The sequence below is a fragment of the Pseudonaja textilis genome, chromosome 1, assembly GCF_049901715.1.
Source record: "Pseudonaja textilis isolate UNSWEBS1 chromosome 1, rPseTex1.2, whole genome shotgun sequence".
Taxonomy (NCBI): Eukaryota; Metazoa; Chordata; class Lepidosauria; order Squamata; family Elapidae; genus Pseudonaja; species Pseudonaja textilis.
The window spans coordinates 261,588,352-261,725,288 of record NC_141990.1 but is presented as its reverse complement, the minus strand read 5'-3'; the positions used below and the strand labels follow the sequence as shown (position 1 = coordinate 261,725,288).

Genomic DNA, 136,937 nt, shown 5'->3' with positions numbered 1-136,937 from the left:
ATGATACTCTTCCACAAGGTTTTATACTAGAGAACCTCAATTAGGTATTGTGAGCTTTATTATGTTTTAATTAATTATTTGTCATTATGCTTTTTATAGTGTAAGCCATCTAAAATCTATACCCAAACTTGTATTACACACACACACACACACACACACTTGTCTTAATAAATTTTAGAGGAATTTTACATCAGGAATTTTATATAGCGTTGTGTGTAATATTTCTTTGATTTTAAGCAGCACAATTCTTCAAATATTGCCAACATTCTTGACTCCGGCTCCAGAAGGCATCAAGATGTACAATCCAAATGAAGTACAATCCAAAACTATGCTATGGTACATATATTAATTTTCAAAGTGCCGCAAGATTTTCTGTCATTTCAGCCACTTATTAATAAATAAATGCTAGGTGGTAACCATTTATCACCTCTTGGTGGCAGCAGAAGACAAACGATATCTAAAGGCAAATGTTCTTAGCAGGAGTAATTGTTGTATCTGAACTTTTCCTGTTTCTGCACATCTTTGCAATGCCATTTTAGATGGATTTTCTGTACAAATATATAGTAATGAAGGGATCACTAAAAGTCTCAGAAATTGCTTGCCTTTCAGCCTGACCCCAGAAAGAAATTGTGAAAATAAAAAGTATATTTATCTCTAAAAATAAATTACACATTTTTTTTAAAATTCTCTCTCATGTCTTAAAGAGAGCAGTACATAGGTATTTTCATGCAGTCAGAAAGCACCAAATCCCCAACATTTGGTTATCAGAGCCAGCCTCTTCTTAAAATCATCTGTTTTTTTATCTCTATGTAGACATGCTGGTGCATGTAATTTTCCCATTTTTAATAACAGAAAAAAACAGCATAAAGCTTCGGTTGCAAACTCTACCTTAATATTAGCCTGAGAGGTTGGTGTGAATAATAAAAGAGGTGGGATGAGACAGGTGTCTTTATGAATTGCCCTGAGGGGTGAGTAGGCTTGAAGAGAGGACAGGAAAGAAAAGATTGATTTACTGTTAGGCAGAGAGAGATTAGAGATCAGAGGCTCATCTAGATTTCAAATAATTTGTTATCTCTGTAATTCAGTTGCTAAGTCGTGCTTGACTCCTTGCAACCCCATGGACCACAGCATACCAGGCCTCTCTGTTCTCCAAGGTCATCTGGATTACACCCCAAAACCATGCCCACTGTATCAATGACACTATCTGATCATCTCATTCTCTGCGGACCTTTCTCACATTGCCTTCAATCTCTCTCCCACATCTAAATCAGTAGTGCCATTCATCCTATGGCAATAGAGAAGGAATGTAATTTATTGCTTGAAAAACTCTACAGATGAGCAGGGACATTTTTCACAGATAACTTTATTTGTGTTACTGGCCCAAAATACCAGTTGGAAGTATTGCCAGTAGTATTGCCAGCATACTGGTTATCATACTGCTAAGCTTGAATCCTGCCTGAAGTGCTGGACATCATATGTTGAGGTATTAAGATTTAAGAGCTGACCAGCAGCAGAAATAACTGCTGATGTGGCTGATGAAATGAAGGTGATTCAGCATAGCATGGATATTTCCCTTTAAGACTGGGGATTAAAGGTCCTTTTAAGACATGTTATATAAGAGGCAGCCATTAGAGGGTGTGGTTCTCTCTCCTTGTGTCTAGTATTCATTGCAGAATTCTCCGTGTAAGAGTTAAGAAGAAATTTTGCTTACTTGTTAAGGTATTTGCCTACCACATATATTTCTGTATATAATTGTTGTATATAAATCAACACGGTTAAAAGTCAAAGTCTCTGTGTACTGTGTTTTGCTCCTGGGTTACCTCATAATGGTCATCACGCTGCAAATGCTCTGACATCATACATGATTAGTATTGGAGTTCCTTGGGCTGATGGGTTTGGGAGACAACAAGTTGCTCATAGGATGGATATGGCTAATGAGTTCCTTACCACCACAGTTTTATGCATGTGGTTATTGATCTGAGCAGTCCATGTTTAAAAGCACTGAAATTTGATCTGAGGATGGAGGACATTTCTCTCAGGCCCCTGTCATCCTACCACTCTCTAGATTCCATAGAAGTGACCAACCATATGGACTTCCAAAGAGAATTCAAGCCCATTTGAATAGTTTACCTGAAGTACTTAATGGATTCTCTGGATTTCCACATGTTCCTTCAGGACTTTCTACAAGACCTGGCAGGAAGGGTTTTTTTTTTGTTTTGTTTTTTGAGTCTTTGGTCCTTGATTAAGCACTGGAATATGAGGCATGGGTGCTGCCATACTCTATAGAATTGTTACCTCGCTGCCAACCCTCCCAAAGGAAATTCTTGATTTACTTGGGTATCCTGGAAGATGAAATGATAGAAGACTGGAGTGACACTGGTGAAAAATGAAGAACAAATACAAATGAAAATACTTATAAAAGCCTTACCATAGCAGTAAGAATGGCAAAGAAGTTCTATCGTTATATCTACAAACAGTCATCCAGCAGTATTGTTTGAAGTCACTTGGATCCTATTAGAAACCAAACTGCAATATCTAGAGCAGCAGTTGGATTCAAAAATGTTTACTATTGGTTCTGTGAGCATGGCTTGGTGGGCGTGGCTTGGTGAGCATGGCCATGTGACCAGGTGATCATGGCTTTTTTTTTGCTTTTTTGCTTTTTCGCAGCCACCCCACCCCACCCTTTGGGGGCCTTCTGGGACTCAGAGCAGCCTGGGGGGACGTTTTTGCTCCCAGAAAGAGCCTTTGGGGCTCAAGAAGAAAAAAACAGCAGGGGAGGGGCATAAAGCACCCCTCCATGCTCCATTTTGGGACCTTCCTGGCCTCAGAAGAGCCTCTGGGGGGGCATTCTTGCTCCCAGAAGGCTCCTCAGGAAGACAAAAAAATGAGGGGACTAAGCCCCTCCCTCCATTTTTTACCTGTCTGGGCCTCAGCAAGGGGAATCCCAGCACAGCTGATCATGTGAACAGCTGATTGTCAGGAGGGGAAAAAAAGAAAGAAATACCTTAAGGAGCAAGCATCAGATGGGTGGGGTGATGCCATCAGGCAGGTGGGGCAAGTGAGCCAGCGGTGACTGGGCGACTGGGTCAGGGGCGTGGCCAGCCAGAACTTACTACCAGTTTGGCAACCCACGCCAAATCCTTGCTACCGGTTCACCTGATGCGGTGCAAACCAGTTGAATACCACCACTGATCTAGAGGTTAGAATTGTTCAATATTCACCCAGAGGTGGACACTGACTTGACAAAGCCAGCAGAGATGGCAGAAGAAGCTCTTGACAAAGCTTGATGACAGAAGAAGACTATCTGTGATCACTTTGATCCACTACACAGATAGTGAGGAATTGGATAGGATTCTCTGTGCTGTTCGATCTAGCCAACTCAGTATTAGATTCCTGTTCCGTCTACCTAGTGAAAGCTACAGAGCAGTGGCTGGAGACTGACAGCAGGATTTTGATGCTCTATCTGTACAAAGCAAACTGCAGAAATCAATCTTCAGATCATTATAAACTTTTGGCTCTGTTTGGATGATTTAAAATGGGATGAGGCAAATCTGCAAGGAGTAGAAAGAGTCTCTAAAAAGGGAAGTTCCCTCAAGAACATTTCATCTAAAGCCTCTCCTCTTGCACACCCTCTAATGGATTGGGGCCTTAATTGACTGAGATGCCTGTATTTATTACAGTCAGAAGATTTATAGAGATTTCTCCTGTGACGGAATGGTCAGTAGCCACATGTATATTTAGAACTTTTTTTTAAGAATTTTTATTTTTTAAAGACAAATATACACATGGTTATATATGTCTATATTATGTCTTATATCAATCTATTAAATTTCTATCACAAAATTATCTAGTCTATTATATTACCATGTCTTTTTGTCCAGCCATTGATAAAACAAATCCCATATCATATAAAATAGTTTATCTTCTTGTTCTCTAATTTCAAATGTCAATTTACTCATTTCAGCACAGTCCATAATTTTCTTAATAACTTCCTCCTGCTTAGGTATTTTATCATTTTTCCAATTCTTAGCAAATACAATCCTAGCCACTGTTAATACATTTACAATCAAATATTTCAACTCTTTGTTGTATATTTCCGGTATAATTCCCAATAAAAAGATCTCTGGTTTAAAGTCTATGTGTTGTTTTATCATTTTTTTCAACCATGTATGGATTTTAGTCCAATATTTCTTTGTGTCTGAGCATGTCCACCACATATGGTAATATGAACCAGGTATCTGATGACATTTCCAACATTTATCCGATTTATTCTTAAACATTCTCGCAAGTCTCATCGGGGGTAGATGCCACCTATAAAAGATCTTACACAAATTTTCTTTATATGCAGTTGACATTGTCATTTTATAATTTTGAAACCACAATTTTTGCCATTTTTCTAAATCAATCCCATATCCAAAATTTTCCCCCAAGCAATCATCATTTCTTTAACTTGTTCCTCCTCCAATTTAAACTCTAATAAGTGTCCATAAAGTTTTTTAATTTACTTTTCATCAGTACCCATCAAAATCTTATCTAAATCAGTCAATTTATCATATATACCTTCTGCTTTAACATCTTTGTCAAATCTAGATTGTATTTGCAAATATGAAAACCAATTCATTTTTACACTTTGTTCTTCCAATGCTTGCATAGATTTAAGTTCACCCTTTTCATTCAATATCTCACCATATCTAACTGTTCCTTTTTATATATTATTGGATAAGAAAAAGCTTGAATAGTAGATATCCATAATGGAATTTTTAAATAATGTTGTCTTTTTATCTTCTCCCAATTCAAAAACAATGCCTCTCATATGTAGTGTCTTCTAAATTACCCCTGTGTTTTAGTTCCTTTATACCAACGAAAGGCATGCCATCCCAACAGCAAGTCATGCCCTTCTAAGGTCAATAGTCTATTGTTCCTTAATGTTATCCATTCCTTTGCCCACATCAAATTTGTCACTTGGTTGTACAATTCCCAATTAGGCAAGGCAAACTCTCCTCTTATTCTTGCATCTTGTAACAGTTTTAATTTTATTCTTGCTTTTTTGCCCTGCCAAATATATTTCAGCACAATTCTATTTAAGTCTTCAAAAAACTTTTTCCCTAGTCGGGTTGGAATTGTCTGGAATAAATATAGAATTCTAGGCAATACATTCATCTTAATTGTAGATATTCTCCCAATCAATGATAATTGTAAGTTTCCCCATTTTGTCAAATCTGTCACAATCTGCTGCTTGAGTTTAAGATAATTATCTTCCTTCAGCGTGCTACATCTTGGTGTAATATATATCCCTAAATACTTAACCTTGTTTGTGACCTGTATTTCTAAAACTTCTTCCAACTCTTTCTTTCATCTTACTAACATATTCTTTGTTAATATCTTTGTTTTATCTTTGTTTATATTCAAACCTGCTACTTTTCCATTCTATTTTTTCTATTAGTTTAGGTGCTGTTTCCAATGGGTTTTCTAATATAAATGACAGGTCATCTGCAAAAGCTTGCAATTTATACTCCTCCTTTTTAATTTTCATTCCTTTTATTTCTTTTTCTTCTCTGATATTCGTATTCAAGACTTCCAATGTTAACACAAATAGCAGGGGTGACAGTGGACAACCTTGCCTTGTCCCTTTTCATATATCTATAGATTCTATTAGTTCTCCATTTATGATAACCTTTGCAATTTGTTCATAGTATATCATTTCAATGGCTTTCAATTTTTTACCAAAGCCCATTTGTTTCAATTGCAATAACATAAATCGCCAACTCACATTGTCAAAGGCTTTTTGTGGTTCTAGAAACATCAAAGCCATTTGCTTCTCAGGATGTGCCTCTTAGTATTCCAGAGTATCCAAAATAATTCTCACATTGTCTTTGATTTGTCTCTTTGGCAGAAATCCATTTTGATCAATATGGATAAAATTATTTAAATATCTTTTTAGTCTTTCTGCCAAAATTGAAACAAAAAAATTATAGTCTGAATTTAATAGGGATATAGGTTTGTAATTTTTAACTTGCTGCAGGTCTGTATCCTCCTTCGGTATAAGTGTAACATATGCTTCTGTCCATATTTTGGGGTATTCTTTAACATAACTGCATTCATAACTTCTAATAGGTGAGGATTCAATATTTCCTGGAAAGTCTTGTAAAATTCCGCTTGTAAGCCATCTGGACCTGGTGCTTTTCCAATATTCTGTTTTTTAAAGGCTTCTGTTAATTCCATCATAGTTATATTCTAGCATTACTTCAGTATCTTTAGGTATCTGAGGTAAATTCACTTTCTGTAAATATTGCTTAACTTTTTCTTCTTGAATATTCTCTTGAAAATACAATTTTCCATAGTAATCTTGTATATTTTTTTTCTTTTCCTCATTTCCATAGTAAACATGTCCTTCTTCATTTATTAGTTGGCTAATCCTTCTTGACTCTCTCTCCTTTCTCAATTTATAAGCTAGCGATCTGCCTGGTTTATTTGCATCTTCAAAGTAATTCTGTTTAGCATTTTTAATTTTTTGTACTAGTTCCTCTTTTTCCATTTGTCCCATTTTATGTTTAATTATATCCATTTTGTTTTTAATGTCTTTTTTTTGTGGGGACCTCTGTAAATCTTTATCCATTTTTTTATAACCATCCTCCAATATTTTGAAAGTCTTTTTCAACTGTGTCAATTCTATGTCTTTGTTCCTGCCAGGTGAACAAGAGGCCTCTGGCATCAACCATCTGTAATTTACTCCTCTTTTAAGTAACTCTTTGATAAAAAAAATAAGTATTCTCTTCTAATCTCTCTTACTCTTCTTGGTATCTGTTTCAACATCACAATTTCTTTATCTTTGTACTTTAAAGTTTTCTCTCTTGCCACCTGCAGTATCTGTGTCTTGATAATCTTTTTAGTGAATATGATATGAACTTCCCTTGGTAGTCTATTTCTCATTGCATATCTTGTACAGACATGGAACACTTCATCCATCCCATCCATCAACTTCTCTTCAGTTATCTCTAATGCTTCTGCCAGTATTTCTGTCATTATTTCAGCAAGATTTTCACCTTTTCCTTCTTCTACATTTTGAAATCTTAAGTAAAATTCTGATCTGTCAATTTCCCATCCTAATGGTTTGCATCTGCTCTTTTTGACATAGCTCAATCGAGTATCAATAACTCCAATTTTCTTGTCCCTTTGTGTATCTTCTTCAATTTTTTTTCAAATCTATCCTCATATTTCATCATCATCTGTTGAATATTTTCTACTTTTTCATCTGTCTTTTCAGTTCTTTGCTCAATATTCTCCATTCTCTTTTCAATCTTCTGAATTCCTTGCATAATCATCTGTAATGTCACTTCCTTCTCTTTCTCCTGTTGTAAAATTGTCTGTATTGACCATTGTCTTCCAGATGGTGAAGAGGCTATTGGTATTGAGGAAGCTGGTGCTGTTGTCTTTCTGCTCATCTTGTAGTGCTTACCTGTAGAGAGGGAGAAAGAAAAAAGAAAAAAGAAAAAAAGGGGGAAAAAGGAGTACAGGCAGAGAATTGGCACTTCAAAAAAGAAAAAGGGAAAAAGAAAAATCTTCAGGCACTTATGTACCTTAATCCAATTGTTTTTCTTAATAAAAGAGAGAAAAGGAAGGAGGTTAAAAAAAAGAAGTAAAAGATTTACGTTCTGGTTTCTGGAATAGAAGGTTAAAATCCAAATAAAAAAATCCAACTGGGGGGGAGAGTAAAAAGGGATATGAAAAAAACCCTAAAGTTAAGCCAGCCACTGCCACTGAGTATCCAAGACTCTTTAATAAATCAACTCAATGTTTCTAGCTCCAGTATTTTCAAAGTCACTTCAATCTTCTTTCTTTCAACTTCAGCTCAAACTTCTAATTATTTAGTTTCACAGATGGGCACCTGTATAAACAATCTGCCTTGCTCATCCCACTATCTTTTCCAGTGCAAAGCTCAGAGTCGTTGTGTATAGCACAAGTACATAAACCGAGGAAAGAAAGAAACAGTATGTCCAAGCCTCTAGATGAAGGTGCTACTTTTTCCCCCTTCACTTTCACTTCCCCCTCATGTATCCAATACCAAAACCAAAACAAGAAAATGGAATCCTTCCTTTATTTGGGAAAAAATAAAAAAATAAAACTCAAATCCAAAGGAAGAGTCTTAATCAAAATAGACTTTCAAAAAATTGTTAAAAAAATAAAAATAAAAACAAAGATGGAAAATTTAAAAGAAACCAGTCGAGTTTAAAATTAAGTAACTTTACCAAATTCAAAGTTCCAATAAAAAGGGGAAAGGAAAAAACTTTCACTTTAACTAGTTTAATTTTGCCACTTAAACTCTTTTCTCTTCACTTTTAATTTCACTTTAAATCTTTCAGGATGTTCTCTTCAAGCAGTAAAAAGTAAAAGTTCATCTCACCAAACTGACACACTTTCCTTCAATCTCTTCCATTCCGGAGCTGTCCCAGCTTCAGCAGCTTGAATAGCTGCCTCTGCACCACCAGCAAAAGGGCTTTTCCTGGATCAACCAGGGACTTTGTGGTGTCCCTGGGATTGACAGGACATGCCCTAGTCAACCACCATCTCTATGGGATGGTTTAGCTTCTTTGGGACTGTCCAGCAGTGAAGATATCGATGGCGATCTTGGAGGATCAAGATGCACATCATACCGCCACGACACCAGCTCCGCTCCCCCTCTCTTTATTTAGAACTTTTCAAAATTATTATTTTGAATGCCAGAATTCAGTTCATGGAATTTATAGCTATTGTGTTCATTCACCATAATCTTTAGAATTTCATGTTTATGGAAGAACACTTCATGGTGGTTTTGATGTAGTGTTGTGATTCTAAAGGATCTATTGTGTTTATCCCATCTATTTTAAATTCCAGTCCCACCTAGGGCTTTATATATATGCATGAGCCATTTTGCTCAGACTTGTGATTGAAATTGAAAGAAGTCCTTTTCGGGGCAAACCAATTCTAACATTTTTAGAGGCATCACAATAACTTGTTAATATTCTCACAGCAGCAACAACCTTTAAACTAACTATTTAATCATACTCTCCTGAATATTCTTCAGATATATTCTCTTTTCACCAATTTTTCACAATGTCCATTTAACAGAAAATGAGGAATTGGGATATATTTTACTTAATTCAAATATTGAACTCAAGGCATTCATTAAATGTAAACTTGTACAAGATTTGTGAACCTTGTCAGGGAGAAATGTGTGGTTGAGGAAAAAAACAGAGGCTGTAGCTCTAGAAAGAGTGTGAATCATTTGGCTAAATAGTATATTGAATAGTAACTACAGGAATGGCATGTACAAATATTCTTCTATGTACAACCATTTGTTTGGGGGCTGTTTGAAGCATTGAAAAAAAAAAAAGACTTATAACCATTGTAGTAGCATCCATGATCAAAATTTGGGCACCTGGTAACTGGGATGTGTTTACGACATTTGCAGTGTCCTGGCATCATATGAATGTCACTTGTGATCTTCCCAATCAATTTCTAATAAGCAAGGTCAATGCAGAAGCTGAATTTGCTTAATGACTACATTGTTTACTTAAAAACTGCAGGGATTTGCTTAACAATTGTGGCAAAAAAAAAGGTTGTAGAATCAGGCACAATTCACTTAATAACTGCTTTCGTCAGTAACTGAAATTCTGGCCTCAATTGTGATCATAAGTCAAAAACTACTTGTACGTTTATAGGGAAGATATAACGTTGACACCAGCTGACTTGAATCCCTTACCATGTCTCACTCTGTGTCTTGGTCCAGCCTTTCCTCAACCATATATCTTCCAAATGTTTCAGGTTGCAATTCCCCCTCACCCCAGAGCTATGCTGGCTGTGAATGATGGAAGCTGTAATGTGACCCATAGAGGGTATGTGGTGGTGGTGAGAAATCTAGTCTAGCACTGTGTCTAGATTAACATAGAAGATTTTTGTACACCACCACTTGAGAATCATTGAGTTGCAGCCACTCTACATGCTTAAATAGCAATAGCACTTAGACTTATATACTGCTTTACAGTGCTTTACAGCCCTCTCTAAGTGGTTTACAGAGTCAGCATATTGCCCCCAACTATGGGTCCTCATTTTACCCACCTGGGAAGGATAGAAAGCTGAGTCAACCTGGAGCTGGTATGACTCCAACTGCTGAACTGCTGGCAGCTAGCAGTCAGCAGATGTAGCCTGCAGTATTGCATTCGAACCACTGGGCCATCATGGCTCTTAGTTTCATAAATAATTTCAATGGCTTCACAACCCAGCTAAATCATCCACACAGATACTCTTTGTTTCGTTCCCAGTTCCTCTATGCTGCTATCATTGGCTTCACAGACTGGCTTATTCACAATTTATTGACTAAACTAACATTAGGTTCACAGCAAGAAGCAAACCACTCAAACCACATTTGGATTTAATGCAATGTGAGACCCCCTGCTGAGTTCATGGGCAAAAACCAAATAGCTTCAGATACCTACGCTTCCCTATTGAAATTTCTTTCTTTGTATTACAGGCTGCAATTCAGCCTTTCATGAACCATGATGTGATGGGAGGGATGTGATACCTGTCATGGTTTCAAGCATTACGTATATGAATAGCAGGCAGATGGCAATAATCGGTATATGCAGGCAGAAAACAATGAAATGTGATGAATTCAGACTTCTCTCTATTGACCTTGGGAAACTCAGAAGAGATTTTTCTACTTTTTTTTTTTAGCAAAAAACATTTTTGGCATTAAGATTTTGTACTGTTTCCTGATTCATGACTCTTCTTAAAGAGTGAGGAAAGGAATGATCCCAAGAGATTCTAATGAACCTAAAGTACCTTGTTGGACACCATACTGAATTCTGGGTATCTTGTTTGTAGAATGTGGACATTTAAGAAAAAAATGCAATTAGCACTTAGCAGCAATAGCCCTTAGACTTATATACTGCTTTATAGTGCTTTACAGCCCTCTCTAAACAGTTTTTACAGTCAGCATATTGCCTCAACAATCTGGGTCCTCATTTTACCCACCTCGGAACGATGGAAGGCTGAGTCAACCTTAAGCTTGGTGGGATTTGAACTGCCAAATTTCAGGCAGCCTGTAGTCAACAGAAGTGGCCTACAGTACTGCACACTAACCACTGCACCACTAAAGCTCAATGAATGGCAAATAGGGACATAAGATGGAATTGAATTGAAAAGAAAAGATAAGCTCTCCAATTATTTTAAGCATGCTCTGTGGAAAAGGGTAATACTGATAGATGGATTTCTTTCTGGGATATACTGATGAAAACAGAGGACAAAGGTAGACTGTTACAAATCTTTATGTATCTTCCTTTCCCTTCTTTTTTTCTGTTCCGCATTCACTTTTACTATTTTTTTGTTTTTCTCTTTCCTTTTTCCCCTTTCCCCTTTCCCTTTACTTTTCTCTTTACTTTCCCTTTTTCTGTTCCTGGGTATGGGTGTGGTGTGAGGGTCCACCCCTTCTCTCTCTGTCTGGTTTGCAGTTGGCTTTTTCATGTATCTGCCTTCAATATTTTTCAGAAACTAAAACTAATACAATATTCGGCAATGATAATGCTCTCAGCCAATTACTTTTTTAATCTACAGAGCCATGGTGGTGCGGTGGTTAGAATGCAGTACTGCAGACTAACTCACTGCTCACTCCAGGAGTTCGATTCTGAATGGCTCACAGTTGACTTATCCCGCCATCCTTCCAAGGTTGGTAAAATAGGGACCCAGATTGTTGGAAGCAATCTGCTGATTCTGTAAACCGCTTAGAGAAGGTATATCAGTCTGCTGCTGTTGCTCTTGTTAATCAAATTACACTGATTTTGTATCAGCAGCACAGTGGTTCCAGTTTATTTTCAATGCCAATTCAAATAGTCTGGGACTAGTATATCTTAAGAGCATCTCCTTCTGCATGGATCTCTCAATCATCATCAAAGACCTTCCTGAACATCGCTCCGGAAAGAGAGTTGGCAGTATTGCGAGACAAGATTTTCTAAACGGCAGATTCTATTAGCAAATTCCCAGGAGTAGTTAAGCTGGTCCTTTATTATGGTCTTAGGGGGATAGCAATTAGAACTCTTTGTCACCAAACTTTGAATGATGATATTTTGTTGGTATTTTATCTTTTTGTCCCTATAAATGCTCTTGCTGTCGCTGTAAATTCATTTGGCAAATCATTTGGAAAATAATAGATAAATGTTTCTACAAATACAGCAAGCTATATATTTGGTTCCACGCCAGTCAGCAAAATGTTTGAATAGGCAGAACTGCTTGATCTGAAGCACTCTGGCACTGATTGACTGTGTTATCCTCCAAAGACACAAAAGCAGAACTTCTCTGCTAGCATAGCAAGCCGCTTCAACCCTAATTACTTCCCTCTCCCCTCAGCTGTCAACCTGTAGATTTATTCCTCTATTCCAATTGTAGTTTTATGGTTGCTGCCTGAAATCTTTATTCTGTCTCCCTGTTCTTCAATGTATCACTCCATCCTTGTACTCCTAATATCTGACTTCAGCCTTAGAAAGATGACTAACAATGATCATAGATGAATATTTCATGAAAATGCAGTGCCGATGGCAATGCAAATGCCAATGTCCTATTTGGGAAGACCCTCAAATACATAGAGGATACTTTGATATTTGGTCTAAAAAATGAGGGGGGAAAGGCCAGAACCTTCTGCTTTAAATGTTTTATTTCCCAGAAGCAGTACTTGCAGTGGTGAACCTGTGTCAGGTCTTCCCACTTCAGCCTTTTCCCTCTTATTCTGTCCATGAAGCAGCTTGGGTGACTGTTTGAATGAAGAGCTTGGTTTAAAAATTCCAGTTCTTCTTTTAAACAGTCCTCAGTGCAGTGTTTGATGTGCTTATGTGAACAGCGTCTGTACCAGTGCATGTTTATGCTTGATTGGTGTGAAGCTTGAAAAATTCAAATGCTGGTCAGACCATGTTGACGCTGTTATTTTAATGGACTGTCACTCCTTCAGATGATCAATATATCCAGGAAGGGATATGTAAGAATTGTTTAAAAAGATATATATTTCAGCTGAGAGTACAGAAAAAGCTGAATGCATTTTGAGCTGTACTGTAAATCTGATCATTAATTATCAGACAACATGTAAATTTTAGAAGTTAAAGTGAATTGTTTTACTGACAATTTTTGGCAATTTGCTGCTGCATCTGTCTTAAATGGTTTTGCTATTTTAATTGCTATAAATTAGATTTTTTTTACTACATTCTCCTGGTTTTGTAATGTTATTACATCATGTGAATATTTATACATGCCTGTTGTCTTTACTATTCCAATATCATAACTGTATTTTGAATTATTGCTCATTGTGCATCTTATTGAATAGTACATTATAAAGAAGATGATAATAATGAAATCCCACTTCAGAATGCAAGTGGGGTTTCATATAAAACCAATGGTTTCCCAATCCATCCATCCATCCATCCATCCATCCATCCATCCATCCATCCATCCATCCATCTCTTTACATATGAAAACTATTGTCAGAGGAAAATGTGACAAGCTTATTTTCTAGTTGTGTGAATGACACATGTATATTAGAGGGAACGTGACACCACATATGCTCTACCTTCAGTATGAAATGATAAATCCAGGCAAAAGACTTATCAACCCCTCTTCTGTTTGAGAAGTAGGCCATGACACTCTTGATAAAATTATTTGTAGAGACATAGTGAAAGTACAAGTAGCTGGTTCATCTTTATTTCTAATTATTTTTCAATGAGGACACTATTGATTAAATAGAAAGAAGAGGAATTTGGCAGAAAAGTTTAAGTATAGGTTTCTATCAAATTGTCTCTCTAAGTGGAGACCGACTAACCTAAGAAAGGATGACAGAAGAAATAAAAAACCTATGTAGTAATGCCTTAAGAATCGGAAATGAAGACAAGTACTTCAGTTTGGTAAGTTTACATTTCTCCTTGAAATGTATTTGAAATACAGTTCCAGTATAATATCTTGCAACAGTACCTGAAGAAAAGAATGAGAACTGAAACAGGAGGAGCCACACTTAAACACTGTAGAAAGTTAGCACCCATCCGTCTCCCAGAGGAATGAAATATTCTAAGAAATATTAAAAAGGCAGAATATTATACCTCCCTGGATGGGAAAAGGAGAAACATGCTCTTGGGAGAGAGCCCCCACATTTGTTAATAGCCCCAGAAAGACTGGACCATCCTATCTACAAGACAAAAGGCTGGGTCAGCTTATCTACAACACAAAAGACCTTCACTCTTAGCACATAATAGGATTAGCCCTCTACCCATTTCACCACATGGCACCTGGGAAGATTATATCACCCAGCAAGGTTCAACCAAGTCTGGGGCTCAAGACACCCTACAAAGTTACCCCTGCATGGCCCCGTGGGAGTCTGACAACCAATCAGAATACATGCCCTTTCTACAGGAACAGGAAGCAAGTTCAAAGCCCAAGAGAGGGTATAAATCTCTCTCTCTCTATCATCCATGTGCTCAATCGCCCAGGACCTCAAACCATATGGTCCTATCCAACATTAAACCATGTTTCCAAACAGTCTCCAGGTTTCCAGTGTCTTTCTCCCCACTTGGAACTGAATCCAGAGGGACATTTCTTCCAACAACTCATCAGAACAAGCAAAGGATGAATTACAACAGAAGCTGACAGAACAAAGGACCAAGTCTAGTGAATAAAAGAAGTGAATGTAAAATTCAGGAGCTGTGGAGAGACCTTGGAAGAAGTTACAAATCTTTGGGAAGATGTTGAATGGTCCTATAGAACAGGAACAGAGGCCGGGTATCTGAAGGTTAGAGAGAATATAGCTGAGATTTGCAAGAAGAGAATAATAACTGAAATGGTAGTTGATGATTCACAACCATAAGAAAAAATATGTGTGAGTAGGAGAATGATTGACTTTAGATATGGTATCAACAGAGATATTTGGTTTCTGGAATGTTGGTCTGCATTATCAGGCCAATGGATTTCTGACACGAGATGGGGTTAAGCTAGGACAGTTTAAACAGTGTTGAGCGGCTGCTGACAAATAGGAATTTGAACCTCATCCTTTAAAGCAAGGGTGTCAAACTCAATTTTATTGAGGGCCACATCAAGTGTTTGACCTCGGGGGGCCGAGATGGTGTGGTAAGGGTGGGCATAGCCAGCTTGACGCCACTTATGTCAGGGCTGCCAATGGTGGCCTGAGCACTCTGGCAGCAAAAATGGCTCCTGAGCTCCATTTTCAGCTGCAATGGCCTCCTGCAACCCTCTGCCAGCAAAAACGGAGCTTGGGGGGACCACATGTGGTCCTCCCAAGCTCCATTTTTGCTGGCAGAAGCACCACAGTCCTTCACTGTTTCCAGGGCAGTTCCACAGGCCAGATCTAAGCACCCTGCAGGCCGGAACGGTATCCTGGGCCTTGAGTTTGACACCCCTGCTTTAAAGCAAGGACAGAGTTTGCTGATGATATAAGAAAAAAAAATCATATATTATCTTTGAGAAATCCTGGAGAAATGGTGAAGTAACAGATAAAGTTTAACTCATCATTTCTTCTTCATGATTACTCAGTAAACCCAGGAAAAAGTACAGCTCCTTTAATATTGACAATTCTACCACAATCCCACATGCAGAATCCTGAAGGAAAACTAGTTGCAGTTTGACAACAGTTCACAACAGCTTCAGTTCAGACTGATCTCATTCACTAAATCAGTATTTTGCTCTTATGTTTAAGAACTGTGATTCCATACCCTTTCCTTCCCCTCTGTTAAGAAAAGAGCAATGTCCTGCTGGATTGAATGACTACCCTATCCAGTCCAGCAGTCACAGTAGCCAATTGCACAAGGAAACCCACTCCCAATGGGTGGACTTTATAAGCAACCATATTGTTTTTAAGGCTAATAGCCACTAATCCCCATGATTTCGATGAATTGGACCATCTCTTTTTGAAATCAACCCAGCTGGTAGCCAGCACACAACTCATGGTAGAATATTCCAAAATTTGATAATGCATTGTGTCTTCCATAATTCAATTCCATGGGGCCACCTTTAGATTTAGTATTTGGGGAAATGGGAATATAGCTTCTCCTTGCCATTTTATCCACATCACCCATAATTTTGTGCATGTCAATCGCACCCCTTTCATTCATCTCTTTCCTAGACTAAAAAGTTCCAAACATCACAAACTTTCCTTGATTTTCTTAATTTCCCTCTTTAGAATCTTCTCTAGTTCCTCTACATCCGTGATGCCAGAAGTGGCACACAGAAGACGCATGCCAGAAGTGGCACACAGAGCTTCTCTCTGGGCATGCCACTCGTTGCTCTTCCATTTCTGGTTTGCAGATGTGCACTGGCCAGCTGGTCTTTGGGTGTGTGGGAATGCTGGAAACTGGAAGAGCAGCTCCCTGATGTGCATGCACGTTCTGGGAAGCTGAGCTTCCAGTTTCCAGTACATGCATGTGTGCTGGCCAGCTGGTCTTCCGGTTTCTGGTGTGCATGCACACGCAAAGACCAGCTGGCCAGCTCACATGCCCCTGCCGGAAACCAGAAGCTCAGCTTCCCAGCATGCACATGTGTGCTGGGGAGCTGCTCTTTCAGTTTCTGGCATTCATACGTGCATGCGACGAGGAGCTGCTCTTCAACACTGAAGTTGTAGTCCTGCCTTAACAATGAAAGCCAGCTGGATGATTTGGAGCCAGGTCAATTCATCTTGCAGAGTTGTTGTTGTGGGGAAAATAGGAGGAGGGAGTATTAGATATATTTGCCACCTTGGATTATTAATAAAAATAATAAAGGTGGAATAAAAATAAGTACATTAAAATTGAATTAAAAGTGGTTGCACCATTGATTTATATTAATCATTATAATGTTGGCATCTCTATTTCAGGTACTGTTTTTTTATTCTCCCTAACATGTTGCTGGCCATTTTTTACAGTGGATGTGTACTGTGCAAACATCTTCATTGACTGTTTATCATTATTCCAAAATGCCTTTCCTCATTAGTCACTGACCCCCTTAAGTTGTGTGAGTAGTTAGAAATTTTGACATAATATGTGTCATTTTACGTTTGTCATGTTGAATGACATATGTCATTTTGATGCCCCTAATGTGCAGAGATCCCATTATTGCTAATTTTTATATGCATATTGGCCTCGTTTGTCAAGCCTAAAAAAAAATGCCATCTGTATAGAGGTGTCAATCCAACAACTTTGTTATTTTGGTTTTACATTGTGGTGTAATTTTACATGAAGATAGCAACAGTAGCCTTGACAGTTTTTAAAAACAGGCTTGTTGCTTGTTCTTTTAAGGGGTCATTCATAGATTTGGAAACACTTTTTTGTGAGTTGGCCAGCATGGCCCATCCCCTTTCTTGCTGACGTCTGATTCTATTGCACATCAGACTTTTCCCAGTGGAGCTGGAGAATGAGTTCAATGAAAGCTGTCTGCTTGCTGTCTTAAAGGGCTGCAGGCATTTAAATTACTATTTCCTCTGCTTCTGCTTGGCTCCCTTGAAGCTTTAAGCCAGCAACACTATCAGGAGGGATGGTGAGTGCATGGGATCATCTCACAGAGCAGGAGTGATCCATTAGTTTCTTTTCTATCAACAGCTTGAGAGGATCTACTGCACGCTTTGAAAGAAGCTATGATCAGCTCAGTTCTGCAAAGCAAGGAATGAAGATCATCCTGGCTGAATAAAAGTTGTGGCTTCCTAGTCTGATATAATGGTTTTGTCTGTCCCAGTAATTGCTCTGGGAGCTACATTGGGGACTGCTACTAGCCTCCTTGCCTTATGTGGTCTTACCTGCTTCTGCAAATATAAGCGACCTGGGAAAGGATCCTCGGATCAGGAACAGGATCTGGAGACGGAAAATGCCAAACCTAGCGTGCTTCAGGCACTCCATCAGGTAAAGCAGTGTATTGATTTTGTTCTCCTCTTCTTTTAGAGATGCTGTCACGTAACAAGTGTAGATTTTGAGCAAGGTCACACCTAATGTATGGGATAATTTAAGATTTATAGCAATTGTCTGTGTTTGCAGAATTTCAGGGTGTAGCGTGACTTCTATACAAAGGAGGGGGGAAGGGGGCTCAGGTGGCATATGGGATTACAAAAGCAACAGCCAGACAGCTTTTGTTTTATGAAAGAGAAAGATGGCATAACAAAAATACAGTGACTTCACAGTCGCTTTGATAGCTGGACAGGGTATAATTGATAGAAAACTGAAGCTTGGATGGTAAATGGTAATAATGTCTGAATATTGCATAATTCTCATTGATTTTATCTATAAACATCTATGTCTATATGTTTTTGCAACGCAAGAAAGTCTTGTGTGTAACTAGTGTGCTAAATTCTGGGCAAGTGTCAAGCATAATAATGTATGTTGGTTAAAATTTAAGACAGACAATAACATCTAGTTTGCAATAAAGAGGGACTAATGAAAGATATTAAAACAGCTGTGAAGAATATAATGTTATGGCAAAATATATATAGAAATGCAGTATGTTAATCTTCTTGAATCATTTCAGGATTTGAACAATAGAGCATATATAGAAAATTATCATACATAGGGTCCACAAGGGAGGGAGAGGGAAAATGACGATATGTGTGTCATGATACAATCCCGCAGTTTACACAAGTAAAAGTGGAGTTTGCACTGTGACATCACCATGTAGCATCATCATTTTGATGCTGGCTTGATGTGAATATTTATGTTACCATATCAATAATAGGTGAGAATGATAAAGACTAATTAGACAAAGATTTTAATTGTATAGGATGAGGGTTCAAATTCATGGATATGGTCAAATAGTTTTCTGAGCCCATATATTCTGATAATGTGTATTATTTGTTTTGCTTTTACATGATATGCAAATCCGCCCATTATAGCTAGTTCAATAAACTATGGTTAAAAATATTCTCGGTTAGGATTATGTATAAATGCATCCATTCATTCCGGAGTTTAGCTATTTATCTCAAAAATGGTGAATCACTCTATTCTTTGGGTTTTTTTTTAAAGATAAATAGAATGTATGCAAAATTCAAATTAGACATTAAAAAGAGTAAAGTTCAAAACCATACTTTGTTATATTAAAAGACATGAATAAATAAATAAAAGTATTGATTCTGGGATTGTGCTGGGTGTGCCTGCTTTACTGCATGTGCAAAAAGTGTGTGAAGGCTAATTTGTTTTTATTTTGTGGATCCCAGTGCTTCTTAGATTGATGGACTCCTGAATTTGAACCATTTTTTTCACATTGGAGAGAAACTGAGAACAGATTTTAATCCTTTTAGATGCTTAAGATATCCATTTCACTCCATAAAACTCCAGAAAGCCTCCTGCTACACTTCTTCTCTTTTTCGACCAATGGAATATGTTGATCCTTGCTATCAAGAATCAATAATTTAACTAATAAAATCAGATCTTATTGCAGCAGAGAGAAAAAGTAATTTACTAATTGATCACTCTACTCAACTCAAGTATCTAAATTTAAAATATTGCTTACAAATGTAATAATTTGTTCCTGTTTTTTCTCTTTAAAAAATTGCACATGTACAATTATATTAGGATTTGCATGATGCAGCTGCTTTAATGATTTGCAGTCAAATGCTGCATTCACACTCCTGTTCCTTATCATTTTTCCCAAACTGAACCTAAATCAATGAGCAACCTACATGTGTATCTGTTTGTATGTGGAGCTTTACCCCCCCCCACACACACACATAGAGCATACATATTAGAATCCTATCCCATTTATGTTGGAAGCGCCAAGACACTTCCGGTAGAAAGGATTAGCCAGTGATATCCTGGAAACACCTGGAAACACCTGGTTGGAGATTCTTTTCATATCCCTATTAATGTGCCCACCAAAGTGGTACCTATTTGTCTACTTGCATTTGCATACTTACAAACTGCTAAGTGGGCAGGAGCTGGAGCAAATGCCAAGAGCTCATCCCATCACACAGCAGCACTCAGGTCTCAAACAAGGGCTTGCTTGGAATATTGGGACAAGGAATATCGTCAGCCCAATATTCTAACCATGTGAGCCACCATGCTCATTCACATTAGAATTATAGCTATAGATAATAGAAATAACAGATAGATAGATACATATATCCATTTGCTTGAAATAGATGTTTGATATTAATGCGACAAATATTCTGCTTCTTCTGCTTTTTAAAAATGTAAGTCATATATTAAAAACCATGAAATAACAAAAGAGACTAAGACTATTTCCTAGTCATTGTGAATTCATTTTCAAAGGCAAAAACAAAAGATACAGAAAAGCCAACCATGTGTTTCTGCTTTCAAAGACTTTTGGGAAAGGGGGTATTTTTCATCACCCCTGGCTTTATAGCCTATATGGGAAGCTCATAGTCCAGGATTCAATCTTTTTCAAGGGCCATAAGAACTCCTTCCTCCAAGACTATGCTTACCTATCCAAATCATGAAAGAATGAAGAAAAAAGAATATCAAACAGAGAGAGTTCTTGGAGGCAAAAATGAAACCCATAATGAAATACATGCATGCACATACACATACCACGCAGCACATACCATGCCACACATACATACAGAGTGCTGGGAGATTATCAATCCCTTCTCTAAGTCACTCTGGTTCCAAACTGAATTGGGAATGTTTACTTTTCTACCAAAGGTAAAAAAAGGTTAATGAACAGCAGCATCTCTGAACTCATCTGTAGTTTAGCTATGATCTCTTTTTGCTATATACTGTATGTATTGCATGTAGTTGAAGTAATCAATTGCATTTCTTAGAAGGGAGAATATTCCTCTTTAACCATACCGCATTTCACATGCCTTTTCCTTATCTAATGATCCTTTTCATCATATACCTTTACCCCATAGGATAAGATTGTGGTACATACCAATAATATTTAAGTTATACAACAGTAGAACATTAATCCAATTGCAATTTGTTTCCATCCTTCGCACTTCAAAGGAGCTATACCAAGGGCCCATAGATCATATCCCCTGATTTCTCACTTGACTAAATCAAATTTGCAATAATTTGCAATAATATTTTAGCCCTAAACATCTCTGCAGCTTAGGTTAGCCTGCAAGAAAGTGATGGGACCAGGGCCATTTTGTGATCCTCGTGGTTCAATATGTATATCTATGCATATAATAACAATACATTAAAAAATATAATGTACTAATAGAACATCTAGATTGAAAGATACAGATAAAAGAGAATATTTGTAACTCAAGGTTGAACCATAGGGTTCTTGTGCTGCGTGAGCTTGGTGGTTTTCTTGCAGATAATTCATTAGCAAACTAGTTAACATCAGTGCAGTGATGATGTTATCTAGTTTGCTAATGAAATGTCTGCAACAAAACCACCAAGTTCAGAGACCAACAAGAATCCCACAGATTTAAAGAGTCTAGCTATTGCATTATATCCCATAGTCTATTGTTTCTGTATGTGTTAGTTCGCCCTTCTGAAATAGCTTCAAGTGGGGGACAGGATGGACAGAGAAATTGGGGGAAGAAGTGCAAAAGAGGTCTTGAAAAGGAAAGTGCATAGTTTGATGATGAAGTACATAGGAGAAGCTTAGTTCCCAATAACATAAATTGAAAAGGGATCTCCAACAGCAAAACTGTCTGGATAATTGGATAGTTACTATCACTCACAATAGATAGTACTGGATTTGATGGGTTGGAATGGTAGTGAGGCAGGAGATGGGGGTGGTTTACATGAAATAATTATTTGTTTAATACTATAAAAAGTACTAAGAGGGATCATTTGGGGTGCAGCCCTAATTAGTAGATCTGACTCATGTTGCCTAGCAACTAAGGAATCCAAATAAATTTGTACTATACTTCTTGCATGTTTTTTTTTTTAAAAAGACCTATTGCATTCTAGACATAATACAGCCTTGATCTCCTCTGCTGTAAGATAAGAGATCTCTGCTTGGAAAAGTTAAGCCTAGGGTTGGTAGGTTATTTATTTATTCACAGCTTAGTTTCTCCATTTATAAGCCACCTCAATTGCCAAAGTTACTCTATGGGGCTTGCATTATTGTAAAACAAGAGCACAAGCAGAAAAACAATAATCCCCCAAAAGATATATAGCACACATTAGACTGCTTTTTTTGCAGGGGGTATGTGGGGGTGGGTGGGGGTGGATTTTCTATTAAAAGAAGCACTGGAAAAAAACTATCCCTTCCATGTAATGAGGTTTCAGCAGTTTAGCCTGATGCCAGATTTTACCTGTAATATAGAGAACATGTTATGTACAAGCTCTTTTAGGCCTTCTTTTCTGTTTTTCCTGTGCTGCAGAGATTCCATGAAAGCCTTGTGATTTTAGCTTTAAATGAAATAGCTTTTGAGATGCTTAATGCCCAATAAATCAGGAGAAAGGACTGATCACATTGAAATGTGGGGCAAGAGAAGTTAAAACTGTGTTACAGTCACAACTACTCTGCCTATCTAGAATCCATCTAGTAACTGCTAGATTTCTATTGAAAGGATAGGAAATCTATCCCTTGAATGCTAATCTGTAGTGTCTGTTTCTCTAGACATATTCACTATCTGCCAATGCAGTCAATGAGCAAGGATCATATCTAGTGTGAATTGGTGTCATAATTACAGGATTAAAGGAGCAGCCTGCCTGCCTAATCCTGATTATTGTTTCTACTTTTAAAAAATGCCAAGAAAATGATTCCTTCCCAAATGTATGTTTTAGAAGAAAAGCCTCTTCCTTTCAATTCTGAGCTTAATTTAGTTTGTTTGTGTGGGAGGTGTATTTTCATGTCTCTTGTATCCATTTATAACAGTTGCTTTGCACATACAATATAATGATTGCAATAGGTTTTAATCCATTAAAAATTATAATTATGTTGAGCACATAGGCTCATGTTTAAATTAATAACTGACATTTTTGAGGAAAATACCGTTCCATGGTTTGGTTTGGTTTGCTTGAATTGGACTTGTATGTATTTTGTAAACCACAGTTAAGTGTGTTTGGCCAATTGTAACCATGGTTTAGTAGGAGCCACAAATATTTCCATGCATTATTATTGCCTGCCTGCATTTGAAATGCCACAAATTAAGACATTTTTTTCTTAAACTGATGGTTTCCAAATGTATTGATCTTAAACTTGTATTATCCCAAACCCAAATGGAAGGAATCAAGTTTGGGATGCAGTTAACAAACTAGCAGTTAATTAACATATAGTTAATAAGTGCAGTCTAACTAGATCTAAAACCTAAGTATATTTTATCTGCATATTTTTAATTTGTGATGGGTCTGCCTTACAGCAGGATTTCATCTTGTACTCTAAGCCAGCAGCTGGTGTTTGTTCAGCCTAGCAGTGATTTATTGCCAATTTTACTCATGCCAGAGGAGAAAGAAAAGTCCAAAGTGTTATTTAAAGTCTTGGTATTTTACAGATTGTTCTTATTCAAATTTTTGTTTCAGATAATTTTATTTAACACAAAACCTATCTGTCAAAGGGAGCAGGGATCACTTTTTTTATGACTGGCAGAGTAGGTCATATGCACAATAAACAGGAACAGATGCAATGCAGTCAATCATTCTCCACTGTAGTTGTATATGGCTCCCAAAGGGACGGACTCTTGTTACAGGATGACAGAGTACTACTAGAGTGTCTGGCTTTGGCATGATGGCTTCCATAAAGTGCCTCATGTTTATAAATCCACTGTTACTTAAGTAAGACAAAATATTCCATAATATGCATAGATACATAAGCTTTGTGATGTCCTAAAATATCCATTTGGGCATTAGTCAAGATAGCGTAGAAACACATAGCACTGAAGTTTTGTTCATGTACAAAATCTTGTTCGAATGGTGTTTTATAGATGGGGAAATTCTGAGCAGTTGCCAGAATACTGTATTCTGAGGTAACATGCTCTGGTTCAATCAATTTCATGCTACTTGTAGTAGAAGGAAAGAAAGGCGCCAATTTCCCCAAAAAAAAAAAAGAAAAGGGTTTCTCATGTTATTACCTATAATGGGAGACTTGATTGCTTAATATCAAATCAGGGCCCATTATGGGCAGTAAGAAGTGATAATGTTTACAATCTTTTCGATCCATACAGTATTCACTGCTTCTTCTCTACCCCACCTCCCTAATAATAGTCTCTCATCCTCTTTGGACATTCTGGAAGATTCTGAAAAAAATCCTGGCTTGCAGAGGCTGGAAGACAGACCAGAGTTAGGAATCAAAATTTCTGATTTCTCCCACCAAGGATGAAGTCCAAACTCTGTCCTACAAAGAAAGGAGAATTTAAATAATTTCATAGACAGACGGACAGACAGACAGACAGACAGACAGACAGTTTGTTCATGTGATTAACTGTATTATGACCTCTCATATTTATTATAAGATGTTCTTCCCTTTGGCTTTTTTATCCTAAGACTTGAAGAACATGCTACTTTTAAAATATCTTTCAACCTTGTGCTATGTTTTAAAACATGGGCAATAATACTAGGATTATTACCATTTATTTATTCAACATCTATCAGTGGGTGTCTTAACAATAAAAAAATATAAACATATTATAAAGCTCAATTAAAAGAGCCAGTTTAAGCAAATTATATGTGCTTTAAGTTCAGTGTAGGGGCTTATAGGATGGAAGCATAGAATGAAAAGCAAAATAAAAGAAAAATAGAACAGAAGGATCCATATAATCTTAGTTTTCTAGTGGACTAAATAGCCAATTATTATTCCTTAAATAATTATTTAATTATTTAACTTAAATTTGGGCAGGAGCTTAATTTGTGGATCTTGCAGATGGCATACAAGGAATAAACTAAAATACTGCTTTGAACACAATGTTATCCAGCCTTTCACAGCTATTTGGCTACATCTTCCATCATCTTTATTCTTGGCTGTGCTTGGCTATGTTTAGAACTGTAGGATCTGGAGCTGATTGTGGCTACAAAAGATGCTACAATACAGTGCATTATGAATTAGAGAAGTTCCCTTCAGACAAGCTGATTGGCAGGGAAAGGACTTGGCTACACTGAATGCTTCCTCTGGGATGCGGTCTACATGCATTACTAACAGGACAAGAGTTAAAAAAAGAATGAAAAACATTAATTACACTTCAGCATAAGCTTTCATTTTCTCTACATTGGCTTGAAAGAGAGCTGCTGTAGTGAAGTCAGTAGGTTTAGCTTTTTCACAAGAGAAGAGCAATTGTCAGCATTTTGGAATTTATCTAGAAACATTTGTGAGGGAAGAAAATACCACTTAAATTTATCTAGACTTCCTATTTTTCCCATTCGTCCATTCCTAGTTATGTACACACACAAAAAAAAAGATATTTTCAGAACATAAATATATGCAATGTGAATGAATCTGCATTCATTTCAAGAAAGCTTTACATATCTATTAGAAATTCAAGGTTTATATATAAATCATGATTGTTAGGGCTGTGGGGGGTGGGGGAGTTTATTGTGACTCTTTCCTGTTGTTTACTCTAGGGACCTACATGTATGTACCACAAAATATAGAAGCAATTGCACTTTCTGCTTAAATGATTTTTAATCCACATGGTATAGAGAAAAGGAGAAGGAAAGAATTACAAGTGAATTAGGGGTAGGGACTGGAATGACTAATTAAAAATAGACCCCAGTGTGTTTCTTTAAGAGGAAAATTCCTTGATTTCCAAAATATGATGAATAGTAGCAGCAATGTGCCATTCCTCTCATGTATGTTCACAGTCGAAGGAGCACATTTTGCCATAATAAATTCTAAATGAATGTGATATAAATAACATCTGAGGTCTTTTTTTTGTTTCAGTTTAATGTTGAGAAGACAGCAGAGCCCGTACAACCCCAGACAATCCTTGGCTTTCTTCACATCTATGGCCCAAAGCCTGTCGTGACCACCTCAGAAATAGTTAACTATGTAGATTACAACTTGAAGACAGTAGAAGAACCAAGCAACGGAAAACCTGAAGCTCTGGATAAGAAAAGGATGACCATACAAGTCAATGAAGAGCTATTTCTTCTCCCTCAAAATGGTGGGTCCTTTGTTAAATTGCTTATGATTGCTTCTTCTTTAAATGGGGAATCATAATGGATGTTCTTTCTAATTATAGACTATTATCCCAGAGCACACAATCAACATTCTAAAAATATACAATTAAAAGTCAGACTTACACTGCACAAAAATATACCATATAAAAGGTGAAATACACCACGGCTTTTAACAATGTTAATCTATATTATCTCTACTTTGAGCAAATTATCTGTGTAATTGTTCACATCTGGCAAATTCCATCCTATTGTTCAACACCCTTATGATTTTTTCCTTTTCATAGCATCATTTTTTAAAAAACTCATTTTATTCTTAGGATGATAGCGGCTATTCAATTTTCTAGGGGATTTGCTAGCAGGCATGACAAAACCTCTAGAAGCATATGAAGAATTGTATTTTGAATAGAAAAATAATTTGTACTTAATAATTTTCAATTTTTGAAGACAGAGGGCTCTGCCTATTATACTAATGAAAGAATTAAAAAAACAGTAATTATTTTGGGTAAGCTGGGAGATTTAATTTGGATATTAATAGATCAGATTCCCATTTTGTAGTCTACAACCTCCTCAGATAGTGTGATCAATAGCCATAGTGGCTGAAGATAATTTAATTTGCTTATATTATTTTTAAATGATTTTCTATGCAACTGTATTTCAAAGTGATTTAAATTAAATTGTACTAACAACCATACATTAAAAGAATTGTTATAATAAAGTCTTTTTAAAAATAATTCCAAATGTTGTAGGAGAAGAACAATGAAACTGAACCATTTGGCCAAAAGGTAGCCTTGAGTGAAGAGATTCAACAAGCACCTGAATGCTCTAGCATTATGGACACCTTACAGATATTAGGATGCAGGTTATTCCAGAGAGCAGATGCACTTAACTTATCATTTAATCCAATCAGAGAGCACCATGGGAAAAGCTCATGTAGAAAAAACCCTTGAATACACAACAAATGTTAGAACAGAATAGAATACTTTATTGGCCAAGTGTGACTGGACACACAAGGAATTTATCTTGGTGTAAATACTCTCAGTATACATAAAGAAAATATACATTTGTTAAGAGTCAAGAATCATAACGTACAACACTTAATGATAGTCATGGGGTACAATCAACAATCAAATCATACTAGGAAACAGTCAATATAAATCATAAGGATACAAGCAACAAAGTTACAGTCCTACAATCACAAGTGGGAGGGGATGGGTGATAAGGAGTGATGAGAAGATTAACAGTAATACTAGTGTACATTTTGTAAATAGTTGAACAGTGTTGAGGGAATTATTTGTTTAGCAGAGTGATGGCTTTCAGGAAAAAACTGTTCTTGCGTCTAGTTGTTCTGGGTGTGCAGTGCTCCATAGTGTCATTTTGAGGGAAGGAGTTGAAAGTTTATGTCCGGGATGTGAGAGGTCTGTAAATATTTTCACAGCCCTCTTTTTGACTCATGCAGTATACAGGTCCTCAGTTGAAGGCAGGTGGGTAGTAATTGTTTTTTCTGCAGTCCTAATTATCCTCTGAAGTCTGTGTCTGTCCTGTTGGGTTGTAGAACCAAACCAGACAGTTACAGAGGTGCAGATGATAGACTCAATAATTCCTCTGTAGAACTGTATCAGCAGCTCCTTGGGCAGTTTGAGCTTTCTGAGTTGGCGCAGAAAGAACATTCTTTGTTGTGCTTTTTGATGATGTTTTTGATGTTAGGTGTCCATTTTAGGTCATGTGATATAGTAGAACCTAGAAATTTGAAGGTCTCTACTGTTGATACTGTGTTGTCTAGTATTGTAAGAGGTATGGGAGGGTTTCTTCTAAAGTCTACCACCATTTCTATGGTTTTGAGTGTGTTCAGTTCCAGATTGTTCTGGTTATACCATGAGGCAAGTTGTATAACTTCCTGTCTGTATGCAGATTCATCGTTGTCTTGAATGAGACCAATCACTGTTGTGTCATCAGCAAACTTCAGTATTTTAACAGATGGATCATTTGAGATGCAGCCATTGGTATATAGGGAGAAGAGAAGTGGAGAAAGCACACAGCCTTGAGGGTGCTGTGCTAATTGTATAGGTATCAGATGTGATTCTGCCTAGCTTCACCTGCTGCTTCCTGTCTGTTAGGGAGCTTATGATCCACTTACAAGTGTGTTCAGGTACCTCTAGTTGGTTTAATTTACTTAGAAGAGTGTCCGGAATGATGGTATTGAATGCTGAACTAAAGTCTACAAAGAGGACCCTTGCATAGGTATTTGGAGATTCAAGGTGTTGTAGAGTGTAATGCAGAGCCATATTAACAGCATCATCTGTCGATCTATTTGCTCGGTATGCAAACTGCATGTGATCTAACAGCGGATCCGTGATGGTTTTCAGATGCGACAGCACTAGCCTTTCAAAGGTTTTCATAACTACAGATGTTAGAGCATCTGGTCTGTAGTCATTCAGTTCCTTGATGGAGGGCTTCTTTGGCACTGGGATGATGGTAGAGCGTTTGAAGCAGGAAGGAATATAGCACATCTCTAGTGATCTATTGAAGATTCGGGTGAAGATGGGGGCCAATTGGTCAGCACAGACTTTTAAGCAAGAAGGAGTTATCTTTTCTGACCCTGGTGCTTTTCCTGGCTTTTGTCTGTGTAATAGATCTTGCACTTCTTTTTCTGTGATCACCAGAGGTTGTGAGCCCAATGGCTTGGGGCCAGTTGTTGAAGGCTTGGCTGTTGTTGGTGTGTTTGAGATGTGGATTGTGGAGATAGGTGGCTGCAGTTTCTTTTCAAACCTGCAGTAAAACACATTCAGGTCATCTGCTAGTTGCTGATTTCCTTCTGCCTGGGAAGGAGGCTTGCTGAAACCAGTGATGTTTTTAAGAGTTTTCCATATGTTTGCTGCTTCATTTATTGAGAACTGATTCTTTAACCTTTCAGAGTAGCTTCTTTTTGCTGCTCTGATCTCTCTTGTTAATGTTTCTGGCCTGGTTGTATAGCATTCTGTCATCTTTTCTGTAGGCTTCCTCTTTAGAATGATGTAGCTGCTTAAGTTTATCTGTGAACCAAGGTGTATTGTTACTATATATTTGCAGGTTCCTTGTTGGTACACATAAATCTTCGCAGAAGCTAACATATGATGTTACAGTATTTGTGAGCTCATCTAGGTCTGCTGAGGCATCTTCAAAAACATTCCAATCAGTGCAATCAAGGCAGGCTTGGAGTTTCAGCTTTGCCTCATCCAACCAAGTCTTCATTGATTTAATTGTTGGTTTAATGGTTTTAAGTCTTTGTCTGTACAAGGTGAATCATGCAGTGGTCAGAGTGTCCCATAGCTGCTCATGGTAAAGATCTATAAGCATCTTTTACTGTTGTGTAGCAGTGGTCTAAAGTATTTTTGCGTCTGGTGGGACAATTTACATGCTGGAAATATTTTAGGAGCTCTTTGACAGATCAGTATGGCATTGTGAATATATATTCTTAAGCAGGTTTTAATGACAATACAAATCCAGTTCTAAACTGATGCATTTATTTTCTTTAAACAATTTAACTTGCTATTACAATTACTACTTTTAAAGAACAGTGATGCTTGCTTGTGAATGCATGCACTAGGATGGTTGTGAATAAAGAAAGGCAAGAAGATTCATGTCAGGTGGCAAATTGGAAATGTTCCTAGGAGTAAAGTGGAAGAGGATTCTGAGGGTTTGTCCAGTTTTAACTTTAGGGTTTGTCCAGTTTCAAAGGGTTTGTACAGTTTTAACTTTATAGTTTCAAATGGGTCACTTTCTTTGGCTTCTCAGATTGTATCTCCAGCAATGAGCCGTTCAATGGGCGATGTTATGGCTCCTATCAGAAATTCTATTCCTTTTAATAGACAGACAGACAGATAGACATACTATATATTCTTTTAGGAATACTTCTGAAATCAACACTTGCCCAAAACATCTTCCTAAAAAATATCAAAAGCCAATGGCTTTAATCCAGTGTGTTCTTGGAATGTCTGTCTCCCCTTTTAATATCAAGGGTAACCACAAAGAACTGGGAAACAAGGAAGGTTATGAGGAACAGTATCACCCACTCTCCTTCTATGTTTTGTGGTTTCTTAGATCTACCATGGCAACCATGTTGCAGATAGGCAATCTCCTTATTGCAGCTATTTTGTAAGAAGATATGACAGGCTGTCCTGTGATAAGTAAATGTTATGAGTATAAATATAAGAGATAAGTGATTTTATAAGTAAAACAATCTTGGGTGGAATCAAGAAACAAACTTTGTGCCAATAACAGAAAGATTACTCTAACATTATGGGCAGAAACAGAAATAAATGGTGCCGCCTAGATATTGTCATTCTCATGAGGTAGATTTGGCCCCTTCATGTGGGAAGAGATTAACTGATCAGAGTATGGAGTATGCTGAAAGGACTTTCTTTTACTGGTTCCAGGACTGCTGGGCTCAGTTAATATGGGTGTCTTTCTAAAAGATGGGCTTGCTAAGTGGCCCAGCAGACTGGCCCATGCCCTGAAAAAGGAGCTGTTATAGCTTACAGCTTTATTACTATCAACAGCTGGTGAAATGGCATAGCAGATGAGCACATCCAGTTTAAAAAGTAATTAAACTCTGGTATCTCTGTCCCCCAGCTATTGGAAGCAATTTTGGCATCCTATTCCTTCCTCTGCAATTTTGAATCCAACTGCATTATTTTAACTTGGCTTGTTCCAAATGTTTACTGTGATTCAAATACAACATCAAAAATATCCTTTTTCACCCTCGGAGCACTCAACCATACTTGATAGGTAAATAAAATTACTGAGCCTTTCACCCTGCAAGTATAAATAACATCAAGATAGAGATGGAAGTCTTTAGGGAAGTACGTTTTATTGATATAGATTATAGTAACAAAGGCTGGTAAAGGCTGCATGAGTTCTTCCCTCCCTCTTATTGTATTCTGAATTAGGGAGGAGTCAATCCGAGTTTCTTCTCCCATTTTTGCTATTCTTTGACTTAAATAATGCTTTCTTATATATAGCAACTGCTTCTGCTTAGTTTCCTCAAGTTCATCTCCATGGCTCTCTCCACCGACTCTTTGATGGCATGCTTTCAAAACTTACAGAGAAATGGCCAATTTATGTAGGGCCAACCCCAGAAATTCTGGGCAAGCATAGGCCAGTCCATAACCTCCCAGTTTAATGTCCAAAACATACATCTATAATGGTGAAGCCCGTTTTAAGTACAAATGATTGAATTTCAAAAGTAAATATTATGCCTAGCTTAAAAAATGTCCATGAGTAGGGGACTAAAGCTGGTGACATGGGATTTCTGGTGGCCATGTATCAAGACCAAGGTCTACTGTCCAGCTGCCCTATTTGCCATCAGGCCAAAGATATGTACAGGAAGCCCACAATATTCTTGCAACCAATATCTATATTTTTGGCTCCCTAGTACACCATCATGAATTCCTGTGATTCACGTGTGACTGTATTCATAGAAATCCAAATTTGAGGTTGTAGGGTATAAAGAATGAAGTCAGAAGAAAATCAATTGTAGCACTCATTTACAAAAACAATTACTTTCTTGAAAGTGGCCATTTACAGAGCAATTGTTAAGTAGTTTATCAACATTTATGCCATAACAAACATCCAAATTTTCAAAACATCATAAAACTTTGAATTACAATAGCAAGAGCACTTAGACTTATATATCACTTCACAGTGCTTTACAGCCCTCTCTAAGCAGTTTACTGAGTCAGCATATTGGCCCAAACAATCTGAGTCCTGCAGTCAGCTGACAGTCAACTGAAGTTGCCTGCAGTACTACATCCTAACCACTGTGCCACCACTGCACCTATTCTACAAATAGGATAGGTAATTTTATATTGAAGGGGGATAAGTGAGTCCAGCAGACATTTGCAGCTTTCTTCAACAAAAACTCTGATATGGCTCCAAAGTAGTCAAAAATTTATTTTGATATGATAAAGGAGGAAAATGACTACACCCAGGGATATTTTTTTCATATTAATTCTAATTTAGGTTTAATTTTGATCAAATTAAATTTAGATCTGACCTTAATTATACCTATTTCTTTGTCTGAACTCTATTTCCATGACTTGTAGCTTCTAGATATTACCAGAAGTCTCCTTCCAAAAGGGCATCCATTCATTTTATATCAGACCAGACTACATTGTTTTTGTATTTTTCAGATGGGAAAATACAACAACATTCACCAATAATAATCTTAGCTGGAATAGAACACAATTTCTAATAAACATTCTTTTAAGTTTTAGGTGGTGTGAAGGATATTTGTGTCACTGAGCGCCTCAGTCCTGAAAATGCTGCAGGCTGCAACCAAGTCCCAGAACTTCGTTATTGTCTGGGCTACAACCGACAGAAAGAAGCTCTCTCCGTTGCTTTTCTTGAAGGTAAAGACCTCTAGTTTTGCTAGTTGGTGATTGAGAATGATAGTACTGATCATTATAATTTAATAAACTTATATGTCACCTGATTCTTAATGTCCCTAGACAACTCAAAACAATCAAAGAAATTACAAGGCATTCAATAAAATGTTAAAATAAAAATAAATGATGGCTAATGCAATAAAACAAGAAGCATCATTTTCTCTCATCAACATTCTGGGTGAAGAGCTAGGTCTTCATAACAACTCTTCTTAACAACATCAGAATGGTGGCCATCCAAATCTCTTTGAGAAAAAAAAAAGGCTGACGTAGGATTATTCCAGACAAATAAGACTTTAAGAGAAGACATTTATATAGAGAATCAATCTGGTATAGTAGATAAAGGCATCAGGCTAGAAACTGGGTGACTGTGATTTCAAGTCCTGCCGCAGGTACAAATCCAGCTGGGTGACCTCTTCTCTCTCATCCTCAGGAAGAAGGGTGAGGCAAAAATGTTCTGAAAAATGTTGCTTAGAAAATGCCAGGGACTTATCCATACAATCATCAGGATTCAGGGATGAATTTAAAGATATAAATATAAAAAAACAAGGAAAAAGCATATTAAAGGCTATTTAAAAATCACATAATTTACTTTCCAAGCAATGATTTGCATCCTCATAGCTAGGAGTAGCCAATCAAATTCTTACTAAACTTTAATGTCTCACATTTCTCATCATTTTGCTTTATTCTAAACACAAAATTAAACTATTTTTGCATATGGAAAAGAAAACAGAAAAGAATAAGTAATTGACTAGGTCACATCAAGGTCCAATAAAGGAATAATTATCTTTATCCAATAAATGATAGTTTAATTTATCCTAGTAATAAGCCAAGTCTCCATTTATTAGTTCCTTGCCTTTCCTCTCTCTTTTCATACAGCTAACTTTTGAAAAGCTTTACTAAGCTGGTTGAATTAAGATATAACGGAGGGTAATGCAGAAGAATGTTTGTCACTCTTGATCTTTTTTAAAAAATGGTATTTCTGTGGGCCTCTAGGTATTGCTAAACTATTATACACTCTAACATACTTTACTCTTGGTCATGCTGGTTAGGAGTATAAGAATGATCATTTAGAGACCTCTGGATGTGCCCCTCAATACCAACACTCCTCCCCACTGTGACAATTAACAGGTTCAAGACACCTAATGTGGGCATATATCATTTATGATTTTAATTCAAAAGTCAAACATTACAGAGTTCACCAGACTCCATTGTTATCTTCTCATTTCCTTTCTCTTGAAGTATTTCTAAATCACCATAAAACCAAGATCTGAATGGCATTAAATACAGTTAAAGGAAAACAGATATGTTTTCTTCTGCCATTCATTTGTGTCAGAATTCAACTCTTTTATCACAACAGCAAATACATAATCTATATATAATCAGGATGACAGGTGACTGAAATCTGTAGTTTGAGCCATGTCCAATTAAGCTTTCAGAAATAGATGTTTGCTTTTTTGCATTACGTCAAAACCTTGACTTTGCTCTAAATCAAAACAAATCAAATGTCTCTTGAAAATATTTTAACACAGGATTTTAATACAATGGTGCAATGATTTTAGTGATAATTGCATTTCCCCCTTCATTCTGCCCCTACCAGTTTTATACGGAACCACGTCAGGAGACCAAAACAATGGAAGTGATTGCTACATCTTAGGCACTTTGGTGAGCAACTCTGGAACTATAGAAGCCCAGACAGTGATGAAGAAGAAGCAAGTCCACGTTGTCTGGGAAGAAGCTCTACTGTTTCCGGTTAAGGAGAAAATGCTGCCAGAGGGGACATTAACCCTCACCTTGAGGAACTGTGACAAGTTCTCTAGACACAGCATTGTTGGTGAAATTAAACCAAATCTGGCTTCTGTACGGGAGCAATATGGACCAGTACAGTCTGAGAAAGTGAAAGTCCTTGACAAGGTATTCTATCAATTCATTTTTATTGTATTATGGTATATTATATTCTCCTGTTGGGGTACAGAATGCTGCATGTGAGTGTTCCTAAACTTCTGAGTCTTAATTCACTTTATCCCACGGTCACAATGACAACATTGTTAGATATTTTGAATGTTTCACCGTGAGCATATAGAGAAATATTGAATGTGATCCTGATGGGTTCCATTCTGGGCCCAATACTCAATATCTTTATGAATGATATATAGATGAAATGGAAGGGATAGAAAGGCTGATATTGTGATACTAATTCCTGATACTAAGTAAATCAGTTAATAATTAAAGTGGTAGCTCTCAACTTTTTTAATTAGATGCACAATATTGAATATAGTGGCAATTCTGTAGCACACTAAAATTATTAATCTTACATACTTATTTTTAAATGTGTAAGTCATGGTTTGAGTGGAAGCTATTAAATATTTAGGATCTCTGCACTGTATTGAATATACATATTATATAGAATATACCTAATACAAAAAAAAAATAACATAAGGAAAAAAACCTATGACACATTAGTTGAGAACCATACTATTAGCATCAAGATTTAAAGTTATGCTGCTAGGATTAAGCCAAGTTCAAAAGAATAATGTTCAGTGAAGAGATATGTAATGTTCAGCAACTAAGCAAGAAAAATAAATTGTAGAAATACTGGGGGAATCTATCTTGGTGTGTGAGCATTGTGGAAGATGTTTCTAGAAATCCTAGAAGGCCATCATTTGGAGAAAAACAATTAGGTTAATTATAATAGAGTCTTGGAATGTACTAATGGATCTCTCTCTCTTTCTCTCTCTCTCTCTCTCTCTCTCTCTCTCTCACACACACACACAGTTACATTGTCCTTTGAACTGGTTACTCACGCAAATATAATGAACTCGCCAAACTCCAAAACTTGCCACTACCAACTGATATCCAAGAAAACAAAATCAACCACCTTAGCTCAAGGAGATCAACTAGATCTTTATAGCTATCCAGAAAACCAACAGGGTGGGGACCTTCTGGTTTTCTTTCCAGAGAGCAAGCACTATGGCTTTTCAGCAGAGGCATAGAGGTATTAAAGTTGAGATGTTGCTACTAGTCTTACTACTCTAGAAAAATTGCTAGAATCCTAGCAGGTGGCTAATTATATCTCTCAAACAGATGGCCTCAGTTTACAGATGGTCTCCAGGAACATACAATGCCAAGAATGCCAATCAACTGTTTGTTCATAATAAGTGCAAGATATACTATCCAGTTATATTTAGCAACTGACAGTCATATTTCTCATTGATTGGCCTTCTTCAAACACCCTCTGAGGTTGTAATAAGGTAGAAATGCTGTCCCCCAACCTGAAAAGAGCAGATGAACATGCTCGGAATTGTGTCCTCATTTTGCAATTTAACATATGGAAAGAAAGGGGATCTCACAGGGGACCTCAGAGAGGCAGCTATTACATTGTGAACCCAGACAGGAGTCTTGAATCATTAATCAGATGCGAGGCAGAAAAGAGATTTTTAAAAAAAGGAGCACTGGGGAAACAAAGCAATATTTTTGGTACTGTATTTCCAAGATGAGCTTATTAGGTTTGTTGAAAACTAAGGTTGTATGATAATGTCAGTTTCAAGCTTTGATCGGAAAATGATTCAGCCAAATCCCCTTCTAATTGCTGAATCAAATTGATGCATACAAATTGGGTGCCTCTGAACTGATTTGACCTTTCTATATTCAGAAACATACATTTCCCAATCAGATAAATGCTTAATATTCAATCAATTTAACTAGTCAAATTGAGTCAAACTAATAATTTAACTTAGCTAAATTAATATCTTAATTTATCTTAAAATAGCTTAGCTTAGCTTTACAAACATTCAGTGCATTCCTTAGGTTAACACTGATGAATTGAAGCTAAAGTCTGTATTATAGTGAGTCATATATTTTTCCCCTCCCCTGCTCATACATTATATGATCATTGGACAAATCAGTTGGAAATATTTTGTCAATTGGACAAAATATTCAAATGAATATTAGAATGTGGGATTTAACTCAAGAGCCAAAGTTCCTCAAGGGTGAAGTTCCCAAGGCCAAGAACAGCAGAGCAAAATGTCTATTAAAGAATAGGAGGTGTGAGATAAATAACCACTCAACTTAAACTACAGGTAGTATTGAAATTTTGTGTAGGCAAAGGGCAATCAACTTTTACTGCTTTTCCTAGTATACAATAGCAATTCTTATCTGAACATGCTGCAGCTTGTTCAACTGAGTATAACCCTAAAGCCTAATTAGGTCATATGAGTTATTCGGTGACTCTATCAAGGTCCTATCATTGACAATATCATGACATGAATTCACCATTACTATGTGAATCCTTTCTGCATGCACTTTATGTTTTGTATGTTTTGATAGGATTTAAGTGTACCATTTCTCATATTTCTGCTGTCCAATAAGGTCCATTAATTGGACTACAGATTATTTCTCACTATTATCTATAAATAAAATTAGTTGTTGGAACAATAATCGAGCCATTCTATGTAGTGCAGCAGGAACCGTTTTCATGGAAGTCAATTTTTCCACGGATAGGGGTTGGTGGTTTCCATTTCACTCCATTGCCTGCTGCTCACCTCCAGCTGTGCAACCCAATTTCTAACAGGCCACAGGCTACTGATGTAGTATATCTTCAGTTAATATTCTATTACTGCCCATTGTAGTATCAAACTTCAGTGAATGGCAAATAAAACATTTTGTTTTACAATGGCAGCCACTTTTCATTTTTCAGTATTAAAAAAACTCAGCCAAACAGGCCTTTTTAAGGGGTAAAAAAACCAAAATAATATATTTCTGCATGAGCACTGTCTTGAAAGAATTTTACCATATTCCCAAAATAAAACTAAATTAAAATAATAGATTTCAAAAATTTTAAAAATGATCCTTTTTGGATTAAAGCAATAGAATCCATTGTTTATAGTCTGATTTTCTGTATTTTGAGGAGATTTATACAAGTCAAGAGAAGGATGTTTCAGTGGAATACATAGCTTGAGCTGAATATATTGTTCCTTATCCTTCAATCTAAATTCTCCTGAAAAAAATGAGTTTTAAAAAATGTCATAGAAGCTCTTCCAGGCAAAAAAGATTTTCAAAAATGTATCTACCCCCAGAGAGGGGAAACCATGTCTATAATAATCTGGGTCATCTGGCCAGAAAAAAAATTGAAATATTTATACCTCCCTAAATAGCCTTTTCTTGTTAACTTGCCGGTTTTTATTTTCTATGCAAGATATTTTATGTACTATGACAAAGTCTTCTCTTATAGGACATCAGATTTACTCTTAAATAATTTATACACTTACATATACTTTGGGGATTTCTGAAAGTATGAAGTAAAATTTTCTCTTGTGGATTTTGATTACATCATAATTGGTACTCTGAAAATAACTTTGCTGCAAGTACGTAGGGGAGTGGGAGTCCCAAGGCTAATTGTGTATGATGCTTGGAACGTATTTTTTGTAACCTGTCCCCATTTTTAATATAGAATTAATACAGTGAATATTTATTTCCAGTTTCCTTTTTCTTTTCTTTTCCTTTTCTCTCTTATAGATTTATTCTTCTATCCACCCCTTGCCTTCCACTACATGAGTCTTTATTAAATTAATTTGTGACTTTGAGACCAACCAACAAATAAATTTTAATCTGCTGAATACAAATCTTGGATGGATTGTAGGAAAATGTTTTTTTATTGTTAGTGGAATTTCCTTCAAGGGTTTGTGCAAAAAGAAAGATGAATAAATGCATGAATGAATGAATGAATGAATGAATGAATGAATGAATGAACAAATGAATGAACAAAATAACATGCAGGTAGTGAAAAGGCAGCCATGTCAATCATTAGGAAACAAAAGAGAAATTTAGAATAATCACTTGTATTCTGTAGCCATCCAGAAAGTTCAAGAAAAACGTATCAGAGATTGCCAAGAATTACCTATAGCAAAGAACTTGAGTAAGATTACATTTATAAGAATTGCTAAATTTAAAAGAGTTGATGAATTATGTACTAAATATGATAATTCACTCCAACATCATACTTTTCCCCAGGTATTCATTTATTCTTTACTAAGTTTGCCAATATTTTAATCTGGATTCGCTTCACTCATTAATATATAAGCCAAAAGTTAGAAGTATGCAATGTTAATGTATGTTCTAATGTTATTCTTGTATTCATATTTGTTGCCCCTAATATATTGTGTTAAAATTATAATCATAACATTATTCATGTATTGGCATTATACTTATTTGTTACACTAATTCACCTGTTTGGATGGATTATGTTTGTCTTCAGCTATGTGTGATGGTTGTAGATGGCACAGTCTATTGCAATATTCTGAAAGTAAATTTAGTGCTTTCACCCACGGTTCCCATTTTTTGCAAGGGCTTCTCTGAAGAGGACCAAAGAGATGTACAAGTAAAATGCCCTTCCATACACATAAACGTATACATTCATATTTGCTTACAAAATTTGATTCCCAATCAATGAAACTTAATTTAGATGATTTTATTTGTACAACTAACTATGAATTGGAGGAACCCAGTCTAATCTGGGAAACTGGATCCAGTACTTCATTTCACTTGATTTCAGGTTTTGGGATGATGTCAAATTTTGAAGCCTTGGCAGCCAAATCCCCACCCCAAAGGACTCTACCATAAATGAGGTGGACAGTCATCACTCCCTTCTGTATGGAGCCTCCCCCCCCCCGCCCCCCATGCATTGTCAGCTCAACATTTCCTCTGAAGTGTAGAATGACAGGAATGTACTTTGACCATCCACCTTGCCTCTCCTGAAGAAATAAGAGATGGAACAAATGAATCAGAGTGTACTTGTGAGTCATCTATGTGAAAGACTGAAAGCTTGATTTTTGCTGCTGAGGAAGATGAGGCAGGAAAGACATTTATATGAGACTCTTCTGGCCAGACTGGGCTTGAAATTCTCCCCCCTTGCTTTAAGTCAGTGTAGATGTTTATCACACAAACATGACATAATCAAGATGCTTTATGTGAGAAATGCTGTTTCTTCTTCTCAGTACTGGAAAATATTACCCTCCATTACAGCTGCAAATTACTATCACTGTAACCAAGGAGTGAAATTCATACATTTCCAAAAATGATGAAACGTATCATCAATAGAAGACAATGATCTCTAAAAAAAAAAAAAAATGAATAGTAGAAGACATGTAGTTTGAAATTTAGAAATAACATAATTTGGATTTAAAAATTACCGTGCTGAAGAGCATGAACAGTAGATCATTCAATGCCTGTTCAATCTGCTACTCAAGACCAGCTGTTTGTGTTTCATCTCTTCCTGGTATTTCTCATTAAAATAAGTTTGGACTGGACACTAGAATTCACTGTCAGATAGAGAACTTTTCAATCACCATTTGTGCTAGGATAAACAGACTCTGTAGAAACTCTTTTTCTTTCATACTGGCATCAAAATTATTATACAATATACCAATGTAACATAATAAGCAGGACAGCAAAGGACAATATTTCTCTCTGGACTACTCTGATATTCTCACAAAATTTCATATCCAGACTTTAATCAGTAGATTGAATACAATTGTAGGATGACACTTCATGACTTTGCCTAATAAAAAAGCAGACCAGAGAAATACCACCAATAAGTACATCAGAAATGTCTCCTTTTTTATCCTTTATGAATTTCAGAAGGAAAGCTCCCTGTTCCACCTGGTTGCTAGGAAACCCGCATCCAGAGTTACTAGGTAGCTGCACATTCATGGCTTTCATATCTTTAAAATACCAAGTTGAAGATGCTACTGAAAGATAACCCAGAGTTTGTAGCTTTGTAGCATGCTTTCCAACCACTATTATCTCTGCATTTATTTTAGTTCTGCAAATACCTTGTTTAAATCTCACCACAGGCTAATGTAAACAAAAAACAGAAGCCAGCACTGGAAGAAAGATGAAATGTGCATTGATCTTTATATCTTGATACAAAACAAAGCTGTGTTTTGTGAGGTGTGTTCACATTTTATATTCTACTGTACAGATCTTTATCTTTATCACATATCTCATTCTGTGTCTGTCAGTCATCTTCTTGATGATAAAAATATATATTGGGCATTCCTTTTTTTTCCTCCCTGAACTGCAGGAACCAGACTCGGGCTACGGAGAAGTTCTGCTTTCTATCAGCTATTTGCCTGCAGCAAATCGCCTGCTTGTGGTACTTATAAAAGCCAAGAACCTCCATTCCAAACAGCTGAAAGAACTCATTGGAAAAGGTATGGGAAAAATAAAACCCTGCTGACAAATGCTATGAACTGAAATATTTATTTTAGGATTTTTTCATGCCAATTTAGTCACATAAGTGAGATGGGCAGCTGGGCACCTGTTTACAGTGTGTGTGTGTGTGTGTGTGTGTGTGTGTGTGTAATATTGTGTATGAATGATACTTCTGTTAAGATTCAATAGTTGAACTGTATTTGAGCTTCGGTTTCCATCTGTCACTTTGAAGCAATAATATTGTTTTAACTGGCCAAGTTTCCCAAAATTGTGCAGATGCTGTCCTGAATCATTGCCTGGACATTGCAGTAAAGGATTGGACCTAGAATTTGTGATTCAGTCCAGAGTAGAAGTGATATGATTGTGAACAAACTCATCCAATGCTGGCAACACAGCCTGTTCTGAATGAAAATGCACTCCCTCTGTGAAAGCAGTTTTTCAGGTCTTGGATGTTTCTGAAGCTGGCCTTGCTTATGGAAGATGAATGACAGATGGAGGAAGACTAAATGAGATGAGGAAGATGATTGAAAGAGGGGAGGGATAATCTCTTCATGTCACCTATCCAGGCATTTCTTCAGCCAAACAGCTGTTGGTTTCTTTCTGTCATACTTGAGAAATAAAGAACCATGAATTACAATGTTTAGATGTTGGAATAAAACCAAAGAGACCCAGACTGAAGCCCCCACTTGACCCCAATACTCACAGTGTAACTTTGGGCCTATCTGTCTCTCAACTAAATTCTAGAGCCATCTCAACTGGTTGATCTATAAGCAAACTTATACAGATTTAAATTAAAGTTTCTAAGATATTCTCAGTATGATTTGTTTACTGATATTGAATAATTTTTCCTTTTAGTATTTTAAAAACTATATGTACTGTAGTATGGGTGTGCATGGAGAGAAAGCGGGGAGGGAGATGGGGGGAGGGATGGAGAGACAGTGAGAGTGAGAGTGTGTCTCAGGGCCATATTTTAAACTATTTTCTGAAGGAGAATTGAATTATATATTATAGTATACAGTATATTATATTAATTTATTATATTAGTTTATTTGATTCTTCTTACTTGTTTTACTGTTTTAAATGTGGTTTTATACCTTGTAAGCCTCCTTGAGTCGCCGTGGGAGAATAAGCAGCAATATAAATCCAATAAATAAATAAATAAACTACCTTCAGTTGAACAGTTCAGTTCAACTGAACTGAACAGTACCTTCAGTTTACACTATTAACTTCCCACATCAGGTAGAAAGATGTACTCACATTCAAAGAAACATGAGACTATCATGAGGAAGGATTGGATAAAGGACCCCTATTGCCTATGTGTTTTGAAGCTTACATAACTGAAGAGGATAGAACATATGTGTAAATAGCACAAGTGATTATGTTTAAGTTCTTGTGTATGTTTATAGGAAACACGGTGCTGCTGGCTCAGAATCAATCCACTCTTACTGTTGGCCCATGAGATAATCATCCTAGACTGCTTATCAATTGCCATATTCAGCCTTCAGGGCAAATATGGCTGCCTATTCTTCTTTCAGCTAAATGTTAAAAATGATTTAAAAGTATTCAACAGATTAATGCACTTAATCACTGTTGGTCTGTCCAGATTTGGGTGACATAATTAATATGAGCCACAAAATTGAATGTATCAGAAATAAATACTGTAATATATAATAAAATATTATGTTTGGATGTGTGGTTATGTGTGGGTTGCATGTATACACTTAATGTATTTTTTCATGGTGTTATGTAAATAATTCAAAGCTTACATAGAAATTATGTGTAAAGTCTCTGATGGGGTCCATTCAAGAACTCTTAAAGGTGACAAATGTAGAATTGGTAGAATCAATAATTGAAAAAGAGAAGCTTTGAGGAAGGAAAATGAACTAGCATTCAACAAAGATAAATCTGCTTTACCAACATTCTGGATTTTGAGAGTATCAGCAGATATGATACTATTGATACTATATATGTAAATTTTCAACAAGCATTTGATTAAATTCTATATCAGAAGCTCTAGAGTATATTTAGTAGATGTGCAATAAGGGGACTGATCCTTTTATGGATTGCTAAGTGGTTAAAAAGCAAAAATGCATTTTCTTTTTTGCTGCCTCAGCTTAAGTTCTGGAGAATTTAGGTTGGCCTGTTTTTTGGGGTGGGTGGGTGAGTAAATATGATAAATAATAAACAAATAACAATGAAAAGGCATTTTATATAAGTAGTATCTCAAAAAGAAAGCACTTCAGGCTATAAAATGGCACTGTCAAATTTTAACAGGAAACTATGCTATCAATTTTCACAATATGCAGCTGAACACCTGTGACTCTGTGGTAGCTATCTGTGGTCTGTGAGTTCACCACCTGTGAGGAGATTAGACGTGGGAAGAAGCTAAATTCAGGTCTCTCATTAACTTCTTAGTCTTCTTCCCATGGTCCTTGGTGATGGTTGACATTTTCAACAAATTTTCAAGGTATTTGTAGTCGGGGGAAGATAAAAATGCTGACATCTGAAGACTGCTTTCATATGACCAAATCTTATCCCTGTCCCTGCAGATATATCTGTCAAAGTGACACTGAAGCACCAGGACTTGAAACTGAAAAAGAAGCAGACAAAGCATGCAAAACATAAGATCAACCCAGTATGGAATGAGATGATCATGTTTGAGGTGCCCCATGATCTGCTCTGTGCTTCAAGTGTGGAGCTGGAGATGTTAAGCCAGGATGCTGATGGGCAGAACCGCTTACTGGGCAAGTGTAGCCTTGGTCTGCATGCTGTGGGAACTGAGAGGAACCACTGGGAGGAGATGCTGAGGAACCCCAGGAGGCAGATTGCTATGTGGCACCAACTTCACATGTAGATAACAAGGTGGAAATGGTGATCCTGTCATGTTCAGTAACCTGGTCTCAGACCTAGAAAAAAAAAATTCTGTTTTAACATCCCAAACATGCACACATCATGAATTGAATGCGTTCATGTGATTAAGCACAAGTCTTGTTTATTGATACTGTTTTACTAAATGAATATTGTTGAAATAGGCTAGTCAAAATGGCAAATAATCATTGAGCCATGATAATGATTGGCTTGTCAGATTATTTTTTCAGCTTCTATTTCTGGCCATGCACAAAGGATTAATTTTATTTTTCACTACTTAATATCTGACCAATATTATCAGATATAATGTGTAATTTCATTAAAGACTTTAAGAATACAAGCCTCAGTTTTGTTGGGCCCAATATTGTCCATTCAATTGTGGCTATCGGATAACCTTGGAAAGCTATGAAAAACTATGATATTATTTACCTATTAATTTGTATCCTGTACAATCAGCAGATGGCTACCTCTGTTTTTAAATGTTTTGTTAATGTATACAGGGATATGTACCATGTCATTTATATATGTGGCAAAGAAAAAGAGGACTTTTCCCCCTCCAAATCTATTTACAGTCTACAGGCAGAGACAAGATAAACAGCAGACACACACATGCATCCCCCCAAAAATCAAGAATAGGGACATTTCTGGTATGCAAATACAAGCATGGGTAACAATGCTTCAGGCTTTCCTTGGTTGCTGTTGACATAGCTAGAGTAGCCTTGGAAATAAGTGAAATGGTGGCTAGAATTTGATTATTCCTCTTCCTGAAGAAGTCCAATAAAAAATACTTCAAAAGCTGAATTTGCATTTCAATAGAATCTCTCATCAGGGCATTCTGTCTGCCTGAGGTAAGTAGCAAATGGTGTCTTCTTGTCCTAATTAGTGTGCAGTATCATTCCCAATAATAAACCCATTATTTTCCCATCTTCAGCAGATCCCCTCCCCACTTCTTTCCCAATATTTAAAAGCAGTTGGATGGACCCAGATTTAAGTCATGCTTTTGAGTACTTTAATGAATTTATGCCACACTAAATCTATTGGATCTTTAATAGTAAATGAATGGTTTGCTGCATTTTTACAATGCTAAATTCAAGTTCTCTATGGATGTTGTGCTTAACAAATGAAGCCAACGTCAGAACTACCATTAAGCTAACTTGATTTAGAAAGTATCACAGAAAGTATCTAAGTGTTTCATAGGAAAGAGGAGTTTTTGGAGAAATTTGAAGAGAGATGGATTCAGTGGTGGGATTCAATTTTTTTTACTACCGGTTCTGTGGGTGTGGCTTGGTGGGCATGGCAGGGGAAGGATACTGTAAAATCTCCAGTCAGAGGTGGTATTTGCCGATTTTCCAAACTACTCAAAATTTCCGCTACTGGTTCTCCAGAACTGGTCAGAACCTACTGAATACCACCTCTGGATGGATTCATAGAAGTGTTTCAAAGTGCAGGTCCCAATAAGAAAGAATAGCTTTAGTAAACAATAGCTGAGAGTGATAAAACTTGAAAAGCAAAAGTTACAGGTAAGATGTGATAGAATTTAAAAATCAATATGGAAGACCCTGTTGTTTTTTTTGTATGATATTAAAAATCTGAATAAGTATGTGCAGTATCCAGAAGTGGGTAGGAACATTCTTTTATCTATGATGCTAAAACTTTCATCCAGTTAAAGTTGGCATTAATTGTTCAGCTTTTTCTTGAACCTTCCAGGAATGGAGATTTACTAAAAGAAAATTATAATGTGACAGTCACTAATTAAGAATTGTTCATGCTTATTAACATATAAGTATTGGAATACCTGGAAAAACACCTGAAAGTAATTATTATTTTTTGTTATTTGATGGCATTTTGAATGTCACCAAATACATTAGGTCAGACAAAAATCTCTGCAATACACATTGTTTTCACAGCAGAATAATTAAAATGAAGAGAAGACTTGATCTCTCAAATACACCTAATTTTAAAATATAAACACAGATACACTTTTTATGCTGTTACTCATCATCATATTTTTACCATTTTGTTGCCTTTTCTCCTTTCACATGCATGGAATTTAAACATTAGTGAAGGTTATAATTCAGAATTAAAGCCTACATCTACATCTTCATTAATATCATTCATTACAGCAAGGAAAGCAAGGCTGGAATGTGGTCTCAAACTGTTATATGTAAGCTGTCCAAAGTTGGAAAGGAGACGAAGAGTAGCTAGTGTAACAGTCTTCTGTTTTTTGTTATTCAGTCATTGATTTGTTTCTGACCTGATGGACATTATTTCACCATGATAATCTGTCATCAATTGTTCCTCTAAGTTCTTATAAGTTGTGCTTCTTTCATCAGTGATAATATCTAGCCTCCTTGTCTTCTGTTAGACTATTTTTGTTTAATTTTCAAATACTGTTGTCTTTTAAAATGGTTTTTAACCTTCATATTATGTGTTCAAAAAGTTTAAACTTTAGCTTCACTGCTGGTGATTTCATTGAGCAGACTGCTTTTTACTTCATCAACCAGTGAATAATTTATTCTTCTTGGGGTAAAAATGTTCTCAATAATTTTGTTCACCACCATAATTCAATGGCATCAATTCTTTGTTCAGCCTTGCTGATAGCCCGGTACTTACAGCCATGTGTGTCAACAAGGGAAATCATGGTTCTGACCCTTAAAGGGCTGTATTGTCAACCAAAACAAATAAAAAAATCCTAGGAAATCCTGAAAGCTAGATATTTTGACAAATCAGTCATTTATAGAGACATAGATATAAGCCTTGTCTATATACCAATTAAAAGATAAAATCAAAAGTCAAGGTAAAAAGCAAACTGCCTTGAGCACACCTTCACTTGTAGCTATTGTCCAGATAATCAGTAACAATACCAAATAAATAATACTAACAGTATAACAGCTGAAAGAGACCTTGGAAATCTTCTAGTCTAACCACCTTCTCAAGAAGGAGACCCTATATCATTCTGGACAGATGGCTGTTTAATCTCTTCATAAAACTTTCAGTGATGGTTTCTTTCAAGAGGCAATGGACTTTCTGGTTTTGCTTTTCATCCAAGAAGCTTCTTCTAGTGATGGTGCATCCACAACTTCTGAAAGTAAGCCATTCCACTGATTAATTGTTCTCACTGTCAGGAAGTTCTGGGTTAGATGTCTGTTTACTCTATTAGTTCCCAAATATCACCTCTTGTCCTGTCCTCAGGTTCTTTGGAGAATATGTTGACACCCTCCTCTCTGTGACAGCCCCTCAAATATTGGAGAACTGCTATCAAGTCATCCCTAATCCTTCTCTTATTTAGACTAGATATACCCAGTTCCTGCAACTGTTCATCATGTGTTTTATCCTCCAATTCCCTAATCATCTTTGAGCTGTTCTCTGCACTCTTTCTAGAGTTTCAACAATTTTTTTATGTATCCTGGTGACCAACACTGAATGCACTATTTCAAGTGTGGTCTTATTAGTGCAATTTAAAGTAGTACTACTATCCCTCTGTTGATGCAGTCTAGAACTGCATCATCTCTTTTTGGCAGCTATAGCACACTGCTAGTTCACACTTCAGTAGTTGTTCACTAAAACTCCTAGATCCCTCACAGCTACTGCTGTTGAGCCAGGTACTGCTATTCTATACCTGTGCATCTAAGGTTTTTTTTTTCTGCCTCAGTATAAAACCTTACTCTTCTCATGACTGAATTGCATTTTATTGGATACAGCCCAGTATTCTGGATTTTGAGCCTATTTTTCAAAGTGTTGTCTATTCCCCCCAACTTGATGTTGTCTGCAAGTTTGATAAGTATCCTTTCTCTCCCCATAGCTAAATTGCTTATGAAAACATTGAAGAGTACTGGGCCTAAGAAATAACATTGGAGAGCCTGACTGCATGCTTCCCCCATCTCTGCTCCACTGAAGACGACATGTCTAATACAGTTGATCAGTCAGTTACAAATCCATCTAGTGGTGATGCTGTCTATCCCACATTTTTCTACTTCACCCAAAAGTAACTGTGGTCTATTTTGTCAAATGCTGTACTGAACTCCAAGTATACAATGTCCACAGTATTGAGGAAAGGCTGAATCAGGGAACAAACAATACTCTAATCAGGGAAGAAACCAAGATTATGCAGGGCAAGCTGCTATATATAAGCCATCAGCAAACCTTTATGTTGATATTACTTGGCCTGGCAATAAAATGTTTTCAGGAAAACATACAAGCTCAGAGAACACTAAGAACCCAATGAATGAATAATAGTATAATAGAGCTAAACAAAATAATCACTCTTCCAAAACTCCAACACAAAATGCCACACAAAAAAAGCCTACCAGATAATGATACTAGGGAGAATTAAAGCCATGCAGGAATGATCAGAGAACTTTAGTTTATATTAATTATTAAATAAATAGAAGCTACTATATGATATTTATGGGAGGGAGTGATGGTTGAATATCTAAAATTTGCCAGATGAATGAGTCATTTTAATCCCCGATTTTAAATTACACCAAAAGGACATTCAGGAATTTGTTGTTGTTGCTGTTGTTAAATTAAATCTCCCTGGCCAACCATATCATCTGAACTGCTGCTTAGAATTTTCAGTTACCTTCTTTCTCCCAAGATTTAAATAATGTACTAGAGAGACCCTATGGAAATGGGGTTGCTATGGAAAAATTGCATCTTTCATTGTTCTATTCTCCCCCAAGGCCCCAGAAGATAGGGCAGATACAGACTAGGTAGCCAAGGTTCTCTTAAATCTGCAGTCCTTTATTGTGTGCTAGAGATTTTTTTTTCCAGTGCTTTTGGAAATAAAGGAGGAGTAGGGAAACAGTACAGGAAATGATGAGACTTCCTTCCTAGACTTCCTCATACCAGCTGGTATGGTCTCTTCTTCAGGAGAATTGTAAAGGTAAGCCAGTCAGCTGTATTGTACATGGATGTGCACAAAGAACATCAAATTACTCTGAAGGGATAGCTGACTAATTCATTTCCTATGAATAGGACTGGAATCCAGGACTTGATGAGTGAAAAAAAACGGGTCAAAGAGGGAAAGTATAACATATAGGCTGTTCATGTTAGTCATATCAAAGAAATATTTCAGAGTGTTTGCTGCATTGGTTGAAGATACACATATAACTAAGAGCCATGGTAGCGCAGCGGTTAGAATGCAGTATTGCAGGTTAACTCACTGCTCATCCAGCAGTTTGATTCTCACCTACTCAAGGTTGATTCAGCTTTCCTTCCTTCTGAGGTCAATAAAGTGAGGACCCAGATTGTTGGAGGCAATATGCTGACTCTGTAAACCATCTAGAGAGGGCTGTATGAAGCAGTATATAAGTAAGTGCTATTGCTATAATTTTGCTATACTTTTAATTTTTTTCAGGACATATACAAATGTATTTGTAGTGTGTGCATGTGCATATTTATAATATTAAGTATAAATAATATACTATCATTAATAGTAGGTTAATTATGTCATTTATACCACCATTAAGTGACCTATGAGAGAGGAATCAGTTGCCAGGATGACATACTGTGCAGTACATACAGAGTAGTCAGTCCCTGTTTAGTTGCTTGTGAGGTACACAACAAAGAAGCACACTCTGCCTCTGCAGATGCCAGCCACAGCTGCTGGAGAAACATAAAAAAAAACTAATCTATGACCAACCATCCCAAAAGCTCATCACTGCTTCATAGAGACCAGTAATGAAAGCCTACATCCATATATTGTATTATTTGCTTCTACAGTTAATCATCTTTTTACCCCTTGCCTATGTGGATGGAGGAAACGCCTCGTGCCTTTTCTCTCTTCTACATGTTTATATTAAAAAATAATTGCACTAGATAATTGCAGTCACCAATTCCAATAGAATTATGCTTTAATTTGCATTCCTCTAGAACTATGGATTAAAAAATTGCTCATTTATTACAGAATTCTAAGAAACAGGAGCAGGTGGGAACTAATTTGAAGACACAAGCTGTTCTTGACTGTAGCAAATTGACAAATTGTTACTGCAACTTCACTGGAGCTTTGATCCTTTCAATAAGGAAAAGAAAACAAGAAAAATTTAGATAACCCATATAATTTGGAAAGACTTAATAAAGCTTAATGTACTTATTTATATATCTTTGCCTGAGTGAGCTGCTCCTCTGGGAGCTTGATGCTGCATACAGTAAATTCTTCACTCAATAATGCCGTATAATAATACTGTACCATCGCTTTGTTGTTTTAGCTAGGAACATTAAAACAAGACATTAATTGGCCTCAATCTGATTTCAAGAAGAAATATATAAAACATTCTCTAAAAAAATATGAATATGGAATTAAGCCCAGACAGGTTGATTAATTGTTTGCCTTTTAATTTCTTTAAAAAGCAGGTCAGTTATGTAATTCAGTATGCTGTAAAAGATTCTGAGTTGAAGAAATAAGATAAAGTCTAGACATCCTTACCACAAAAGAAGGGGACGTGCCTGGAATTGAAAGTGAAAAAAACAATCCAGTAGGGGATAGGGAGTTAAGAAAAGAAATGAAAGAATCTAAATTCTACTCATCTGCTTCATTCAGGTAGGAAATGTCATTGAAAAATTGTCCAACAGACAATTATTAAGGGATGTTTAGGAAAACATTTAGACCTGTACTACACAATATAAAACTCACGTGTCTTTTTGATACTAATCTTCAATTGGGTGAAATGCTGCATTATAGGGTAAAACTTTGTCAACAAATGTATCTCAAATGGATTAAGTTGCAGAATGCCTGTACCCATTATACATGAAAGAATGACATTTGAGGATTTTTTTTTCTATTTTCAGTGCTGTAGGGCTGCTGATGTTCAGTGCCACCGCCACATTGCCATAGTCAGATGTGGCCACATGATTCTCATTTTCATCATTCCCTGATAGCTTCCACAAGTCAATGGATAACTCAGGAGGAACTGATACGTTTACCAATGTTCTTGGCCACCTTCCAACTAGCAAAGTCTATGCTTGTGGGAAGTTTTCAGGGAGAAAGTCAATAGAAAAAAGGATGTAATGTTCACCAATCCCTCTGCACTTGCACTACCCTGACCACTTGTATGCTGCCTTGCCACTAACCTGTCTGTGGGAAGGGAACAGGGAGAGAAGGAAGAAAGAGAAGGAAGGAAAGAAGGAAAAAGGAGGGAGGGAAAGACAGAGGGAAGGGAGGGAAGGAGGGAGGAAAGAAAGGAGGAAAGAAAGAAGGGAGGAACAAGGAGGAGGGAGAAGGGAAAGAAGATTTCTGATGTTCACTGCCAGTTTCCCATGAGGAAACTCAATGAGGAAACCAACAAAAAGTCATTCTGATTACAGTATTTGTCTACCCGGAGTCATCTATTTGTCTGCTTAGGTAAGGAAATATTTCTGAAACAATGACTCAATGAATCATGGGTTATCTAGTCACAGTTAAAATTCTTTCTCAATTTCCTTAATTTCTATTGCATAGCCTTTTGCAGTTTTCATAACAGCAGTGCTGGTACAACTAAGTAAAATGGTATTAAATTCATTTAATAGCAAATGGCCAAGGGCTATTGCTATGGCTTACATAAACCTTGCATTTTTGGATAAAGATAGCAATCTAGCATCATTATCTGTAATGTTATTTTCCATGGTGAGTTCTATAATATTCTTAAAAGAAATTCAATGACATTTTCAAAAGTGGAATATTATCATTAGGAAATGAAAGGGAAATTCACTGCTGAAATGTTAGCAAAGGGCAGGTTCGGAATATCTGAAACATGGCTGTATAGTATTTCCATCCCACTTCCTTCCAAGTCCTTTAAATGACCTTAGCACCTTGAATGCTAGCTATGAGCTCTTTGATTTAATTTTTTTTTTGCATTCCTTTCATGGCAAATATATAGTTTACTGCTGAGAGATTCTGAGTTTATGCTCCTTATTTAACACTTTGTCCTATCCTGTTCCAGCTAAGAACTTCCTTCCCTTGTAAACTGCTTGCTCTGATTATTGATGGTGTTTAGATTTACAGCCAACTTTATGATATGGCTTCTATAAGACTAATTGAGTCATCTGCAGTAGTGAAGTCTCTTGTGTTTGTGGTTTGCAATTTAGGTACTTATTCTCTTCCTGTGTTGTATAATAAGTTTATATCCATCCATGACAATAAGGGTATGATGTAGAATATGCTGCTGTAGGAAGACGTAGAGAACAGTTGGACTCTATAGAAGAGAGAAGTCCAATTTGATCATATTTATCAGTCCAGGTTACTTTAATTAAGGCCACCAGGTGACATTGCTACATATACATTTTTGACTGGGAGATGTCTGAAGATATCTGACTTCAGAATTCTTAGAAAACATGTATCATCTGCTTAAAAAAAACTATTAAAGAAGCTTGAAAAATAATTATTTTAAAAGGTACATAACCCTTGATACATATCTCAAGGCTTCAAGCTAAGAAAATAGCAAAGAAACATGTAGTAGAGTGGCTCAGAAGCAATATTTCATTTCAACATATTTTAAAATGGTGTTGTTATTGTACAAAATGAAATATCTGTTGTTGTGATTACTGTTTAAAGCACAAAATAAAATATAAGACTTGGCATCTACTATGCCATTCCTACATATGAAAATAAAACTAATATTAATCAATAAAATACAGATTGAATTGTATTGTTTATTATATCACTTTTGTTTTAAATTGGAAAACTACATTTTAATAAGTTTGATTATTTCATTTTATGGCTAAAGATTATAAAATGTAATTCACTGAAATGTCTCAGTTAAATGTCACTAGAGCAACTTTCAATCATTGGATTGGACCTTCAATTCTACCACCGAGGCCATATCTGTGCTTACCATCTAAGTTGTTCTGTTCTTGCTTGTGTCAGCTTGATTTTTTAAGTGTCCAGATTGAAAAACTCCAGCAATATCCTTCATCATATTAAGTATGGAGTGCAGGTTATCATATTGCCCCATTGTACAATTTCATATTGCTATGCTCTCCATGTTTTTCTTTCAGTAAAATGGTTGTCAATAATATAGCGCAGTATTTACTTCTTAAACATTGTATAATGTATATATGAAAGTATATGCACATTGTATGTACTCAAAATTGAGTTACATTTACAGTACAAATAAATTTACATTATACGTAAACACATAAATTACATTTATTGATATAAATGTTGATGCTCTCCAGTACATTTATTTCTGCAGTGTTAAAACATCAAGATGCTTTTACAAGGCATAACAAGCAGCATCTCCCATCCCCTTCTTTTCAACTTTCATTGTAATAAAGCTCATTTTATTGGTTAAGCTAAAATAGCATAGTGTTTCAAGATCTTCGGTTAGCATTGAGTAAGTTGTTGGTTTGAAAGCCATCATAAGTCCTTTAAAATACTTTTTAATTTTTTCTTGCTTTCTAGCATTATTCCTGAGCCTTTTTTTAAAAGGTCTATTCAAGGATATTACTCTTTTTCCAGTCCTTGAGGTAATAGGGTTTCACCTCCAGCTCTAAAATAGACCAAATAAGTTATCAGGAAACAGATAACAAAATACATTTACCTCAGGTGATTGAAAAATGGTAAACCATGTAAAGGTTAGTTTTGTTACACATAGAACCCAGTGTTTAAAAGCAACAGTCTGAGCTGAGATGCCTTATAATCAACAACCTGGTTCATAAAGTGAGATGAGGAAGTGGTGCTATTGCTGAAGTAGAGATTGGCACCAAATATCCAATATCTCACATTTTCTGCCACACCGTCCTCAGCTTTTCATTAGCATTATCCTACTCGTCATCTGTTCTTGCAGTCAGCCAGGCCTCTGCAAGACGGTCACATATTTCAGTTTCATGACACCTGGTAGCTATCTTCACAGATAAAAATGTGTTGCCCCACTCTTTCCCAGGAACAGAGCAGCCTGTTTTTGTCAACCTGTCAACCCTGATCTCAGTTCATCCCTTTCCTCTCTTTACTTACCTACTTGATTTTTCCCAAGTCTGTAAACAGGGTTTCTTCCATCTTGCTTTCAACACTTCAGAAAGAGGGATCTTCCTCCGCAACTTCATGTCGTTTAGAGAGCAAGTTGATTTGTGATCTTTTTCTGAAGCTATCTGTTTGTCTGTTGTTCTCTCAATTTATTCACAGTTCTATGAAGATCCAAGATCCAATGAGACGGGAATAGAAATATCTTGCCACTTCCTCAGGAGTTTTAGAGCCTTTAAACCCCAAAATAATAGATGGGGCTCTATATAACCTTAACTCTGCCATCTTCATCCTTCATTTCCCAGTTAGCTAAAGCATCCAAGCAAGAGTTAGGGAGTAGATCCAGGAAACAGTCATTTGGAGAAAATAATTCCTTGAAAGAAGCATTGGTTCACCCCATCATCCAAGCCTGCCTTGAATCTGTTTCTATGTGAGATCTAGGTATCATTCTAAATCCAGCACTTTTTTGAGAGATAAGTGTTACAGATGGGTTCTGGATATGTGGCAAAATCCATGTCTGGGCTAAGTGATTTATATATTCATAAATAAATATTTAAAATTGTTGGCAAAGCTTTGCTACAGTCAAGAAAGTATATTGTTATTTTTTTATCATATCCTTTCTCTTTGCACAAAATGTCCCTAGCCAATATCTCATATATGTAGCATAATTTTCTCACTGTGCATTCCATATTCATTCAATGAGAATTTTCAAATGCTAGTTTTCCCTGCATCGTAAGTTGAACCCCCATGGATTGTCTACCTATCACCATTGACTTGATGCAAATTCCTAAACTCTTGATTCATCACTAACTTTAAAATATATGTTATCATTTGTTTTCTTTTGCAGTTATAGACTAAATCCACATCCCCCAAAATTCTTCCTGTTGGAGGCATCTGTTATCCCATTGGAGAAATTTCCTTCTGTTTTCGCTGTCTCATGGCTGAAAATAGACAATTCAGCCTAACTATTCATTTAGCCTAGCTTGAGATAAAAGACATGTAATGCAATTTTGTTGTTATATTATTCTCATAGGATTTGCTGCATGCAATACTTACAGAATTTGTTGGGATGTACTTCTAGACTTGTTAAAATGCTAGTTTCACTCTAGATACTGTCCTGGTCAGCAAACCATTCTAAAAGCAATATCTATCTTTTAATACATAGATGGGAGTAGTCAAATTACATTTCCAGAGATTACTGAGAGCTTTGCACATGCTGCAGAAGTGTTCCAACATAAAAACACCAAAAACACAATTCCATTGATTCTCAAATTAGTAAAAATAGAAATCTATTTTGAGACACAACAGGACTAGAGAAAGAGAAGCTAGGAGGATATCATGATAGAGAGCTTTGAAAGATATAATTCACTCCCCATCCCATACACCCTTTAGGCAAATAACCAGCCTGTTTTCCAGCTTTAGAGAGCTGGAACAGATCCTATAAAGTCTTGAATTGGAAGTGGCTTGTGGATTTCAATGTGTGTAAAAGATTACTTTATGAAAATTCTGGCCAACTGAAAGTTTGATCAAAAGGAGATCAAAAGGACTGTACCTGCAAAACAATGGCTGGAGGCTGACCACTTTCTCAGTTAAAGGAAGAAAACAGAAATCTTGCAGAATGGTGTGATTTTGGAAAAGAAAAAAAGGTAAGAGGGTTCCATCTTGATGGGGATTTAAGCCTGTGATTCATTCCAAAAAGGAAGAATATTCTAGGACTCCATTCCGAAATCGTTTTTAGCTTTGAACTGGTAGTAATTTCAACAGAGCAGACAGACTGAATAAGGTCTTTCTCAGGCTAATTAAAAATACATATCAGCTCATGGGCTAAGGAGACCAATTCACTCCAGATTCCAGTTGAAAGTTACTCACCAAGTAACCAAACAAGGATGAAATAGAGTTTGGTAGTAGGGTTCAACAGGACAGATTAAAAAGGGGGGAAATGTTATGTTCTGAGAAGTCAGATAAATACATCATCTTACTTGCTTCTTAGGCAAGAAAATGTTGATAATATTTTTAAAAAGGGAATTGCAAATTTTTCAAAGAGTCAATAAATCAGAATGTCTTCAATGAGTGTCCAGGAGATGAAGGAGCCCTCCTTTGATGTTGGCTATAGGTAGATAGCAAAAGAGCTTTTCTTCACCCATCTCCAATCACCGTGTGGGAAACAAGAGGAAAGATGACCAGATTTTTTTTCATCTTTCTCGAGGAGGGCAGGCAGAAGAATCCCTGCTTCTGGTTTCAAGTGTCTTCTCCTCACAGGTTTTGGCCCTAGGTAACCTAAACTAATTTTGGCAGCAACAGCTCTTCAGCAGAGGACTTTCAATGGCTCTTTGGTGGGCTTCTCTAACTCTTCTTCCTTCTGGGAGAAAAAGTGGGTCTTTTGGCTTTGACAGAGCTGGTATCCCCAAATTCTTCTGCTTTCCCTCATCTTTCTGTTTTTCCTGCTCCCTGTGGATTAGCAAAAGTTGGGGAGTGTGGCTTTTTGGCAAGGGAAGACCCCAAATTTTCCTGTTTCCAATAGGTAAATAATCCTGACACAAAGCAGCACTGGACAGGGGCCTGCCTGTAGTAGCCTCCTCCATTACCTCAGAACTTCCTTTTTTGAGAAATAGCTAACTAAATGGTGGGATCATGTCTCAATGTCCAGAATAACCTTCATTTAAAAAGCAAATCTGATGCAAAATTTAATTCTAATTGAAAACCATACTTGGGTTATAATTTAATATAAGAAATTGTGCAACATCCACATTTATGTCTAAAATTATAGCCTAATTTTAATTCTAGCTTTTATATTTTAAAATAATATTTTGCATTTGATTATAATATTGTACTCTATTGCTAAATCAGTGGATATTGATATGTAAACATGTATGAAGTAGATTTTAATTCATTCTTTCCTTCCTTTATCTTTTTTTTAAAGTATAAAGATTATCCTGTTTATTTGTCTATGTTTTGTATTTTTTTTATTTTAAACAATAGATAAATGATCAGTGACAGTTGACTGATATTCCTGAAATGACAGCCTATCGAAGGAGATGTTTGCTTTGTTTACAAATATTTAACATTTAACATAAAAATATGAAAGCATCTGCTTTACCTCACTTTATGTCTCACACATCTTTCTGAGATTTCATAAAAAGTAGTGGAGGTAGGGAAATAGAAATGGATAAGAAGGCAACTATCTCCATGGAAACCAGTCAGCAATATCAGAAAATTCATACTTTTGAATCATTTTTCCTCACCTCCCTTGAAAATGTCAGCAGAAATCATGCCTTCTCATGGGATATTATGAATATGTCTATATGGTTTCAAAGACCAGTATATGTGAATACTGTAAAAATTACTGAGGAAAATCCATTTCTTACAGAGCAGAAATATTTTTGTCTTTTTATATGCAAATCCTCTTTTCCATTACTGGAGAGATGGTACTGCTGAAGGGGAAAAAAAACAAAACAAAACCAGAAAAGCTGCTAGCCTCACTTGATTAAAGCCCAATGCCAGCTTTTTCATTGTAGTTTTCACATCAGGAAGACACAATGGAACTTTGAAACACGGGAAAAGGATTCTTTATTCCTTCAAAGAACGGGGCCTTTCAAGGCAGCTTCAGCATAAGGCAATTTGCTCATAATTAGAGTGAGCAGGAAGATCTAGCAGCATGCAATCCAAAAGCTGTTTCTATGTAACAGACAGTATCTGTCACTTTCATGAGAAGGCGGCAAAATGATTTGATGGAATAAAGGACTGGAACAGGAGGAGAGCAAATAAATGAGATTCTGCTCTATTTTATCTTTGGTGGGGTCAGCAGCATCTAAGCAGAGAAGCAAAGGGAGGATCAGATAGATAAGGGGTGTCAAACTCACGTCATCACTTTGGTGTCACATGATGTATTGGGGCTTTTCCCCTCCTTCACTAAACCGGGCATGGGCATGGCCAGTGCGTGATGCATCTGGCCCATGGACCAGGAGTTTGACAGCCCTGAGATAGATGAATTGTTGAATAGAAAAGAAGTCTTTGGCTGGCAAGAAGTCACATATTCCTTAAAGTTCTGCTTCTTACTGGACAGACAGTTGGTTTGTATGATCAAGAACACATATTTTTGCAATATGCTGAACAAAATAACAGAATAACAGAGTTGGAGGAACCTTGGAGGTCTTTTAGTCCAACCCCCTGCTGAAGCAGGAAACCCTATAACCTTTCTGACAAATGGTTATCCAATCTCTTCTTAAAAACCTCCAATGATGGAGCATCTACAACTTCTGATCTGTCAGGAAACTTCTGCTTAGTTCTAGGTTGATTGTCTCCTTGATTAGTTTCCATCCATTGCTTCTTGTTCTGCCTTCAGGTACTTTGGAGTATACGTTGACCCCACGAGATATTGGAAGATTGCTATCATGTTACCCCTAATCCTTCTTTACACTGAACTAGATATACTCAATTCCTGCAACCATTTTTCATAGGTTTTATCCACCAGATCCCTAGACATCTTTGTTGTGCTCCTCTGCACTCTTTCGAGAGTCTCAACATTTTTTTATATCACTAAACAGAGAGAAACCTGGTTAGCACTTGGTTGGGAAAAATCCAAGGATGTGGTCTGCCCTGAGAGATCAAAATAAGACTCCAGAATGCAGCATTGGAAAACAGTGGTGGGATTCAAAATTTGTTGCTACCGGTTCTGTGGGCATGGCCATGTGACTGGGTGGGCGTGGCTTTTTTTTTTTTTTTTGCTTTGAGGAGCTTCTACGGGGGCGTTTTTGCTCCCAGAAGACTTCTCTGGGGCTCAGAAAGAAAAAAAGAGCATGGGAGGGGCATGCAGCATCCCTCCACACTCCGTTTTGGGACCTTCCTGGCCTCAGAAGAGCCTCTGGGGGCCGTTTTTGCTCCCAGAAGGCTCCTCTGGGCCTTAGGAAGGCAAAAAATGGAGGGGGGGGGACTAAGCTGCTCCCTCCATTTTTTTGCCTTCCTGGGCCTCAGCAAGAAATACCTAAGGGGCAAGCGTCAGGTGGGCGAGGTGGGCAAGCATTGGGCTGGCAGGGCAAGCGAGCTAGCAGTGACCGGGCGACTGGGTCAGCGGCATGGCCAGCCAGAACTTACTATTGGTTTGGCGACCCACGCCAAATCCTTGCTACCAGTTCGCCCGATCTGGTGCGAACTGGATAAATACCACCACTGGTGAAAAATCATTTTTATGCTCTGGGAAAAAAATCCCCCCAAAACATGTTCCTGATGTCATATGAAGTCCAGCTTGACTCAAAGGAGACTTTTCTTTTTATTTTCTTTTAAGAAATATGTCTGCTGGAAATACACATGTAGCAGTGTATTTATTTTTAAATCATAATTAATTAAAACAATATCAAATTGCTAAGTAAACCACACATATTTGCACACACATATAGGTATGTACAGATAAACACACAAGGACAACAATTTTTCACAAGAACATAAGCATTTATTCCTTTTTTTCTGGAAGAAAAAATATTTGAAGAACATCTAGTTCAATACTGATATGTCTGATATGTCTAACTTTTGCAACAAAAACAGCCATGGTAACATAGCTGATGCTACCAGTAGGAGGTTTTTCATTAGGTAAAAAAAGGTAAAGGAGTCCTTGTGGATTTTACTCCGCTAATCATTGCTGACTATAGCAAAGGGTGCTCATCGTCATTTCAAGGCCATTGAGCTAGCGATCTCCAAAGATATTTCCATGGTCATCTGGCCAGCATGACATTATGGACGCTGTTGACTAGAGACTGGTGTTATTTGACTATATTTTGATTTTATATTTGTGAATTGCTTGGCTGTTTAGCCTTAATTACTGTAACATTTGCAGTCAATCTAATATGAATGGGGTGACAACATATTATTAATGCCAAATATCATTCTTATGCATGATCAATGCAATGACACTGAAAATTCATGCAAGTTTAGTATTTCTGTCAATGTTTTGGGATAAGATTATTAAAATGTGGTGATGTTAAAACACTTCAGCTGATTCTTGAGGAGAATCACTTGTGACATTCTTAGTGAGTGGATGGACTCTAACACTCTGGCACTATTCTTCACTATTGGCAGGCCAGACACACAAACAGAACAGTTCTCTTCCTCCTGCTCCATCATCAGTCCAGTATGGAAAGTTTGATCTGTCTTCAAAATCTTAAATGATGTTTATGTTCAATTCCCCCCAAATAAAGAACATTGCAAGCATGAAACAAAAATCCCAAAGCACAACAGCTTGAAAAGAACATCTTTGACATTTGCCATGGCTATCAACTGACAAAAATGTGACTAAAATGGATAGTTTGGAGAGCAGATGAGTAGAAGTGAGGTGCCTTACTGGAACCACAACTGAGAAGCAGTGATTTTACACGGGAAAACAACAGATAATCCCCATTGAAGCTGTCTCTTTACAATGCATGATGTTTCCATTTTAATGGAGAGTTTAACGAACATGTTATAAAACAATAAGGACTATTCCAATTAGCTTGCAATAGCAAGAATAACACTATTTTGTTAGCTTTAAAGACTAACAAAAATTAATCTGCAATAAGCTTCAGCCCATGTCTTCAGATAAAGGTACACTGACTCACTTTAATAAACTGAAGTGTTTTTAATTAATCATATTACATTACAAGTATAATGTATGACAAAATGAAGGTTCTCGTGTACATACTATTATATATCAACATAGCTCTATTCGTATCCAGTGTCCTAGCCCCTCTCACACAGGTACTATAAAGCATAGTCTGCAAAGTAATAACATTTTTTAAAAACATTGTCAGAAAAGATGTGGTATTAACATTTTTAATACATACGTAGTAATAGATTTCTAGATTGTTTCTCCCCCTTTCCTCATTTATACATGTGCATGACCAAACAGTTTGGAATTGAGTCAGTGAGGGGTAGAGGGACAAAGGCAAACAGGAGGAGGCCTGAGGCACCCCCTTGTATCTGCAAAATGAGTTTGTGTGGGAATGTTTGGCAGACCTCCTTGTTGCACTTCCATAATGGATCAATCATTTGAGTGATGCACCTCTTGAGTCAGCTGGGAAGAGGTGCAATGTTGAAAGATTTTGGTGTAGACTGAGGGTGCATTGTTGGCAGCACATGGGCTGGAAGAAAGTCGAGTAGCCGTGAAAATATAACTATCCATGAGATTCAGTCCTGAGGAAAAGATTTTAGGTAGCCATTCCTGTAGGGGCTTACAGTTCTGAAACTTCTGGAGTTTCAGGCCAGCCAGGTTTATAACTGAGGTGAGTTTCCAGAGTTGTGTGGCATAGTACAAGAAAGTAACAAAACTTTATCAGCAGATGTGTTCAGCACAAGCTTGCTCAACATCAAAGCAGTCACGTGGTAGAGAAAAAATGGTTCCCACATTCTCCCTTCCAGCCCCTAATAATAATACTAATAATGCTACTAATAAAACTTGCATAAGATAATATATAGTGCCAGTATGATTGGAAGTCCAAATCTTAAATTTCCCCATTCTTTCAATGTGGCAACTGAGCCTATGAACATCACTAATGCTTAGGATACCTGCTTTATAAACAGAAATGGATTTTCAGCTGCAAAAATCCAAATGGCTTTATTCAGGTTTGAGCAAAGAAAAGAGAATATGTAGCTCATAAAGCTCTGGGCATATGTCACAAACATCAATGAAGAAAACTGTGGCACACCGTTGCCAATATCCCCCCGCCCATATTCCCCATTCATACCAAAAAGAATAGTCATATTAACATTATGTTACTGGAGTGGTTCAATCATAATGCCTTAAGCCAACATTACTAAATTAATACAGTGTTCAGGATAACAGTATCCTCTGTGTGATGACATACCTACTGACCATCCTGAAAACCACTTAAATGGTCAACTGAGTTTGTTCAATAAACAATGAGAAATTAGCTGCACTTTGAAAAATTACCCAAACGAATGCAAGTAGGTAGCTAAGGAACAGTAATGCAATGGCCAGTACTGAGAAAGCTTTCAGCGTGACTCCTCAGCTAAATATATTTGCCTATTTTATAGAGTCCCGCAAAGCCCCAAAGAGGTACTTAGCTTCAAAATTTAAAAGAAACACTCTTACAAAGAGAAATGCTCCTCCACTTCTAAGTGCTACCATGCCACTTGGTTCAATGCGAAACACCTTCTGTGCTGGTATACGTTATGTGCAGAAATTAGTCTTTCTGAAGCTAAGTGGCTCTTCCTCAACACAGTGCCTCATCAAGATAATGGGTGCCCATCTCACACACGCTCCCATTCCCCCTTCCATTCAAGAGCTTTATTTATCTATTTATTCCCTGCCCTCCTACTTAAGCTTTCATGCTATCCCTTCTCCATACAGTTCTTACCCTTCTCTTAACCTTCGGGAAAAAAAAATGCTGTGTTCTTGTCCTGAGTTGCCTGAGCTTGTACCACTGAAGTCAGTGGAATTTGGCTTGGCATGATAAATCCAAGGATTATATTTCAAATTGAATGAACAATCATGCTTTATCAACCAGGGAGCAATAACCTGAAGTTTGCACTCATTATGTCAAGGTAAGCAGAGGAGAAAGTGCACAAATCAATCAAATATATATTTGCCAAAGCGAGAATATATGTATGTACAGACTCTATGTAACAAGGAGAGGTAAGGTTCATTTTCATTCATTATAAGATGGTCCCGATACTGTTATATGAACTTTAGCATATTATCAACTATGCTAGCAAAAAATTCCCTTTCCCGACCATAGCAATACTTTCAATCAATAGTTATCCCAAGAGAAACAGCCCCCCAAAATAAGACTATAAACAAATATAGATATGCTAAGACCGAGAACAGTGATAATCAGTGCTGTATTCCTCACATAAACTCAGGACCTCACTTTATGATAAGAGCAGTTGCTTCTCTAAAGTTTGTTCTTATATATTTCACAACACACACAAACTATTCTCATTCATATGCATATGTGTGCGTATGAATGAGAAAGAATATTTATATAGTGATATATAGGCATGAGGGTTTGTTTCTTACACTGATTGTTACAATGGGTAAGCCTTACAGAGTATCTTCATAATCTAATTAAAGTTTGAAGTCTTTTATTTAATTGATTTCAGTGGTGGAACTGAATAATTATAAGACTTATTCTTAAATTTTCCACTGAGATCAATATAATCTTAAAGTGCTTGACTATCTGGGGCGTGGCCAATGAGTGCAATCTAGGAGGGAAAGGAGTGTGCTGAATTCCCACTCAAAAAAAGAGCATTTTCAAGGCTCATGTCCCACCAATATATTTAGATTACACCTCACACAAATTGGTAGTGTAGAAATATACCAAGTTTCATGCATATATATTTTAGTTGCCTGCAAGGGGTGATAAGAATTGCATAGATTTTAGTGGGGTGAGATACAATGGCTATGGAACAGATTGCTAGTGCTTAAGAGGAATTTTATTAAACTGAGGAAGGATTCTAACTGAGCCTTTTCACTCTGCTTTGGAAGTTTGACAGTAACTTACTAGCAGAAACAGTAGTAGTAGTAGAAATACTGTATAACCTGAAATACTTTGTTATGGGCACATATGTGCTGTGGTCTCGATATATAAACGTTCTTTGTGAACCAGTACGAGCAAAAAGTGCAAGGAACAGGCACTTCAGTACAAAAATCAGGGTGGCAGAATCATCTCTCTTTAGAGTACAAGCTCACATCACCCATGCATATCTTCATTGTGCTTTTGCTAAAATTGGAAGAAAGTTTGTTGCCTGAATTCATTTTCGTAATTACTGCTGTGTCAGGCTTGATGATCATAGAGATTTTATACACTGCCAGCGGATTGGATTCAGTCTCAAATAAAGATTCAGTTTAATATGCTTGTGCCCAATGGAATCACACCTGTAAAAGCCTCAGTAGGCTGATAACTGCAAAATCTGCAACCAGACCTTATTTGTCAAGATAGTCACAGGCACTGAGTAGAGTAGAAATAATTCATTACATACTGATCTTTTTCGCCATGTAAGAGATCACAGCCTCACAAAAGTAGTCCCTTGCCTAAATGAAAGAGGGTATCAGATCTATTTCGATTTTAGAACAAGATCCTTTTGAGCTTGAGCCCTTTATCTCATTACAAATTAAAAAAAAATACTTTTAATAACATTAACTATAATTTTTATAATCAGTAGGTAAAGCATTATTGTGCTCTTCAGTTGCAATAGATAAGCACCAATATATTAATGGTGGATGCCCTCTAGTGTTCTTTTTTCTCACTTCAATTTATTACAGCCTTTATTATGGTTAAGAATATGACCATGCACATTTGTATAATAAATGAGCATGGACAATTTTTTAGGGAAAAGATAATACCGAAAAACCCCTTGCTCCCACCTCCTCAATAATTCTAAATAGAATTTTTTTCATATGATCTAGGGTTAAAGATAGATGATTACGTCACCATATCACGTTCTACCACACAAATCAATAATCCCTTTTATTACCTTCTCCACCGGAAGATTTGCCAAATAATTATACTTTCAATTTTAATATGACAAAAAAGGAATACATCTATCTTTATGCTACTAAATCTTACATATGACAGCAGTGAAATAGAATTGATTGCAACCAAACCATTATTTTATTTTAGGAAACTCTTTTATCCATTTAATTAGCCATAATAATTGACAATCATTCACCTGATATCAAGAGGTGTATAGGAATTTAATGATGCTGTCATACTTATGATTACATTTTGGAAGTAAAACAACACTGCCTACAATTTCTCCAAATGCTAAGAACCTGGACTATGAATATAAGAAAAATTAACAATTCCTGAGCCCAGCTACAGAAACCCTTTTTGTAGCATAAAAAGTATGACTGAAAAAAAAAAAAAAGATAACCCAATTTTTGACCACACATTATATTAACTAATTATATATGAGCAGGAAGTAACTTTAAAATATTGCAATGTCAGAAAACATCTGAAAGATGCAGCCAAAGTTAAGCATCATTTATTTAATAAGACTGAATTGTGCATGATTATTTTTTTTATTGGAGGCAAGAAGAGATCCTTTTAAAATGCTATTTGCATCATATTCTGATTTAGTTACAGCACAGCCTAAAATTTAAATTTCTATGGTTTTTAGCAAGGAAGATTTTTAAAAAAGGATACATAAATGTTTTTCTATTCTTAGCACTCTGCTACAGCATTGCAAACCTTCATTCTACTGTCCGTTTAGACAAAGAATCTTCTCTACATAGCCTAGAGATAATTGAATTTTGTGTTTCACTCATCCAGATCATGGTTGAGGCAAATTGGACTTCCTTAGTTTTTCCTTAGAAATGTTTCACTTCTTGGATGAGAAGTGAAATGTTTTCAAGGAGAAAAGTCAAGTCAAGTTGCCTTTTGGAAAGCACCTTATCGGCAACCAGGGCGAATTGTTTCCTTAATGGTATGAACCATGGGCTACAAGGCTTTTCTCTTACTGGTTACACATAAGAGGCGCTTTCGGTCATAGTAATGCTTTCTGAACCATGAGAGTTGCCCCAATGCTTAAAATAATTTATATATAATCAAATGGTCAAAACATTTCACATTTGATATTTCATCATTTTATCAGTTTTATCAATTTCAGTATTTGTTATCACCCAATACATGACATTGGAGAAAGTGAACCGCTTAAGTCCAATATAATGTCATCTGCAAAGTTACTAATGAACAGGGGCAAATGTATGTGCTTCACTGTTACGCAGAAAGAAAGAGTGCTTAGAATGAGAAGGCAGCGCATGAGCCTTCGGCAGTGGAAGTGACTAAAGGTAGAAATCCATCTGTTCAACTCCACACCTTTTCCTCTGTGATGGATGCAATTAGTTGTTCACTTCCTGTTTCTTCTTCCCAGACTGAAGTTGGTAACCACCTTAGCAAAGGGGCATTTTTTTTTTTTTTTGCAATTAGATTGGACAAAGGATTGTTCCATTCCAAACCCCAAGGTCTACTTCCCATCCCTGCTCTTCCTTTATCTCCTTATTTATTTATTTTTTAAAAGTTTTCTTATGCAAATCTTGTGCATTATTATAAAGACCTCAGCTATTTTTCCCTTTCTGACTGGACACGTTTTCCTGAAAACTGCAGCTGATTTGCAAATCCTAGGAGACGGCATGGAGGGAGGCATGATGCCCTCTTCTTTTATACTCTAGGTCAAGATTTTTTTTTTAAAAAAAGCTTAAAATCTTGCAAATAACAATAACATACTTATAAAAACTAAGGCAGGGTGATTACTGGAACAATGAATATCAAAAGACAAATTAAAATCAAACAAACAAAAATGATACTGGAAAAGATGCCCGGTGTAGATATGTCCTGAGAGAGACTGTTTTAACCACATGCTACATTATGACTGAAAACATATTGTTTAAAAATAACGCAATATATCGTTATATAAATGAAAAACTATCTACTAGCAGCAACGGTTCCAGAGAAATTTAGCACCAAAACTAACCGGAAGAAGATGGAGAAAATGGGAATGGAGTGAAGGAAAATGGATAGGTTCAGTGTAACTGACATCATTTTACTGAATTTAAAAAGAAAAAAAAAAGCAAACTGGCATGAGTTTAGTCCCTCTGGAAACATGCTACCCTAGTAGATCCTGCAGCCAAAATTGTATTTTCACTTCTGTGATCATCTAATACAGCTATAACTTTGCAACACTGCTTTATGTATAGGGTATGGCACGAACAGGTGTGGAGGCTTGTTTATCATAAACAATCCTGAATTATTAAGCTAAAAAAAGTTATTCAGAATGCATGTATTATTTTAGCTCCAAATCTCATAATCCACATTATCTATTAGACTATGCACTCTTTGAAGGAAGTTCACACTTCACAGGTATATGCACAATACTCTGTTTTTGTTTTAGCCACACAATGGAACTTTAAATGTTAGTAAAAGAAGGATATGTGAACCAGGAAAAGAACCTTGAGAATTGTTAAGCAATAAAGATGAATTTTGCATTGATATATCCTGCCACACAAAGAAAGCAGGTATTTCTTTCACTTATTAAAAACAAACAAACAAACAAACAAACAGAAAACACAGTCAGTTTATGATTATAAAGACCAAGTATAAATAACATAAAATTAGCATATGTGTATTTTTAAGCCCTGGAGTCTAAATCCTCTAAAAGGATTTGACTCATTGGCTATCTAGCTTCCACAGCAGCCTGGGTTTTCAGTAAAGAGTTTTAATCAATTTTCTTATTCCCACTATATAAAAATATAAATGCAAAAACACCACCACCCCCCATTTCGCTAATCTGAATTATGCTATTTTCACAGGAACATGCTATCAATATTGTAAGAAGATATATGAACTTGTTAGTAGAGTTTTCACAGGACATTTGTCTAACACCGGAACTGCCCACTGATGTGTCATGCTAAGAAAAAGTATTCTGGCTAGTTGACAATAGCATGAAAATTAACCAGATTACCAGAGGGATCCACTCTAACCTAGATGACCTTGAGAAGTTAGAAACAAATTCCAAGATGTTTGTGCACAGGGCTCAGAAATCCCAATGATGATAAGCAAAGGGCTAAAATGGCTCAATAGCTGACTAACAAAAGGAAAATACTAGAGAGGTAAAAAAACAAACATACACATAAAGCATAGAGACGTAGGGTGACATTGGCCTGCCATGTCTAGCTTATAAATTGAGTCAGGGTGATAATGCAGACTATGGCCCCAGTACATGTTTCTGAAAAATGAAAGGTTGCCACCTACATTGCAGCTGCCACAGTTGAAGATGTCAGTACATAGTAAATGTTGCTGTGTTCCTCTTAGCTTCCATCATATCAGCTTACATTTTCAGTGAGAGTTTACATCATACATGTGCATCTGTGTGTGTGTGTGTGTGTGTGTGTGTGTGTGTGTGTGTGTATGTATGTATGTGTGTGAGTGAGTGATGTGTAATATACCAAAGCCTAGAGTATTGATTAAAAAAAATAACCAGTTCTCTAAACAAGAGGCATTCCTTGCTAAATATCAGGATAAAATTCTGATCCATGGTCCATGCTTTGCAGCACAGGTTTCTGATCCAAGGTGGACATCCTGCTTAACATTTCTGCAGACAGTGCATAACTATTGCTAGATTTCTCCTCAAACCAACTGTCTAGTGCCCGTTTGGCTTCAAAGTTGGCAATAGGTGGTCCATTTACAGCAATTGTCAAAAGATCGCTGAGTTGTTCCAGAGTAAGTCGGGAACGATTGTTTTTGCGCACTCTCTGAAGAGCATTTCTTCCCTTTTCGCAGCATGCTGTGGAAGTGGGAAGGACTTTGAGGATCTGGATTATTTTATTTAAAAGAGGAAATCTCTGTCTGTATTTACAAATATGACTGATTAAATCTTTAAAGCCATTTTTGGTATAATAATCCACCTTGAGTTCTCGCCATTCCATGAGCAAACTCCCTCTGGTGTCTATGCCTTCTCTGCTGATTTCTGTGCAAAAAGATGGCACCACCTCCAGATGTTCAAATATTTGCATCATGTCTTCCCTGCCATAGCTCATAAGCTCTTCTGCACTTCTGGGCCAAGCTGCAAGATCAAAAACCTGGCACGCTTTCACAAATGCCCGACTGCGAGGTTCAAACCTTTGAGCCAGAATCACTTGGGTCTTCTGGCATATTTTTTCTCGAATTGACTGGAATTTGGCTTCAGCCACCCGTAGGTTTTTCACAGCAACACCATTAAAGCTTTCACGGAAGTTCTCCTCAAATTCCTGTAGATATTCCCCAGGAGAGTCTGCCAGTCTGCTAATTTCCTGGATGGCCTCCTCTATTTTATCATCTACTTGGGATATAAGGAGGTATTCACCTTGAAAAATGAAGGCAAGTCGTGAAAGGACTGCAATGACATCAAGCAAAAAATATATCAACTTAATGGACTGATAGTCCATAAGGAATTGCAAGAGAGCCAAGGCAATAGCAGAAGCATCTGCTCTTTGTGTTTGGCCACTGACATCTTTCAGATGGGCCACTACTTCCAGGTAGTCCTTGATGAGAGCATTGAGGACATTTTGTTCCCCAATGATCCATTTGATTGCTCGAATATCTCCCAAGAACTCAGTCTCTTCGCAGAGAGTAGCAGCAGTGACCCTTAGCTCACACATCAGCCTGGGAGAGTAACGGTAAAAACTGAGTAACTGCTTCAGGTTGTTCTCTAGTTCCTCAAGGCAGGGTAGTTCTTTCCCACTAATTGCATCCAATATTTCCAAGTGTGGCTTGTGTACCATTAGAGGTAAGCAGAGCAACCAAGGCAGAGTTTTCCTGATTGTCATGTATATATTTGCTCTTAGACTGGCAGTAATGTTAGCACCATCTATCCCCAAACCAACACTTGGCTTTTCATCTTGCAGCCTCATTCCCAGAGATGAAAAAGCCCGATCTAATGCTTGAACATAACTATCTGTTGTAGAAAATCCCAGTTCTTGGAGAGAAAGGAATTCAGTGGCAGGAGGTCCGTCACTGCTGACGTACTGTACATAAACTGCAACGGTGTCAGCAAGTAAATCATCACTCTGCCCATCTAAAATGATGCTGAGGAAAGGAGACTGCCTCACCCGTTCAATGAGATCTTCTCTAAGAGCTCTAGCAATATGATGAATTAAGATTTGACAGTCTCCCTCATTCATGTATTGATCCACCACTTTGAGTTCGCACTTTCTCAGTAGTTCTGCAAGAGGTCTAAAGTCACAATATGGCCGGCCTTCTATAGCTAAATGATAGGCTGTATTGAACAATAAAGTCATATTTCGACACATCTCTTCTGTCTTCTCTGGATGCATCCTGAGCCGGTAGAGCTGCAGGCACTTCTTGTGAAGATTACTCTGGCTATGAAGTTTTATAGTGTGGATCTTGAATTGCTTTGAGCCAATGATGAAGGCTGACGTTCGAGAAGACTGTACTGTATACTGCCGACAGACATGACACCACATTTCATTCAACGTAGGAGAGTACCGCAGAAACCAGAACTTCTTTAGCCACTCTTGCTTGAACCGCCGGATCCTTCTGGTGACAGCAGACATCTTGGAAGGCTCATCTGTGGCTGTTATTATGTCATTTGAAACGGATTCATCTGCTGAATCTACTTCCTGATCATCATCTTCCATTATGGTAGGAACAGACATGATGCTTTCTGAAGCTGCCAAACAAACAAACAAAAAAAGTATTACAGACTATTTAAGACAAAGTTCTAAAAAACAACATAAAATAGTAAGGTAATCGGACAACACGTCATCCATATCTACAGATGTCCCTTGTTTTCAACAAAAATGAACATGTTATTTGGGGGTAAGGTTGATTTATAAATGTTTTGAAACCAGTACTTTTTTTTAAAGTCCTAATTTTCTTAAAACTAAGCAATTGTAAAACCTAACCTCAGCAGTACTCTAGCTACCATATTATAACAAGAACTATTGAGGTATCATGGAAGGAAATGAAAGAACAAACAAATACACAAGTCAACTAAGTTAAGAGTAAGTTCCTACATAAAATGTAAACTTTGTTTTATATGTTTCACATACATATGAACCAGTATATTTCACATAGCACATAGGAAACCAAACATACTTTCTAAATTGCATTCAAAATGACAGCCATGATTCTTTCTCCTGTAATGTATAAAGAATATAGCAAACCAATTCGCTGCAATGTTTTTATTGAAAATGAACATATTACAATAAAAAAGAAAGATGATTTATAATTACAAATTATAATAATAATACCCCAAATTGCTCAGAGAATTAAGTCTGTGCTTCGTAAGATCCAACCATGAGACCTCAGAAATGTAACATCTCCTAGTATAATGTTTAAGGAGCACTTTTACTTTGGGTAACTTACCAGTGGGATATGAAAATGCTTGATACTCAGGTACCTGAGGAGGTAGTAGAGATGGCTCAGCTAACTTGCCAGATCTTAGCAGATTTAGCTCAGCCTGCAATTCCCGAATCTTTTTTTTCAGCCGTATGCAGTTGGGACACAAGGAAGTTGTTGGGAGTTCGAGAGCATCATCTTGATTTGACACCAGAGACAGATCAGTGGGGCTGTTCATTTTAAATGATAAAGGTTCTTCACATTCTTCTTCCAGCAAGCCAATTTCTTTGGACGTGGTAAAGTTAGAACCATGAGGGACCTTCCACTCACCCTCATTTCTGTGTCTACTGTGATTAGAACTGTCTTGAACACTAGTCCCACACGTTTCTGAGACATCTTGAACTTGGAATCTCAAGGATTTTCGAGTGGAAGGGGTAGAATTCTTTGTGAACTTATGATCTTCTACCTTAGTTGATTCCAGAGAAGCCTCTAGGACATCTTTGAAGATGAGGTCTATTTTCTTTTTCTTAGTTTGGGATTGAGATATCCCTTCTTCAAAGCTACGTTTGTAGGAACTCTTCCCTGGTTTTGATGTAGTGAGCTCAAGAGGGTAGATCACATCTTCTTGACTTTCTATAATTCTTTCAGTCTTTTCTCTTAGTAATTTTCTGTCCCCTAAAAAAGAAATCAGGAGATGATTATTCATGGGAGCACTACAACAACCCTGACACAAAAACTAAAGTAAAAAGGTAGGACAAACTTTTCACATGTTGCATAACCAATAAATACATTTACTGGAATAAATGCTTAGGCACCCTAAGGAGGGTAATATTGAAAATCAAACAATATCTAGGTAATATTCAGACGTTTGCTTCAATACACTTCAAATAATAGGTAGTTAATCTAAAGTAACAGGTAGCTAACCTGTAATTGAAATTAAAACAAAATATAGACGTTTTCAGCTTGCTGAAAATGTAGTGATAACTTTGACTTGGTAAAAGGCATCATGTCAATACTATGAAGTTTCCATGTTAAACCAGTAAACTTGATAGACCTTTCTATTGTATAATAGAATGACACGAGACATGAGAATACACAGGAATTACAATCTCATTTCCCATATCGCTATCACAGAACCAGGCCAGTCATATCCAAGACTGAGATCTATAGCTTGTTGTAATACATTGTTAAATGTGTGGACTTAGGCCAAAAGCAGAGGTTTTAGCAGATTAGCAGTTATTTAGAAAAAAATAGCCAAATATCCTTACCTGGAAATTCAGAAGGTGATGGATTTGATTCTATCTTTCTTCTGTCTTGTAAATAATTCCAAGCATCAATACTTGGTTGTTTTCCAAACAAGGCACTGCTTAATGTTGTTGTATTACATTTAAGAAACACACTTGTGCTTATAGTATATTTACAGTATAGATGTGGTTCATCAAATCCTAGCACCATAGTCCTCAGCAACTGCAATAGTTTTATCTACTTGTGACACTAGAGGAAAACTGCTTTGCAATTATTGCAACTCCAGGTTTTGTGATGCTGCATTGGAACTTCTGACCAAACTGTTGTAAGCATATATCAATTTGCACAGGACTTATTTTGATTCAGAAATTAAAAAATCATACATATAATATGCAAGATTTCAGTCAATTCCATACCCTACCTAGTTTTCAGAGTGTGACACTAACTGGTGGGTTGGTTAGGATGTGACAAATGTTTTAAGTGACACCTTTCTATCTGAATATTTCTTTGAGGTTTGACAGAGTAATTCACATTAAAAAATTATATTCCATCTTAACCCTGGATAATAATATTTGGAATTAAAAACTGTTGTGTCCGTAACAAACCAGTGACCTTAATATTTATTACAACTGGTGCAAGTATGTAAGTTGCAGCATTTACGTGATGAAATCATCTCACATACACTGTCATTTTGTTCCACTTGTAGATATCCACCAGGCAAACATAAAGTTTTTAAAAATAGCATGCTTCCAACATGGTAGATGTAAAAGTAGGCTTGAAAGCCCTGCTTTTAGGCTTAGGGAACATGTTAAGATTTCTAGCAGCCATGATGGCATGTAGCCTGAGGCTACAAAAAATAATTAATTTAAGGAAGTTGATGAAATGTTAATAAGCTCAGTTTGCCAGAATCACCTGTGAGTTTTTTCAAGTAGCAAAGCTTATTAATGGGATACTGTTTCCAAGATGATGTCAGGTAGAGTGCAGGATGGAGTGTGGATTTGAAAGAGGAGAAATGGAAATATGAATATATTTGGAGATTTGGATATAGTTTTGGTATGTATGAGGGAAGGATCAGTCTGGAAGATTGGCATAGTTTTAAGGGCCCTGGTACAGAAAGATTCACCAAGCTTTCAGAAGTAGCTGTTTGGTTTGTGGATGGTTAGGAGATCTGGCAGATGAAAGGAGTAAGAAGATTTGGATTGAAGTCAAAAAGCATCAGGAGTAAGCAGATTTGGATTGAAGTCAAAAAGCATCAGTGATACCCATCAGGAGCCTTTCAATATTTTGTCTGGATCTGTCAGGATGGTAGTTGAATCCTTCCCCCCTCTAACAATAAATGATGTATACCTCATATGGTGGAGGCTGGGAGTTCATGATTTCCATGGTAACCATGAGTTTTCCTCAGGAAATCATGGAACTGACATGAATTAGTCCCTGTGTTTACTTCAGAATCTCTATAATGTGATTTTGTTATAAAATTTTGTTAAAAATTACCACCAGCTTTTTGGCATGGTTAGATCACTTCCTGGTCCAGATGAGACTGATGGCTGTGTGATCACCACAGGGCTGAACCCATTCAGATGATCTACCCCAAGTACCACATGGATCTGGTTTTCTAATGGATGCTTGGAATGTTCTTGACAATTTGATAGGTAAATCTGTCAAAGGCCTGATTTGCTGTTGGCAACATGCCGTTGAAAAAAAATCATGAATCATCCTGAGCAACCTGTTTCTGTCAACCAATTGCAGATGACCTCTTGGCTTTCTTAGAGCCCCCAGAAATGTGACAAATTAGCACAATATTTTGTCAATAAAGTTTATCAGAGTTATTCTATACTGAGCAGAGCCTAGAGTATTGACTAAAACATAATGTTGCCAAGTTTGGGGAGTTTCTTTTAGCTTGTGACTTCTGAGGAAGTACATTGGATGCTCTCTAAGAAATCCTCTGCTGCCATGTGAGCTAGATCCTTGCTCCTCCTGGATCCTTGGACTGCCACAGGCAGAATAATTACTTGGATCTCAGAGAAGTTGTTGAAGTCTCATTGCAGATAAGGACATTTCTAGTCACCTTAAAGGAAAATTACTATTTGTCCATTGGGATTCTCTGGTGGCTCCAGCAGTATTTCTGAGTTAGAAAGCACTGTTCCTGAAGAAGCATGTCCATAGTTTGGAGCAGAGGTGGTATTCAGCAGGTTCTGACCAGTTCTGGAGAACCGGTAGTGGAAATTTTGAGTAGTTCAGAGAACCGGCAAATACCACCTGGCCCCACCCCATCTATTCTCTGCCTCCCGAGTCCCAACTGATCATCTGGGTCTTCTTTTATTGCCCTGCACAGGAGAATGGGGTAGGGAGGGAATGGGATTTTGCAGTAACCTTCCCTTGGAGTAGTGAGGGAATGGAGATCCTTCCCCTGCCACGCCCACAGCACCACACCCACCAAACCACACCACGCCCACCAAGCTACACCTACAGAACCGATAGTAAAAAAAAATTGGATCCCACCACTGGTTTGGAGGTCCTCTTGGATTTGTGCTCCTGCTAGAACAATAGGAGGAAGCTGTAGCCAAGAGGTCCTTTATCAGCTTCAGTTGGGACATTTCGGGCAACAGTTCCTTACTATAGTGATTCATGCCTTCATCATCATTCACTTGAACTACTGCAACACACTCTCTGTTGGCTGAAAACTCAGTGGCCCCCAATCTTTTTGGCAACAAGGACCACTGCCATGGCAAGGTTTTTCCATGGACTAGAGGGAACTTGGTTTCATGTACTGCCTGCATTCTGCAGATGGGGCTTTGCTTGTTTGCGTGGTCTGGTTTCTGGCATGCTGTGGACCAGTGTCGGTCCAAAGACCCGTGGTTAGGGACTCCTGTTCTACCTAATTGGAATTCTACTTCTGCTAATAGTTCAGCTATTCCTGATGCTTGGTAGAAGTGATGGAATTTGATCCAAATATTTGTTTCATTTATTTTTACAATTTGGTCTGTCTGTTCATAGGGCTTTGTGTTAGATGATGCAACAACATTGTCAACGTTCAAGATTTTCTCCCTTTGCTTTGCATCTTTCATCTGTCATAAGTAATGGGGGGGAGGGGGGATATGGTTATGGGAAGTGAGCTGGAAGTGTTACAAAACAGAACTGTATAAGCTGGGGGGTGGAGATTCTTGCTTAGGCTTCTATCCTATGCTATACGCAGCTGCAACTCTTTATCAAAATATGTCAAGGTCAATGGACAGAGGCTTTATCACCACCTGGAGATGCCCACATGATGATATACACAACTTTTAATTGCATAAGCCAATTGAACTATTGGGGGTGGGAACGTTGCCATCACTTTGTATATGTGATTTACGTGCCCATTTTCTCAGATTCAGAATTCTTGTGTTGCTACCACTTGATTTCCAGTAAAAGATATCTTTTCTCTAATTAATGGAGTCTACGTATTTCTTTTTTGGATTTTGGATGGAGCACCAGCTGACATTATTCTGAATCTGCACGTTACCAGCCCCCCCCCAGACAATTAATAAATTTTCTTCTGAGTGGGTCTGAACACAATGTCAAATCCAGCCAGCGACCAAGAAGACCTGGGAACGACTGGAGGACAAGATTCCCTGCTGTTAGAGGTGGCAGGGGAACCCGACTTGTTAGCAGAATTAAGTCTTGATGAAAAACCAGCTGTAAAACCCAAATGGTCCCAGGGAGTCGGCTGGAAGGATCCTGAGGAAAAGCCTCCTCCAGGAGTGACCACTACCCATCGGCGTGGAAGAGAAGAGCCATGGCAAGGGAAGGAAAGAAAGAATTTTTTACTAACTCAAGCCATGCATCTTCTAAATGAAGCTATCGGAGAACCTCAAACTGATCAAAGGTATGAGAGAGGAGGGGGAGGCAGCCCCAGCCAGAAGAATCAGAGCAGCCACCCCCTTAAATCAACCTGGGCTGGTGCAACAGGCAGCAGCATCCCAGGGCCCCCCGGCAGGGGGAGTAATTGCCAGAAGGCGTAGAACTCCAAAGGTGCCTCTGTTGGAAGTAAAATGGGGGGAATCCCAAGGAGTTAGGATTCTTCCTGGCACAAGTCTGGAGCCATATGGAGGAATATGGAGAGGATTTTTCCTCAGAAGCAGCCAAAGTTAGATTTGTACAAGGGCTCTGGAGGGAACAGCTGCAAAGTGGATGGTGACTTTGCATAATGATAATGCCCCCCAGCTGATGAATTATGACCCGTTCATGACTGTGCTGCGGGCCAGGTTTGAAGACTAACTTGCTGAACGTAAGGCCAGAATTAGGATGAAGACCATAAATCAGGGGCAGAGATCAGTGGCCGACTAGACCCAGGAATTTAGAGAGCTGGCGTGTCATATTCAAGACTGGTCCCAGGGAGCCCTGATAGAAGCTTTTAAAGATGGGTTGAATGAAGATGTATATCAAAGCTGCATTGCCAGAAGAGACCCCAGTGAGCTGCAGCTGTGGTACGGGCTGGCAGCAAAGTTGGAAATTGATCTGACCTAAAACAGACACTGGGGGGGCCTTGGTTGGAGCAAGTCCTCCCCCACCAGCCTTCGAGAAGCCTTAAAACCTCAAAAGGGAGGAATGGCAGCAAAACCCAAGACCACTGCATGCTTCTGATGTGGGAAGGAAGGTGACCGGGCTGCAGACTGCCGTGCCAAGCTAGAGCCAAAGGGGGCGCCAGGAGGAGGAAGAAAACCTGAAAAAAACCCAGCAAACCCTCACGAAACAGTGCTTAAAGCAGAAGAGGTTGTAGAGATCACCCCTCCAAAAGGAGAGGAGCTGGGAACTCCAACCTCTTCTGAAGGGAGTGAATCCGAATCGGAAGACAACTCACTGGTAAGTCCAAACAAGGGCCCTATGACCATTCCAGTGAGATTAAGGGTGCCCACGTTGGGAGCCAAAGGGGAAATGTTGGCCTTGTTAAGACTCTGGGTGCACAAGGTGCATAATCAGCTCGGAGGTAGTAGAGAAAATGGGCTTCCGGCTAAAGACTTTAAAAACACCCATAGCCTTTTGCCAACTGGATGGATTAGTAGCTGGTGACGGCCCTGCACATTTCATAACAGAACCATTAGAAATGACGATGGGGAAGCATAGAGAGACTTTGTGTTTTATTGTGGCTCCTGGGATGGAGCACCCCCTAATACTGGGTTTGCCCTGGCTCCGGAAATGGAACCCCCATGTCAATTGGAGGAGGGGATCATTGCGCATACGTACTGACAACCCCCAGAAGGGGAGGAGCAATCTCAACTGAAACCCAAGAATCCCATTGAGCTGGCCTCCACTGTCACTGAGAATCTGAGGGGGGAGGAGAAAATTCCAGATGAATATTGGGACTTAAAGGAGGTATTCAGTGAAAAAGCCTTGGATGAGCTCCCCCCGCATCACTCAACAGATTGCAGCATTGAAATTTTGCCAGGAGTGAAACTCCCAAAACTGAAACTGTACTCGATGACACCGCGGGAGCTAGAAGAGCTGCGGTCATTTATTGATAAAAATTTGGAACGTGGTTTCATCCAATCTGCTAGACCCCAAGTTGCAGCCCCAATATTGTTCCGTGAGAAGAAAGATGGCTCTAGTCATTTTTGCATGGACTATAGAAACCTCAATGCTATTTTGGTGGAGAACGTGTACCCCCTCCCCTTGATGAAGGATATGTTGGCCCACTTTGCCAAAGGGAAATTTTTTACGAAACTCGACCTGAGAGAAGCATACTACCGAGTTCGAATTAAGGAAGGGGATGAATGGAAAACTGCTTTTAACTGCCCAATGGGCTGTTTCCAATTCAATGTTCTTCCATTTGGCCTACAGGAGGCCCCTGCAGTATTCATGCAAATGATCAATCAGGTGTTGCATGAACATTTATACCAAGGGGTGTTGGTTTATCTTGATGATATTCTTATCTACACGGAGACTCGTGATGAACATGTGAAACTAGTGTGGTCAGTTCTGGAAAAACTTTGAGCTGCTGAGCTGTACACAAAGTTGTCCAAGTGTGAATTTCACCAGGAAAAAATTGACTATTTATCGCATATCACATGATGGCATAGAAATGGATCCGGGGAAAGTTCATGCCGTTTTGGAATGGGCCCCTCCTCGTACCAGGAAACAACTTCAAAGTTTCTTGGGATTTGCTAATTTTTACCGTCAATATATCCCTGCTTTTGTGAAGATTGCAATGACGATCACAAATCCCCTAAAAGCCAAAGTGGAGGTGAAACTGAAGCCTAGTAAACCACCGGAGTGGTCCATGGAATGTCAAGCCGCTTTTGAGAAGCTGAAACGACTGTTTGCTGCTGAACCAGTACTCAAGCACCCGGCCATGGACGCTCCTTTTGTAATCCAAGCCAATACGAGTGACGTAGCAGTCGGGGCGGTGTTACTACAAGCAAACGAGATGGGGACTCTGCAACTGTGTGCATATACTTCCCGTAAACTAACTGAAACCAAAAGAAGATGGGCCATCTGGGAAAAAGAAGCTTTTGTAGTTCGCCGGGCTCTGTTAACTTGGACGCATTTCTTAGAAGGGGCAAAACATCCATTTGAGGTGTGGACGGATCATAAAAATTTGGAGGCTTTGAAAACACCTCAGAAGCTATCTCCTAAGCAAGTTCGCTGGGCGCAGTACTTTAAGCATTTTAATTTTTCATTGAAGTACATTCCAGGGGGAAAGAACTTCATGGCAGATGCTTTATCTAGATTACCTCAATATAATAGTGCTCAACAAGAAGTGGTACGGCCTATTGTCCCAACCAAACAGTTGTCAGCTTCAGTGGCTACCAGAGCCCCGAAAAAGAAGGAAGTTGATTTATCAAATGATTTAACTGCATAATTAAAATAAGCTTTAAAACTTGATGATTGGTTCTTTGCTCACTCAAATAACTGTACAGTTAGAGATGGATTGGCATGGGGGGGTGGCAAATTATATGTGCCAACAAAGCTGAGAAACCAAATATTACAGCAAGCTCGTGACTCTACAGCTGCTGGACATTTTGGATTTATGAAGACCTTACACTTGGTTAAAAGGCAATTTTGGTGGCCTACCTTGAAATCTCTATGGATTTTATAGTGGAATTACCTGAAAGTGGGGGGAATACAGTTATTTGGGTAGTAACCAATCTGTTTTCCAAACAGGTACATTTCATACCTTGTCCGAAAATCCCATCTGCGAAAACCTACAGGTTACATGGGGTTCCTGAACGCATAATCTCAGACAGGGGTGTCCAGTTTACCTCAAACTTTTGGAAGGGGTTCCTGAAGTTATTGGGCTCTACCCAGGGCTTAAGCTCTGCCCACCATCCACAAATCAATGGGGCATGTGAGAGAACTAACTCAGTATTGGAACAGTATCTTCAATGTTTTATAAATTATCAGCAAGATGATTGGGCTGACCTATTGCCATTTGCTGAGGTAGCATATAACAATTCGGAACATAGTAGTACTGGGTTTACTCCATTTAAAGTGGCTTTGGGACAAGACTTTGTACCCATATCTGAGCTTCCACAGGAGAAACCTAACATTCAATCATTAGATGAATGAATAACACAGCTCCAGCTTACCTGGCTGGTTACCCATAAAGCATTAGATGATGCTCATTAAGCCCATAAAAAATTTGCAGATGAAAAGAGAAATCCACAAATACCGTATCAAGTTGGTGACAAGGTCTTTTTATCCACCAGATATTTGCAGACCACACAAAAGTCAAAAAAGCTTGGACCTATGTATGTTGGACCTTTCTCAATTGAATGAATTGTGAACCTTGTGGCAGTCCAACTGAAATTACCTAAAACCCTCCGACAGATCCACCCTGTTTTCCATGTTAGTTTATTAAAACCTGAACATACCTCCGACTTGAGACCAACTCAGGTCGATCACCCCATGCCATTGCTAATTGAAGGTGAACAACATTTTGAAGTTAAAGAAATTTTGGATTCTCGAAAACAAAGGGGTCGACTCCAATATTTGATTGTTTGGAAACATTTTCCTCCTTCCCAGTCTGAATGGGTGAATGAGAAGGATGTTAGAGCTCCTATGCTTATCAATGCATTTCGTACTAAATATCCTGATAAACCCTAGAAAATAGTATTATGATGTTACATGTATATTTTCTGTTACTTTCTATTTTTATCTTTTATAGTACTAACGCCTCTTTTGCAGGAGGGCCGAATGTCAGCCTTCAAGATTTTCTCCCTTTGCTTTGTAGTCATTATTATCTTGCTTGGTACTTATAATCAGTAGAGAAAAAAATCATGCCTTTACTATAGTCCCAAAGGTACTTTTTCAAAAGGTTTTTCCTTAAAGACTAATTTCTCATCCAAGAAACTTCAGTTCTGAACCGAATAAGCTTCTTGGATGAGAAGTAAAACATCTTCAATAATTTTTCTTTTAGATTTAGATTAAAAATAACATGTCTTTCTGGCTTACCATGTGATATGTGGTTGACACTTTTCTTGATCATTCTCAAATTTCTGTAAAGACCAGATGTTATTGTATGCTACTAAAGCCCACTATCACTGTTAAATATTTTTTGTAGCTGTTTTAGTTAACAATATTTTTTTAAAAAGGCTTTCCTTTAAAATATTTTAAATTAATAGATATAACACAAACTTTTGTTGTAAAAGGAACATATTTGAGAGATCTCATATGAAATATTTTTCAAGGATTTTGACAAAGATGGGGATTTATCACTGAGAATGAAGTTAAGTGAATGATTAATTCAGAATTAGGGACAATATATATAAGAAGGCAGGATTACCAGACCTGGACTGCAAAAATCTGGAGGACCAGGATGGCAACAAAACTCTAACATTTTACTATAATCTGGTAGTAATCCAGGTTTTGCAACCCAGAATTGGGGTTCCTACAAGAAGATATGGAGTTTGCATAATGTGGGTTCTATCCTACTATATCTCAAGTGGTATAGGAACCTTTCTCTATAGGTTCCATCCAAATCTTCTCTTGAACACCTGGTTTGTTTATTTGTTTATTTAAATTTAGCTGCTAGCCAACTCACAGTGACATTGGATAGTTTTTATTCAAAAGAAAAAAAGCAAAAACAATCAATGTATTTAGTTGCCAACTACAGTATAAATATTCAATGTGTTTTCCTGTACAGAAATTTTCCCTATCATGAATAGACTGCCATCAACTGGTTTTATTTATTTCCCTGCAGTAAAACAGAGACTTTCTCTTTTTTTAACGGTTTAATTTCAGGTTTAATTTATATGATTTACATACAAGATCTTACTGTATATGATGCTCAGGGAATGTTTCCGTGTGTACAATTCAATTCAGCATACAAGGGGGAAAGAAAAGAGCTTTAACGTTGTAACTCATATAAAACCAGGAGAGCAAATCATGTTTAACCACAAAATATAACTTAACATTTCTACCTAATAGAACCTGTCCTAGAGTAATTCCTTTCATCTCTTTCTCACAGCAAAATATTAAACTCTGAATCTAGAGAATTTTTCTCTTTACATAAATATATATCACCAACTAACTTCAACAACTAACTTCTCATAGCCAAGTGCCAATTATCAAATGTGTCTACTCAGAATTTTCCTTTCCTAGCAAGGGGACAGAATTTTAATTTGATAGAAGTCTTCATCCAGTTACAATATCAACAATATTTATCACACAAAAGTATTTTTGTAATGATGTACAAAGAGTATGTATGATAGATTACTGGGTATGTATAAGTGTTTAGATCTCATTGATCAAGTTCATCTCTAAATTTTCAGTTTCTGGGTTTTCTCTGACACTGATTCCAGGATTAGGCAAAAGAGAAGATTCAAAATCCACTTCCACATTCAAGATACACAAACTATTTTAAGCATTATTAGCCACATTCCCAATATTGTTCCCAGGTGAACAATATTCATAAAGTCCTGCTTGAACAAATACGTTATCCAATACTGCCAGAATGAGAGTCTGCAAGGGTGGTTTCTTCCCTGAGATTTCAAGAGATGGTAGGACAGAGCAATGGTGTGATTCAAATAATTTAACAACTGGTTCTCTGCTCTAATGAATTCTTCCAACAACCATTTTACCAAACTGGTCAGAAAGCTAACAACCGGTTCTCCAGAAGTGGTGCAAACTGGCTGAATTTTACCACTGGGACAGAGCTAGCTGCATCATTCTTAAGGCAGGGAGAGTGCTATTTTTTTTTTTCACCTAGGGACTGCATATTTATTATGATTTATTTAGCCTCTAGGGGAGTCTAGAAAGCTGTGTATGGGTGTATGGGTATTTATGTGTAGTGCATGTTTTAAAAGGAAAAATTACAAAATTGAACATCAACAATTTGTGCCAAATCTCAGCAGTATGATCCTTGGTAATTCCATATGGGGAATACATAATAGATCTGAAGAGGTCAGCTGCATTTCTCAGACCATTACTACAAGTATCCTAACAATAAGATATGTCTTTTTAAACAATATCTTCAATTGTCTAATTATTGCACTATATTATACAGAATTTGCTTCCACTGACCTGGTTATGTTTTCATAAACAAATTCAAGAACAGCTAGCCATGACTTTTAATTGTTTTACAATCTTAATCCTGAACTGGAGAGAAGCAGAAGAAAGAACTTTCCTTCCAGCAAATTTTCTGCATCTGGCTTTTTTCTGTTTAAGGATTTGCTTATAATACATACATGCATGCATGCATGCATGCACACCCACCCACACCCAGGTATGTGAATAAAACAGAGAGTAAATATGCATTTGAAAATATAACTTCTTTTACCAAGTCAAAGCATACAACAAAAATACTAGATATTATCGGTATTAGAAAAGTGAAATAGACTGTATTTCTTAAGTCATGATCAACTGTAGTTTTGCTGCAAATATAAACATTACAACTTTGAATAGATGATCCAAATATTCATATATTTTTAAAAATCAGTTTATCTGCAGGACTGGCCATGGTATGTGTTTAATGGCTGCTCTTTTATTTAAAGAGGTGCATTTGGAATTCATTAGAAGTTCCGACTCTTGATATAACACTAGGTTACAGATTGAAAGTAAAGCTCTTCCATTGCAAAATAATAAATTCATCCAAAGAAGTTCCACAGACCATTAGATATTCATATGCGATAATAAACACTGTGATAATAAAACACTTTTGAAAAGATAATTCGAATATATTATTTATTACTAGCTGAAGCCATTTTGGGAGTATCTTCAGGACTGCTACAGCAAGGCCAGGTGGAGCTGTGGGATTGTAAGGTGGGGTGGAGATAGCTGGGGGAATGCGTAGCCAAATAACATGATTTCTTGTGGAAGCAAGGACGTTCTACCAGGTGTTGGAAGGGCATGGACGAAAGCCAGCTGGAGTTGGAACTATGACTTGATTGGATCTTTGATGGACATATGAACTGGAGGGCAGGGACTATGAACTTTGATTTGGGAGAGAAAACCCTGGATCCTTCAGAGTCGGATTTTCACCAGCTCTGCCAATATGATATCCCAAATAAAATTATTATTTGAGAAAATTCTAGGCCTCAGAGTTTTGATTACTTTGAGGTTATTACTTGGAACCCTGACACTAGCATTACCTCAAAGTAATGTGTGAACTATGTTTGTAAAATATGGATAAAGCATTAAACAGGCAGAAATTCTCCAGAAATCAAGTGTCTGATCTTTCCACTAATCTAATCCAAAATGGCTGTAGAAGGCACTATCCAGTAATTAGAGGAGATAAAATATGACCATAGTAGATTCATACTGAAGCTTCATACTTGGGTCCAGCCTACTATAGTATGGTAGACACCTGCTTCTTTGGATTTGGTGCTTAGTGCCTATTCGTGTTGCTATGAACAGTGCCTCAATGATATCTTTTAATCCAACTGATTTCCAGGCACTGGTAGGATTTCCCAATGTCTGCCACCTCAGTTATCTGTCAATGTTACATCCCATGTCTTGCTATGGCACTGTTTGATCTTCATCTCATGTCCACTGCTTCTTTAGACATTCTCTCAGCACCACATCTTTGAGTGCCATCTTACTGATATACTCCTGGATGTTCTGGGTTTCATCAAGGGCAGTGGTTTTGACAATCACCAGACACCACCGTACCTCTTTTTGACTGGTGTACAGTCTCTGGGAATTTGGGGTGGAAATCTCCATACATTGTGAAGAACTTCTGGGTCTTCACATCAGCAGCTTCCTTGTCCTGCTTTGACCAGCAGGATATCTTAAGACTGGCAGGAAATACATGTTAATGGCATGGATTTTGTTCTTCCCGCTGAGCTAACTTATCTTTGGTGGTACTTCATGTTGCTGTCTTCCTTGCCTCCCCACTGTGGTTCCCATATGACTGTGGGATCTGTATTGATATGTAGCCCACTGGTAGTTCTACCTCATCAGTCTTAACTACTTTCTCACCTTTGTCTATGATCTTCACCAAATTTCTGCAGTATGTCCTCACTGTAGATTTGTGTCAAGTAGATCAGCAAGTTCGTTCTTAGCATAAAAGTTGATTTTATCCATTTAGAGGGGAGAGCTGGTGGTAGTTCAACTCTTGAACTTGTACCCATATCCAGTTCTTGTGAATATCTGGCTGAGGAAGTTAAAGTCTTTGCAGAACAGCAGAGAGAACAGTGCACCGTCTTGGTATACATTGCACTTGATGGCCACTTGTGTGAGCTGCCTTGAGTTGACTTCCAGTGCTATCTTCCAATGTCTCATTGAGTTCTTGAGGAAGGTCCTTAGTATCCTGATCACTTTGTATAGTGCAGGTATTCAGAGATCTATGTGAGTGGCACTGAGTTGTAGGTTTTCCTGTAGTCAATCCAGGCTGTCAGATTGGTCTGTCTAGACCTTGAATCTTGAGTGACTGATCTATCTATGAGCAAAAGATATTTTGAGCTTTTGTTGTTCCCAGTGATCTTCTGAATTGTACTCATGTATTGCTCCAGAAACACACATACACACGTACCCACAGGTCAGGAAATAAGGAAACACAGTTTGGATAACTACCACTTTGAATACTGAGCACCTGAAGTGTGTGGTATGCTAATCTTTAAACTTGTCATTTTTTTTTTACCTCTTGTCATTTTTCACTCCAATTTGATATCAGATTTTAAAATCAAAATGCTTAGAAATGTAAGAGAATTGCTTTTGACTTTAACCAAGAATGTGGCTACTCAAAAATAAAACTAAAAACAATGATCTTTTCATAATTATGATCATTTCTACAGTTCTGTAATTAAGAAAGCATGTATTTATACAAACCTACTTGCACACATTGAGCACCACCCAATTATCAGCATCTCTCTCAGCACTTGCCAAGAATTAGTCTTAAAGCATATAGGTCGGTCCAATTAGCAGAAAGAAAATTGTTGGATGCTACATGAAAGCAGTATTTTTTTTCATCCAGGATCTACCTCTTCCATTTTTGCTTTAAGTTTTAGGACAACATATAGCTCCATGCAAAATACATTACATAAATAAATTGCCCACAACAGTATTGAAAAAAATAACAGGGAAAATAATTTAATTTGGATCTTCTCCTTCCTTTCTTCAACCATCAACTTTAATCAAGTATGTGAAGTTCCCTTTTAAAGTACTTTTGTAAGTGGACCTTTACACTAAGAAGGAAGCAAAACCCATAATGGTGCATGCACACCATCCTGAGAGATCACGGTATCTTTGTCCTAATGTCTGGATATATTTGGAAAGTTCCTGATTAATTCTGAATGTTTTGATCTCTGTCAGTGGAGAAATCATTCATTCTCCAGCACTCATCAGTATTTGGTATATAAAGCTGGTCAGGTATATTTGGTGAATATTAATGGCTGCAGTTCATTGTCAGATTTAAGCATCATGACTGTATTTTGCAAATTGAAAAGGACATTATCACAGCCACTGTATCTACCCTAGCCGAAAATACCCCCCAAACCAAAAATATCTCTTTCAAAACAATGCTGCTTACTTTTCACTATATATTAAATGAAATCCCCCAATATCCCTTATATACTTTATTTGATGGATCCATTTCAACTGTATTATCTGTTTATTTCAACCTATGATTTTACACTGATGATTTTTTATTTGTGGACTTCTTTTCATATTTGATTTTGCAAGAACTGCCTGATAACTGGGTGAAAAATAAAGACATAAACAAATAGTGTAAGGAAAGAAAGGCGGGGGGGAATCTCACCTCTTGTGAGGTTTCGGTTGATGGTCTCCTGAGACATACTGTGCAGCCGCTTCATGTAATCTTCACTATACCAGACCCTCAGCCTCTCCCCTGGCCGGATGTCCCGACAAGTCCGGAAAAAAATCCTCTCGCTGTGCTGAAATGCCATTAGGTTTTGCTCTCTCTCCTCTCGAGATATGGCCACATACCTAAGGACAAGGATGAGGCAGGTTTTGACTTATAAACAGGCTGAGTAGAACATTAAAGCACAATTGTAGCAGGAGTGACCTTCAAAGACAGCCACAGAAACAGAAGCATTGGATGGAATGAATAATGAGATGTGAAGAAACAGAACTGTAAGAAAATAATAGGCACCTTAAGGAATATTAAATAACTTCCTGAGATTAATATAGGCTCTATGTCTCCTGTTCAGGAAAATATCTAATTGCTAAACATTACTACTTTCCAAATTTCTCTGTCTATTATTATTACCAATTAAAGATTGTTAAAATAAGGGTATGTTTCAGGATTTGTAAGACAATCCCAGTTACGATTTAACTAAAATTAGTTATGTTTGTTGCAGACTTGATTTTACATCTGTGTTGTAGAACCAGCAAGTTAGAATTAGAAGAACTGCAGCTGTATAATATTCAGTGAGAATAAGAATAGTCCATTTTAATAGCAAAAAGATAATTAATCCATATCAGCAACATGACCTTTTACATCCAATATATTAGTTACATAATGACAAATATTCTAATATGTTCATCAAACCCATATTAGAGAATTTATTTTGTAATCCAATGCAGTATTGAAAATGTGCAATTAAATGATACTGATTCCCATTTAAGACCAGACATACTATAGAAATATTTGCACAACTATCTGTACAAAGTCACCTAATACAAATCTATTGTTTACTTCTTCAGTACATTATATGATTTATTATATAACATATATACAGCTCACACATTTCAGTATATTTCCACTATATTTTTATTGATATTGACACCTAGTGACCATTGAAATACTAATTACTAAGTTCCACAGGTGGGTCTTTACAAACTTAGAGATACTGTACTACAAAATAAGCAAATAATAGACTCACTCCTAATTTAGATTCACTCCTAATAATAGACTCACTCCTAATCATCATAGATTCCTAGATGACAGCAAAAACAGATGCCAGGAAGATGGCTTTCACTCCAGCTAGTATAAAGTCTCTTTTCAGATGGTCCAAGTTTTTGTGGCTTTTTACTATTAAAAATAAAATTCTTAGGCAGATTGGCAGATACTCAGGAATGTCTTCAAGAAATCAAACTATTCTTTCACCCAAATACTTTGTGCTTCCTTTTAATTCACTACCACCTGATTGAAAATGTTCCAAAACTTTTAAGAAATAAAATCATGGTACATTATAGTTCATAGTTTGAATTAATGATTTTGTAATAGTTCTTTTTTTTTAAAGCTTCATCAATCCTTCCTTTACTCAAGAATGGTACTGTATTGGACTTACCATGAGGTATCCTTCCAGTCACCAATAATGGACCCAATATAATAATGACTTTACATCTCCACATCTTCCTCTATTTTGGAACAATCTCTTCAAGCAGAGGAACTGACTTTACTTACTATATTACCAGGGGCAACCATACTGGACTTAATTCTTACAAACAGAGAAGAAGTGATAGAGGGAGTTGAAACTGTAGGAACCTTGGGTGAGAGTGACCATGTCATACTAGAATTCGACATAACACAAACACAAGCAATAGAACATAACGACACCAGGGTCTTGGATTTTAAAAGAGCTGATTTCAATAAACTCAAAGAGAACTTGGGAAAAATTCCCTGGATGAAAATCCTAAAGGGGAAAACAACTCAAGAATCTTGGGAAACTCTAAAAAGTATGATCATAGAAGCCCAGACCAGCACAATACCACTGAGAAAGAAAAACAAGAAATCCAAGAAGAAACCAACATAGCTGCACAAAGATCTCTCTGGCAAACTGAAAGAAAAAAAGGACAAGTACAAAAAATGGAAAGAAGGACATACAACTAAGGCAGAATATCAGCAGATAGCCAGAATCTGCAAAGACGAAGTCAGGATAGCAAAGGCTCAGAACGAACAAAGACTTGCAACAAAAGTCAAATATAAGAAAAAAAGTTTCTCCCAACATATAAATAACAAGAAAAAAAATCAAGGAAACAGTCACTCCACTAAAGAGAGAAGATGGCAAGGAAGTAACAGGCAACAGAGAGAAAGCAGAACTGCTTAACTAATTCTTTGCATCCATCTTCACACAAAAAGAAATTATAGCTCAACCCACCAAAACATAACTGTAAAAGACAGACCAGAAATAAAAGTTAAAATAAACAAAAAAAAAAATAGTAAGAGAACACCTGTCTGATCTTGATGAAAACAAATCACCGGGGCCTGATGGATTATAACCCAGAGTTTTAAAGGAGCTGGCAGAGGTCATCTCAGAACCACTGCACCATATCTTTCAAAAATATAGCACCGGGGAACTACCAGAGGACTGGAAAAGAGCTAATGTGGTTCCCATCTTCAAAAAGGGGAAAAAAACAGACCCATGAAACTATAGACCAATCAGCCTAACATCAATACCCGGGAAGATACTGGAAAAGATAATAAAAAAAACAGATTTGCCAACATCTAGAAACAAGTAAAGTAATAACTAGCAGTCAGCATGGCTTTGTTAAAACCAGATCATGCCAAACTAACCTTATTTCATTCTTCAACACAGTGACTAAATTAGTAGACCAGCCAAATACTGTGGACATAATATATTTAGATTTCAGCAAGGCATTCAACAAAGTAAACCACAACCTACTTCTCAGTAAGCTAGAAAAAAGTGGAATAGATAGCACCACCTCTAGGTGGACTCGCAACTGGCTGGCAAACTGTACTCAACGAGTAGTCCTTAATGAGTCTAAGTCTACATGGAGGGAAGTAAGCAGTGGGATGCCACAAGGTTCTTCAATATCTTCATTAATGACTTAGATGAGGGAATAGAAGGGGAACTTACCAAATTTGCAGATGATACTAAGCCGGCAGGAATAGCTAACACCCAAGAAGATAGGCTCAAGATCCAGACTAGAACACTGGGCCATATCTAACAAAATGAAATTCAATGTAGAGAAAAGTAAAGTCCTACACTTAGACAAGAAAAACCGAAAGTACACATACAGACTGGGTGAAACCAGGTTCAATAGCAGTAACTGTGAGAGGGATCTTGGAGTCCTAGTGGACAACCAGCTAAATATGAGCCAGCAGTGTGCAGCAGCAGCCAAAAAAGCTAATGTAATCCTAAATTGTATTAACAGAGGGATACTATCAAGATCAAAGGAAGTACTAATACCACTCTATAGTAAGACCACACCAAGACTACTGCGTCCAGTTTTGTTCACCACATTATAAAAAAGATGTTGAGACTCTAGAAAAAGTACAAAGAACAGCAACCAGGATGATTAGGGGACTGGAGGCTAAAACATACAACAAATGGTTTCAGGAACTGGGCTTGACTAATCTAGTAAAGAGTCTACTAAAGAGAAGGACCAGGGGAGACATGATAGCAGTCTTCCTGTAGGCCAGACAAGGAATAATGGATGGAAACTGAACAAGGAGAGATTTAACCTGGAAATAAGGAGAAACTTTCTGACAGTGAGAACAATCAACCAATGGAACAGCTTGCCCTCAGAAGTTGTGGGAGCGCCATCAGTTGAGACTTTCAAGAAGAGATTGGACTGCCATTTGTCAGAAATGGTGTAGGGTCTCCCGCTTGGGCGGGGAGTTGGACTAGATGACCTACAACATCCCTTCCAACTCTATCTATTAAATCTGTTAAATACTCTTGGACAAAAAAAACCCCACTTTTTTTTCTGGCCAATATGCTTCTGGAGTTGCGCTAACCAGCCCCAGAATGTGCAGATCAGGGTATTTGATTCAGGAGAAAAGCACTATGTTCCATTGCTGAAATGCCTCATTTTGGCTATTCCTATTTGTACTTGCAATCAACAAACTGAAACTACTGATAGTAGAATAGAAACAACAAAAATTTACATAAAGAGATGCATAACTAAATAGCCTAAATATATCTGGTAAATAAGATACTAACTTCTTCTCCAATTCTATCATCTGGTTGACTAGGAAGTTATCATGTGGGACATTCAAGCATCTTGGCCATTGGAATGATGGGACTCATACAAAAATGTATGCCCTACAGTGTGGGCTTGGTAAACTTTCTGCAGAGTTGTATAATCAAAGACAGGGACATCTATGTTGTAAATCCAGATTAAAGTGGAAAAGTTGGTCCAAATAACTGCATTACTATGTCAGAGACAATTCTGCTTCCAAGGCAATTAGTACTGCTTCCTTTCAAAATTGAACAGACCATCATCTTTTGGAAAATCTATTTGCTTTTTGTTGAATATATTAAAGTTGTATTTCCTAGTTGAATGGTTAAGAGTGAAGAAGGCAACTGTTGAGGTATTCCCCATTAGGAGAATGGGTGCACTCAGGGAAACGTAGTGAGAGTGGTGAGGAATAACACACAACCAGCATACCGATACACTGAGTAGTAAAATGTAGGTTTTACTTCCAGTAAATGGGTAAACAAAGTCCAACAAACAATCCAAATCATACACGGTTAAAGCAGATAGTATTCAATACAATCAGACCAGGGATAATCCAAAAACTAAGTCCAGTATCATAAACAAAGTTCAGTAAACGGAATTTGCTAACAGTTTGCAAGACACAGCAATCCAAGCAGAACGACAATCAGGCAAAAGGCAATAGGAAAAATGCAAGAAGAGAGCAAACCAGGTTTCTGGCTCCATCTTATGGCCATCGGAGGAACTTCAGCCAATCACAATTACAGCACTCTCTTAAAGATACAACAGTATTAAATAATTATCATGGTTTATATATTGCCAACCCAACTGTTAAGTGACTATCATTCCTAACAGAAACCCTCTTTCCTTCATTCCCCACTTTACAGGATATAAATGGGTTCTCTGACAAAATTCTAATTCAGTTTAAGTAAAATCTAAGTGTGCCGAATATGTCCAGCTGTGCCTAGTATACTCCCTGCATGTGATTAGTATGGGTAAAAGTATGGTCAAATGTTTTGTAGTGATCTCTGAAAAAGTGTAATTTGTCTTACAGATAAAGAAGAAATGTATTTGTAAGACATTCTGCCTTAGCGGAAAATACACAAGTCTTCCCTTAATGACACTTAATATAGAAGCATTAATAAATAATTCTCCATGTAACTGGACCCTGTCTGTTAAGATTCATGTGGTACACGTTAGTGCCCGAAGAATCCATTTTAAATGGAAAGTGTCACATAGAAAGAATGGACCTTCTGGAACATTCTACTCTTAAAAAGTGAAGTACTATCGCTAAGGTAGCTAAGAGGCTGAAAAAGAAACCATGTGATCGCCTGTCTTCATAATATTAACTAGCAATCCCTTGTTTAACTTAGATTAAAGGAAACCTTAAACCTGCCTTTACTCCATGTCTTTGCATACACCTAGAAGCCCTGCTGGTTCGTCTAGGTTTCTTTTTTATTTTCTTTTTTGTGGAAACTGCATACCTAAAGAATAAAAAGCTAGAATAAACAGACCACTACTCTGGAGCTGTTCCCACTCAATTTCCTTATGTAGAGCTGAAGCTAGTCAAGATCTAGTGTAAAAGTGGTCACTAGGATAGGACACCATGGGCACTCGGTGTTCAATTCTATCAGACTAAAAAAAAAAAACCTTTAAGGATAGATATGTAAGGTTCATTTTCCAGTCTTAACTCTTCTCAGGAATTATGTAAATGGAGAAGACCCTTAAGACACACTTTTCTGAGGGCACACCCTGTGTGGCAATGGTTTCTAAAAGATATTTATTCACTCGAAGCACCCTGAAATACTTTACCTTGTTCTTAAGTTATGAGGATGGGTAGTTGCCTCTTGACTTTATGTTTCAGGAAATTCCAAATTACATCCCAAATGAATTTTCTCTAACACTCACCTGCCTAGTGGAACTGAATTCCCACCTGTACCCATTTTTTTGCCATTTAGTTTTACTAAAGATCATTTAACCTGAGAAGATATGCCTCATAGATTGGTGGGAAAAGAGTCACTGTGATATGAATTACACTTCTCCTGAAAGCAAAAAGAAGTCCAATCTTAACTATAAAATGGATGCAAAGACTTATGTCCTGTTCTGATCGCATGCATTTAGAAGCCATGGGCCCAGACTTATTTTTTTCCTTGCTATTAATCAGGATGGATACAAGAGAGATTCATCATTTTTCCAGGAAAGGCTTGGATAATAAACTGGTTTTGGATTAACAAACTCCTTCAAGTGTTTGAACCAAAGATCCTGTGAGCCAAAGTTCCTGGCAGATTGATGTGTACAAATGCTACAACCCTAGTACAGAATTGAAGGCATTCCAACAAAGAATTGGAACTCATGAACCCCTGGCAAGTTGTTTAGACTTTCATTTGTCTTGTGTCAACTGAGATATTAGGGAGAAAGCAGCAGGTCCAAACTGAGATTCTGATCGTAATTGAATTTTGCTGTACACTGGAGCACTAGTGAAATTGCCTTCTGTACATATATTTGCTCCCTAATTTTCTGTTAGTGTGGATCTGTTTCAGATACTTTCCTTGTTTCTGTACAATGTTGACTTAGGTATTAGGCTGGGATCATATGGATAAGAAAAGAGCAAATACAGCTGTTAGTAATCAATGACAGTGTTTTATTTTTTTGTTTCAATCAAGAAATGGGAAATTCTTCATCTGATTAGCTTTACAAACTTTTCATTGCCCAAATTAGAGAAAAAATTAGGAAAAGCATTGTTTATCTGGTGAACTTCTGAGGCCTCTTGGATTAAGATTTGTCTATTTTCTAGAGCCGGGTAAAATACTAACTTAATGAAATTGCAATGTCATGGTGTGAATGGAGCCATCCAGATAATTTGCATTCTTTTTTTTCCATTCAATGATTGGGTATCTCCAATTTGGAACCCACTCCAGGTTCAATGCATTGGTGACGCTGCACCTGCCGCATTGTTTCCTTTTATCTATTACATACCCAGCGCAGTTGCCGCTGGAGGTTCTGTTCTCCCTTCTAGTTTTTCTACATGACACCCCGGAGGTGATAGTCCACCATCTTTCTCCTATCACTGTGGAGTTATGATGAAGAGAATAGTGAGGAGAATTATGCTTTATTTCTAAAGGTGGAGAAATTCTTTTGCCCGTGATGGTAAGCAGTCAGCCATTTTTTTGTAGGGAACGCGTGCTAGAAATAATCCTGCTTCCTAATTTATTGGCCAGGATTTGGCTTAGAAGATGTAGCAAATCCTCTTACATATGACCATGATTCATGAAAGAGGGCCTTTGGTGGTTTGTGAATCCTTCTTGCCTTGAACACATTTGGGTCTTCTGACTCATACGCATTGCTTTCCCATCTCTGGGGTAATTCATCATTGCTGTTGCAATTTCATGCAGGAAGAAAAAAAAGTTCTAGAGGCCAAACTCCTCCTTTCAGGCTTGACAGACAGTGAAAAATTATGTCTGCTCATATTGTGACTGGAAAAGCATTACTAATTTTCTTCTTGTGTTTTCTGCATCCTGAATCTTGTCTGGATGGCCACAAGGTACATGTGGCAGATGGCAATGGAAGCTTCTTGCAGTGGAGAAATGCTACAGTTGAAATTCCTGGGGTCTTCTGATATTTAGTATAAAAGTCAGTCCTTCCTTCCTTCCTTCCTTCCTTCCTTCCCTCCCTGCCTCCCTCCCTCTAGAATGGAGCAGATAAGAGTCAAAGCCAAGCCAGTGCAGCCAGGTCAAAAACAAGATCTACACTCCTTAGTTTCTTTCTTGGTCAGCTACTGAAATGGGTTAGAACAATGGTTCTCAATCTGAAATGGGTTAGAACGGGGGCTCTCAATCTGTTCACCATAAACCCCTTTTAAATAACTTTTGTGGCCATGGACCCCCAAAAGACTTAACTCAAATTTTAAATCATAACATTTCTTTAAGCCTTTGTGGACCCTGTGATGACATCATGGTCCCCAGGGGTCTGTTGGACCCAGATTCAGAATCACTGGGTTAGAACATATATACAAAGATGCAAAATCATCCATTTTGAAATGTTATTTGGACTACTATTAATGTCCTATTGTTATAGAAAGAGAAAGAATCAGAACGTTTCCCTGAAAACAAAAGAATTGGCTTAATCCAAAAGGGCTTTCTAAAAGAAAAGTTTCATTTTCAAATTATTTTGAAAACATTAAACAAAGAAGCAGCTCTCCAATTTACAGTATTCCACAAATATTAAACTGAGCAATTGCACATATCTTAAAACGAGTAAGGCAATAGTGGACAATATTCTGTTGGCTCTGAAGAGATTATAGTAATTTATTTGAAGCTATTCATTTTGGATCATGTATGTGGTGTGTTCGTGTGCACAAATGAACATTCATATTGCTCTGCAAACCATTTCAAAAACTGGAGAGAAACCCAAGAACCCATGATTTAAAACAAGAACTTTGTATTTGCATGATTATTTCAAAGATAAATTCATTATAGAATATACTTACTTAGTATTCCTATTAGCCAATCTTCCCTAGCCTAGCATCTTTGCTATATTGTAACTCCATGAATTCCAAGTCATAGGCCATCCTACAATGTTGGGCACTATAATTTACACCACTAAAAGATGCCAGGTTGATTTTACAGAACTAGTTGCACTGATATCACAAGATGGTTTGTAAGTATGCAATTTAGAAAGTGGCTATTTTAAACCTTATTTAAAAGTAACAATGAAATAAGCATGTCATGTTTTTGCACATGAAATAGACTTTAGTTATATGCAGAAACTTTCACATTTCAAGCCAAACTCACCGCTGATTGTTGATAGGCAAACATTTCTAGATCTTGTCAAAAATTATAGCAAAAGAGATATATATGTTGCCAGGCATGTATAAGTTGTAAGTGTTGCAGGTAAAGGATATATGAAAACTGGAACTATTATGCATCTTATATGGAATAAAACATCAAAGAATTTAAAGTTGTCTTGAGCACAACTTCAGAAACACATAAAAGAGCATCTTATTCTGAGTTTTAAATATTATATCTTTATTGTTAACAAAAATAATCATAAATTCCATCAGAAATATTAGGGTAAGCAGAGCAATATTGTCAGAGGCACTTAAAACATGCCAGGTTTCAACAGTCACATATAAGAAAGCACCCCTCATGGGATGATAAAAGAAAGTATTTCACAGAGCATAGAATGCCTCCTTTTTCCTAATGCCTCAACAAAATAGTATACCCATAAACTGTATCATTAACACAGATAAATTAGTATATCAAAACAGAAGAGTCACATTTCTTTTATCTGGTTTTTGGCTTCTTATCCTACTAAACACCAGGGACTGCATGGATTCACCTAAACTAACCTTAGCTCATTGTGGGAATGCTACCTAGAAATTCTGAATGCTATAGTCCAGAGGATATCAGTTGGGAAAGATTACCGTAGAACTATAAGGAAAATCATTCTAATTGGTAATGCTAACTGATCTGTCTTTGGGTTGTTCTCAGGAGCACTTCTCCAAGACAGGCTTTTCTGAAAACTAATTCCTCAACTGCATCAGAATCATTTATTTTAAAAAAGAGAGAGACAGCAAAGCAAATTAAACCATTCAGATGGACTGAACATGATTTAATTCATTTACTTGGTTTACATTGTACAATTAATATACATGACACTCTATATAATTAATATAAGGAAAATATAAGGGACCCTGCTACAAGAAATTAATAATATAATGAATTTCCAAGAAACAATGGTTAGCAACAGAATTATGTGAGCATTAAACTTCCACATTCTCTTTGTTATTTCCTTCACACTGTAATTATCTGGTTCTATAGCTTTTCAAACATTTCAAATGCTTGATTCTGTTTGGCACTTACAGATTTTTCTTTCCTATAGTTTGCGTCATCAGTATAGAAAGAAAATTTCTTTTGGGAAAAAAAAGGCAACGTGAAGAATAATTCACTGCAGCTATGTCTTAAGAGGAATACTTGTATTTGACAATTGCAATAAGGAAGACTCCATATAAACAGGGGATGAGAAGCAAATATACATAAGATATAGCACACATGCTTTTTTAGCATACATAGAATAAGTTGATTTATTTCTGGATTAAAGCATCTGCTTCCAAACCCAACCTTAAACTTATCAGTCTTGGCTGAACTACATTTTCTTCCTACCAGAGAATTAGCTTGTATATTTTGGGTAATACGTGATACTTTATGTCTCATTTTAGCATACATAGAATAAACCGATTTATTGCTGGATTAGAACATTTGCTTCCAAAACCAACTGGAAATTTATCAGACTTGGCTCAGCTACATTATCTTTCTACTAAAGAGTTAGCTTGCATCTTTGGAGTGACAAGTAATACTTTATGCCTCAATTTGCCTTTCATCATGTTAAGTCACAAACTGACATGAGGAAATACAAAATAGAAAATCTATGCTAAAACAAGCATAGTTACAATAGTGCGTTGTCTTTGCTATGAGTTGGTAACCTACCAACTCTACCTATTCTACATTATGTAAACAATAGTTCCATTGAAGTCAGAATAATTACACCAATGTGACAAAATTAATATTTGAGCATGCTTCAGTTATTTGCTTTAAATGTCATTCCCCATCTAACACAGGCAAGTTTTTAACATATTATGGTACACACTGGAATAGCCATAAGATGTATTGCACTGAAAGTACTGAAGAACTAACAACAAAAATCAGCAGACAGGCCAACACTAGCTATTTGTTTCTTACATGTTAATCATTTCATTTCAGTCAACGTCTTTATACTTATCTATTTCTTCTTTATATTGTGCAGTATTGTAATATGCTTACAATCTTATACAGTTTAATCATTATTAGTTAAAATTGCTTTTTGCCATGAAATTAATAATAAAAAACACTATATTGTGTAATTATTTACAGGATTGGAAATAGAGAAATACTGACTGCATTGCTTCAAGTTTCTTCTTTTGTTGGTATCTATTCTGATTTAACATCCCATTCCCAAATGTCAGTAGTTAATAACTAAGCCAAAAAAATTAGGTTACATGAGACCAAAGTGTTATCTAATCTCACAATCTGTTTCTTCACAGTGATGAAAAAAATTAACAGTGCATTCAGTTCTACGACTTTTTCAGTCTCGGAACTGCTCCATGACTTTTTATCCCGCCTTGAAGTCAAAGTTTATCACACAAATCAGTAGAATGGGCAAGGCTAACTCTTTCAGTTCTTTCAGGGAAAAAAAAGGTGGAAAAATAGTCAAGCTTAAAATTAGTGCTTTGAACTTGCACCAATAAAATATTTATTTCACTCACCCCAAACAGAAAATTATTTGCAGGGTGGGAACAGGATTAAGGGGTAGAGGATGCCTTAAACATATTCAAGATTTAAAACTCCTAATTTGTAAACTCCTTAAAACTTCCTTCTTTCAAATGTTCCAAAACACAGAAAAGATCAAAAAAATTCAGACCCAACTGTGAAGGCTACAAACAAGTTTCCCTTTCCAAACCTAGATCCTTATTGATGTCTACATAGTGCCACATGCAGTAGTAGAATAAAGACCAAGAAGAAAACTAGACATTACCATTGATCATAGTAATACTGTATTTACTTAAACCTAAATATCTAGTAACATTGCCAGAATGTTTCCTGAGCTTAAAATGTAGTCAAAATCAAATCTATAAGAACCTTGGATTTGTAGATCATGCAGTTCTTTATGATTTATACCATCTGTTTTTATTAAAGAGGACAACATACCTTCTACTGCATTGTTTTACAACACAAGTACTGTTTCCAAGTACATCAAGCAAAGCTTACTTCTAGCTAGGAAGTTCCAAAGCTTATTGCAAAAGTTGATATAATTTATAATATTCTTAAGAGAACATTTTCATTAACTTTCCCAATGTTTATGCTAAGAAGTACTCATTAAACCAACATCAACTGTACTTTTTAATATAATATTGTGGAAAACTAAAAATAGTGTTTTTTCTTCCGTGACCCAATAATCCAAATAACAAGAGTCGCCTTGGGCTGATGTTGGCTAATATTTGTTTTGGTTTCAATGGGGCTCTTTGATCCAATTCTCTGCAGGTTTATTTCTTGGCTAGCATTAGAAATATGATTCTTGTTCAAAGTTTGAAGCTCATCTTCGATTTTAATTAAAGTTTAGCACATTTGGGTGATTTCTCCACTCAGGTCAGACATCTTCTGGCTCATTGCGTGCATGTTGCTTGGCACATCTCTATGGATTGTCACCAACTCTTGACAGAATTGTATGAATAGTTCCGTCTGTTGAATGTGAGAATCAAAGAGCTGATGATCAAAGCCAGAAATAGGTGGGTTTTGGACAAGAGGTTGAAGGGGCCTAGTGGAAAACTCAGAACATGAATTTAGATGATTTTTTTCTTCCCTTTGGCTTAGACTATTTGAATGATCTGACAAACACAATGAAAGAAGGAAAGATGGCACGGAGAGATCATCGGTTTCTTCAGAACACCTTTGTGATAAAAAGTGGTGCTGCTGTGAGGGGCTTGCCATTTCTTCTCCTTCATCAGCTTGAAACAGAAACAGGAAAAAAAAGAGAGAAGACACCAGATTATTTGCACGAAGGCTTTGCGTTGACAAACTCTACTTCAAAAAAAAAGGCAAAACTTAAATTTGGGATTCAGTGAAATCTGTGTTTCTATACTATTTAGAAAAGTATTTAAATAATTTATTTTGTAAAACAGTATCTGCTTTTAAAAAAAACATGAAGAACACATTAAAAAAACCCAATCTGATTGAACAGATGACATATTATAGCAGAACATCTGATTTCACTGAGCCAGATTACAAAAGCTAAAAACAAGAATTGCTCTGTTATACTCTGCCCTCCTGATATAGGAAAATAATGTGTCCACTTTCAGATCACTATATTAGACTGAAATGACTGCACGAAAGTATTTTGTAATCACTAAATTAAATAGAAAGCTGGTTTGATGTAATGGTTAAGGCATCACACTCGAGAACCCAGGAGACTGTAAGTCCTATTCCTGACTTGGCCATGAAGCCAATTGGATGACCTTGGGGCAATCATTCTTTCTCAATTCTATGAAGCAAGTTATGGCAAATCACTTCTTAAATCTTGCCAAGGAAACTGCAGAGATCTGTCCAGGAAGTTGCCAGGAGTCAAGACTCATACATACACACACACACACAAAACACTGATGAATGAAACATGACCTATAGTGTCCTTCTACAGTCTTCATAGTATACATAGAAATGAAGCAGTATTAATTTACTGTTCTAATGAAATACTGATAATTATATACCAGAATCTCTGAGTTCAGTAAAAGCAGCACTAATTTTATGGAATCATTTCTTGTCTTTATGTATTTATGTATCAATCTTGACAGTAATTTTAAGTGTTCCCAAATCAAGCTATAGCTCAGCAGTAGAGCTAATACCTTCCAGCTAGGAAGTTCCAGATATTGCAGTAGTAAGGCAAAAAGGGACCACAAACTGAGATCTTAGGGAATAACTAACTGCTGTAGTCTGAGCCTATATATGAATCAATAATAAGGCAATTCCTTAGTGTGCCATAAGTCACTGAAGGCATGGAAAAAAAAGTAACTCAAGTATGGCTATACCATCTAACATGCACTGCATACTCCTATTCCTTGTTGTAATAAAGAGGCTCTATCACTATAAAATGAATGAAATATTTTATAATCTTCTGTTTTCTTCAAATAAGAGCAAATTCAACACTAACACATAGTTGTTTTTTTAAAGCCTTCAAATGGGAACTTAATAAACTTTGTTGGTTTGTATAACTTTCATAAATTACTGCCTAATATATAAAATTTTACCCATAGAATTGTATCTTAAATTGTAGCCGAGATCCAAGTACACACAGGTGGGACATAATTTTTTCTTTCCTTTATTTTGTTGCAATGCTATCCTTCTTGTATTAGTTTTCAGATGACAGATCTCAGTTTATTCTCTAAATCAGCAAGAACTATTGACAGTACAACAATTGTTTCTGGAATTTTCATTATGTTTGGTCCATTCCATCATCTTATCCACAAAAGCAATGAAAATAAGTATATATTTATGATACTTATCCTGAATACAGGTAGTTCCCAGATTATGTATGTTCAACTTAATGGGAATGCTAGATACAAACAGTCTACCTATAAGAAAATATTGCCTTTCTCTGATCTGCCAAAACACTGAAACTGTGCAATTCTTTCAGGAACTATTGAAACTGTGTGTTTTTATTTTACAACATATTTTTAGTGGTTTTTAGTGGTTTCTGAAAGTATTGTGTTCCTTCAGAGCTTTACTGGCTCACAGAAGAACAATGTTGTCTGCCATTTTTACTAATAGGCAGCCCATTTGTAACTAGATGTTCCAATTTAAATATGAATTTGGATTAAAGACAGAGTTGTGGAATGGAACTTGTTCTTAATTTAGAGACTGCTTGAATCACAAATGCCGGTTAAGATATACTGAGTAGCAAAATCCCATTTTGAATATGGACAATGTATATATATAAAGCAGGACGTATCCATATATGAATAAATGCTGAAATTCTTGATGGGACGAGAGAATAGTAATACATGAATACTAGGTATATGTAGGTTGAGTACATTAACCTGTACAGTTTGGCTCAATATCAGAAAAGACCATGGAAGTAAGGATAACACCAATATGGATTATGTACCAATAGTCAACTACATCACCAGCCTCTTTTAGACTATTTCTACATCTATGGAGAAAATACAGAAGCAATTTTTGTTATCTGCAGTAGTTACAACTGCCACAAATGCTGAATTAGCAAATGCTGAAACTATGGTAAGGAACACGCACATTGGGTTAAATGTTAACCACCCAATTTTAACTCTGCATGACTGTGAATATACGCCACTAGCAGTTACAAATAAATTTTTTGAGTAAGCAAATATGCAATCTATAAATAATAAAAATATCTGGTATTTATATAGGATGTATTAATGATGACAGTAAGATTCACATTTGTGATCCCTTCTCTCCCTTGTTGCATATATGTGTCATATATCACACGTCATTCTATAGGTGAGGCAGTACCATATTTCCTATCCTTTATGCTAACCTGAATAATAAGATTCACAGCCTATATCAGTTTATTCAAGAAATGAAGAAAGTACCCAGAGCAGGAAATATTAAATACTTCAGGAAATCTGAACTAGAAGGTGTTCTTCACCTAAAAGGGAAGCATTAACTTTTGTATAATACATTTCTTTGTCAGAACCAAGCTGTACAGCAGGGAACAGACAAGAGATAATACTTACAACTGGTTGATGGGCTGTCAACCACGTCCAGATCCGCTCTCCAGAAGCCGTGTATCTGGCGTGACGAATGCAGCGTCGACTTGATGGCTCTCTCGTGGGCGGTCAGGACAATGGCCGAGGGCCTTCCCGGGCTGCTGGGACTGGAGATGGACCTCCGCATGAATGCCAGTTTGTCTTTGGTCCTTCTTTTCATGTCGTCCCATCTGTGCTTAATATCTTTTACAGACCTGGGAACATGGCTCACTGATGTGATTTTTCTGGCTATAACTTCCCAGATCTTGTCCCTGTCTGCAAGAGATAGACATATTGTCTCCCTTCCAAACAGCCTGGCTTCGTTCTGAGTCACTTCAGTGACCAGAATGTCCAGTTCTTCCCTGGAGAACTTGGGCTTCCTTTCGTTCAGTCATGTTCCTTGGGTTAAATATCCCACAAAGGATAAATGGTAAAAGGAAATCAATGTGATATACTCACACTACTAAAAATAAGAAACATGTCCCACTGTATATTAATTTCCAGCTTGATGGGCTTTCTCTCAAGAAAATGCCTTCCACTCTTACACAAGCACAGAAAGTAAGAAGATATTTGGTTTGTATAACAGCAGTCCTCTTAGGTTGGTGGGGAACAAAGATTCACGTGCAACTTGTACCATATTTTGTGTAATCTTTTTATGTAAATAACAGGTATTTGGAGAATTTTGTTCATTCTTGGAGAAATTTAATTATCTTTGGCAAGAAACAAAACAACTACCAAATATTCTGATTCTGATACAAAAAACAATTCTAGGGTTAAAAACTATGTTTATTGATTCACATAAAAATGGACCCTGAAGATAGTTACCACTGGGCAATGATTCAAGAGACCTAATAGATTAAACGTATAAATAAATAAAATTAGCAAGGGTATTCTGGATTTTCCACACTGATAATTTTATAAGATTACCAACTGTTTCTCCTCCTTGATAAAATGATGTTTGCTTCTTTCATAGGAAACAATGAACAGTCTTTCTGTTAAATAGGTTAATTAAAGTTCACCTGATGTTACAAGCAGGTTCTAATAGACAAAAGAGAACTGCTAAAAAGATCCATGGCTACTTTCAAAATTTACAACACTGTTTGGGAAAACGGGAAAAATCTGAGAACTGGTGATATTATCTGCAAGAAAGATTCACAAGCTATTTTCCATAGTGTTTTGTAATCTGATACAAATTTCATCCAAATTTTCTATCTTTTATGGGCTTTGACTGACATTTCATACTAGACATATTTAGCAAATATCCTATAAATAACAAATACAATAGTTTGCTAAAAAGTCTTCATGATGCAACCATAATGTTTATCACATGTCTATGACAAATACTTAACCAGAAAATAACTCTTTCTATATTTATGAAAAATGCAACATTGCATAGTTCAAAAATGTGACAGATAAGAGTATTTTAATAACATATAACCATAGCAGCCTCGGTGGCGCAGTGGTTAGAGTGCAGTACTGGAAGCTATTTCTACTGCCGTTTGGCAGATCGAATCCCACCAGGCTCCAGGTTGACTCAGCCTTCCGTCCTTCCAAGGTGGGTAAAATGAGAACCCAAATTGTTGGGGGCAATTTGCTGACTCTGTAAACCACTTTGAGAGGGCTGTAAAGCACTATAAAATGGTATGTAAGTCTAAGTGCTATTGCTATTCCCTAACCATTCCCCACAAATAAGATGAACTAGCACATAATACACTTAACCCATGATAAATTATATCAACAGATGCTCTAGGAGCCCCAGAATAATTCAGAATGTACCATATTGTATTTTGTTAAAATACTGCATTTTCTGTATTCTGCTGAATTTTACATCAAGTATAACAATTTTCCCCATTATACCAGATCTTCATGCAAACCTAAGTTCAATGTACTCAGAAATAAATTACATTTCAGTAATGAATTCTTCAGGAACTTATTTTAGAAGGCTTGGGCAGATGTAATTTGACCATAATTGCAAGTGCCAAAAAGAAGGATTTATCAATTTTACTTCATTATCTGGAGTACTGAACATTCAAAGAGACCATGAAGCTCAAATGTACATCCTAATTTTTCAAATTTTAATTTAGCAAAATAAAATGTAAGAAAGGAAAGAAATTTATGCTTTTGAATACTTTGACCATTTTAAGGCAGCATAAGCCATAAAAGAAGCTGTTGTAGCATTACCATTTCAAACCCAGGCAATATTTTAAAAGAACTGGTACTGTTCTAGGTTTATATTCCTGTCAACATCATCAGTAACCAAAAATTGGTTATCCTATTCCAATGAGAAAAGGTAGCCCACATTTTTCTTTACTAGTAGCATATTTCCCTAGCTAATGTGGCAGTTTGAAAATACCGTATTTTCCTTTCCCTATCATGTTAATCTATTTTTAATAATGTGACACAAGCATTTTTAGAAAATACAAAACAATTCTGTGCCAGCTTACTACAATTTGAGGATATTTTGAAGAAAATAGAAAGGCAGCAAACTAAAAAGATAGAATAAAACTATTTCCTATTCAACTGCAAATTTCAGTCAACATTATACCAACAAGTTGTTAATATCAACAAGTATTACAGAACTCAACAAACTTTTTAAGACTTGAGAGGATAACCTATAAGTGGCCCCACTATTTCCACAATGTTCTGTTGGAGCCAGGCTATTCAATTAGATATTCTTTTAACATTGTGGAAAGATATTTAAAAATGGCCACTAAGTCAATGAAGACTAATTATTAGTAGTAGCCACAGAACACTGATTTTATGTGAAAAGAAAAATAAAAGGAGGGAGAAGAGAAAACTGACATGAACAACGCTAGACTACAGTATAGTATAAGTCCAGATGGTTGGAATATACAATAACACAAGTCTCGCAAGCAAATTCTAGTATCAATATATATAGATATTTGCCTTAATTTGTTATTTTTTAATTTGATGAATACTTCTGATTAACTAGTTTCTTCTGTATTCCACCTTTACTGTTATACTTTTACTGTTATATTTGCACTCCACTTATATGCAGGCATGTTTACTCACAAATCATAATAAGTTCAATATGATTTCTTTTGAAGTAAATCAAAATAATATTGCAAATTTCTATACAGAAGGAAATGTTTTGACTGGTTTAAAAATAACCAGTGTTAATCTGATATTTGGTACTAGTGTGCCACTTCATCTGTTATAATACATCTTCAAGGAATGAATTGATACATTTCTGATATATAATATGCCTTCCAGGGATATTGGAAGTTTTAAAGGGATAAGGGATAGCTGGAAGTTATCAATCAAATTTCCCCAACTCTTGCAATACAGATACCATAATTTTTACCCATATCATTGTTAAATTATTTTAAAAAATTATTATTTTTACTACAATACCTTCAAAGTATTTTGTCATGAGCCATCTACCATTTGACATAATATATAGCATAAATTTACACACAGATCCACCATAACAATTAGATATAGATCGAGACAGATTTAGGGAATAAAACAGCAGCAGCACATTACTGACCAATTTGTCCTATTCTTCATGAGCAAAGTTGTGAAATACTTTATGTAAAGTACAAATAGTTAGAAGTTTTTGTGAAAATCAATGAGAAATAACAGGGGAGTTATCAAACTTAAATTTGTGGATGCAGATATGATACATCTAGTCTACTTGTCCCACTGTGCCATTAAAACAAAGATAAAACAGCCAATAACCCTAACAAAAAGGATCAAGCAAGTTTCCTACAACAGAGTTTTTTCCATTTCTGTTCTGATCTACTAGCAAATCTTTTTGAAATTATTTTAATACACATAAAAAGCAATCATAAACAAGCTACAGAAATCACGGCTAAATCACTGTAATGACCAAGCTCTCTCTTGTCCCCTATAAAACTCTGCTTTTTTGTTCAAAAGATAAACAGAATATTTGAAAGAAAATTTATCAATGAAATTAAAAATCAAGTCATGCATAATTCATTTTCAAAAACTGAAAACAGGGAAGTGTATTCTTTCTTTTTACAGATGCAAATAAAAACACACAGGGAAATTATGTATACTAAACAGACTAACCTCATCCAGTTTGATGTAGTCTCGTCTGTTCCATCTATGGATTTATAGTGGTTGTTCTTATCAACGATCTGGGGGAAAAAAACCAAATGTATAATAACAAAGTTAGGTTCATGCAGTATAAGGTAATTAAATGAATAAATGCAATCGTTTAATTTTTCATTCTTAGAACAATATTTCCAATTTATTTATTGAAACTGACAAAAAAAATGCATCTGGAAAACAGCTGGGTTTTGCAGTCTGCGGAACTATTCTTTCTTGTATGAAAACCTGACTCCTGACTTCCAAGTTTTACTTTGTTCTTTACACTTTAATCCTTGCCTGAAGATTAGTTGTATGAAGAGCTTCTTATTACACGTGTTCTTCTTATGGCTGAATTACATGCAAATATGCACAGATGTTAATCTCACTGATTCCTTAAAGAATCACCCAGCTGAGAATACTCACCAGCCAAGAGAAAAATCCTGCTGACTTGTCCTGACTAGACAGCTTCCCTTCATATGGTCCAAAGATGCGACCTTTGGGGATAACATCATTTACGCAGCGTACATCCCGTTCCCCATTTGGCTCTTTGATCACTTCCATGCCAGGAGGGACAGTGAGCACAGCTCGTTCAGGGATGCCAATGGGTACTGGAGCATCAGACACAAACATTGGTGGGCCATGATTTGGACATTCATCTACAAAGTACTCCTGGCATGACTCACAAACTATAGAAAGAGGAAATAACAAGAATAAGTCTAGCCCTCCTAATCTTGCTAAGGAGGCCGGTAAGTTTTTTTAATTTAATTTTAATTTTCAAATAAAACCTGCTGATAAGGTACAACTTCCACCAACATTGTAAACAAATTACCAAAAATAACTAAGAGACTTTTTTCCTTAAAAAGCAATTCCCAGCCATAAGGCTATATCTCTTTGAGTCATAGGTTATGCATTCAGCAAGGATTTCAGCCCATTCAATATTGCAAACATTTGCAATAGGAAACCAATTGTTTGCTTCCTGAATGAAGGTATAATTCAGAAATTCTTGCCTATAAGAATCAAATATTATTTAACCCAACCACTCCTAGAAGCAGAAGCAAACAACTGTACAGTAGTTTACCACATCTATTATGTTTGTGTTCCCCTGTATACATCATCCTTACTCCACACAGCGAATACTAAGAAAACAGTACAATATGAATTAAGGCACGAAAATGTATACTACAGTTGCTGTTGAGGCTCTTTGAACTAGAGATTATTCCTAGCCCAATGATTTTTTTAAAAAAAGATGGAAACACATGTGAATTAGTCCTAATAGTTCACATTCATATCATAACATGTAAATGAATGTTCTTGCTTATGAAGTAGCTCTTGTTCATAATTAAGTACCAGGCCAAGGTTTGCAATTAATGCATTAGTACTGTATTCCTTTCATAATTTCCTGAGTTTCTTTAATAGTTCCAAGGCTTGATTTTTAAAAATCTTTTATGAAAATGCAGCTTGACCAGACTACAACTGGATAAATTTGCTGGTGGCTCTTAACTACTCATTATCTATTATTCTTAACTACTCATTATCTATTATTCTATTGCAACCTCATAAGATTGCCAATATAAAATTGGAAATAACACATAAAGGGGTAGCAATTCTGGCAAGATCAGCACTGTGGGAATCATATAAGAACAGTGACATTGATTATAACTTTTTGAACCAAAACAAGAGTTCAAAGCAATACTATAAAGGAATCAATGTAATTTTCATTGCATATTGTCTCAGAACAATGCCAAGTTTTGTTTAAATGTAAATTGTGGCATAAACTTGAAGAGATATATTTAATGCTTTCTGAATTGGAATCTCAATTCTCACCCATGTGAGATAAAGATCCGTATGTCTTTGTTTCAGTAGAAGAATCACATGAACGTTTGCTTAAATGCTTAGTATGCCAATTCTCATTACAAAATAATTACCAAAAGTGTTAATATGATCCTGCTCAGAACTCAAAGAAAAGAAAGTAAGCAGTTAGCATACATCTACGGTTTTCCACATGGGAAATTTTATAGATATTACCAAAACTAGAAATAGAAAGTCAGACAACTTGGAGATCATAACACAAAAATGGAAATGTTTTTCTTTCAAAAAAAAATGGTTTACTCTATGCTTTAGGTTTACAGCATAATTCTGTAGCACAAAATGGGGGAAATGTTTTGTTTCAAATGCTGGACAAAACCACTGCATTCTGTAGATTCTGCTAAATCATTTCAGGCCAGGCAGAAGAAAACCTAGAATGTGTTCATTCCAGGCGGTAGAGCAAATAAAATCTGGGAAACCAGGAAGAAAATTCTGATGCTCCTTCCTTCCCTCAGAACATTCCACAAGTTTCTAGCACCTTCTCTTCTTCCCTCAGCTGCTGCTAATCTTTCAGGAAATGAGTTGCTTACCACCATTTTTTGGACCCTTGGCTATTTCCCAGTTCTATACATGGAGGCAAATACCCCAAATATATATGCTTCATTTTAGGCATGGACAAGCCTAAAACAACTGTAACTGTAACAAATATTTTGCAAAAAACTTTTTGTACCGGCAGTCCTCAACTTATAACAGTTCATTTAGTGACCGTTCAAAGTTACATCACTGGAAAAAAATGACATGACCATTTTTCAGTTACAACCATTGCAGCATCCCCATGGTCATAGGATCAAAATTCATATGCTTAGCAACTGACTCATATTTATGATGGTTGCAGAGTCCAAGATGTTTTGTGACCTTCTGACAAGCAAATTCATTGTGGAAACCAGTTTCACTTAACAACCGTATTACAAATTTACCAACTACAATGATTCACTTAACCACAGCAAGAAAGATCATAAAATGGAGCTTAATGAATGTCACTTAATAAATGTTTCACTTAGCAACATTAATTTTGGTGTCCTTTATGGTCTAAGTTGAGGACTACTTGTACAGGGTCAGACTGATAAGCAACCCTAGGGTTATTAAAGATTTTTTTTTTTCTGGCTGACTTTTGCTTTCTCTATATACAGCTTGTCTCCCATACTCAAATCTATAAAATTGAAACAACTTCTTTTTGACAAAAGGGTTTTTTTTTTAGTAAATTTAATATTTTGTTACATCTTTGCCATGGGACTCTTGTGATTTTTTAAAAAAATATATAACATGAGGGGCTAGGATGTAAATTTAAATAAAAACAAGCCACATTACTTGATTACCGGTATGTCCCTTTTGATAAATAAAATAAAATTAGCTCCTTTATGACTCCATCTTCTACTCTGGAAAGAAACATTTGCAACAAGCAACCAAGCATAGAGAGCACCAAGGATTTTACAGATTAATCATAAAAAATAATGTCAGCTAGCATTATAGGTAACAGAAACTTCTTTTCCAGTGGATAATTTCAATTTGAGAATTAAGGTCAAATATGTCAGAGAAAGTTTGCCATGTTTCCTCTGGTAACATGTATGACAGACAAAGACTGTAACTTGTTGAGACGCTCTTTTGAAAATTCTGTCCTTCAAATTTTCTTAAATCTTAGCTGATTTCATGGATTTAAGTTATGCTGCTGAATATACTTAAAATTGCCTCTTGGATATAAGCTATATTATCGAATAGAAAAATATATGAAAACTTTTAGCTATAGGGTTGGAAACCTTTTCAGATGCTGGTGCCATCATGTATCACAATATTGTAGCACCAAATAAATATTTTGAAAATTAATTTTAAAATAGCTCAAATCTTTCAAGGTTATTAAAGATCATGATTATCAATAGCGAGATGGTCAATATCTTATGAAGTTTGGAAAATCTGGAAAAAAATAGCATTTCAAAATTTAATTGTGGAAAAAACCAATTGTGGAATCCTAAGAGGAACAATATGGACCAAGTGCTGCATAACCCTACCTTAGCTTTACAATTGTTGTTAACATAGTAACTGTGAGCTTTCAATTTGCTGCATTTTCTATTTTAACTGTTTAATATTAGAATGGTTAAATCACCAATACAATACTTACACCAGAAATCCACCTGCTGAAAACTTTTGGACATGACCAACTCCTGCTTTCCTTTTAGCTTTTTAGGCTCCACATCCACAGAGTGAGAGTCAAACTTTTGAGAGCTGACAAAACAAGAGAACATATGTGATATTCTACTATAGAAAATGAAGAAACAGAAATTAGAACAAGTATAAGCCATTATACTTGTTATAAGAACAAGTTAGAGCCGTTATTAGAATGAGTATAAGCCGTTATCTAGGCTGGTGGCCTAGAGGTGAAGCTCTTGCCTCACAATCTGGAAGCTATGCATTCAGTCCTCCCACTTATGACTGTATGACTATAACCTTGCTGCTTGTATCCTAACGATTTTTATTGACTGTTTCTTAGTATGATTTGATTGCTTATTGTACCCTATGACTATTATTAAGTGTTGTACCTTATGATTCTTGACTCTTGATGAATGTATCTTTATTTTATGTACACTGCGAGCATATGCGCCAAGACAAATTCCTTGTGTGTCCAATCACACTTGGCCAATAAAGAATTCTATTCTATTCTAGTGGCAGATACTTCTCTGGGCGCAAAGAGAAAATATCTGCTGTAAGCTCTATGTAGGCATCAGGAAGGACATCCAGCCAGTAAACGTTCAGCTCCATTCAGTGACCCTGACTACAGCCTGACGCAAGGAATTACAGAGTCATTAAAAGAAAAAGTGTTGCTTTAACTCAGACTAAAATTAATTGCCTACTTCTTGGCTTGGCTTCAAGTTCTTATGTCAATTTAGTTACTACCTATTTCAAAATATTTTTGAATTCTCACTTCTTGGAACTTCTTTTGAATCAAATCAATTAAATGTACTGGAGTCCTGGCACTAGGTCTACAAGTTTCTGTGAGTTCATTTCTGAAGGAAATTTGTAGACTTGGTGCCAAAACTCCAGTACATTCAACTATTTTCAAATATGTCCTCCGCTTCCCTTTTGCTCCTTAAGCAACAAAAATACATCAAAACAAGGAAACATGTTTGCCTGTTGTCCTACATGTATTATTTTGACTTGCTATTTTAATTCCTTACAGCATGGGTGGGCAATTTCTCAATGAGTGGATATATAAATAAAGGAAAGAAAAGAGAAGAAGACTCTCAGGAGAAACCTTTGTTGCCATACTTAAAATAATCATTTAACAATAGAAAGCCTTCACCAAACCCCATGATTTAGTGGTGAACTATGAACCAAGCCATCAGCATTCAACATCAGGCCTTCTTCTCAACTCTGCCCATGGTGAATCCCTCTCTTTCAGAAATACAAAGAGGTATTTGTCCAAGTCACATTTTCCACTTAGTCTGCTATGAACAGGTGTTCTATTCTTTCTCTGTACAAGAAGATATATTATTCCCCTTAACCCAAGTTGCTATACCAAGTTGGGAAGAAATAAATAGCTTTAGGACCAGATGCTGACCAAGCCACGGGGGATATAGAAAAAAAAGATGTTTTCAAATCAATCTTATAATAAATGTTAATATCTTAAACAGCTTGAACATAGTTTCCAAAATGCTTTTACAGGGATAGAATTGCTATTTTGGTGGAAAATAGAAGGCAGAAACATTATGCCTATTTTGCCTTGAATGAACAAAAAATAAAGGTGGTATGTAAAAATCCAACAAATAAATGTCCCAATGTTGAGAACTATTTGTGACTGAAGCTGGGACACAAATATGAAAGGTCAAGATTTACACTGTGACCTCACAATGCACATATCCCCCTTATTTGTCTTTGCAATTTGCACAGGATTCCTATATTGATAATGCAAGTTAGAAATTCAAAGGCTCTTACCCAAATTGTCCATATTCTTCTTCCTGGCATGGAGAACATGGTTCTGTCTTGATTGTTACCATTTCTCCTAAGCAATCTTTTACTTTTTCAGTCATGTTCTATAAAAAAAGATAAAGGTAACAATGTAAATTTTCATTTAAACAATGGGGTTTTTCCTAAACAGATCTTGAAAGACATTTATTCTCCAGCTGATACGACATTAGATATCAGCATTCATAAAATCTGCTATTTAATTAACATTTTAATGCCAAAATGCAATATTAATATTTCATCCAGTCAAAATTAAATACCAAGCAACCATCTCACCACACTTTTCTTAACAAATTTTTCCAGCAACAGGTAATATTAAAAATGTCAAATAAATTATCCCAATTGAGGGGGTGGTGTCTCCTAATTCGCCAGCTAAAGCCAGTTTATTAATATTACCCTAAAACAGTTTCCCCAAAGCTGATGTTTCAGAATTTTTGAACAATAACTCCTACTTCCTAAAAGATGATACACTTGATGTACTATATCTAGAGAATTAGGAACTAGCCCAAAATATGCTAAGTCAGGCTAAGATTTTTCACATATAACTTTAGACAAGCTCATCAGAAAACCATGCAGATTCTCTTCTATTCTTATATACTTGAAATCTCAATATACAGTACATACTGATTATTTTGTTCTTCATACTAATCAGGTTGCTAATAATGAAAACATTTACTGATTCTAGGAAATGCAGCATTGCAAGTTGAAAAAATTAAATTAAAATACACTGCAGGATGCAGGTTCAGTATTTTCTACACTGTATTTCAAGTTTTCTTTGGTTATAGGAGATGACCAGGCTGAGCTTGAGGGAGGGGTCAAAACACATCATCAATTATGAGTCCCTTCATGCCCACAAGAGATCTAAGTCCATTGCACTTTGAATTATTTATCTACTCTCAAATTGCTTAGACCTTTTGTAATTCAGAAACTTGTAGAAAAGCAAACTTGCAATAAATCTTTATACTCATTTGAACTGCCTGGATATCCTGATTTCCCTAGCCTTTGATAATACTATTCTATTAGAATACAGACTTTTGAGCCATATTGCTACTTGAACATAACTTTACAAGAAAAATAGTACATCAGACCCTCTATTTCTTAGGCCATAAGGCAAAACCCATATTAAAACAACTGCAGTTAGTGTTCTATCAGGCACTCTATATTAGGTTTATATTTCACCAGGTCTAATAAAAACTACATACCTGAAGCTACTGTTTCTATATTTTACAGCCCTCCCCGGCTGTAAATTTATTTATTTTTTAAAACTTCCTCAAAAGCCTACTCTATTTTTCATCACAGTAATATAAAATGAGAATCTCCATAGACATATTAAGATAAAGTTAAAATTATACAGATATTAGCTTATGTGTATAACTGAAGATATATTTTAACTCAGGTTTTGCTTTTGATGGATGGTATTTACTGTAGTCTTTCTTTCATAATAAATCTTGTTACCTGTCTAGAAAGCTTCGTGTTGAAAGATAGAACAAAAATGTATTTTAATTCTTGATATCACCTAGCTTCTTAAGACCTATAGAAACACTTCTCAAAAGTTAAAGAATTGATATTGAAAGCAGTCCTAAATTTGCCTTTTTGGATTACATTTTAAAATATTTTATTTTATTATATTTTCATATTGCTTCCCATGTCAGTTTCTGAAAAGCATATACAAACAATAACTATTGTAATACAACATTAAATTAATTGCATTACATTGAAAAGTAATTAATGTAAACAGTTTATTTAAAAAGTGGGTGAGAAATAAGGCCTCACAGGTGCCTAAAAATGTGCACGCAGATACTATTTTGTCTTTTAAAAACATTTCTCTCACAGTAATGGTATCTGTATCAAAAAGGATCAAGCATAAAAACGCAAATTCCTTGCCCAGTTTTGCTATTTTATGCAGGTTTCATATCAATTTTTGGTAACTTTTTATATTACCTTTAGCAGCATTGGAGCCACTACAGCTCCTGATGTCTGAAGCTTTTAACACTTTCATTATACAACTGACATTTTTCAGGGCTTGCAAATCTGTCTACATGGTTGAAACACTTTTAGCTCATCTTCTCTAGTCTAAATATTTCCATTCAATCTGTAAAAAATGAAAAATAAAAAATAAAACCAGAGTTATGCATTGGATTCCTGAATGCTTTGATTCCTACGGCTGCTTCTCATCCACATACAGCAAGAGAAGATTAGGTTTGAATTCCTTAGGAACATAACACCGAATGCAATACAATTTTTAAAACTGCACTATACCAGAAAGGAAGATTCCGTGAATTATGATAATTCATCTTATATTTGGGAGGAGGGGATGGTTGTTTCCATTACTGACTTTTTTGTGAAGAAACATCAAGCTTCTTAAAGACTTAATCTTTCTTTTAGGTCACTATATTTATTGCACACATAAAAAGTACCCCAAACAAGTGTTTTAGTAACTACTTTAAGTCAAAGATGTTTACAGAGGTTCTTAGAATATAACAACCCACTTAGCCTTGAAGTTCTTAATTTATGATATTGTTTTCAGACTGGATGGATTTCCAATAGCAGCCAGAAAAAGCTGTTCTTCTGATACAAGACGGCAACAACACAAGGAAATAAAAATATTACAGACATACAAACACACAAATACGTGTGCAATACAAATAATGTGGATGGTGTCATTATTAGGTCCCTTAATAATGTGACCAACAGGGTGTGTAAGTATAACTGACCTATTGCCAGCCATTCAAAGTAGCCCAGACAGAAAGGCAAAACCATTAAGTATTAGCACTACTTTTACTGTGGAGTTACACTAATAGAATTTTTTCAAGTGTGAAAGCTCTTTCACCTTCCCTTATTTCAGACAACGTAGGCGCCTTCTGTATCCCCATTCGTTTTGGACAAAGATTTCATTTATCAGACTATTGTCTAGGGCTAGGCTGTGGCTCTTACTCCTCTTTCTCAAGGAGTCTCACAATCCATTATAGCTATGTTGTTTTGATTTATGTGTATTCATTGCTAAAATGCCTTATATTGTTAGTAATAGCCATTCAAGGTTAGATCAATTATAATTATATATTGAAACTCATGTGTCATTCCAATCAAAGCAGAACTCTGGGCAGCTTAAATTCATTAAAAATATTGATATTGTATTCCATACAACAAGAAAATACACCCAAAGAACAACAACATACAAAAATCCATAACAGAAGTTTCTCTCATAACAAATTGGGGATACTCCCGGGTGTTGGCTTTTTATACAAGTACAGACTCAGCTTAATGACATCATAAGAAGGAGTCTATCCATCGGGGGCTCTCGCTGCAGCATGGAGGAGAGGCTAAGGCAATTATCTGCATATACTCTGTGAACTGCTAGGGTGGAGCTCTTTTAATCGTATTTCTGCTGACCAAACTTTCCAAGATCCACTGAATTTTTATCCCCTGGGAAAGTAGGCCCTCCCTATACTCTGAACTACATTCCATCACAATAAAAATATTATGTGAACTATTCATTATTTTTACTTTGGTCCAATTTTGTTTTGATTGTCATTGTTGCATGTATTAGTTTACGCTTTAATAGTAAAAATAAATATCATTCAATAAAATTGTTTGAATGTCTATTGAGAGCATTAATAATATCTATTAATAGATACATCTATTAATAATAAAGGAGAGCCCTTTGATAATTAAAATAAACAGAGAGTATCGGTGTTAATAATGTGAATAAATAAAATAGATTTTTGTACAAGCTATTAATTCACAGTTTGCATCATCAGACATAGAGAGGGAGGGAGAGGGAGGGACAGAGAGAGAGACGGAATGAGAGAGAGAGAGAGAGCGGGGGTGTTATGGGAGGGAGAGGGGAAGAACTAGTTAAAAAAGAAATAAAAGACAATGTTGATTACAATGTTGATAAACAAAACAGCAGTTGTGTTTGATATAGGCATTTTCCTCCTGTCTAGTTAACATATACAGTTAGATAAAAAATTATAGTCTTTCCTCAATCTCTGAAAATTATATTGTCTTCATGAATTCTAACTCTACGGCTTTGCATTGAAATCAGTCTTTGTAATTCCTGGTCTGTTCACTAATCTTTTGCTAATTCCACCAGGCATGCTAAATGTCAACCTTCATCATTCTAAATTTCCCCAAAGAGTACACAAAGTTAGATGTATTATGCACATTTAAATATAGAAAAAAGCTGGTAAAAACAAAGGAAGATGACTGGAATATTTCTACTATAAGCTCCTTCTCTTGTTTACTCACTCATGGCCCTCCTAAAGTTCTAAATGATAAAAAAAAATTAATAGGTTTTCTCTTGAGCTCTTACTATATTACATATAATAAATATAAAACTTTGGTAATTATCAGCAACTGGGAGAGAAAAAGATTAGAAAGAAAGAAGTATTATGACAATTTGAAAAAAAGTATTTTATCTTGGTAGAGTAGTTCATCAATTAAAGAGTTTTTGGACCCATTGGTGGTATGGAACAGAACTTGAAAGAAAACTTTTCTAGCTGCTCTTACAAGTTGGGCATATAGTATTCACATAAATTAGAGTTTTTCGTGTACTTTTGTCCCAAGCCATTTAGGCATTTAATATACAAAACTAGCTCCTTGAAAATACAAAATTAGTTTCTGGAAACCAACTAATAACCAGTGCAACTAAAAAAATATGCTATCCTTTAAAGTCAGTCAAAACCATAAGTGCAATATTATAGACCGAACTGTAACATCAGAAGTATCTATAAAGCATTTCCACATAGATTGCTTTGTCATAATCTGTAATAACAAGAAGATAGGTCACTCTGGGAACATCATTAGGCTATACAGAAATGGTTACAATCAAAGTTGAAAGTATGTCTCTGGTGCCAAAGCTCACATCTGTGCATCAAATAGCAAAGCCATGCCGAGAACCATTCTTAAATCTAAATATAGAGTGAGATCTGTATTAGCCTTACTACTTTTTTAAGAGTAGTTCTTTCGCAATCATATTTCATTTTGGCTTATTAAACCTCATTCAAATCAGACAAGACATCTATAGACATACCAGCTGTAGCTGGAATGAGATTTACAGCTGGGTATCAGCTGCATACTGATGACACTTCATAACATCTTCAAATTCTTTATGCAAATATTAAACAGGATAGGATTAGTTACACCAAATGACTCTGATGCTTTTCTGCTAGCAGATAAGTATTCGAACCTCTTAAAATGATGCTCCTCCTGACCTATCTGATCAATCATATTGAAAGTTCCAATAAAACTAATAAAATGGATGCATTCACATCTAATATCTAAATCTTTGTACACATCTATTAAATAAAGTGGCCGTGGCCATTTTGGTACTGAACCAAGGTTTGAATCCTGACTAAAGTAAATCCAGATAATCTTTTTCTCAGACATTATGATACAGACTTTATGATTTTACCCAGGAAAAACCAGATTATGGACAAGAATAATTATCCGATTTGTTGGGATCTAAAGGGGTCTTTTTCAGCTCTCCTCAAGTAGAGTGGAATATCTCTGCAATTAAAGACCAGCAAGGTACCCGTGCTTCGCTACAAAACTCTGTGATCAGGAAAGTTGGGGGGGAGGAAAATAAGTGGAAAAATGTGCCTCTGCCTACTAGCATCCATCGGTATTCATCTGGCTACCATCCTGTCAGTGTGTGAGAGAGGTCAGGGCTGTTTGGAAACTGAAACAATATTTGCTGTGTGAGCAAGGAGGGGACAGCAAGGAACCTTGGTGTGGTTTAGCTGAACTGCAGTGGAAGAGATTTCTTTTCAGGTGGGGGGGGGAGTAGAACATCATTCAAAACTAGGTATGCATGTCCCTAACTACCTCTATTCCAACCACAACTGGTCTTAGATGCAAGCTACTCAATGCAAGAAGCCTTGTAAATAAAATACCTGAATTTCTCCTCTTACTAAACACGGCTAAATTCAACATTATATTTATCTGTGAAACTTGGTTCAACACATCTCTCCCTGACTCCATTACCACAGTAAGAGACTATCATGTTTACTGATCAGATCGTGAAATCCGTAGAGGAGGTAGTGTTGCTATCTTCTATAAAAAGTCCCTACATCTAAAAAACATCCAAGTTTCCCAGGAGCTTGCTATTCCTGAGATCATCATCTGTGAACTGTCCTTAAATATCACATTTCGGTTCTTATTATGTTACAGAGCCCCTGATTATGATATCGAACATGTAAACAAGCTAAATGCACTACTAACTTGGGCAGCATCCTGCCCACATGCTTTTATCTTTCTTGGTGACTTCAATCTACCTCATATTAACTGGACCCTTAACGAATGTACAACTGAACCCACATATGCAACCTTCTACAATGCAGTAACAAATCTGGGACTAGAACAACTAGTAACCAACAACACTAGACTTAACAACTGCCTCGATCTCATCTTCTGCAATAGTTTGAATTCAATTTATGGAATACAAATTAAAGAACCCTTTTCCAACAGTGACTACAACATGATTGACTTTTGTCTCAACATACATTCACACAAAAATCATCATAACGACGGCATCTCCAATTATAACTTCAAAAAAGGCAACTATGATCTTAAAAACAATGATCTCTCATCCCTTGATTGGCAATTTCTATTCTCTGGATGCAATACTGTAGAAGACTATTACAACATATTTTTACTTGAAGTCAAAAGAGTCATCAAACTATATGTACCAACAACAACTCCCAAAACCAGAAAAAACAAATTACCCATAACAATCAGGAAGCTTCAATCCAAAAATAAATCACTTTGGCAGAAAAACAAATCTGGTCACGTTGCCAACTTCAAAAGCCGATACAAAAAATTATGCCACCTGATAAAAACTGAATGCACCAATTATCGCATTAAACAAGAAGAAAACCTTCTACACACCAATTTCTACAAGCTACAATGCGCTTTCTACAATTTCTACAATTTTGTAAACAATAAACTAAAAGACTCAAGGTCCAGCCCACCCCTGAAAGGACCTAATGGTAAAGACTGCAACAACGACACCATTAAAGCCAACCTCTTTAACACATTCTTTGGCTCAGTATTTGTAAACAGCAATGGATCATGCCCAATATTTCCTAGTCAAACCACAGACAACTACAATGATCTAATACATATCGATTTTACAGAAGACAATGTTGAAAAAGCACTACGCAATCTAAAACCATCTCTGTCTATTGGACTGGACTGAACCTGCCTACTTCTTAAAAAAGCTACCCACTGCCATAGCTGAACCTCTAAGCATAATCTTTGAAAAATCTTTCAGGACCAGCTCCTTGCCAAAACTATGGTCACAAGCCACGGTCATCCCCATCTTCAAAAAGGGAGAGCCCAGCCTAGTTGAAAATTACAGACCGATCTCTTTATGCTGTGTCACCTGTAAAGTCATGGAATCAATTATTAACCAATCCATCCTCCTCCACTTAGAAACAAACAACCTACTCTCTAATAAACAATTTGGTTTTAGGAAAAAACTATCATGTAATCTGCAACTCTTACACTGAAAAAACATATGGACTACACAACTCGACCAGGGCAAAGCGATAGACACAATCTACATAGACTTCTGTAAAGCCTTTGATTCAGTGGTACACGACAAACTACTCCTAAAACTAAAATCTTACGGTACCTCTGGACACCTGCATAACTGGATAGAGCATTCCTGTCAAACAGACAACAAATGGTCAAAATTGGGAATGTCCTATCAAATTCTGTACCTGTCAACAGTGATGTCCCCCAGGGCAGTGTTCTAGGACGAACTCTTTTCAGACTCTACATAAATGACCTCTGTGATCATATCAAGAGCAACTGCGTTCTCTTCGCTGTTGATGTAAAGCTATTCAACACCACAGACAATACAGCTACCCTTCAAAAAGATCTTGACTATGTATCAGAGTGGGCAAATAAATGGCAACTTCAAATCTCAACAAATAAATGCTCTGTCCTACATATTGGCAAAAAAAAATAAATCAGAAAATAAAATACAGGCTGAATAGTCAAGACCTTGTTGATGATCCAAACTCTCTCAAAGACCTTGGAGTACTCATCTCGAATGATCTAAGTGCTAGAGCCCACTGTCACTACATAGCCAAAAAGGCATTAAGATTTGTTAACCTAATCTTATGTAGCTTCTTCTCTGGTAATATTACACTAATAACTAGAGCATACAAAACATTTGCTAGACCAATACTCAAATACAGCTCATCAGTCTGGAACCCACATTACGTATCTGATATTAACACAATTGAGAAAGTCCAGAAATATTTCACAAGAAGAGTTCTCCACTCCTCTACTCGTTGCAGAATACCTTATGCCACCAGACTTGAAATTCTAGACCTAGAAAGCCTAGAACTACACCACCTTCAGTCCGATCTAAGTATAGTATATAAAATCATACATTGCAATGTCCTACCTGTCAGTGAATACTTCAGCTTCAACCATAACAACACAAGAACAAACAATAGATACAAACTCAAGGTTAATCGCATCAAACTTGATTGCAGGAAATACGACTTCAGCAACAGAGTGGTCAATATCTGGAATACTCTACCTGACTCTGTGGTTTTTGGCCCAAACCCCAAAAACTTTAACCTTAGACTGTCTACTATTGACTTCATCCTTTCCTAAGAGGTCTGTAGGGGGCGTGCATAAGCGCACCAATGTGCCTACCGTCCCAGTCCTATTGTTTTATATTTTTTATTTTTCTTATATGTATCCATGTATTCATAATTATGTTTTTAATTATACCTATTATCTTGTAAGCAATTGACAAACAAAAAAATAAATAAAATAAACAAAAAAACTCCTTAGCATCAAAGTGTGTTAATAATAATATAGGAAATACTAATGCTCTGATGGTCATTTCAAAAAATCCTTTCTTAGCGAGCACCTAGAAGCCAAGAGGAGCATACGTGCAAAATTTCAAGTTTGTGGGCTTTATAGTTCTGGAGACTTTGTGATGATGCATGTTTTTTCTTTTATATATATAGATAGATAGATAGATAGAAAGATAGATAGATAGATAGATAGATAGATAGATAGATAGATAGATAGTTGTGGATAAATAGTTAAGACACATACAATCATCCATCTTGAGAGTTTAATGTTCTCTAATTTTAGATAACAGCAATTATGCATCTATGCATGATAGATAGTTTTAATGTAGGGGCAAGTTCTCCTCCAAGCTTCTTGCTCACTTACCTAGGCAATCTTGTCTTTGAAGTTCACAAAGAATCTTGTAAGGAATTATTTCAAGGTGTTGCTTTTACACTTTCAAAAATCCTACCTCATTCAGGTTTGGTGCATCCAAGAATTTCAAACTGTTTTTTTTAAGAAGTATTAAAGATAATAGGATAAAAAGCTATTAAAATACTACATTGATCTTGGTCATATCTTCATTTGTGTTTATGCTTACTTGCTACAAAACTTTAGAATATTTTTTCCAGCCTTGCCGCAATATTTAATACAGAGTATGCGTATGCACGTTTAGTATTATTTTTTAGTTTCCCATCTATTTATATACCCTGTTTCTCCAACAATACGGCCTCCCCCAATAGGAAGTCCCAGCATGTTTTATAGACATGAAATGAAATTAAGCCCCTCCCCCCAAATTAAGGCCTATATTAAAAAATGTGAAATGGGGGGAATGGTGGGGGGGGCTTGCCATTAGGAAGTACTTTTGTTGCACACCCGGATATGGTGCTGCCTGCATTGACCCTGAAACGAAGTGCCCCACTAACACCGAGGTCAACATCCAAGCAGTCGCCACCTGCCTGAAGATGCAAGAGGGGGCGATTAAGTCACCCCCGAAAAGACGGCCTAGCCATTTTTTCGGGGCTCAAAAAAAAAAAAAGATCTGGCCTTATTATATGAGAAACACGGTATTTTAAAAGTGTAAATATCTTGTGGGCAAATGCCCAGCACTCTGCATACTCTTTAAAGGAAAAAAAATCAGTGTATCAAAAGGTATGCTGTAATTTATCTAGTGAAGATAGTATCCAATACTTGGATTACATTTCCATGGAGATGGTGACTGATACTATCTCCTAAGGTATGCAAATGATTGGTAGCCCAGAGCATAACAGGGATAAAAAGCAATGTAGACTGCAAATAAGTAGTATTTACAGTGCCAAGATTCCTTCTCATGTTTTGTGATCATATTTATAGAAGTGTCATCATATCACAGAAAATATTAGCAAAACAGCCACTTGTGAGTATACTTTCCTAGTGTTAATCATGGTTAAACCAAGCCTGGAATAAGTAAGAAGAAGGATTCAAATTACCCAACTACACTTGCCAGTTGCTTTGGAAACATTCTACTTCCCATTTGTATTTATTGTCCATGGAATTAGAAGACAGTGTCTCTTAAAATTGCTGGGAATTTCCAGTCCTGCTACTTCTATACAAAGTGCTGCATCCCTCCCTTCAATATTCTTAGTATGTAGACCACTTTGGGGACTCTTAAACATTCTTTTGAAGAACTATTCACAGACAAGAGTCTTCTCTAGTTTTTACTTCTGCAAATTTTGCCATATGTTTTATACAAGAGAAATATGGAATTCTTTCTGTATCAAGGACTGCATCAAGCCTAATGCAGGAATCTATAATATCAAAACATCAAGATTACTTAAAATTAAATAACCGTGTTTTGTTGACACAACAATTACAATTTGACAATTACTTGATCATTGAAAGGAAGCTTTTGTGAACCATAGATTATGCAGTCTGTATAATCATCCACAAAATGTCTTTATATATTAAAGATATCACTGATAAGGTCTGGGGAAATAGAACAGAAAATGTAATTTCGAGTTAGCTTTGGAATTCCAATTACTTCTAATATTACAATAATAACAACATTTTTTCATTACATTGGAAAACAAAAGCAAAAACAGGGTATAGTTTTATTATTTTTTTCTTATCAATATTAAAATAGCGCCTGCTAGTAGTGCATTATGTAATAATAATGTCTTAAATCTAAAATTCATCTTCTAGGATTGTGCTGCTTTAGGGAGCTGCAGTGAAGGGAATAGTCCATGCATTCCAAAGCACCTTTTTGCCTTTGAATCCAAACTGCTACATTAAGCCTATTTCACATCATTTTATGCTAGTCTGTGCCAACCCGATGTTCTCTAGCTGAATACATTCATTTAGCACACATTACCAGTCAGTGAAATAATCTCAACATTGACTAGGGTTATTCTTTGTTTGGCTATAGTGTTGTGAAAGATATATTTCTCCTTTTACTGTGCAAATTAAAAAGTTAACTCACTAACAAGTCATGAGGGTTGCATGAAAACAGTTATTGTCTCCAATTACAACTTGAAGTATTATTTTCTGAAATATGGAAAATGAAGTCCAATACAGCTAGAGATATCCAGGTTGCAAAAGGCTATATATCAAAAAAGTTTACCATTCTATAAAACGACTATGTCCTGCCTTTGCTAATGCCCCATGATCAAGTATCCAAGGAACAGAAAGGCTAAACAAAATACAGTTGGTGCAACTATCTTTATTAAATCCCTAATCTGAAAACCTTGACAGCTTTGAGAGGCAGTCTTACTGCTACATTTAGTTTATAAACCAGGTTATAAACCAGGTTGGTGAAAATTAAAATAACTGTAATGCTTGCCTAAAGATCATTTCTTCATCAATATGACTTTCTTATCTGCCCTCCACTCTTGCAATAAGTTAGTGATGGAGCAGAGGCTACAGTATGAAATCTGGTTAGATGTTATGTTCACCCCTCTACCAGAATACCCCAAAATATTCAAATATTTCATATTAGAACTAACTGTCGTCTGAATTCTAAGATGTACCTTAAACATTCTGAAAAAGAAACCCAAAATATTGTATAGAAATATGGTATCAAAAGATATGGAAGAAGAAAAAATATTCAGACTGGAGAGAAAAGTTAGTTTTATAGAGACTTGGACTACAAACACAACAATGCACATAGGATATTTAAATGAAGTGCCTTTCAGTTACATATTCTAGCAGTCCCGGCCTTTGAAAAGCCATCTTAATTTTAGAGGACCTCCCTGTTCTAAATTGTTGGGAAATGAGCATTATGTATTCAACAGCTTTTAGGAGACATAGGATGCTGTGGAGCTTATGGAATAATAAATTCACTCAGTACATGGCTTTTCTCTGGGAATCTTTTGGTATGTTAGCCTTCATTTTCCTGAATTCATAAAATTATAGAAGTTGCAGAATCTAGGCATGACTCTTCCCTTAATGACTAATAATAGAAATAAAGTAATAGTGGTTCAATGTCTATGGAGATTCTCAGTCATTGAGTTCATGGCTGTCCCAAATGTGCTTTTTTTTTCTGAGGAGGAACTGAAGAAGCTTCTCAGATGAGAAGTGAAACATCTTCAAGGAAAAACAAAGTCCAGTTACCTTTTTAAAAAGCACCATTGGTAATAGGGGTTCATATATATACCCTCAGAAAATGTATGTATGTATGTATGTATGTATGTATGTATGTATGTATGTATGTATATATTTTTAAGTTTTCGCAGGTACTTACATGTATGGTATTCAGCTTTGTTCGGGTATTTTCCCACGTCACTGTAGTTGTGCTTTTAAAGTTGTAGCAACATTTCGGCAGAATCTCATCTGCCATCATCAGGCTTCTGTATAGTGTTTGTCTGTGAGTCAGACTTTCACAGCTGCTTCAGTTTTAAATTTGAGGCTAGCCTACTGCTGTGCCAGAATGGTTTTTTCTTCATCCTGATTGGTTGGGAGTCTTGGTCTGTGTTTATTGGTCTTAGAGTTTGCTGTGTTCTGGTTGATTGGTGTTTCTAATATCTTCTGTCTATTTTGTAACTTTTTTTGTCTTGATTGGCTGGCAACATTGCATTCCTGTATTGGAGGCTTTTAGTGCAGCTTGGCTCCCAGTAAATGGATGGCTATCATTTATTAGGAAGCTAGGTTTCATCTGGGTGCCTGGTTGGGGTGTGTTTGAGCTGGAGGTATCAGGGGGGGATCTGTTTGGGCCCAGGTGTTTGCCTGGCTTGTGGTGTGGAGATTTTTTTTGCTTGTGAGTGCAGGCTTCCAAATAATTGACAGTCAGGTGGAATCATCTCTTCTGTTCATGCTTTCAGGTCTTTTTACAATCTCTATGGCTTCTCTGATAATTCTGTAGCTGGAGTTTTCTATAGTGGCTAGGGTTTTGGTGCCACTGAAGTTGATGCTATGACTTGTGGCTTTCATGTGTTGGACTAGTGAGGAAGTGTGTTCCAGCTTTTTTACTGCATTTTTGTGTTCATCCAGGCGGGTACTTATTCTTCTATTGGTCTGTCCAATGTATGTGGCCAGGCATGATGCACAGGGGACTTCGTATATGCCTTGGTTTTCCAGATCAATTTTATCTTTGGGGTTTCTAAGGATGGCTGCTATTTTTCTGTCTGTTTTGAAGGCAGTCTTGATGTGATGCCTGTGTAGTATCTTACTGATTTTGTCTATACACTACACAGGCATCACATCAAGATGTAAAAGTCTGACTCACAGACAAACACAATACAGAAGCCTGATGATGGCAGATGAGATTCTGCCAAAACGTTGCTACAACTTTAAAAGCACAACTATAATGATGTGGGAAAATACCTGAACAAAGCTGAATACCATACATACATACATACCCTGTTTCTCCGACAATACGGCCTCCCCCAATAGGAAGTCCCAGCATGTTTTCTAGGCATGAAATGAAATTAAGCCCCTCCCCCCAAATTAAGGCCTATATTAAAACATGTGAAATGGGGAGGAAATGGCGGGGGGGCTTGCTGTTAGGAAGTACTTTTGTTGCACACCCGGATATGGTGCTGCCTGCGTTGACCCTGATACAAAGTGCCCCACCAACGCCGAGGTCAACATCCAAACCGTCACCACCCACCCTAAGATGCAAGGGGGGGGGGGGAATTAAGTCACCCCTGAAAAGACGGCCTAGCTGTTTTTGTGGGGCTCAAAGAAAAAAATAAGACCCAGCCTTATTATATAAGAAACACGGTATATACATACATACATACATGCACACACATACACACATTTCTGTTTAAGAACTATTAAAGGTACTGCTAACACCTTGTTCCACTAGCTTGAAATGCTTCAAAATGTTCCCATCAACAGTAAATTCCAAAATTTAATGTTCTGGAAACAAGAGCAACTATGTTAGTTTCATGCTGGTACTGGAATTTCCTCTCACTGATTGCAATAGGAGGGAATATTTTAACAAAGAAAAAAAATCACGGGGAAAATATCCTGGATCTCAATAAAGCAATTACTAAATCTGCAAGACAGTCTCTTTGTACCTACATAGGATGGCTCTTTTCCTGATGAGAAACTATCTGCCTTTGTTTCAAGACTATGCAGACTTGATCTTAATATGGCTTATAGCTAACATGCCACCTATACTTCATTTTATGTTTAATACACAATTCATAACATTCAATATACAGGACTGAAAGACGAAAGCCCTGAATTAAAGATGCAAATACTGTGGCATCATCAGCCTAGTCTACTTCTTCAAGTATTTATAATTTATTTATAATGAATGAAAAGGAACATCTAAATAATAGGGTGATTTTATTTACTAATAAGGAGCTCAATAATGATAATATTTAGGCAATAGGAATGGCTGGGTTGGCTTTTAAAAAAGCAAGAAAGAGTAACCTAAACAGATCCATACTAGATCAGGTAAGAGCGATCTATTTGGTTCATATTCATTCCCAAAGTGATGACTATGTCTTGCAAGCAAAAAAAAAAAAAAAGATATTACCCTATAGTTCATGTTTCTCAAAAAAAAAAAGACTTAAAAGGTATGCTATCTGTTATGTTAGAAATTAAGTCACCATAACAAGGAAGCATTGATCGCTTTATCTTCCGTAGACTCCTCCTTTTTAAAACCCATTTAAGTTTGCAGATCTCACTGAATTTAACCACAGGCTCTTTTTCTTTTGTCACTCATTACTTTCCGACCATTTAACTTGTCTGGATGACCCAAGGTTTTAGTGTAAGTGAAGAACATATGCTTCTACATAACGGATAGCTTTGTATCACTCCTCAAACTAAACCAAGCCTCGACTTATGGGTTTTGTTTTTTGGCGTGTATGGTGTCGTTTCTGTCTTTCAGTCATTTTTGTGACTTCGATCATTTTTTTTCCAGTTCTACACAGTAGTGACCTGAACAATGCGCGATATTTCTGATATTGGCAGTTTTACTTTTCCCTTCCCGAAATTGGCCAACACTGCATTTGCCTGTCTCGTGGACATTCCTGAACTGTAAGCAGAGATTTCTATCCACTCCAATCGTATCTTTTAGTCCAAACCACTTCTGCTTCATCGCCAAGCGGAACGGCCTACAGGAGCGACCACTGCACAGTCCTTGACCCTTTCTTCTTTTTCTTTTTTTGCACGGAATCCAAAATCCACTTTTTGCACTGAGTAGACAACTTCACTTTCTCTTGTGCGGGACATCGCTCCTCGGGAAGTAGAGCAAACGAGCCCCGCCCTCGGACGCCTCCGCCTCCTCCTCCCGCGGCGCTTCCAAAGTCACCCAGTTGCTTCGGGACCCCGCCCACACATTCCCTCTGGGAGCGCTCGCTGGCTTCCTCGGCCGCCCATTGGAGCGCGACCACGTCACTCCGCGGACGTAATAACAGGGAAAGGTGGGGGAAGAAGAGAGGCAGGAGAGGCGCAGAGGAGACGGTGGCAGCAGCGGCAGGAGGGGAGGAAGGGGACGGACTGGGCCGGGCCGAGCTCAGCGCTCGTCCCAGAAGGGGAAAAGAGAAAAATCGAGGCGGCTACTTACCTGCCTGGCCGCGCCCTTCGCCGCCGCTGCTGCTGGGCGAGGACTGCAGAACAAGCCCCTCTACCGTGGCAAACGGTCCCGCCCGCCCGCCCGCAACGGCCCCCAGACCCCGAACCAGCGCTCGCCCAGCTGCCTTCCCTCTCTCCCACCGCCCCGCCTGAACTCCGCAGCCATTTTCGTCGCCACCTTGGCTACCGAAGGGCTGACTCACCTCGGCGCTGCGGGGCCCTGGCTCGTCGTCCGGGGGCAACCCAGCTCTTCTGGCGGCCCCCCGCTCTGCCACCCCCGTCGTCTTCTGCCTCCTCCTCCTCCTCCTGCGGCGCCAGCCCGGCCAGTCCAGCCTGGCTCGCTAGTCCCAGGCGAGGACGGGTCCCGGGTCCGGGCCGGGCGCGGTGGCAGAGGAGGAGGCGGCAGCTGCGGCGGCGGCTCCCTCCCTCCCGGCCGTGACCACCATCTTATTAGCACAGGAAATGACATGGCGAACGGAAGAGAGGGGCGTTCGGGGGCTGAGCCCGGGGACCCCCCGAACCCGGAGGAGGAGGGGAAGCAGCGGGGCTGGCGGGCGGGCGGCTTCCAGGCCCAGACTCGGCGGCGAGGCAGTCTATCCCCCCCTCCCCAAATGCTGCGACTCGCCCGTCTCCGTTTTTCCACTGGCTCATTCACCAGGAAGCCCCACGCCCCCGCTTTTCTCCCCGCCATTCTCGGGTTTCTCCCGCGGCGGCAGAGAAAGCATCCGACCCAGAAATAGCGCAGCGTCCGCGTCAAAATGCAAACGCACCGGCAGCCTGTCCCCAGATTTTTTTTTTAAAAAAGAAATCCAATATTCTGGTTTTTCTGCCTCTCTTCCACAAACTTATGCATTGGTGACCGCTGGGCACGTCTAGGCTTTCTTGGCGAGAGGTGCGCCTCTCCCGTGCGCCTTTGCTTGGAAGCAAATCTTAAGGGCGCTCGCTTTTCAGGAAGACGATCCTGGTTTGTTTTCGGCCTTTACCTGCCGACTTTGGGAATCGGGAGTTCTGATTTATTTTCTCCCTCCCGTTTTGATTTGGATCTTGCGCTGGGGTTCACGGCCCGAAGGATCAAACTACTGGCATTTCAGAACAAAAGATATTCCTAGAAGTAATTTTCCTGCATCTAGTTGGCTGTCATTCTCAAGGAAAGTTGCAGTTACTTATGTTTCCGTGGGAGTGCTAATAAGGCTCTATATAAATAAATATACGCGAGGTTTGATATAATGCTTGGGTCAGGCTATGCAACAGCCAGCAGAGAGGAATAAGTAGTATTCAGGATTTGTCATACCGAATAAAGCAAATTTTGTCCTAGTATTTCCTGATGTGGGAAGTCCCTACACTGATAAAGCATCTACCAGAATTGCCAGAAAACTCATATACTCAATATTAACTCACTACAGTACCGAGTTAATGGGCTAATGGATTGTTCTGCTAAATTTATTCAGCAGAGTTGGGAGAGATCTTGGAGGTGTTCTTGTCCAGCCCCCTGCTCTGGGAGGAACCCTATACCATTTCAGACAAATGTTTGTCCAATCTCTTCTTAAAAACCTCCAGTGTTGGAGGATTCAAAACTTAGGGAGGCAAGTTACCCACTTATTAATTGTTCTGTCAGGAAATTTCTCCTTGATCTAGATCATTTCTCTTCTTGATTAGTTTCAATCCATTGCTTCTTGTCCTGCCCTCAGGTGCTTTGGAGAATAGTTTGACTCCTTTGTGACAACCCCTCATAATTCATTAGGCATAAACATGAATATGCATAAATTAGCCTCTTAGTAGTTAACATGCTGTGTTGCAATGAATATATATTTGCATCATGATCAACTTAAAGATTGCATTTCTCCTTAAGACACCTGAGTTAAGACAGAAGTATCCTAAGCTACACATTAGATTGGATACCTAAACTGTCAGGTTTAGGAATGTCTTATTTTTGAAAGTAAAAGTATATTGAGGACAGCGTTATAATCCTATTTGTATTATAAATTAATTTATGAGAAAAGTCTCCATATTGACAAGGCATTCAGTCTAAAATACATTGCAGAATTTGTTACCTCGTAATACGCTATTCTGCGTATCTGGTGGAACAGATTTTAAGTTGCAGTACTATATTATAAGTAGATACTGTTGTGAGTTTGTGTCATGATGCTCTATTGGATATAGGGAGAGAAAAAACCTTTATTCACCTTTGCACATTTCATAATTCACACTTACGTTGAACATTATTTGATTTCCAAATCAACATACACTATCCATAAGCAAAACAGCACAAGTCATTGATGCAGAATCAAATCCACCACAGTAATAAATTCAATAAAACCACTAATGACTGTATGTTGTTTGAGGCTGAAGTCTAGATCAAATTCTCAATTTTTTAAACTTGTATAGGATGTTGGAATAACAAATATGTTGTATAACACTGGCCTATTGATCTTGTTAGAATTTTCTATAATCTGCTCTTTATAACAGTTTGGTAAGTGAATTTAAGTACAGTATAATTTTTTTTCTAAAGCAGTTTTTTAATCCCTTGATGTTTCATTCTTCCCATCCACTGTTCACATTGTGAAGTTATTAGGTTAGTTAGGTGATTAAAAAAAAGATTTGATTTCCATTACTGTATTTTGTTTTCAAAGTATGATATTTTGGTAGCAGAGACCTGAGATTTTTGAGGTGGTAGAGTTTATTCCTTATTCTGCTATATATGTAAACCAAGCCATCTCTGTGTCATTTTATTAACATGTAAGCCAAATGAAACACACTCCTAATGTGGTTCAAATAATATTTTTATTTATGGATGTGTGCAAATTTTGAAGATTTGAGCCACCTAGCACAATGTAATCATTTTAATACCTTTGTATATCTAGAGCTTGTTAAATATTTTCTATTTTTTATTTTCGATTAGTATAATGGGTGGGGAGGGTGTTTCCTTCTTGATGCCTTCAAGGCTAGAGGAAGGGACAGAGGGTTTTGCACTTAAGGCAGACGTTAACGTTCGAGAAAACCTCAACTCCAATCAATAACTCAGACAGACGTGTTCTCAAAGTTTCCTTTTATTAAAGTAGTAAACTGGCACATCTGGGAAATCCTGAATCTGAAAGTTCCAGGTTTCCCTCCAATAAGTAAAAAATTACAGATCCACCCCCTGCACCCCTCATTGCATCACATGCCCCAATCACCATCCATCCCAACTTAAGACATCCCCTCAACCATTCCTCAGCCAGATGCAGAAAGAACATGACCTTGACTTTAAAGAAGAATGCTATTATGTCTAACCACATATGCTCCACGAAATTCCCCCCTCCCATTTTTCCAGGCTCAAGAATGTGGCAGTGTGGAAGCTTCTGGTGATAATATGGCTTCCAAAGCTGAGAGAAGGACTAACAGTCTCCTGTTCCCACTATAACTGTCTCTCTGTGTAATAATTAACAAATTGTCGTTCTCCAATCCTTTTTATAAAAGTATTAAATTAATATAGATTCACTACCCTGTTTCTTCAACAATATGGCCTCCCCCAATAAGAAGTCCCAGCATGTTTTATAGGCATGAAATGAAATTAAGCCCCTCCCCCCAAATTAAGGCCTATATTAAAACATGTGAAATGGGGGGAATGGTGGGGGGGCTTGCTGTTAGGAAGTACTTTTGTTGCACACCCAGACATGGTCCTGCGTTGACCCCGATATGAAGTGCCCCACCAATGCCGAGGTCAACATCCAAGCCATCACTGCCTGCCCGCCCGAAGATGCAAGGGGGGAGGAATTAAGTCACCCCCGAAAAGACGGCCTAGCCATTTTTTCGAGGCTCAAAAAAAGATAAGACCCGGCCTTATTATATGAGAAACACGGTAGTTTTAGCTCTGGAATTTTGAATTCAACAATGATTGTTTATAAATGTTAAGTTTACTTTAGGATTAAAATAGTAACCATCTTACCTGTCATTCGGGTAATACAAATATAATTCAATATGTAGTTAAATGATTTTGTCCTCTGCTCCGCTTCTTTACTATGCCAAAAGTATGTGTGTGTGTGTTTGTGTATTTGCCTTTGTCAAAACATTTTGTAATGCATATTCATACCTGGAAAAGAATACTTATGCAAAATTTGCCTCTGCCTCTCCTTTTTTCTTCCAACCTCTTCAACTCCTTGTTAATCCATTTTCAAATTCCATGGAGTTACATTCAATTTACTAATCATTCTGTATGTCTCCCTTTCCCACTTCCCAGTTCTGTTAAGTGTTCCACTTTAACATTCTCTATTGGATTCTTGGGCTTGTGATTAAAATCTTTGCATTCATATCACACCCAAGGATTCTGAAGACTTTTATTTATAATCAATGCATTCAGGCATTCCATCAATAATCTGTTTCCAAGGGGCAGATAATTAAATGGGATGGGGAAATTAAACTTTTTGTTCAGCTTTTATTCTATTTAGTTAGTCCACTAACTCAATCTTACAGAAAAAGGATCATTTATTGGTCAGTAACTCTAGTTAAGATGCTGAGCTTGTCGATCAGAAAAGTCGGCAGTTCGGCAGTTTGAATCCCTAGCACCGCGTAACGGAGTGAGCTCCCATTACTTGTCCCAGCTTCTGCTAACTTAGCAGTTCAAAAGCATGTAAAAATACAAGTAGAACCATTTTGGTGTAGAGGTAACAATATTCTGTGCACCTTCAGCATTTAGTCATGCCGACCACTTGACCACAGAGACGTCTTCGGACAACACTGGCTGTTCGGCTTTGTAATAGAGATGAGCACCGCCCCCTACAGCCAGAAATGACTAGCACATATGTGCGAGGGGAACCATTATCTTTTAAAGATACAATTAATTCATTGGAAGGTTATGAAATGCTTTCTAGGTAAGTTAATGCAACATATTACTATAATATTAATCAGAATAGTAAAAATGCATACAATATAGTACCTGTTTGGATGTACATTAAGCCCTAAGACCATAGGCTTAGATAATGACATGATGTGGCCATCTAGAAAAAAAATGATATGCCATGATTTTACCATGAAATATAAATTGAGCCATTTATTCTATAGTAGTAATTCAAAGGTGAATCTGAATACAATTTTCATTTGTTTTTCTATGGGATGAAATAATACCATTTTCAGTATGTGTGTGGGCTATCTTGATCAAGTGAATTTGGAAGAACCTATTAACTATCTAAATTGTGATCATCTATACGATTTGGAATTCAATAGTGGAAGCATCTAAAGACTGCAATCCTGCATACTGTAATCTTGATAAATTGTCTTGGACTGAATTTCAGTTTTAACTTACTTTCCATTGGGACCCTCTTATGTAAATCTCATAGTAATGAGTGAGAACATAGAAAAGGCTTTAATAACCATTAAAAGTTGGCAGTTAACATGCAATCTATTTTAAACTCTCAGTATATATTAGGTCTTTATGCTCTCATTATTTAAAAGAAATAATCTGGTCTCTGATCATCTACTTTAATAATCTCAGCAAGCAACATAAAAGCTTAATAATTGGCCTTAAACTGTTGGCAATTTAAATAGCCAAGAAAATTAATTGACACACTGGATTAAGTTTCATCAAACAATATCCTTTTTATGACTCATTCTGATCCATTATCAATTCTGCTGCAGCCTAAACTAAACTATTAGAAGTTAATTTTTATTTCTTGTATGCCACTGCTAGAACACATTTAAATTTAAAAAAAGTTAATTAGCAATTCAGGACAGATTTGGTAAGGAAAAAAATGTAAAATGCATACATAGTCATTGTTTATGCCACTAACGCTTTATTTGGTGTTTATTCATCCATTTACAAACTAGCTAATAAAATAGAACATCTGGTGAGCTGTTGTAGCTACATATGTGTTACTAATATATGAGATATGGTGTAACATTAATATATAATACTTTATGTTAACACTAAACCACAGTTATTTAAACTGCATCTCTTTGCATTAATCTGCACAATGTCATCCAAATGAAAGGATTAAAGAGAGTCTCAGATTTTTTTCTTAATTTTTTTTCTTTAGGTTTTTCTTAATAAAATATGCTAGCAGAAGATGAAAGATTTTCAGAATATTCTGAAATCTTGTTAAGAGCATAGCAAAGGTGACTAAACTTACGTCATGAAAGTACTTATATAGAAGCATATCTGTACTAGTGTACATTGCAAATTTTTCCGTCCTGTTTATATACATATTTATTGACAAATGCCAATCTTTTTGTATTGCTCATCTTACAATAAAAGTTGTAGACTTTTGTTAGCCATAGAATAAAAGATCGCAGGGAAGAGTAGTTCTGGAGTACAACATATGTATTTATTGGAAAACATAAACTATCACATTCAATGAGCTTTCTGTGTAAAATAATTCCCCTGGTGTTAAGGTTTCCCATTAAATGCCCAGAGACGATTTCCATAATATAACAACTTGTCTTTCCTTGAGTGTTTTTGTACCACTCTACGCTAACCCCATCTGGCCCAGGAACCCTTCCATCATATCAATAGTGTTATTCAGATAGTCATTAGATGTGTGTGTCCCTCATTTCGTTTAGAGGCAACTCTGTGTGACTTACAAACATAGATTTTCTCTTTCCACTTTAGGAATGCAGCTATATCCTTCCACTGCATAATCAAAATTTCTGGAAGGTTTATTTCATTTGCAAAAAGCATGCTTATATTTACTGGATATATCAATATTTGCAGAATATCTACAAAGAGAAAATTGATTTTATTACAATCACTATGAGTTTATCATATTTCTTATTACTAATATTATCTTGCTGTGTTTTAAAGAAGACGACAATAATGTCATAGGTTTTTCCCAGTGCATTTGTTTCATTATTTTCTAGAATATTCTGTATCTGATGCATAGTCAATTAACTGGTCTATAATTCTATTTTGACAATCATACCTAATGTGGATGAAAACTTCAGTCTATCTCCAGGAACAGGGGCAACTTTTTGCTTTCTACCAGCTGGAGGGTCTCCGGTGATGCCACTAAACATCATTTTAAAATGATTTTTTTTTAATGTAAAGTTTCTTTTATGATAGATGCAGAACTGAAGGTTCACATCTTGGCCACAGATTCCTAGTCACTCACCCCAGTTTATCTATTTATTTATATTTAATTAAGGCTTTTACATACATTAAAAACAAAATTAAAGAGTAAGAAATATAATTTGAATAATAGAATGAAAGGGAGAAACAAAGAGAAGCTGGGATAAGATATGAAGTTGAACAAACAATGTAATATATATATTAAATTGTGTTTGTATGTGATAATTTGGATTTATTTTGTTTTTAAATAAGATGTTCTATTGGTCTCTCTAGAAAAGATCTCTTATGTTATTATATTCTATGCTTTGTTTGTGTATTGTTTTGTAAAAACTAATAAAATTTGTTTAAAAAAAAATTAAAGAAAAAATAAGGTGCAAGAAAAGAAAAGAAACTAAAGTTATAAAATACAATGACTTCCAACCTTCTCTTTAACAGATAATTACAATCTTAAAATCATCCTTCTCTCTTAGATGACGTACAAATCACTTCACCCCCTTGCTCAATCCATATCTTTTTTTTGTCCTCAAATCTATAAATCTTTTTTTTTTCTTGCAGCAAAAATCCATGTAAGATTTCCAATCTTTCAGAAAAATGTTGTCTTTTCACTCTGGGAATTTTATTATTATTATTCTATCTGCTCATCCTATTCTGTCTGAAGATGTGGGCACTTGAAAGTTGAAGCAACTTTTCTGTCAGGTTTGTGGACTGACCATTCTGAGCTATCATTGAAGTAGTATTAGCATACAAGTAACTTGACAATTCAACATGATGTAATTAAAAGATATATAGGTCATGAAATTGTATATAAATTAGTTTCTAATTCACTCAGTCATCTGGGTTTTACTCCTACCAATAGCTATTCTGAGACTCGTAACAATCCACTATTTAAAGCAAGAAAGATCAAGGGATGCAGCAAAATAGTACGTAGTAGCCATTCATGAATATAAGCCTTTGTATATCAATTTGAAAACAATTTTTGTTCAGTGGAACTTTCTCTTGAGTGTTTAAACTCTAAAACCTTAACTGGAATTTCCTAGTCATATACATAATTTATACATAAGCATATACATACACAGAGACACATCCCAATTACAAACTGTTGATACTACATAACTATCAACTATATATATCCCTGAAAATCAGCATTGATATATTCACATATATTTCTTTATGACATACTGTCTTTGTGGTTCACTCAAAAAAATGAAAATATATTCATTTTTTCCTAAGTAAACTCTTAAATTGACCATAATAAGTGTTTTTTCTTTTTCAATTCCTATTGTATTAGAATTGTCTTGAGAGAAGAAGGAAGTAGGGGAGGAACCATAAACTTTTTAATGATATTGTTGCTCTTCTGTTCATTTTTAGACCCTGTAATTCAGCAGTGGTCTCACTCTTTCCAGGGACAACAGAAGAGTAAACATTGGGATTATTTATTTATGAAAATAATTTGTTGCCTATCCATTATGAGGTGACTGGGTGGCTTACAATGTTAAAAGTGGTAAAACCATTTTATATAGAAAAATATATAATAACAAGAAAAATACAAATGATTAAAACATGGGAAGGAAGGGAGGAGAACATGCAAGGGATGTGGAATCTATTATCAGTCCATTAACCACTTCCAGTCAGATACTCACCTACTGGGCCCCCAGGCCAACCCAGGGCTCTTATAGGAGATCAGGAGGGTGGGAGCCAATCTCACTCAAGGAGCAAGATGTTCCAAAAGGTCAGTATAGTGGCAGAGAAAGCTCTTATTTTGAACCCCACCAGTTGGAATTCCTTAACCCACAGGATCTGCAGTATGCCTTCTTTGCCAGCATGACTAAGGTGGGCCTGTCTTCCTGGGGTGATTTTTATTATAGATTTTTGCAGAATATTTCACTTTAAGAAGTTATTGATTTGGTTTTCTTGAACATGGATTCTCTTACAGAGTTCAGGATTGTTTCTTTATTCTGACTTATTAGCAAAGGTCACATGTACAGATACTTAGATTGGCCAAGTGGATTAGATCACCAATTCTGCCTTGCTAAAGAGATTGAAAGGATATGAGTTACTGACAAGGCATTCTAGCCTTGCAATAGTAATCACATACACTGTACTTTTGTGAATTATTCAGATATGACTTTTAATTAACTCACATAGCTTTTTATCTTGAAATTTACAGTAACACTGGACAGTTTTTTAAATGGTTTTCCAGCAGAGGGCACAATAGACCTTTAACTGAAGAGAGAGCCTCTCTTCTAAACTGTTCTTATTAATAACTTTTGCATTTGGACAGTTGTAAAGGCTGAGATCTTGTATGAAACCACTCTTGACAGGAAGACATCAGCAATTTTCCAAGAGCCATTTCAGAACATTGGGTTCCTAAAGATAGGAGGTAGATTCTAGAAATATAATTTGTGTTCTATCATCCATTTATAGTCATCAGGGAATTCTTTGCATTAAAGTGAAATGGAATCTGATTAAAAATTACATCAATTGAAAACATTTTTCCCCTTCCTTTTGTTACCTTCATGATCATATGAGCATATTATCTGTCTCCATTAGCTCAGTATAACTCTGGCTGACTAGTAAAAGCTGATGAATAATAGAGGGGTTGTCGGAAGAAGGTGCCAGATCTCTTATCCATATTCAATCAAAGGCTCCAGTTTCAGCAATCAGAATTCTATGTTACAGTCCATAATTTTGCCTGCGCAGGAAAAAATATCCAATCCACACTCTGAAGACATGATCTGGAATGCTGGAAATTGTCTAATCATCCTATGTTGTCTTAAGATAATTCCATCTGACTAGCTCCCTAATTCCAGGGTAAGATTTAAAAGAACAGAGGAAAAATATTCTGAGCAGATTACAGCATCTCTTTTCTGAAGCTAAGTGGAGTTGGGCCTAAGCAATTGGATTGGAAACATCTAGAACAGGATTGTCAAACTCACGGCATCATCACATGACATATCGGGACTTTTTTTCCCTTCGCTAAATGGCAGGAGCAAGGATCAGCACGAGATGCATCTGGCCCGCGGGCCATGAGTTGACACCCTTAATCTAGAGAGTAATAGGACTGTACTCTACTAAGATGG

General features: G+C 36.9%; 2 protein-coding genes and 1 pseudogene across 7 annotated transcripts; 1 reads left to right on the top strand and 2 right to left on the bottom strand.

Moving 5' to 3' along the window:
- The first annotated feature begins 17,378 nt into the window (after window positions 1-17,378).
- On the top strand, window positions 17,379-46,178 carry SYT13 (synaptotagmin 13). 2 transcript variants are annotated; one of them, XM_026704657.2, is made up of 6 exons: window positions 17,379-17,885; window positions 25,768-25,990; window positions 32,258-32,392; window positions 34,026-34,339; window positions 40,506-40,635; window positions 43,186-46,178. In XM_026704657.2, exons 1-6 carry the CDS (start codon window positions 17,703-17,705, stop codon window positions 43,488-43,490), a joined length of 1,290 nt encoding a protein of 429 aa, XP_026560442.2. In that variant the 5' UTR covers window positions 17,379-17,702; the 3' UTR covers window positions 43,491-46,178. The 2 variants fall into 2 exon arrangements, with proteins under 2 accessions (XP_026560442.2, XP_087777534.1); XM_087921408.1 differs by having other exon boundaries at window positions 17,390-17,885; window positions 32,252-32,392.
- A 20,304-nt stretch (window positions 46,179-66,482) lies between these two features.
- On the bottom strand, window positions 66,483-127,290 carry LOC113440835 (zinc finger protein 862). Of its 4 annotated transcripts, XM_026707476.2 has the most exons (9): window positions 127,025-127,288; window positions 112,938-113,088; window positions 110,967-111,064; window positions 109,156-109,259; window positions 105,600-105,862; window positions 105,156-105,223; window positions 85,683-85,870; window positions 70,292-70,939; window positions 66,483-69,593 (listed from the first exon to the last, which is right to left on the bottom strand). In XM_026707476.2, exons 2-9 carry the CDS (start codon window positions 112,947-112,949, stop codon window positions 67,432-67,434), a joined length of 3,543 nt encoding a protein of 1,180 aa, XP_026563261.2. In that variant the 5' UTR covers window positions 112,950-113,088; window positions 127,025-127,288; the 3' UTR covers window positions 66,483-67,431. The 4 variants fall into 4 exon arrangements, with proteins under 4 accessions (XP_026563261.2, XP_026563276.1, XP_026563270.2 ...); XM_026707491.2 differs by lacking the exon at window positions 70,292-70,939 and having other exon boundaries at window positions 127,025-127,290; XM_026707485.2 differs by lacking the exon at window positions 112,938-113,088 and having other exon boundaries at window positions 127,025-127,290.
- LOC148128173 (uncharacterized) lies at window positions 97,619-101,873 on the bottom strand (annotated as a pseudogene). The gene is made up of 2 exons (XR_015740951.1): window positions 101,088-101,873; window positions 97,619-98,330 (listed from the first exon to the last, which is right to left on the bottom strand). The product of XR_015740951.1 is annotated as an uncharacterized LOC148128173 (transcript).
- Window positions 127,291-136,937: the final 9,647 nt, after the last annotated feature.

What these genes read in the sequence shown, in the direction of transcription:
- SYT13 (XM_087921408.1), top strand. Translation starts at nt 17,703, where the DNA reads ATGGTTTTGTCTGTCCCAGTAATTGCTCTGGGAGCTACATTGGGGACT. An exon ending in CTCCGTTGCTTTTCTTGAAG is followed by an intron (nt 32,393 to 34,025) that starts GTAAAGACCTCT and finishes TGCCCCTACCAG; the next exon opens with TTTTATACGGAACCACGTCA. An exon ending in GAAAGAACTCATTGGAAAAG is followed by an intron (nt 40,636 to 43,185) that starts GTATGGGAAAAA and finishes CTGTCCCTGCAG; the next exon opens with ATATATCTGTCAAAGTGACA.
- LOC113440835 (XM_026707476.2), bottom strand. An exon ending in TCAGCAGGTGGATTTCTGGT is followed by an intron (nt 105,863 to 109,155) that starts GTAAGTATTGTA and finishes CTCTTTCTATAG; the next exon opens with TTTGTGAGTCATGCCAGGAG. An exon ending in CAACCGAAACCTCACAAGAG is followed by an intron (nt 70,940 to 85,682) that starts GTGAGATTCCCC and finishes TTTCTTTTTTAG; the next exon opens with GGGACAGAAAATTACTAAGA.